This window comes from Bactrocera oleae, chromosome 4 (genome assembly GCF_042242935.1).
Source record: "Bactrocera oleae isolate idBacOlea1 chromosome 4, idBacOlea1, whole genome shotgun sequence".
NCBI lineage: Eukaryota > Metazoa > Arthropoda > Insecta > Diptera > Tephritidae > Bactrocera > Bactrocera oleae.
In genome coordinates, this window is record NC_091538.1 from 40,600,104 (window position 1) to 40,744,282 (window position 144,179).

Here is a 144,179-nt window from a genome sequence, read left to right on the forward strand (position 1 = left end):
CTACCACACACGTATTTCCAAGGATTACCATCAGCTCCTATAATGGTTTTATTATCGTACGAATTATCAATGTATTTTAATACAATTGAGTTTTTAGTCACCTGACGCAATACTGCTTTTTTGCGTTCGCCTAACGGTTTCGGTGGCTTTATTTTATCGAGACCCTTCACAATTAAAACTGTTTGTGCTGAACTGCCGTTGTGCAATTCAGAGTGATTCGTCATTTCGGGTGTGATGTTTTTATATTATATTGATTGATTTACGTAAATAATTGCAATGCTTATCTGAAATGATATGTTGTAAAATCAGCATATAAATCATCAAGTAAATAATATACATATGTATGTATACATATGTGTGCACTTTAAAAGGGTAATCAAAGGTGTGGGAATGATATAAAACAGTTCGTAATTTGCAATTAAAAAGTAAGGTGGAATAATTTCGTTTGGAGCCGAAATTAAAACACCGATGGGTACTATAGAACTACATACAAACTTCAAAAAAACCACAAAGTTTTTATCTGTCGAGATATCTCCACAAAACTCGGCATGAGTTATTATCAAAAATAACGGTATAATCTCTTACGAAACTTTTTGGATTGGACAGGTATAGCATATAGCTGCCATACAAACTGAACAATCGGACTCAAGTCCCCGTATGGGAAACTTTTGTTTTTGACAAAGCATCCTCACGAAATATGGCATGAATTATTGCACAAAGCAATCTCCGAAGAAAGTGTTCCAATCGGTTCACTATAGCAAATAGCTGTCATACAAACTGATCGATTGAAAACAAGCTCATGTGAGGAACACTTGAACCTGTATAGTATATACAGGGTATTGTAGCTTCGATGCAGCCGAAGTTAACGTTTTTTCTTGTTTGCATATAAATTGAACTTTTAATAGTAGATGCCAAGGCATATATTTTTAGTACCAAATTAATTTTTGATATGACACAAGTGTGATATAAGGTAATCATTAACATATCTTCTATATTAATCAATATACTTACATATGTTAGTGAGGTAAAGTCCAAAGGCAGAACGAAAATTTTGGTAAAGGGGTAAGGAAAGTATGAATCGATTGCAACAATTTTTGGGTCAGAAATATCAGAACCGCGCAGTTAACTATTACAAAGTCAAACATGCTATTAATTACAACATTATCTTGAAAGTGGATATGATTCTAGATTGATTTTCGTCCATTTTGCAGCTGTGTCCAGCGAACAATAACATTGCACAGTCTCAATCGATCCCAAGTGAACTTATTTCGTGGTACCGTAAGATGGTTGGTATTGCAGATGGGCGTAATCGGGCCACTACCACGCCCACAAAACGTCATTAATTTTTTTTTAAGTGGGCGTATATCCTAAACAGCTAAAGCTATAATAACAAAATTCACTGAGAACAAAAGGTTTTAGCACCTCTATCGGCAGAAAATGACTCCCCATATAACGGTACTGTTAAAAACTCCTAAAAACGCGATAAATCAAGCACTAAATACGCCAGAGACATTAAATTATATCTCTGGGATGGTATAACTGTATAAGAACCGCGTTCAAAATTAGTCAGTGGGCGTTGCACCGCCCACTTTTAGGTGAAAACCCATATCTTGGGATCTGCTTAACCGATTTCAACCAAATTCGGTATATAACATTCTTCTCATATTTCTATGTTCTATTTCATATTTATAGTGCGAAAATGGGCGAAATCGGATAACACCGACGCATATTTCCCATATAACACCATTTTAAATTCCAACTGATTCTTTCACTTTCCACTATGCAAACCAAGCAACAATGATTGTATCGGAGTAAAACTTTGCGGGAATAATATGTTTAAAGTGTGCCACCTTGTGACCAAAAATTTTCTAAATCGAATTAAAAATTGTTCAAGCCCCTAAGTACTGAATATGCGGACCCCAGTGCCTACAGTTGACTTTTGACCGAAAATATCGGTCAATGTGTAATATATATAATTGACATTCATTTAATAAAATAAAAAAATGAAACTCTCGATAATAGTACTTGTATGTCATGTCTGTGTTAAAACTGGGTTGAATCGGAATAATACTTCTTTTAATATAAAATTTTGACAACACCTGAAGAAATTTCCCGGGCTTTGATCCTTGCAAGTTGCGAGAGTATAAAATGTTCGGTTACACCCGAACTTAGAACTTCCTTACTTTTATTTATACTATCTTCGTTGCAGCTTTATTTGGCTTGCTTAAGTTGCTTATATATACAACATACATACTCGTACATATGTATGTATGTAATTATGTATGTGACATTACACCTTGTAAGCAAATTTAGTCGAATTTGTTAATTTATGAATGTCATATCTCAACGAGAACCATATAATTATTATAACAAATTACCACCTTTTCAGTTTTTACTTAACATAGATTTGAATTTATTGCTTTTTTAACACTTATCTACAAAACATGTCCTAGGGCTATATGTTTTTTTTATAACTTTTTTACATATAGATGCCACCAGTTATATATTACTAATTTATCAATTTGTATCTTTACCGTATAAGTACGAGCAATTCAAAATTTCCAAATATTCCAACACACTGAACTTTATTTATTTATCGAACACGAAATTGTAAAACAGATTTCTACTCCCGCCAAATACCTTAGCTATTCGATAGTGATTTTCGTAAAGGAAACTTAATTTGTCAGTCGAAGTAAAAATTTGCACTTTTGATGCATACGAGCCGGCTAATATACTGCATTGGCTTTCCTGACGTAAACGAAGTGGGAAGTGCACACGAAGTTCTATTTTCGCTGCTTTTATATTTGTTTTGATTGGAATTCCTACAGCTGATTGAAACAGCTGTTTCTGAACTAACAAACTGTTAGCTGATAATGCAATGCACTTGTGGTAGAGCCATGGACAGCGAAATAGAAACGATGAGCTTAGGTGTTTAAATTTTAATTAGGCAGTGGATAAATTAAATAAATAATTATAATACTCTGAACATGCGTTGGTACAATAACAAAATATTTTCAAAGCTCTAAAAACTTTGTTTAAACCTATTAATTATTAATTAGGAAGTATGAATAATTATAACAAGTAGCAACAACAAGCCTAATTATAATTTACGCACACACTTTATGTACGTATGTATATATTCTTTGAGTTTATAGTATAGACGACGGAATAATGGCGCCTTGTTAAAAAATCTTTAATCGTATGCAAAGTAATGTTCAAATCTTGCATAAAAAATTTTTTAAAATATACCATAGCTCATATTATCCACAGTAACGTGGCAAGTGCTGTAATAGCAAATATATAAATATTTGTATTTATATATGAAGGTACATAAATATATATATGTACATACATATGTATATATATACACGTTATCATTTAACAAACCGAAATTTGAGTAAAATGCAAACAACGTGACGTCTCACAGTGGTTCAAGTCCATTGAAAATGTTAAAATTTTATTTATTTGATTACCACAACTCAAATGACATAATAGAAACATAGTAGCACTGAACACCGAAAAAATACGTAAATGGTTATGCTTCCGTGCATGTATGTATGAATGTTTAAACAATAACAAATATGTTTCGTTTTATATTGTTTCATAACATACATACCAAGAAAAAATCCACTAAGAGCTCATATTTATGTACCACTGTACGAGTATATGATTGAATGAAGTTGCGCAGTCAATTGGTGGTACTTGCAGCTCTCCTAAATTATTGTTCTGCAGTCGTTAATTTATCTTTATCCTACAAAATGACTAGTCCCATACATATTTTTCAAATGTGGACAAGGAATTCCCTTCATAACATCAATTTTGATTAAAGGACAAATGTAACTGAAATAAATATATCGATTAGTTCGATTTTTTATCTGCTTGCACGAGGAAATGCAGGTTGCCCCACTTACATACATATTTATTCTTATCAGCCATGACTTTACACTGCCACTTATATAAATACGTACATACATACATACATTACTGGGTAATCCAAGGAAGTCTGATTTCTAAGTACTAAAGATATCGGAATTGATGTCAAGCCAAGCATATAAGTTGGAGACAAAAATTGCACCCACGAATACCTTTCTTTATAAAAAAAAAATCACGCCTATTACAAACATATTGTATATGTTTTGGATATAGTTATTAAATCGTCAATGTGAATTTATTATGTTTACTTGTAATTCGATGAAGTAATTATTTTGAAATAGTACTTCACAATGGATGTACCAGTACATTGAGCTGAAATCTTATTTGGCTGTGCGAAAACGTTTCACCTTTTAGAAAATAATTACTTAAAATATTGTTCGTAGCAGGCGTAACAAAAATAGTAACATATAAAAAAGAAAAGAAAGGGATCCTCTGAAAGGGAAACAATGGTTAAACTTTTGGAAGAAGGAAAAACATACGGAGAAACGGTAGATATGTATGTTGAAAGAACACATTCTTCCACAAAAAGAATAATAAAAAATTACAAACATACCGCCACTTTTATATCTCGGCCCATCCAGGGCGGCCAAAAATATTAGAATGTGACAGAATATATGAAGCAAAACCCCCGACTTGCTGCAAACTAAATCGCTCAATATTTTAAGAAAAGTTCATGAACTTCGAAACCTTTAAAAAAAAGGCAGGGTTTAATGGTATTTATGAAGAATTCGGTAAAAGAATATCTTTGCTCGACTTATGTACCCTGTACGCAGACTTTTGTTTTGCTTTGTTTATATGTTATTGTCAGAAATTTAATCACTTTTATTATCATAAAACTACATATTTAGTATCCTTAAATGAATATCAAATAAATTGGTTTTATAAAAAGTATACAAAATTATTTTTCCAACGATTTGTTTTTGTTGGTACCTTGTACGCAGACTGTTTCTGTCTAGTGTATGCAATCCTATATCTAACTCGATTATTTTTAGGTGATATAAAAAACCGTTAGGTGAACGAAATTATTATACTCTGTAGCAACATGATGCAAGAGTATAAAAAACCGAGTTATGTGGATTGAGGCTGCCGAAGCCGATCTAGTAGAGCTGTGGCTAGCCAAAAATTATAAAATTATAACTAAACTCAACTCATTAATAAATTTTATTGTTGATGATTTTCTTTCCTGTATGTTAACATACTATCTGGCTACACTGGTCGAAAGGTATAAAGTTATCTGAATGGAATAATGCGAAGAAAGCATTATGGTACTTGATAATACCTACAATACTTTGTACTATTAACGAGAGGTTTTTCAAACGCAATTTCAACTTTGAGGATACTTAAGTTTCAAGTGCATTTTTGAAACGCATAACCACTTAATTGTTTATATCGAACTATACACAAACTCAAACTACATACATGCATATGTATATGCATAAACGAGTGTATAAAGTGTGAAATTATTAAACTCAGCAAATTTAACATTGAGAATAGAAGAATCAGATAAGTAGTGCAGAATTGAATACTACTATCTCAATTTTTTTTAATAAAAAGCTTTAAATATTTATTTATTATAATCTTATAAGGAAACATTAAGAGTATTGTATGATAAAGTGGGTTGTGCGACAAAAAGAGAGGTCATCTTTTCCGGTGTTTTGGTAAATTCGGTTAAATACTTTCCCTAATATAAAGTTTTTCAAACTTCCGGTTGACTGCATACCGTATATACAGTGGCGAGCAGAATTGAGTGAAACTGACTTTCATCACCCATAAAAACATAACCACACAAGTCCAAAATTTTTTTTGTTTTATTTTTATTATTTAATTTTTAACAAATTCTAGTAAAGAACAATGACTAATTAGAAAAATTCGAAGAGTTTGAAAGAAAAAACGAAAGAAACTCGCATAAACTCAATTTTGCACGTGTTATGACTTCCAAGTATTTTGCCCTCTCTCTTCTCTTCTCAGCATAAATCAGCCAGATTCACCGTTATATTTGTTCTTATGCTATTTGTGAATTGGTTTCGAATTAGAAATAATTTGTCGATATTTGAAAAAAATTAGAAAATTATCTGAAGAAATGGAAAATAATGTTGTGAGCCTGACCGAGAATGGCTGTACTACAAGGAAAATTTCCAAGGGGCTTGGTATTAGCCAATCGGCGGTGATCGCAGTTCAAAAGAGGCGAAATGTGACTCCCAAACCGCAAGTCGCAGGTCGCAAAAAATTATTGAAGGACTCAGATGCTCGACTAATGATGTCCGAAATGAGAAAAAACAAGCTACTGACACCAAAGGGTGCCTCTCTGGTCATCAACAAAAAAGTTAGTGAATGGACTGCTAGAAGAACGCTACGAGACATTGGATATATTTCAAGTGTGAAAAAAACAAACCTGCATTGTCCGATAAGAATATTAAAGCGCGTTTGAAATTTGCAAGGGAGCATCAAAATTGGACCATTGATGATTGGAAACGTGTTGTCTGGTCTGATGAGTCCAAATTTAATCGTTTTCAGTCAGACGGAAAGCAATACTGCTGGCGTAGACCCGGAGAACGTATACAAAGACACCACGTAAAACAAACTGTTAAACATGGCGGAGTTTTGTAAACATGCACTCAATTCTGCTCGCCACTGTATGTATGCCGAATACAACAGTCAATGTGTGAGTTATCTTTATAACATTGGGTGGAGATAGGTTCTCGAGCATATTTTAGTTGAATGCTAAAAGAAAATGCAATAATTCTCTGACTCGAACTTCTTCTGGTCACAATATAATCAATATAGTGATTTTCGACTTTCCGATTGACTTTATACCGTATATATAGGTAAATATGTGTGATATTTAAACGAAATAAAATAGACGCAGCTATTTTATTAGCCATAATAAGTTATAGCTATGAATATAAATTATATTGGTTTAGACCTTGCTGTAGCCCCATAAGACTAATATAACTTTTTAAGTTACTTTGGTTGACTTTCCCTTATACTCTTATAACCCAAAATACAAAATTTTGTTTCTCTTTTTTTAGTTGATATCGCAAATATCTGAATAAAATTAAACGAGAACATGTTAGTTATGTTAGCACTAAGTCTAACTGTAGTAAACATTATTTTATTGCAAAGATGAGATCAGATCATTATGCAATAAAACTTAAAACTAATTCACACAGGAGGTCAGAAAGAATGTGTAATTGGAATAGAAAACCTTCATGACTCTTATCATATTCAAAATCCCATCTAATTTATTAAAAGTAGAGTATCGGTTTATGTTGTTCAAAGGATTTTTCCTGTTTAGGTTTTAAGCTTTTATTCAGAATTATAGATTTGAGATATCGGCATTCCTCATGGGATTTATAGATAATAAGGTATCGATAGTACATGGATATTTATGTATGTATATATATACATTTGTATGTAGAAATGACATGTGATAAAATCTAATTGCAGTCCTTTAGGAATGTTCGGTAGCTTTGCCTCTGCTCGAAAGGCAAGTTAAGAAACCCGTGATCATATCGGTGGCTTGTATGACAAAAAGATGGGCCTATCGCATACCTATTTTGAAATCTCTTTTCTCAATTTATGTTAGCATAAGCGCCAACGTCTCCTACTAAGCCAATTATTTATTTCTTTTATGTTTTTTTAATATGCAACGTTTTGTGCGTATGATGAAACTTCATATTTTTCTACGGATATATGTAAGTAATATTCAAATAATAAAAATTATTTTTTGTCCTGTTGTTTTAGATAATGATGAAAAAATAATTTGATTACAATTGAGTGTATAAGCTATGAGTAAAACTGTTGGGTAAAAGTAGCAATATTCACCTTCACTTGGTCTTTAGAATTGGCTTTGACCGTAATAGTACTATAAAAACGTTTAAATGCACATTTATACTTGAATTTCTTTGCTCTATCACACTTTCCTTTAAAAAAAATTCCGCGTTCGATATTTAATATACATACATATAATTGTATTTTATTTATATCCTTTATTTACACATAGTTTTTTGTAATGTCATTGTACATTTCAAGTTCAGAGCTATAAAGTCCTTACTTCGCGGCACTTGTCTAGTGCAACGGATGTAGCAGGATATTAATATCCTTCGGACTCACTAATTATATTTGCCACACCGAACTCAGCAAACTTAAAGGACTTGGGTTAACACACGTATGTACAACGTTACAGGAAATCGAAACCGTCAGTAGAATTATGATCGTTGCCGTTAGCATTTGCCGCTAAGCGTCCGCGTGCATCGAGCCGTTTTTTAGCAATGGCAATTCGCCTATGAATTGCTGTAGCCAAAGTACAAATCGAATCGTCAGCCAATACCGGCAAACTTATTCAATTCGAACAATTGAACGATGAACAATAAAACAAATGGCAGAGACAAACTACATATAGACATACAATATACACATACTTATGTATGCGTTTACTGTGAGTTCTTATTAGCTGTACTCACGCGACATTAACGCCACTTTTTGACCATTCAATTGCTGCGAATCAAGTCACCAGTCACAAGTCACTCGACCAGTCGTTTACATACTGACGCATACACAGTTAGGAATTTAAGTCTCCCTTTGACAATTTTGAATATTGAAGCTAATTAAATTGTTTGAAAAATATTGTTCACATCATAATCATCATAAAAGCACTTGATTCAGAGTGTTCAGTTTGTGTGACAGATATGTATATGCTATAGTGTTTCGATATCGGCGGTTCCAACAATTGAGCAACTTCTTGGGAAGAAAAGGACGTGTGCAAAATTTCAGATCAGTATCTCAAAAAATGAGGGAGTAGTTCGCTACTATAAGCAGACAGACGGGCATGCCCAAATCGAGTCAGCTCGTCATGCGGATCATTTATATATGTATATATTATATAACAAATCCAGAAATGCTAGCCAATATTTAAGTACCAGCCGTAAAAATAAAAGATGTACATATGAAGCTCTCAAAATTGTATAATCTTTCAGTTTTTGGCTCACAATTAATCTAAGTTCGTAGGTATGTATACATGTATGTACATGGGTAGATTGGATGTCTGACGACGCACATAGGCCTGCAGGAGGCCCATTGCGAATATATGAGTATAGTTTCGTAAATTCACTTTCCAGTTTCTTACCGTGTATTATGCACACTTAATAATGTAAAAAACATATGTATTTGTATTAAAGTATGTGCACAAACAGTCATAAATATAATAGACAAGACGCTGCCCTACTGATGTACTGAATTGTTTATCCAATAAAAAATTAATAGTTTTTCCAGTTCCCATTCACTTAATATAGCGGTAATTAGTAACGCGCCGCCACGCGAGCAGACGCTCCGCTACATTGTACTTCGCTGCATTCTCAATTGCTGGAAAATTGCGTCAATCTTACGTTTCATTTCACAGACCAATACGAGCAATTAATACAATGCGTATGTATGTATGTGCACATATACATTTGTTAGAAAAATTGCAATTTAATGAAATCAAATCATCGCCAGCAATCGCTGTATCTCACACGCGGAACACTAGCAACTTTAACTGAAATGTATATACAAATTTAACAGTTATTGCTTACATTAGCAGCAAAGCGGCAATACAATTTGTCACTGCCGCGCCACAAAGCAAACACCTATTATCGGTGGCATAACGAGCGCCCCACACATTATGCCTTTCCTACGTTATTCGCTGCCTCGGTGTGTGTGCATATGTGCTGACCGAACAAACATCGCACATACATAAGTATTTATGCATTATTTGGTAAATATGTACGCGATTGTCGGTTTGTAGTTCCGTTCGTTGTCGTTCGTTAGCCAAGTGAACTTGACATTGACAGCAGCTAAGGCACGAGCTTTCCCTTCGACACATATGCACTTGTATGTTCAGGTAAGTGTCTTAGTTTAGAACTAATGCCGATAAAAATTATTGTGATATTTCGCAGTGAAAGTTTAATTTGGATAAAGCACTTTCTGTGAAGTAGAAAAATAGACATTCCAGAGCAGTTGGTTCTTTTTACATTATCAAATAATTACAAAAACTTTAAGTATTACTGACCTGAAAGATATGTAAGATTTTTTATTCATTATATTCTTACATTTATTCATTTTACTTACAGTGTATTACAAAACTAAGTATGCACTATGTATATGCGTGAAAAAAGTTATATCAATTGCAAAATAAAAATAAAACTTTTCTTGTTTTTTACAATAACAATTATGCATAACATCACCTTTCTGGGTATGATAGATCGATGTCATTCTCATTTCCCGTTATTAAGAGCCGTTTGATTTTTTCAGAAAAAACCAAAAATCACGTCACATAAATATGTATGCAATTTACTATTTCAGTATGTTTTCGACTGTTTGCTTCAAAATCATTAAATAATTATTTTTTGTTTAAGATATAAAGATTTACAAGTTTTAATAAAATTTTAGTCGTAATTTAATTTAAATTTTGATCATGACGCCGCGCGGAAGAGAACTGTTACAAGATTTAAAAGATATTATAATAAAACTATATAAAGAACAAAAAAGTCTATATAAATGGTCAGGATAATGAGACGAGTTGAAATCCGAGGACTGTCTGTCTGAAACTTGGTACACGTGTTCCTTGGCAAAAAAGTAGGGACGAGTTCGTAGACGGGCGTAATCGGACCACTGCCATGCCCACAAAACGCCATTACCTGAAAACCTTTAAATTGCCATAACTAAGCACTAAATTAAGATATGGAATTCCAATTTTGGCACAGAGGATCGCAGTAGAAAGGGACACAAGTTCTAGTATGCAAATCAAACACCAACAAATATATCGGGATACAATTTTGCACGAATAATACCTTGAGGATCCTTTCCTGATAATAGTATGTCTGTATGTCAAAAATGGATTGAATCGGATCAACACTTTCCTTAGTCCCCATATACCTACCGGAAATATTTTCGAACTTCCGGCTGACTTCATACCGCATAAATCGGCCAATGTGTGAGTTATGTTAATGAAATTGAGAGAGTAAATATCACATACATACATATGTATATCTGACCCCATTATTATTAGCTGACCCCAATTAAAATATAGTACTAAAATCAAGTCTAAATTAATGATCTTCAATATAAGTTAAGAAGACACCAAATTTGATTTTAATTTTTCACAATTTCTTCGAATAATGAATGGTTAATTCTTTCGCAAAGTTTGTAATATGAAGTTTTACCAGCACCTGAAGGCATTTGATTCTTGCAAGTTGCAAGAGTATAAAATGTTCGGTTACACTCGAACTTAGCCCCTTCCTTATTTGTTTTCAATTGACAAAATGACGGACGCAGGAAAGCTTAAAAAAAATTTATACATTTCATTTAAATCTACCGAACGGTTTTCGGTATAGTGGTAACAAGTTTAAAAAGAAAGAAACGCATTTGAAGTTTGATAATATTGTAGTTAAGTAATACGCTGCTGCTCTCTGCCTGATTTCAAATGTTCCAGAGCGCCAGAGAACCCTTTGCTCGTTATCGAATAACATTAAATGTATTTGTCGGATTTACTTAAAATTTTCCGAAAATATTTCCAAGATATTATACTTAAATAGATTTTTTGAAAATTCTGATTTCCCCGAACCACGTAAAGCGGTATTTAGATTGTTTACCTATTTCAAAATATATTCTTATATCTTTTTCAAACAAGTTTTATATAAATTTTATCTAAAAAATTTGTAGAAAACTGCCCCTTATTGGTATTGGAGTAAACACATCATTTGGGATAAAAATAAAGAATACGTACGAAGACGAATTATATTTCGCGAACTAATACGTTTGTTTTCTATAAATTTAAAAAAATATACAATATGTAACAACAAAAAAAAAAAAGTTTATTCGAAGTTTCAAAATTAGTGGATCCATAACTCATACAACTCTTCCTACTCTATATACATATATACAAGCATATGGTTACATATGTTTTCAAACGATTTGTCCAATTTGTAAACCCTGAAAAATCTCCGCCAATCTACAAAAATATAAACCTGGTTAAGCTATACATTCATATGTAGTTCAAATTGCGCACGATAGCCTTGTATTGTTTATAGCAAGCAATTGCATTAAAGATTTATTGGAAAAACCATCTTTTACACCTAAAAATATTTTCACGAATGTGAATCAAGAAATTCATACTGTGCGGCGATTCGTGGCGGCATCGTATTGATACGAGTGTATTACAAATTTAGTGTGAACGCCATACAAAACCCCCTTTGTGTTCGTGCCTCGCTGCTCCATATAATACCTGCGCCGCCGGTAGCAAATACAGCGACTTTTGCTTTCTTACAGTTCGATTGTTTGTTGGTGTATGGTAACGGGCTTGGTTGTTGTATGTTTGTTTTGTTGTATTTATTTTAGTTTTCTTATTTTCGTTGCAACTGTAGCTGGGTCTAAATTGTTCTGTTCTTTAATGACTTTAGTTCGTTTCTTCGTATTGTTGAATATTAATTAGTTAAACTGTGCAACAAAATGAATGCCTTTGGATTCAAAGTCGTAAATAATGAGTTTAAAAAAATTGGTATTGCAACACGTATTTTATGCATTTTTAAAGTTGTACATTTATGTTATTTTATAAATTGTTTCCTGAGCACTAGGGTTGTTAATAAACAATTTTTATAGAAGAAATTTTCTTCAAAATACTTACTTGTACACTTAACATCAATAGTTTAATCGGTCTTATAATTTTGCAACAGAACGTACGTATATATGATTATATTTTTACGTAAAACGTACACTTATTTGGATTTAATTTTAAACCTTTCAACGATATTAAGAAATGAGCTTGGAATGCGTTGTTCTATTCTTTATTGCTTGAGAATATTTAGTTGTACATATTCTTACTGTCACATATGGTACTTTCTCTTCATCATGTGACTACATTATAATGTGAAGAATGGCTTGGGAAAAAAATGTTGTAATTATACCATTAACTTTTAGAACTGGACTAACTGTGTAGTTGAAAAATATCCCCAGACCAATATGAATACTTACGTGGTTTGCCTTTAGAATACCGTGGATTTTAAAAGAAGTATACTCGCCTTCAGGTTTAACGAATACCGTAAGGTCCCTCCAGAAATAGGAATTAATTTTTGACATTATCGATAAATAAATTTCTCGCGAACATTGAATAACTTAATTGCTACTTTCATTCGCTGTCTATATTCATATTTGATCAAAATCGTTTTCGCTTTTTAGCAGATTATCAAGTTCAGAGAATTAAATGGAGTGCGGGGTTAGTAGCTAGATGCTAATAGCTAGTGCGGGGTTAGTAGCTAGATATGCGATTTTGCAAATAACTCAAAGGATTCTAAGTTTAGATGATAAAATAAAGTGCAAATGTGTTTATTGTTCTGAAAAATACTCGTATATTTTATGTTTGAAAAAATGTCTGTAAGCAGGTCGTACCACAAACACCTTTCCATACATTACGATATGTCGGCAGACTAAAAACGAAGTAACCTATGGACAGTGGTTTCGCCCATGGGCCAAATATACAAAAAATGCATGCCAACAAAATAAACGAAAAAGTAATCAAATTGGTTTTTTTCTGGGAATCTAACGAGACCTTCTAAAAATAGCATTAAAGTTGTGATCGCTTATTAATTTTTTTTAGCGCAATTGAACGAAGAGTGAATATTTCTCAACAAAAGTGAAGTTCAAAGCGGTCAGGCGAGTTATTATGTACGGTATTTCTATAGTACGGTATTTTATTTATCCTAGAATACAAAGTAAATATTACATACAAAGTATACACTTATAGAGGTGTTACAAAACACCTTTACATAGGCCTGGTAATATTAGTTTATTATAATTAAGTACTAATATATTAATAACAACGTCATTTATAATGAAAAACAAAAGAAAACATAGTATTTTTAAATATCAGTATCTACAATCCACTCAGTTATTTTCTTTTTGCTTGCTTTATTTTCAATATTTAACAACTTTAGACTCAGCGGTAACATATTGTAGTATTTAATTGCTATATATTTCGAGTCTTTGTAAGATATATTTTCATTAATCTTTGGTAACTGTAACGGTTTAGTTCTAGCCTTACCTTTATATTCATTAAATACCTATCTACAATCGGAATAATGATAACATATTGACTCAGAAATAAATTTCTTTTTAATACCCAGTACGGGGGCTCTCTCGTTTTTATCACATAAATGATTAATTAATTTATCTTGTATTTTTATACTCTCGCAACCTGTTGCTACAGAGTATAATAGTTTTGTTCACCTAACGGTTGCTTGTATCACCTAAAACTAATCAAGTTAGATATAGGGTTATATATATATAAATTATCATATATATATCATATCTTTATAAAACTTGGTAGACATGTTTCTTGGTACCGTGAGACGGTTGGTATTGCAGATGGACGTAATCGGACCACTGCAACGCCCACAAAACGCCATTGATCAAAAACAAATAAATTGCCATAACTAAGCTCCACAATAAGATACAAGAGTGTTATTTGGTACACAGAATCACATTAGGGAGGAGTATCTGCAGTTAAATTTTTTTTAAGTGGGCGTGGTCCCGCCCCTAATAGGTTTAATGTGCATAGACATTAAATTTTATCTCTGGGATGGTATGAGATGACTTTATAGGAACCGCGTTCAAAATTAGTCAGTGGGCGTGACATCGCCCACTTTTAGGTGAAAACCCATATCTTCTGAACCATATCTGCTTAACCGATTTCAACCAAATTCGGTGCATAACGTTCTTTTCATATGTCTTTGTCATAGTGCGAAAATGGGCGAAATCGGACTACAACCACGCCTAATTCCCATATAACACCATTTTCAATTCCATTTGAATCTTTCACTTTCCACTATGCATTCAAGCAACAATGATTATATTGGATTAAAACTTTGCGTTAATAATACGTTTAAGGTATGCCACCTTGTGACCAAAAATTGTCTAAATCGAACCAAAACTGTTCAAGCGCCTAAGTACTAAATATGTTTACTCCAGTGCCTATAGTTGACCTTCTACCGAAAATATCAGCCAATCCACAAAGAAATCTCAAACGAGTATACCATTTGACTTTGCGAGAGTATAAAATGTTCGGTTACATTCGAACTTAGCTCTTCCTTACTTGTTATTAACAATTTTGTAATATTCTTATAACTACCTCCTCAGGTAATAATTACATAGTTGACTATACAATCGAATAATGCGTAATAAATTGTTTTTAGTGCTTTCTTGTTCATTATATTTTTAAACTTTGAGAATATAAATAGAAAATATCTAGTTTTTTTTATGACTTCTTTGATATGAATATCCCATCTCTTGTGACTATCAAAATATATACCTAAGTATTTACAATTATCTGTTCTTTTAATGGTCTTATCATAAATTTTTAACTCAAAACTTTCTGGAATACTGTCTTTATATGTATGAACCGAAAGTTATATAGTTAGTTTTTTCAACATTTAGAGTTAAGTAATTATTACACATCCGATTCCCTATTAAACTTAACTGCACATTCATTTGAAATTGAGCTTCCGCCCAAGATTTACCTATACATTTAACTATCGTATCATCTGCATTAGCTGCCAAATAGTTTTCAGGTAGTTCCTTAAAGATATCATTTACATATAGAAGAAAAAGCAGTGGTCCCAAGATTGATTTGCTTTCTACCCCGTTAACTTTAACTACTTGATATCTGTTTTTAAGGTAGTCACGAATTAATTCAACAGCGATTCCTCTGATTCCATATCTATATAATTTATCCAGCAATAACACATGATCTACTGTATCAAAAGATTTCGCTAAATCCAGGAAAACTATCACTGTTGAATTATTTTTATCAATATTAGTGTATATACAAGTACTTGTACAATTGCATCCTTAGTGCCTTTATTTTTTAAGAAGTCATATTGGTTTTTCGCTATAATTTTTGAGTCTGTTATGAAGTTATAAATTCGTTTATGAATAATTTTTTCAAAAACTTTTGCTATATTAGAAATTAAGGATATTGGACGATAGTTATTAGTTTTATGTTTGTCTCCTCATTTATGAATTGGTAGGATTTCTGCACATTTGAATCCATTTGGCCATATTCCCATAGTCATACAGTTATTACAGATAAATTCCAATGGTTTACTAATAAATTTACTTATTATTTTTAAGACTTTAGTGTTAATTCCATCAACTCCCCCAGCTTTGTCTTTTAGGTTTCTGATTACTTTTTCAATTTCTTATTTATTAGTTGGTTTAAAAAAAATTTACTTAGCATTATTTTCTATATTATAAGCATATTAGCAGCTTAATCTATACCCACTTTACTAAATAAATTTACAAAAGTATCAGCAATTTCCTCAGAGTTAGTGATCTTCACATGATGTTCGATTAAGTAGTCTATATCTTTAGATGCCTTTACATTTTTACCTTATTTATGATTTACATAATCCCATAAGTCTAGATTTACTATTTATCGAATTACTCTCATAATTACACTTAGCAATTTTTATTACTTTGTCCAGTTTGTTACAGTAAGTATTGTATTTAGTTTTAAGTTCTATATTATCTTTATATTTTTTTCATTTATTATATACATAACTTCTCTTTAGTACGACATGACTTCATAATGCCAATCGTAATCCAATTTTTACGCTTTGTAAATATACGCTTTTGATATGAGACTATTAGTAGCAATATTTGGATCCTGTATATTTAATATGTCTTTCCAAAGTACATTTTTTCTCCAGTATTTTATAACTGAGATAATTCTTAGGGTCTTTATGATTCAATAATTTATACGTATTTAATGACAAAATCAATTTACAAATAGGCAATTCACAAGCTTCGTCTTATGTCTTATGTCGTATTTCAATAGCTTAAAAAATACGACACTTGTGAGCACCCCTTAATTATTGTATGTCATATTATGTAATATTTCTACGCTTCACCAGCTGGTAATGAAAAATTAAGAATACAAAAATGCCACTGGAAAGTGTCAATACTAAATTAAACCTTCTTTATGTTGAAACAGCGGCATTTTGGTTCACATTGCAACACAGAAACAACAAAATATATTTATATTTTACTTTTCTTCAACTTCATTTACCTGAATATCGTGGCATCCTTCCATATTATTAAAGAAATTGATTATTATAATATAATTATTATTTTTAGACACTTAATCGTCAACAATAAAAATACAGATATAGCTGATAGAATAGCACACTCAAAAAACATACCTCGCCGTTTTGTATTTGTCGTATTTCAATTTTGTATGGAAAACAACAACAGTGTTGATATGACAGTCATAAAAAAATAAGACAATACGACGATATGACACAATATGACACCTTGTCAATACCCTAAATATAGTGATCAGTGATCATTTGTTTATATGTAATTGATTTTACGTTGGGAATATTTGTTTTAACGAACATATTATCTATACATGATCCATCCTCACTATAAGGCCTGGTACTATTATTAAAAAAACGGTACATAATTCATATCTAAAACACTTGATAGTAGTAGATCTGAGTGATAGTATACATCATTTAAATTTATATTGAAGTCTCCAACTAATATATAATTTTTAATCTTAGAATTAGTATCCATGTATATTTTGAATTGTTAATAAATTCATCCTTAGGGATGTCATGATATCTGTACATTCCAGTTTCCTTTAAATTTAAATTATTGTTAATACTTATACATGTAGAGAGAAAACTGCAACGCCCAATAGTATCTACGGATGTGGAGTGTTTTAGAGCATTTGAGACATACATTATTACTCCTTCTGTCTCATTTATACTGCTTTGATTATATTGTATGCTATAACCATTTAATGAATATAATTTATGCTCAATTAAATTCCGCGTTTCACTACACTTTTTAGCAAAAGTTCAAGTTTTTCAAAATTCACATTAAGACTTCTGATATTGATATGAAGTATGAGAATGTCACTGGCAGCGAACTTCTTGTTTAAATCTTCTAGATTATCTACAGAATCCCCAATAATACAATTCAAATCTTGATTACTATTATTAATCATTTTTGGTTAGAAAATTGTGTTATATGTTCTAAGTTGATGCCCTCTTTGGATCAAGGACTTTGAGGACTTTGAATTTGAGGTATGCGCATGCGCTGATATTCGTTGCCGCATGATCAGTGGGGTTGGTTTTATTAAAAGGTTTATTGTAACTAAGCTACGTTTTTTCTTACTATTAGTAAAGTCAGCTAAAATTTTAAATTCAGCATCGAAATAGGCGCTGTTTCTGTTACAAATATCATCAATTAGTTCTTCTTTGCTCATCTCACTTTTTATGTCAAAAATTTTGATTTTGGGAGCATTCATTTTCTCCTGTACCACTTTAAAATTTTCACCTAGTTTTTCAGTCAGTAGGTCTTTGGTTCTTGAGACATCTTGCTTGCTTTTACACTTAACTATCACTACACCAGATTTTGTTGTCATTAAATTTTTTATTTGAGCACTTGTATTAGTAGAAATATTTTTTTAACTAGTTGAGCATAGTTTTTTTCCGTTTCTTTATTCTTGGTCTTCAACTACAATCGCTGGAACTTTTTCAAACACTCTTTCTTTCTTATCTTTTTTTAAAATTTCCGCGTACGAATTACATTTGTTTACTTCTGCTTTATTTATTTCCAGTAATTCAGTCAATAATTTGTTTTTATATTCTCGCAGCCTGTTGCTACAGAGTATAATAGTTTTGTTCACCTAACGGTTGTTTGTATCACCTAAAACTAATCGAGTTATATATAAGGTTATATATATATAAATGATCAGGATGAAGAGACAAGTTGAAATCCGGGTGACTGTCTGTCCGTCCGTCCATCCGTCCGTGCTCTAACTTGAGTAAAAATTAAGATATCTTTATGATTATATTGGTAGACATGTTTCTTGGTACCGTGAGACGGTTTGTATTGCAGATGGGCGTAATCGGACCACTCCCACGCCCACAAAACGCCATTAATCAAAAACAAATAAATTGCCATAACTAAGCTCCACAACAAGATAAGACTCTTATTTGGTATACAGGATCACATTAGGGAGGGGCATCTGCAGTTAAAATTTGTTTTTTTAAGTGAGCGTGGTCCCGCCCCTAATAGGTTTAATGCGCATATCTCCCAAACCGCTAATGCTATAATAACAAAATTCACTGGAAGCAAATGTTTTTAGAACTTCTACCTACAGTGCGAAAATAGTAGAAATCGGTTGGCAAATCCGCCCACTCCCCATATAACGGTACTGTTAAAAACTACTAAAAGCGCGATAAATCAAGCACTAAACATGCCAGAGACATTAAATTTTATCTCTGGGATGGTATGAGACGACTTTATAGGAACCGCGTTCAAAATTATTCAGTGGACGTGGCACCGATTTCAACCAATTCGGTACATAACATTTTTTTCATATTTCTATGTTATAGTGCGAAAATGGGCGAAATCGGACTACAACCACGCCTATTTCCCATATAACACCAATTTCAATTCCATCTGATTCTTTCACTTTCCACTATGCATTCAAGCAACAATGATTATATTGGATTAAAACTTTGCGTTAATAATACGTTTAAGGTATGCCACCTTGTGACCAAAAATTGTCTAAATCGAACCAAAACTGTTCAAGCCCCTAAGTACTAAATATGTGGACTCCAGTGCCTATATTTGACCTTCTACCGAAAATATCATTCAATCCACAAAGAAATCTCAAACGAGTATACCATTTGACTTTGCGAGAGTATAAAATGTTCGGTTACATCCGAACTTAGCCCTTCCTTACTTATTAGATTTCAATTCTTGATTTAAATCACGTAGCAGTTGAATTTCAACCTTGGCATTCAGGATCTGTTCATCCTCATTGTTTCTCACTGTTTTATTAAGAAGATCTTGTGAGCTTGATGTATCTGACATTACACTGCTGCTCAAACATAACTTAAGATCTTCTTTTTCGTGCTGTTTTAAATGTATATGCTATTATTTTTTTTTGAGTTTTCATCCAGCGTGGTGTGGTCGGATGAGGTTATGTTTACATCACCATGATCCGGACACACAATCAATCGCTTACCCACGTAAAAACCTTTTCTAAATCTGTTGAAGTCCCCTTTGTGATAAACACATTCACATATAATGCAAATTACGATTTTAGGAATTTTCATATTTGAATGACACTTAAAATAAACAAATATAAATTCTTTTTAATGGATTTTTAAGTTAAAGCTATTAATTTTATGTTACAAAATGAACAAAAACTAACTGTGTTGTAGTCATTTTTAAATCGATACTTTAGTTTTCCCTGTATTTTATGCATGTGCATGTTATTATGTGCGTCTTAAATATTTTCACATAAAGTTTCAGTTGTGCTCCCCCCTTGATTCCTCCATTAATTTTGTGGTTTTCAATAATGCTGAAATATCAGCCGATATTACGGAAATTGATATAGATTTAAGACTCGGAGCCTCAACTTTGTTGCAAGCCATATCTTCGGATTACAAGATTAATTCAGCAAAATTTGGAGATTATGCATTTGAACCACAAAGTAGCTGGTTGGCAAATATCCCTAGTTTTAATTCCCTCTATCGGTGCATAAAATTTTACAGCATGATTTGATGTTCCGATTACAACATGCACCGAAAATTTCACGAGTCGCATCAAATACAGCATTAATGAACATATTGCTTTTAAGCTCTGATCCCTTTATTATTAAGCAGCGAAAACTATCTTATAACCACAATTTAACGCTATTAAAGCAACTATAGATTTACTTGATGAGATAATATGTAAATTATTTATAAAATTCTTGTTCGTTTTCTAATCATAATATACTTGTATGTATGTATATTAGGTGTAGTAAAAAGAGATCCATTATTTTTCCAATAGATGGAATTGTATAAGTCCGATCGGGTTCCGCTAGATGGCGTTAGAAAGACGACATTTCGTACTAAAAAAGCTTTTCTGACAGTTTTGGGATTGGTTGATTCAGTTTTGTTTGAGCGTGCGTCAAAGATGGACACTAACAAAGAGAAAATACGCTATATTTTACAGCTTTACTTCTATAAGGATGAAAACGCAAGCCGGGCGGCTGAAAATGTGAATAGCGCTTATGGTATTGATACTGTAACAGCTAATCAAAATCGACCAATTTCTGAAGCGGTTGGTGACTGGCGATGAAAAGTGGATCACTTATGACAACGTCAAGCGAAAACTCTTAACTCGGAACTGCACTGTCAACAATTGGACCGTCTGAAGGAAGCAATTGCCCAGAAGCGGCCAACTTTGGCCAATAGGAGAGGAATTGTGTTCCATCAGGACAACGCCAAGCCACAAACATTGATAGGGACTCGCCAGAAGCTCCGGGAGCTTGGTTGGGAAGTTCTTATGCATCCACCTTATAGTCCGGACCTAGCACCTAGTCTGTTCCTGTTCATGGCGAACAATTTTGCTGGTGAAAAATTCGCTTCAAGAGAGGCTTGTGAAAATTTCAATTTTTTGCCAATAAGAACGAAGGCTTCTATAAGAGAGGCATAATGAAATTACCCTTAAAATGGCAAAAAGTTATCGAACAATACGGCGCATATTTGACCTAAATCAGATCATTTTAACTATGGTTATTAAAGCCTTCAATTTTATGAAAAAATAATGGATTTCATTTTACTACACCTAATAACTGTTCTTCTTGGTTTATTTTTATACCCTGAACAGGGTATATTAAGTTTGCCACGAAGTTTGTAACACCCAGAAGGAAACGTCGGAGACCTTATAAAATATATACATAAATAATCAGCATGATGAGCTGAGTTGATTTAGCCATGTCCGTCTGTCTGTCTGTCCGTCTGTCTGTATATATACAACTAGTCCTCAGTTTTTATGCTATCGATCTGAAATTTTGCACCTGTCCTTTTCTAACAAAGATGCTGCTCATTTGTCGGAACGACCGATATCGGACCACTATAGCATATAGCTGCCATACAAACTGAACAATCGGAATCAAGTGTTTGTATGGAAAACTCCTTCATTTGACGACGAATCTTCACGAAATTTGGCATGGATTATTATTTAAGGCAATAATCTAATCGCCGGAGAAATTGTATAGATCGGATGACTATGGCATATAGCTGCCATATTAACAGAACGATCGGAGTAAAGTGCTTGCATGGAAAATCTTTTTATTTGACGAGGTATCTTCACAAAATTAGACACGAGTTCTTGCTTAAGGCAACAAATTATTCTCCTCAGAAATTGGTCAGATCAGATCACTATATCATATAGCTACCATACAAATTGAACATTCGGAATCAAGTTCATGTAAGGGGCCTTTGTATTTGTGAAGGGTATTATAGCTTCGGTGCAACCGAAGTAAACGGTTTTTCTTGTTCTGTTATCATCTGTACATATTCTTATACATACATATACATATGCATGTATATATATATGTATGTATCTTGCAGAATTTGTAAGTGACATACTTGGGTAATATTTGACAAGGTACTTCTTATCCACTAGTATTTAAGCTAATAATACGAAAATTCGATATTACACACTCCTTATCAATTTAATAACATTTTATAAGTAATGGTAATCAAATCTATATATATATCAATGATATTATTCAAATCATAATTAATGTAACTACATGCATACATATATTATATGTATATGTACATACATATGTACATATATACACACTTATAACTCGTCCTGCGTTTAATAAATTGTCAAAGATATTAGCAAATTTACTGAGTTATATTTCTATTTGAATATAATGAGGCCAAACAAATGCTTGTCTCTAAATGATAATCATCGTATTAGTTGGCATTTAGTGATTAGTAAATAACAAATTATGGATCAACTGTTAGTAAAAGGTTGCCAACCCTCTGAGAATATTTTACTAGTAATGCCCAAATTAATTAAACACCATAAGGCTAGAAAAGTATTATTAGAGAATCTATATAAATTAATATTCATTAACATTCTCTGGTATCATGAATAAATTTGGCCGTTTATTTACTTCTATTGTCTAAGATGGTTGTGTCGTCATCAAGATAACTATATTTAGATAGTACGATACAAAAGATGTTTCAACAAGGCAATGTTTCATCAATTTATCATTAGAGGGTAGGTAGGAGTTAGGTCTGAAGAGATCCATGAATGGAATTTGTATCTGAAGTGCTTTGGAGATTAGAAGAAGGACTTTGGTCAAAGTGTGTGTCATAACTGAGGGCGCTTACTTAATGAAAAATGATTTTTACTGGTCCATTCTTAGAGAATGTGAAATTCCAAATGACATATGTTACATACTTATATATAAATGCTTAGTCCATATAACGGAAGTTTGTAACAGCATAGTCTTATCATAATGAATAGATGACCTCCTGTTCTAATGATTCCTGCCTCTCCATTCAAGATTTATAGTATAATTTTTATGTATACGGTATCTGATCTTTTATTGAAGTATGTAATACTTTAGGAACTTAAAGGAAATACAACCGCCTTTTAATTTTTTCTGTTTTTTCAATGGTCCGATTACTGGCGTAGACTTTCAAATGGCCACACAAAGAAAAAATAAATGGAAGTTAAATATGAAGGGCTGGGCGGTCAGTCAATGACAGCTCATCCATCATTAAGTACTTTTTGTTGCAAAAACTAAACAAGGTGTTTCAATAGTGTTTTATGAATCTCAATTTGAGATATCGTAATGAAACTGTTATACATGTTTACTGATAATTAAATAGGGTTACTATACAAATTGATGAAAAGGTGGAAAATTCAAAAATTTTTGAAAAATACGCTCAGGTTGGCTCACTGCTAAGAAGACATATAACAACTTGATCTATCTAAGCTAAATCTTTCCAAAAGCAAATGTTATATCAGATCAACTAAATGAAGAATAATTAGGCGCAGCAACTTTTAATTAAAAATTCTGATTTCAAAAACCGGTTATAAGATATGCATAAGGATGTATGGGAAACAAAGTTTAATACACATAATTGTTTTAATATGAGTATTAAATATCCTAGATTAGGTAAGGTTAGGTGAGACTATAAGACTGAACTAATCGGCTTTGCAGTTTCTAGTGATTGCACTGTGACAAGGTACCCTAACAAGTCGGATAACAAAGCAGCATGATTACGATAAATAGGTCAAATAAGCCCCGAAGAGTCTAGAACGTATTGTCAGCGAGCTCAAGAAATGTATTGCTCTGCTATTCAGAGCTTCGGAGTAGTACATCTACTGCCTTGATGGCAGCCATCTCCTGAAGCTCGAGATGATGGTGAACTCACGACAGGTGACCCCCCCACCCACTTTGCCCCCTAAGCTTCGATCCATCAAATAAGCAACAATTATTATTGTTTTGTTTTTATTATATTCTAAATTTATTTCAGCATAGTTGTAAGTATTAAAATTTAAACCACTAACTGTAATAAAATCTTCTACCAGCGAATGAACCTATCACAGTTTAAGTTTTACATTAATTTTATTCTTTTCGAAAAGTTTTTTCTTTTTGTTTGCGCCCAATATTAAATGCAAATTTTTTTGAGTTAACTGTTAATCTACTTATTGGTAGCATTATTAAAACTCCACTTTCACTTCCTAATTAAATTAAACGTAGAACAAGTAATTAATTAGTTCTCTTTCTCTACACACAATTGGCTCATTTGACGGACACTTCCTGCATTTCTACTGGAGCGGCTTGATAACGTTGCGATTTCACGCCAGTACGGAACTGGTCTTCAATGGCGAGCAGTGTCCGTCCACGTGTCTCCGGCAGCACCGCGTATACATAAACCGCCGCTATGAATGCCATAATACCGTAAATAACAAAGCAATAGTCATTATCTAATGCATTCTTCATCGCCGGATATGTTTTAATGCAGATAAAGGCGAAGCACATGCCCACCGCCACTGTCAAGCCCGAAGCTGCTCCGCGTACTTTCTGCGGGAAGAGCTCAGATATCATGAAGAATGGTAACGTGTAGAGCCCGAATGTGCTTAAGATGATGAAGGCAATAATTGCAATGATCGGCAAATATGGTATTAGTTGTAGCCATGAACTCCATCTATAGCCGGCCAATACGAACATGCATATGCACATACCAAGTGCCGACACAAGACCCGAACGACGACGTCCCCATTTCTCCAAAATGATTCCCAGCAATACTGTGGTTGCGACTCGTCCAACACCGATCATGATAGCAGACATGAATGGGTCTATAGTGACGCCAGCCTCTTGTGAGATTTGTACAGCGTAAACGACTACAACAAAGATGCCTGTTAACTGTTGGAAAGCGAACATACCCATGAGAATTAGAAGTGGCTTGTAGACCTCTGGTTCGCGTATGCTTTTCAAAAATGGTGGTTTCTTAACACCTTCGCCCAATTGTATAGATTTCTGCAGTAAGTTATATTCGGCAAGTACTTCAGGATGAGTGATTTCGTCTGGAATTTGGGGGCAGAAAACAATGAAATTAAAGTGATTAAGGTACTTTTATTAACAAAACTTCTAGGGATATATGAAATGCAACCTAATATGGAAGCTCCAAGCTTGTTTTTTCCTTACGAGTGTCAACACCTGCATTACCCAAAACGTATAAAATTTTGCCGTTCTATAATTTTCTCGAAGTACAGCTGTAGGACATCAGCATAAGTGTTTTTCTAACTTTTACCTGATTTTTCCAAGCCACGAAAATAATTAAGCGCTCTCTTCGCTTCCTCAAAACGTCCCTTAGACACTAGCCAACTGGGCGATTCCGGCATTGGAATAACACAAAGCATCGCTACTATTTGATAGGCACAGCAAATCATTGAAATTAACTGCCAGTCATTCCGAATAAAATATCCCATTATGTACATCACTAGAATACCCGAAGCAATTGATACCGATGTGCCAAGAATGAGTCGTCCACGTATGCGCGGTAAACTTATTTCGGCGGAGTAGACACCAACTGGAGCGCTGGCTATTCCCATAGCAATACCTGGAAAAGAAGACATTTAAAACTTTAAATTTAGTGTCTATATTAGGGGCATATACTTATTTATAATCAAACAAAACACAAACTAGTGTGAAAAGTCTTTAGAAAAAAGTTAATAGTGAAAACCAATTGTCTACAATGTTATCTATTACTATTTTTTCAATGATCATAATGTAAATTATTGTTTCTTGTCTATTATAGACACTCATTTCCATAACCGAAATCATTTAGTTCTCAGTTTGCAGCTGGATGATTCGAATGTACATATGTACGTACATATGTGGTCACTTCTACTCACCAATACAAAATCGCGACATCATCAGCTGTATAAAAACAGTATTGGCGTTACTTTCCACCGCTAAAGCCATCAGAGCCCATGATGCAAGCGCAATGCCATTTAATACATAGAGTGTGTTTTTGCGACCCATTTTATCCAGTAAAAAGCCAGACAGTAGACCACCGAGTGGGCATGAAAGTGTGTTGATGGAAGCTAAAGAATGAAAAAAAAGCAAAACAAATCAAATTGTTTTTATATTCAATTCATTCGAATACATTTACCGAACCATGAGGCCTGTGACTCGCTAAGATGAACAGCCTCATTGGGGTCCGTCAACTGTCGCAAAGTGACTGTTGGCAAACTCAGCGCCATTCCGGTAGAGAGCAATCCAATATTACCAAGTATTACCATTAATTCTTGACGTCGTACTGCACGACTCTGTTCGCCCAGCGGTACTTTTTCTGCCGGCCTATTAAGGCCTGAAACAATTTGCGCTGTTCTGCCATTTTTCGTTGTCAGAGATTCCAGTTCTTCTGATTTTGTGGGATTGTGTTGGGTCATACTGTTGTGCTGCCTTAAAAAAAAAAGATAAAAATACAATAAGCAAATGATTATTAAATATTATAAAAGTGGTTAAATTCTGTGACCAATCAAAACTGAAATCTCGGCACATAAGCACTGAGTAACTTTTCATCAAAAAATATTGTGCATTATATACAAATTGTAATATTTTCAAATTAGTAGTTGGTCTGTATTCGGAGATTAATCTTCCGCGTAACTATCAAACGTGAATTTCGTACGGAGGGATAGTCAAGCAGCACTCAAGGGAATCTCATCTAAACAGGTAATATCGCTAATGGTCCTATCAGCTTACACATACATATGTATGTCACTGTGATTTTTTTGTAATTTTAAGTTTGACCTCGAATATCTCCTAAGTGGTTAAGATAATCAAAAATTTCCTAAAGACTTGTTTGTAGAGGGTTCCTATAATTTCCTATTAGAATATAATTTGGTTCAACAATCCGTTAAACCGGTTCAGAGTTGCAAAATTCCAAAATTAAAGAAAAATTTGTTCCGTGTTATTTATATGGAAAATAGACATTTGCGATGCGCGATCTTTTAATATTAATATTAAGGGCTCTGATTTTCACAAGCGTCTTTTTACATCTCCAGGAAAGTTTTTACGTTAGGATTTCGAAAAAAAAAATGAAATTTTTTTTTTTGAATCAGCCTAATATATATACAATATATACATATATTTCACATGAGTTAATGGTAGCAACAGAAGTTTCAATATGATTTTCAAAGCACTAGAATTTTTAAAAATATTTGTTGTAAGCAAGAAATCCTAATCTAGGTCCTTCAGCCGGAATTTCAATGAAATTGGTACAACCGTTTGCGAATATTGCAAGCTGCAAAAAGTTGTTGTAAAGTCAATCGTGTATCGAACTCCAAATATTGGCTTTTGCTTTTGTAGACTCAGTATTTATTGGATCACCCTGGCATATATACATACATATATATGTACATATTTATGCATTTTGGTATGTATGTATATAAGACTTTCGATAACAATCTAAATATGGTTTTATGAGGGCTATAGGCTATTTGATACTGCACAATTCGACTTGAAAGACTACATGTGCGAATCAGTATTTTAATTCATTAGTTCATACGATTTCAACCTTTCTCAAAAAATAAATAAAGTGTTTTGAACGCCACTGAAAATAACTGGCTGTATTTTATTTATTTTATACACTTATGTAACATGTTGCTCAACAGTATACTGGTAGTTTGTAATATGTACTGTATGTTGGATAAGTACATCAGAACAGATATGGGATTCACTTGCATAGTTGAACAGGATGGCAATCCGTCCGATTGATCAAGCAACGGAAAACTTCCATAAAAACTGAGATATCTTGAGTAATAGACATATTTCTGGTCACCTGGGAGAGTTCGTTACAAAGTGTGTCTATATGCATGCTCATAAGTATAATATTACATTTTGTATAAAAGGAAAGGAAAACAACTTTTAAAACTTTGATCAAATCAGAGATAGACCAGTTACATCTGAAATATGAACAGAGTTGATCTAAGTATACATACATAACAAATTCGGTAGAGAGAACGCAAACTAGTCTCTCAGTAAATAGTTTGAGATATAGGGTACAAATTAAATTTTTATAGCGAAAGCCGACCGGATCAGAAGAGTCGATATAGATATTATATTAATATATTAGCTTAATATTATTTAAATGAAATCGAAATTTGCCAAAACGTTACTGCTATCACTCTGCGGAGGGATAAAGGCTTTATTGAATACAAATGTTTGTATTTTTCCTCTTTTGTACCTCATTTTTCATTCAGTGTTATTTCCCGTTATCTGCAAAGTTTGCTCCGTAGCAAGTGGTCGAACAGCTGCATATGCAATGTAAATATTGTGTAATAAACAATTAATTTAAAATCAATCACCATTAATCAAAATGTTGTACACCACCACACCAGCGCGTTGGGCGCAATGATGCGGAGCAGCGGTCAATATTGGAGCGATATGATAATTTATCAGCATGTCGCTTTAATTGATTCAGTAAACATTGGACTGCCTAGCGTTATTTACAGTTCATACATTGTGCATTGTTTGAAAGATTGAGTACACAGTGATCTAGAGAAAGGATGGTTGTGGGAATACAAACACCGAAAGACAGCTAATTAAGATTATTTAATAAAACAAAAAGGAAAACATTATAAATATAAGTTTAATATTTAACAGAAAATATTTATATCCACAATCAAATTTGAATTGACAAATTCACAGTGATATCATTGAGTTTAGGGTTTTAGAGCTATCGCCAATACAGTACGGATTTTATTTGATAGCAATATTTAAATATTTAAAACTACAATAGATTATTATTAAAAAAGATTTACGAACAATGAATAGGTATATTCTTTAGATTAAAGCTGTTTTAGAAAGCAAAAAAAAAAGGATTTTAGAATATTCTTCATTGTCGAGTGTTTTTTTGGTATTCCGATTTTAGATATAACATCAAAAACATATGTTTATAGTTGTTTGCTAAGGATAAGCTGTTTTTGTTAAAATTGTTGAAATGTGCACAGATACCAACGGGCAAGTTTTTAACCTTTGTAATAATTAATTAAAATTTATTTTCAATCTAAATTTAATTTAAATACTAATATAATTAACAATAAAATACGAGCTTTTGTATTAATACTCAAATAACATATAATTAAAGTGAATTTCTTCCAAGTGATACTTGCCACATTAATTTATTTCCTCCTTTGTAGTAATCAGTTCGGGGCTCACTCCACGTTGCGCATAATTTCCGTTCAATAAAATCAAAACACTCATACAACAATTCTCACATGCTCTTCAAATCAGTGTTGGGCGACACTTGCCTAAAAAGACTGTGTTCACACGAGGCAAACTGCGACACGAGTTCGGAAACTTGAGTCCGACAATTTTTTGCATTCCCTTTCATAGCCCATTCTCAAATTCTTGTACGCTTCATGTGCGCGGTAGACAAAAATATTTTTGATATATTTGATTAACTAATTATTATTTCTATTATAGTAAGAATGCCGCATTGCGAAACAGCAAACTGCTACGAATAAGAACACAAAGCTTGCCAACCGAGCACGAGCGATATGGCCCTTTCGCATTTCCTCGTCGTCCCCTGCCAGACATAAAAAACCGATTTGGGTGACAAAAAAGTCCTCGTGTGAACGCAGTCAATGCAAGCGAGGCAAAAACTTGCATTCACCAATCTCAATGTTTGTTATCAGCACTTCAGAATGTAACGTTGATAGAGGTCAAATTATCTGAGCTATAATAGTCTACACATTTATAAGTTTGCACTTTGTTACTCCAGCGACTAAGTGAATGCGCATATTAAATGCAAATATTTACATGGGAAATATAAAACAGTTAGTCAGCTGTAAATATACATATAAGTGTAGTTAGAACCCTGTTGACATAAGATTGTTTTATCTGTGATTATGCGTAAGTACTTTTGCATTAAATTTGTAGACGTTATTAGTTTATACATAAGTAAATATTATTGTTATCAAAACAGAACAACATACAATTAGAAAATTTGCACAGACTCGAATGGAGCTATTTTGGCACACTACTTAGTAGACTTCATTATCTACAATTTCAAGTTACGAGTACCTCCAGAGTAAATCAATAAAGTTTGATAAAAGTTTTGACGTCCACGCTTGTACTCTTATCTTATTCAATACAGAAATGTAGACTTTTAGTTCAAGCGACCAACAATTGGAATCATAGCTTTCTTCAGGGTTAGATTAGATTCGTCGTTTAAAGAAGGCCAAACGCTTTATGTGTGTCATAATCCTGAAGTTGGTCAGCATCTATTTGCAACTGAAAGTTTCGCCAATGCGGCCGCAACGATCTCCTTCTGAATCGGCCTTAAAATAAATCCTAATAAATAACACCGTATTTACATCTGTTTCATATTCATCGGTACACCTGTTTCTATAAATTATATTCATAATGCATTTATTAAACATAAACCGATTTAAATCAATTCTACTTTTCCATTAAGAGGCTGGAACATTAATCAAAAACGTTAATTAACTCATTAATGTTACTTCCTTACTTGCGGCTAAAGGCTAATTTCGAATAACATTATTAAAAAATTGTCTCGATTAGAAGTGGGTTTTATAAAAAAACTGTTTTAATTCACTATTAATGCATACTTATATGGTATATCTATTTACATATATTGTATTTATATTGTAAATAATTGCATATTAATGATAGGGATATAAATTGAAACTGATATAAATACGAAACTTCTTTTAGTTTACGAATGAGAACAGGACTCAAACAAAGATAGTGTCCGGTTAAGATGAGCTCTAGATAAGTTCAAGCTTTATGGTGACCTAAGTCAATACATTAAGAGCTGTTACCAAACCAAAAAAGAACTTTGACACTTGTTACTAATTATGTTGACATTAATACAAGCTCCCTCTGAAAACATCGATATAAGTATATATAATCGAAATACCAGAGGGATAGGGCAAGTTAGCATTAAACAATACTAAATTTCACTAGCAACAAGAAAACACGTTAACTTCGGTTGCTCTGAAGCTATAATACATTTCACAAATATAAAATATTTTTTACAAGGTCATTATTTTGGTCGTTCAGTTTATATTGCAGCTTTATGCTATAGTAATTCGATCTGAAAAATTTCTTCGGAGATTGCACCGTTGCCTTAGACAATAAACCATGCCAAATTTTGAAGATCGTTCAGTTTGTATGACAGCTAAGTATGTATATGCTATAGTGGTTCGCGTATACATACATATATGGTACAGACAGACGGACATGGCTAAATCACCCAGCTAGTCATGCTCATTATTCTTGATTGATCTTTCTGGACGAACTTTGTGGCAAACTTAATATATCCTGTTCAGGGTATAAAAATGGTTTAATTTACCCGTTTAGGTCACTTACTACAGCAACATTGTTAGATTTTAAGGGTAAGTAAGCTCAGAAGTATGCCAAATCTTGGTTTAATTTAGTCTGGCTGGTGGAAATTAATTAGTAACGAGAATTGCAGAACCCAGTCCAGAATTTGGGGTCCAGTTTCGAATTTTAAGACTTTTTGTTTATAACCTGAAGTTTACATTGGTTTCTTAAACATATCTTTATAATTTTGCATAGGGAATTTATTTGTAAATGTAATAAATATTAAAAATATTTTCAATAATTCCGATTATGAAGATATCATTATCACTATTTTTAGCTATTAAACACTTTGGTGTTCATATTATTGTATTCTACATACATATAAGCAGCTGTTATCAATCTAAACGACTTTCTTAAGTATAAAATTGTATTGACGTCAAAACACTCAAATTATATAAGCAAAATACTCGTCAATAATTTGGTTTTTATAATAATAATTTTACTTTGGAGTATAAATCAACGGATCTGAAGGATATTTTAGTATTTTAATTTTCTTTCTAACAAAATAATTACCATGAAGCCTTATATCAAACTTTAATAGCACTTAATAAGAGCGAAGAGTATGTATCGTGTATCCACAAGCTCGAATAATAAATATGTCCATGAAAATGCATATAGGTATATAGACGGCTGTCTATACATGTATACAGGTACACACCTTTGTTGAACATTTGACCGAGCATCTCGCTCTATTTGTAGATTCTTTATTCCGACAGCCTGCTATTCATGGGCGGCGTCTTCAAAACATTTTAACATTTCGGAGTGATTTAAACCACAAGCCCACCGAATCGTTCGGCTACGGGGACCGAGGAATCTAAGTGCTTGGTTGTAATTTTTAAGAGTAGATTTAAGTATTTCATGAAAATTAAACTGAATTATCCAAATCAAAGGACGATCACCATAATCAAATTCCTTGAATAAAAGATCACTTGTCGCTGTGAATACGGATAGCGGTATAATCAACTATTATAGCAACAATATCGTATTTGGTAAAATCACAAGGTTTGGTTATGTTTAAGTAGCTAATATCAACCTCAAGACTACATGAATCATTGGAATACAGTTGGAAAAGTTTCTCAGACGTTTGGGTCGTTGCGGATATACGTACCTCCTCGACAAGTTCAGTATTGTTTTTATAAACATAAGTATGTATATAATATAATAATAGTATATAAATGTTTGTAAATATATCTGGTAAAACGATGTATAAAAGTGAATTGTGTTGCACGTGTGATGGAATTGAAGCTAATTCGGAACATTTAAAACTGGCCAAGCAGCTTTAAGGCACCAGCGTCAAATATTAAAAAAACACGAAAAAACGTTAACTTCGATTGCGCCGAAGCTATTATACCCTTCACAAATACAAAGGCCCCTTACAAGAACTTGATTCCGAACGTTCAATTTGTATGGCAGCTATATGCTATAGTGGTCCGATATCGGCCGTTCCGACAAATGAGCAGCTTCTTGGTAAGAAAAAGACTTGTTCACAATTTCAGATCGATATCTCAAAACTGAGGGACTAGTTCGCGTACATACAGACGGACGGACGAACGGACGGACAGACGGACATGGCTAAATCAACTCAGCTCCTCAACGTGATCATTTATATACATATATACTTTATATGGTCTCCGCCGTTTCCTTCTAGGTTTTACAAACTTCGTGCCAAACTTAATACACCCTGTTCAGTGTATAAAAATAATACGATAACAGAGAAGTAAAAATAAAGCACTAGTAGTTCACGACACCAATTATACATACATACTTTAGACGTGGTACGGTCACGACAGTAGCGATCAGAGTTGAAAAATTCAAAAACTTGTTTTCCACTAAAGTAAGCTGAAAGCTACAATCGAACAGCTGTTCTCAGCAATTTTGAAGTTCAAGTTTGACACATTTACTACGAGCACATGAGCCCAACAATCATACAGTTCGTTCGAGTACTTTCACTACCGACAACACTGAAATATGTGCTGCGATACGACGTGTTGTACTGAATGGTTTAACCGACGAAATATCCGTTTAAAGTCAGACGGTCCGATTTGAAGCAGTTACGCTAACCGACTAAAGCACAAATGTCGCATAGCTAAGCGTTAAAGCGACATTCAAATGCCTCGGTGAGCCGCTGCCTCCACCATTGCTCGATCATTAGCGCGCTCAACTACCTAAACGCTTGTTTAGCAGTGATGGGCTATGCGATGATCATAGAGACCTATTTAACAGAAGAGGTAGCTGACACTCTCACGACACTGCACCGTACTTTGAGATTATGGGATCCACACCATAACAACGTTTTGGAGTGGTGTCGTCAACTTTTATCGATATTAGTGCTGTCACGATCGTCACAAAGGAATATTAAAAAAGAGTAAAGACACGTAAAATTGGTCAAGCGGAATCCCAACGTAATAAACTATGAGTATTTGTTATCAGCAATAGTACGGAGCGTAGTATAGCACTAGTACTGCGTCCGATTAGCGCTGGTAGGATCGTCGCTTACATTATATATGTATATGTATGTATGTCTCGCTGCCAACGCAAATTAAAAGTCATTCTGAAAGACTTGCAGGCTTATCTGCTTTCTTGTAATTTCAGCACTCGAACAGCAAGACGAGGTTATCGTTTGCGATTGCAAGTATTTGGTTGGCCCCCGTTTATTCGCGTGCCAGCAGCGATAGGGTTGAGGTGAACATTCTCTCATTGTTTGGTAAACAAAGTACGTCGGCGGCTAACTGAAAAAAGTTTTGGGCTTAAGTGGAATTCTCTATACAGCTCCATCGTTCTGCCGTACAATAAGCCCATATTAGTTGAATATATAAAATAGATGATTTAAAAAACAGTAAAGTTCATGAGTGGTCAGTGGACACCAAAGAATATTTTGTTTGTTTAAACATCTCTTGGTTGCATTTTTTATTGACATTATACATATATCTTAAACCTTAACGCTACTTTGTAAAATTGAACTCCATGTTTGGTCCATACATATGTACATACAGTTATGTTCATATTAATAGCAGGGTGAGATGGAAAAAATCTAATTGCAGTAGCAATTTACTTAAAATTGTGTTTTCCGATTAACGTAGCGGTATAAAAATTCACTATTAATTCAGGTTTGGTTAAAGTAACCGTCCGTGGTGTCCTTAATTATTCTATTACTACGTATTACTCTTAAGACCACTCAATTAAACCTATTTTCAATAGTTTTTTTTTCAGATATTTTATTCAAACTTTTTGTTATTCCAAAGATTCATATTTTGTGAAATTTTCAAAGGAAATATTCAAAACTCGACCATTACGACATCATTTGCGGCAGTCCCTCGGAAAAAAGGAGCCTCTGCGTTGACAGCAGAACTTCTTACATGATCATCAAAAATTTAAACCATATACTAGGTATTAGACGAAGGAAAAACAAAAGAAAAGTTTGGTGAAAATTTCTCGATCTTTTTGTTTTTTAAATAGTTGTAATTGAGCAAAAAAAAGAATCCTTCGTTCAAGACCTTGTAAATTATATCTCGAATACCCGTGTAAAATTTCCTTAAGATTGGTTGAGTAGCTCGCGAGAAAACTTGACAACCGACTTTGAAAACTCAGTTTCGAGAAAAACGCGCTTAAAGTTATAAGTGACTATATAGTTGAACCCGCGCGCAACTTTTCAATACTGTGTCTCCAAAACTATTACTCGGATCAACTTGAGAATTTAGGACAATATTCTAGAGATGTTGTATTGGATTAAGTATTATGGTACATGACTGTAATTAACGATGTTAAGCGTTTTGTAGTTTAACTGTTAATTATATATATATTCATTTATATAAATGCACAGTAGTATTCGTCTATTCTCGTATAGTAGTATCCGAAAACAAAATTAATTTAATTTGAATGGTACTTCTTTAGAAAACCCACCACTTTTTTAATTTTTAACTGTTATTTTTGTAAACATAACATATGTATGTTTTGAGCATTTTTTTTTTTTGCGGGGGAGGGGATAGAAGTCGTAACAACAGCGGTATGTGCCGCTGGCAGGTCACTAAAAACCCCCCCTCTAAGGAACCGTGGCCCACCCTGGGACCGCGTTTGCATTACTTCAGAGTGGCGTTCCATTTTTCTCATTGAGAGATTTACATCTGCGCACCTGTGTCCAGGTCCCGCTTTTTGCTGCGTAGTAAAATTGCTGCGAATTTCTGGATGATCCCCCAGTTGATTTCGCTTTCCAGCATGACGCTAATTAAGTTGTCCGTGTTTATTGGTCCAACCCGGTCTTCTACGGCGCTGCGTTCCCATTGCCATCGTGCACATACAAAGAATGTGTGTTCAGCGTCGTCTTCTCTCGCGTCGTTGTATGGGCAAGACGGCTCTTCGACTTTCCCCATTCTGTGAAGGTACTTTTTGAAGTATCCGTGACGTGATAGCAGTTGTGTCATGTAGAAGTCGACTTCTCCAAAATTTCGGCTTGTCCATTTGTTTACTGTTTTGAGCATAGCCCACTGATATTTAATGAAATCATTTTACTAAAATTTCATTTCTTTGGAAGACGTCCAAAAGATCCGTAATGAAAAAACGCAATTTGTTTTCGGTGACTTAAGTCGGATTAAGTTAATCAATATAGCCGCTCTAAAGATATTAAAGGAACATGATCTTCATGTGTTAAGTAATGGTGTCAATAAGTTAATATTATATGTGCATGGTCTAATTTTTATTGAGTATCTGGTTTTCGAGTGGCTGTTATAAGTTAGAAGTACAATGACAATGCACAGTGTCACAAATCAATGAGAATGATGACAAAATTTCATGATTAGGGTTTTGAATTGATTTATTTTTTAGTTAATTGATATGACATACATATGTATGTATGAATAAGTAGTGTAAATTATGATTATTTTCTTTTTAATTTTGTCACATTGTGTTATATATGATATATAAAATTAATTTTATATTACTTGTTATTTTAAGTGCGAATTATAACGAGATCACAAGTTTGCACTTTAATAATATTTATAATATTTAATAAAATAATTTAATAGAAAATGTGTCAAAAACTAGCGCCGACGCTCGATGCACTTCCACTGAATTTGCATCACTCCCTTGACATTCTATTCATTAGGCGTGTTTTATTTGACCGTTATAAGCTAATAGCTAAATCGTTGACGAATAAAACGCACTTAGCTTATTTCATATTTTCGAATTGTGTTGGCAATGCGATCAAGAACAGTCAGCTGATATTCAGTTAATTTCAAAATGTCTAACGTGAAGAGAAGACTAGTTTGCATTTTTAAATTTGTAAACGAATTATTAAAATACCTAACAAATGTATTGATTTTGTTTATGTGAATTCAAGGTTACAAAAAACTGAAAACAAAAGTTTTAATTGTCAAAATTATGAAATCCCATCTACAAGAATCTGTAATTTTGGTTTGTTTACATTTTCATCTGTCAAAGTAAGGTTTATCGGTATTTCCAACGACTTTTTTTTCAAAAATCCAACTATTGTCAACGAAAAAAATAATCAACTGGCAATGTCTCTAGTTCAACATACAAGCTAAGATAACTTTTGATAAGCCAATATAATTGCATTGGCTAAGTCTTCCATACAAAATAAGTTGATGCTTAACGTGCTGGTTAAATAAAACAGGCCTATTATCTACGAGTATCTGCTACAAACTTTTGTATATATTTATATTTATACTCGTATCACACAATTAAATTTTATAACGGAATTAGATAGTTCAACTAAAACTGGTAACCATTTGTAAATAACAATAAATTGCGATCTAAGCTGCAAAAAACTGAAATTCTTAGAATCAAAACTAAATTGCACGTAACATCATATACAAGTACATACATACATACATATTTAAGCACATATGTGTAGTTAGCTAATCCTTCTATAAAATAATCCTAAAATGTAGTTAAGATGAAGTTTAAGTTAATTATAACGACTTTCATGGTTACCATACGTATCATTTAAAATCCTATAGTCTCAATCTCAACATAATCCTGAAATTTTATAAAAAAGATGGTATTTTATAGAGTTTTTTTTTTAATAAAGATTAGTTTTTCGTATCATTTTCCGTTTACAACTCGCCATTTATCTGCTCGTGTGTTTGAAATTTACATGTGAAAGCAACAACACAGTATATCTAAGCAAAATGCATTTGAATTCAATGGCAACAAAGTACATGGGCACTTCATTGAATTGATATAACGTCTTCCTGCTTTATCTCTGTTTAATTATTCCCGTCTATTTGATTTACACTGGTGTTTATTCGATTCGCCATTTTTATTCTAGTCGCAGTCTTGAGAATTGCACGCAATTTTCTTTAGAATGATGGAGATTCCTACTTAACCCCGACGTTAAACGATCAAGAAATTGCTTTCAAGTTGAAATACAATCACACTTTTCTACTACCACACTCTCACTATTCGAACTTAAACTTCGTCTTGATAACAATTTTTCCATTCAAGACGTGGGGCAAGTTGACGATCAAGTAAAAACAGTTGATCACATAGTTTTTCAGATATCTAGAATATGAATCTTTCGGGATATTCTTAGATTGAATTCAAAATATAAGTATATCAATCTATTATATTAATAATTTTGTGCAAACATCGCACACATCGTGCATAAACCCGCTTTTTCTAAAAACGTTTTGAACTATTTCGGAATGCACATACAATATTAATGTGTTCATATTACAAGGTATTACGAATTTCTAGGGCTGTAATTTTAGGATTTTTATCTATAACACCTTTGGTGCACTGCATAACTAATGAAAAAAATTTAGATTTACAATTAATTTTCGTTGTTGACTGGCTCACTCAAAAGTTGTATCAAATGAATTCAAAGAATTCACGTTTTTCCCCAAATTTCAATACAAATGTCCTTTGCTTTCCATTTTTTTGCTTTGCAAATAATTATGCAAATAACACACGAAGCAGCTTCACCTATAACTTTGGGGAAGAAGACTTCGTTAGCACATATTTCATATCCGAAATTTCAATGCATTTGTCAACTCAGGAGCCAACGTTTTCGGTCACTACTGCAATGGCGATTCGACGATTTTTCAACCTTCTTTCTTATGTCTCCAATGTTTTATTATTTGCTTAAAGTAAAACCACTGTCAACATTTCATATCTGTGAAAAGCCGCCAACAAATCCGGAAATCTGAATCGAAATAGTTTGTAATTGCCTGTCGAAAAGTGAATGTCATTCAAAGGTTTTCCGTAGTTCATAGTATACAAATGACATAAGATTGCGGTCATTCTTATTTATGTGTTACAGTGTGGAACCGCAAGCAATTGATTGCCCCATTTGATGCATTGCCCTTGATTTATGTTAGCATGACTGTGTATAAGTATGTACCTTAATTATAATACTTAAATCAATCAAATAAATTAGAATAATATGACACTTTTATTCCACTTTTAGATGGCGATGATCTTCGCGATGTCAATTGTCAGATTTCGTTGAAGAATATACTAGTCTATTTTAACATATTTATGTAGATAAAAAAATCTTAGTTTAATTATAAATAAATCCACAAGTTTGGGTTTAAAAAGGTATGGAAATAAATTAGAAATCGTTCAGCCTAGTTCATTTTAAGTACACACATATTAATTGTGAATTCGTTTCTTACAGATTAGTTCGATATCGATTAGGATTTTTCAGTAGTAAACCGGTATTTTCCTCTGTACAGTTTGAGGTTTCACTACGGTGCATATGTGTATGTACATATAGTATAATTAAGCGCATCAGTAAAATTGATTCGTGTGTAAGTATTGATACCCATACATTTTACTTTTGTTCATTAAAATGCTAGGCCTTCTAGGAAACGTCGGAGGCCCTACAATATATATATGTATGTATATGTAAATGATCAGCATGACGATCTGAGTCGATTTAGCCATGTCCGTCTGTCTGTTCATCAGTTTTAGAGATATCGATCTGAAATTTTGTACACGTCCTTTTCTCCCCAAGAAGCTGCTCATTTTTCGAAAACGAAAAATCGAAAATTGGACCATTATGGCATATAGCTGGCATACAAACTGAACGATGGAAATCAAGTTCTTGTAAGGAATCTTTTGTATTTGTGTAGTTTCGGTGCCACGGTTAACGGTTTTTTCTTATTTTAGTGTGTAATGATGTATAGTACAATGTAACAGATTAAAGGAACTATTTGGAGGGCGGGTAAATGTTTTCGGTATTTCTTACATCATATATTCGGAAAATTAATAGAAAATCGAACCGATATCGTGTAACCGCGGAAAGATGGGTATATTTGTTCCTAAAACTCTATAATATTCTGTACATAATGAAATTTAAAATAAAAAGCATTACTTCACAATCACATCTTATTTTATACCTTTGAACATCACAACATCTAACAGCCCTCATTGAAAAGCCCTTTTAATGCATCCATCTCACAAAAGGCGCACACAATTAAATTTGAGGTGCAATTTGCTGATGCAGTAATAAGTACTTTCCCTGCAAGGACTAAGTTACTCATTTATGTATGCCATGGTTAGAATAAGTTTTGTGAGCATGTAGAAAATGTGTTGTATCATTTCCAAAGGGCAGTGTACCAAACCTGATATAAGTAGCAAAAATTTAGGTTTGAATTGGTCTTTACTCTCTAACACATCAATGTTTTTAATTTGTTGTCTCTGTAGCCGTATTACTTTCTCCTAAGACACTTAATTGGATAGTACTGACTATGTATTTCTTGTTTTATTCGAAGATGACTTTCTATAATAATTGTAATTCGCTTCGTTTTCGTACAGAACAAAACAATTCTTGGTATTTGTCGTTAAAAAAGAGACAACTACATGAACATACCTGCAGGAAATACCAGTCTTAGATTAAAACAAGGAAAAATGTTAACTTCGGTTGCAACGAAGCTATAATACCCTTAACAAATACAAAGGTTCCTTAAAATAAATTGATTCCGATCTAATTTCGAGAAGTACTTTATTCTGATCGTTCAGTTAATATGGAAGCTATATGCTATAGTGATCCGATCTAAACAACTTGGAGATTACATTATTGCCTTATGAAATAACTCGTGTCAAATTACGTAAGGATATTACGTCAAATAAAAAAAAGGTCCTACAGAAGCACTGATTCCGATTGTTCAGTTGTAGTAAAGTGGTCCGATATCGGCCGTTTCGACAAATGAGCAGCTTCTTAGTAAGGAAAAGACAGGTGCAAAATTTCAGATCGATAGCTTAAAAACTGAGGGACTAGTTCGGGCTTATACAGACAGACGGACATGGCTAAATCAACTCAGCTCATCATGCTAATCAGTTATGTGTATACTATAGGGTGTCCGACGTTTCCTTCAGAGTGTTACAAACTCGTAGCAAACTTTATATACCCTGTTTAGGGTATAAATATTCATCTGAAATCCAACTAGACAGAAAAATAACAGACCCATTCTAATTATAGAACGTCCTTATGATATTTTTGAGCAATCCTTTGCACCATTGTTTGACTCTTTTTTGAATTGGAACATTTCTGATGACAATGTTCAATACGTAAGATTGTTTGTAACGAAACGTGATAGTCGGCTGCCTAGTTAGGCTAGTTTTTTTTTATAATTAGTTGATTTTATTGTAGGGTTTTTGCAGAGGTAACTCTAACTAAGCTTTTCGCTGACATGTGTGTAATTCATTTCACACACACGTGTTGGCAATTTTCTCATGTAAGAGGTAATAAACCAAAGTTAAATATTATAAATTTGATAAACAATTCTCATAACGAAGTGTTCGTGAACTGCCTTTATGAATTTTATCAAATATTCTGCGGGATGAGTTGTCAACGTTAGTGAGGTAAAGAGAATTACATATGTACATAAGTATTTGTTTCTATGTAAAATTGTATATACTTATATTCCTAAACACTAACTAAACAGGTGAGGAAAGGCTAAGTGCGGGTATAACCGAACATTTCATACTCTTGCAACTTACAACGAATAAAGGAGGGGAAATACCTTCAGTTGTTGGCAAAACCTCATATTAAAAAATATTGCGAAAGAATTCTACATTTATTGTATTATTCGACGAAATCGTGAACGAATTACGATAAAATTTGGTATTTTATTAAGTTATATTATAGGTCAAAGAACTCAATTAGTTTTAAAACTATATTTTACTTCCCGTCAGCAAAAAGAGACGGAGAGGCTGAATTTAAAATTTTATGTGTAAAACGTCAACCAAAAGACCAAGGCTCAAGACATAACAAGGGCTAGGGTAGATGTACTGTTAGGAGAAAAACACGCGTACTCAATTTAATTAAGCTAATTTACATATTGGCCGCTATATGAGGTATATAGTCAGCCGGAAGTTCTAAAATTTGTCTATTAGGGATATGGGGAATAAGAGAATTATTGATCCGATTCAATTCAATTTTGATACACAGGCATACTATTATCATAAAAGGATGCTCTGCGAATTTGTATAACATATCTCGCACATTGATCGATATTTTCGGTAAAAAATCACTATAGGCACTGGGGTCCATGTATTCAGTACCTAGGGGCTTGAAAAGTTTTGGTTCGACTTAGAGAATTTTTGGTCATAAAGTGGCATACTTTAAAAGCAGTATTCAGGTAAAGTTTAATCCCGTTATATTCATTGGTTCTTGATTTGTATACTGGAAAATGAAAGAATCAGATGGAATTTAAAGCGATGCAACGCCCATCGCCCAAATTTGATTCAGGCTCCTAAAAAGCCCTCTCATGCCATCTCGGGCGTAAAATTTTATATCTCTTAAGCATTTAGTTATAGATTTATCGCGCTTTTAGTAGTATTTAACAAAATCGTTATATGGAGAGAGGGCGGGGTTATAATCCATTTTCAGACTACCGGTAGATGTTATTAACTGATTCTAAGCGAATTTAGGTGATATAGCTTGAATGGTTTGAGAGATATGCAAATAAAACTTAATAGAGGACGAGACCACGCCCAATTTTAAAACAGTTTTAGGGCATATGTGCCTCCTGCTTTATATCTTATATATTTTTTATATCTTCTTTTTGAATTAGATTTATAGATGCATGTGATATTAACTCGGCCGAAGAGGCTAAATTTTATATATTAAGTTGAATGTCAACCTGAGGACCGGAATTCATTATATTGGGGATATGAGGTTTAGACCAAGGTATAGACAACTTCCAATCTAATTCAGAGCTAAACCACATAATACTCGCTGTTACTCATTGTTAGAATAACGAAAATAATTATAAGTATTATATGAGAGTTAAGGGTGGTATTGACTCGATTTTATCAATTTTTGCAAATACCACATACTATTAACATGCCACAGACTTATAAAATGCTCCCATGGTGTCATTAGGATACCTCACATACCATCTCTAACCATATAAAGTAAAGTCAGCCGAATGTTCAAAAATCCTGATATTAGTTACATATGTATGTGGGCGCTAGGTCAAGTTTTCACTCAATTTTACCCAAATTTAATAACTCACATATTGACCGATATATGCCGTACAAAGTCACCCGGTAGTTCAATAATCTTTATATAAGGTATATGGAGGCTAAGGGAATTATTGACCTGATTCAACCCATTTTTGACATATATACTTACTACTATCAGGAAAGGATTCTTTCGGAATTTTAATAATATATCTCACACATTGAACAGGGTTTTCGGTAAAATGTCAACTGTAGGTACTGGGGTCCACATACTCGGTATCCGGGGGCTTGAACAATTTTTGCTCATAAAGTGGCCTATTTTTGCACTATTCATGCAAAATTTTATCCCAATACTTTCATAGGTGCTTAATTTGCATACTAGAAAGTGAAAGAATCAGATGGAATTTTGTTTTGTTATATGGGAAGAAAGCGTGGTTTTAATCCAATTTCGCCCATTTGCACTGCAAAAATTTCAGAAGAATGTTATGTACCGAATTTAGTTGAACTCGGCAGAGCAGGTCCTGAGATGTGATTTCACCTAAATTTTAAATAAAATGCATTGTCTCTGGCGTATTTAATTATTGATTTATTCCGCTTAAAGCAGTTATGGGAAGTGGGCGGGGCTATCATTAGATTTCATCAGAGAATGTTGATGAATAGAGAAGGAGCAAATGTTAAAAGAAATCTTTTTGAGTTCTAATTTGTAGTTCCAGATGAGGGAACATCGAAAAATATAACTTCGAAAAAGAAAAATACACCACACAATATGCGAAATGCTATAAATAGACACAACGAATATTCCTATATGAAAAATCGTTGCGCATACCTATTTAGATTTATGTTTTCAATTTCTATGATATGACAAATTTATAATTATGAAAAGCCTTCTGAATTAAAAATCTGTATTATCCCAGAATTCATAATAAAATAAACATTTAATAAGCAATTTTTCCAACTTATGTATGTGCGTTGAGTGAGTAATTGCTTATTGAACAAAAGATAACAATAAAACAGTGGCTAAGCGGCCGTGTTTGAATTTATATAGTGGCTTAGGTCGTAGGCGTGAAGGAGTTAAGCTCAATCCGAATACGAGCATATATGTTCGAATCGTAAAATACGTAAAATTGAAATTTAATTTAATTTTTTTATTTTATTAATTGGAATTAATTAGCATATCTCAATTCAATTACTTAAATAGCATCAGAGATAATTAAAATATTTCAGGAAAATATGTTCATATGTTTAGGTTTATTGAATATTTCCTTATTATGCGTATTTATACAAATGTGATAATCACACATACATTCTTAATTACACGTACGCTGATGCTTGCTTCTTCTTGCCCCGCACAAGCAATGACTTTTGTCTACGCTTTTTGCTTTTTGCGAGTTGAACGATCGCAGGCAAAGAGGGATTGGGGCGCACTGCCACATAATTATTTCAGATATATATTTTATTTATCGAATTTAGTTTAAAAACGATTATAGGTATGAATATATGTGTATTTATATATATATATAATATATATTATATTACGAAAATAATTCATAAATGCATTAGTATTTTTCAATACTCATTAAGCAACATATTAATATTATATATTATGAGCCCTCACTTGACACGCCTCTGTGTATGGTGGCAAGCCAACGAAATAACGGCGAGTTCGCGCAGACATTGTGTTGTTGAAAAAAACGAAAAGACGACTTTGTCGACAAACATACATACATACAAACGAGCCCGCATACATATTGACGCCAAATTTTGCGCATCGTCGCGGAGTTGACAAAATTTGTTTGAATCGACAATTTTGCGACAATGTCGGTCGGCTATGTTGTCTCGTTTGTCCTTTTTGCAGGGCTTTGCTGTTGAAAATTGACTTATGCTCTTTTGAAATATTGCGATTACCGATTGGGCTGCATTTTCATAGCGTCGTATTCAGATAAAATGGGCTAAATCGACAAACTATGAAATAATGATAATAAGTAAACATATAAAAGTACTATATGCAGTGTGCTTAGAATATATAGAAGTAGTTAAAGATTTCATATGAATGGCAGTTTTATATAAATTTTATAATTTAATGCCATATATAGTGCATAATATGCAAAAATATAAATATTATTTAAACTCGCTAATAGGTCATGTTGCCAATTCTCCTTTCTGAAGTGAACATCAGACAAATTATTCAATTTCTGATTTTTAGCAAATGTGATTAAGCAGCTTGTGGGCAACATACAAATGCGAGGGGAATGGTAGAATAAATTGTAAAATTGAACTTCTTCAATTTTACCGAAGACATTCAAATTCAATTTCATTCATTTTTATTTTCGCGCCTTTGCGGTAGGAATTCTATATGAAAACCAAATGTGGTTTACCAGGCGCACAGAAAAGATAGCGCGGCGCAGAGTTATGAACGAGCGCACTTTGCTTTGAAGCAGACGCACGTTCCTTATGAATGAATTTGTTGTCGTTGTAATATGAATTACTTAGAAAATAAGCCTCGAGCTCGCTTGAATATTATTGGCCGATGATGGTGCGTCTACGTTTTTTTGTCACCTGCGCGAATGTTTGATTTTTTGCGAAAGACATATTGAGGGACATACATATGTACATATGTGTACATATATGCAAATATATTTGGACATGCGAATGAAAGAAGGCAATTTCAAAAATATTCACATATAGACATATGAACAACAATAGCTGTTTGAGTTCACAGATTAGGCAAAATAGCACGAATATCGTCTGTGGTGCTGCTTGTATAGCAGACTTGTTTATTGCAAATATTTTGCCTAAGTTCAAATCCTATCATATTTTATATAGTCCTTTTTTATTTTTATAACCCTTTTTTATGAAATGATATTTGAATTCTATTTTAATATTATTTCCCTTATTATTTATATTTTCTTGTCGGAAGTCAATTACTTTCGTTTTTATTATTTCAATTTTTGTTTATGGGCATATCAAAGAACATGTGTGCATATGTATGTGTATACATTTTGCTTATAAAGTGGTGTAGTTCGTTGCGTACCCTGATAGGTGTGGTGACATTTTATTTTCGAACTTGCGCGTTTTCGATGTTCCCTCATCTTAATTAACATTTTAGCAGAGAACGTAAGTGAATATTCATTTATATTCTCTGGTTCAATTGCGGACCAGCGTGTGAATTGTCAAAACCTAACAAGATTTTAATAGTAGATTTCACCTCAGCTAGCTCGGAAGGAGAAATTTTATAATATCTTATCAAAAGTAGAGAATGTTTATAAATTTAAGGAGCTGAGCATTGAATGTAGAAAATGATCAGAAGCCGAGAATGTAAATAAATTAATTTAATTTATTAACATTCTCCTAAATTAAATTAATTTATTTACATTCTCTGCTTATATTTTTATACGTTTATTGCAATCATAAATCATAAAATCAGATATACGTTCCATATAATATACGTTCTTTGCCTTCTCTTCTTTATACGTTCTCTGCATATTCTAATAATTGTACCGAAAGCTGTGGAAGGAAAGCTCTAAGCACAAAAGCATTCATTTACGTTCTCTGATTGAACCTTCTCTATAATATACGTTCTCTGCTTCTATAGAGAAGCTTATATACGTTCTCTGGAAGGTCTCTATAGAAGCAGAGAACGTATATTATATATTATGATATACGTTCTCTGTCTTCTCTATGATATTCGTTTTTTGGTATATTATTATCCTCTATGTTTTGTTGTGACATTCGTCGACAAGCATCAGCTGTTTAGCGCAGTTTGTAATTAAATGCCAAAAGTAAAGAAGTGTGAAGTTTATTGACTATAGTTTAAATTCGTAAAATTAAAGGATAGTTTTCCTATTACCTATTAATTGTAGTGTATATAAATTATTTAGAATTTACACATTTTTGGAAACCAATTTATAGAGTTGTGAGTGTGTTTGGTGCGAATTCGTTTGGTATTTCATTCACTCGACGCACGAGTAAATCACGGCTGGAATTGAATAACTAGTTGCGCTTTTTCCTCTGCCAAATATAACAAACGATATCATTGTGAGCATTGGAATAATCATGAGAAGTATTTATAAATCAGAGGTACACAGGTAGAACGCTCTGAAAACATATCCAATGAAAACATTTGAACAAAATTCCCTCTCCTATCCGTTGTTTACTATTAGAATTGCAATGGTGTCTCCAACCCCATAGGGGTGGGTTGTATGAGTTCACCCCTTTTAGATGCGAGAAATTCTCTCTCGTTTTGAGTTGTATCATTGTTTTAAAAAACATTTAAAAACATTTGGGTTTGCTATTATTTTTTCTGGAAGCAGCATACTTTTAATTTCCTCAGCTAAAATGTATGTAAATCGTTTTGTAGCTGAATTGAAATCGCTAGATTATAGGTTCTTAACTTTTTTATGCTTACGTGCGATTATTGTGGCAGGTTAATGATTAAGATTTTGGGAGAATAAGTACTAAGGGGTCGTAAAATCTACAAGTAAATAATAAGATGAGCGTGTTGTTATAAAAATTGTTTACCTCTAAAATACAGAATAGCTTTGAAAAGTTCTTAATGTATGGGACTCCCAAAGTAGTCAGTCTCTTCTAAATAAATTACCATATAGCGATTAGAATTTACCAGAGTGATTTGCAAATATGACCACTTTTATCCAAACCTCATCAATACTTAGTGCACAAGCTGATGACATATTTTATATTAACCCGTTGACTTAAAGACTGTGATTTAAAAAAGTTAAAAGTTATCGAAGGATCGATAATTGGAGTACATTAGGTCCCGAAACTTCGTATTTTTATTTCAAACTTACTCCAAACAAGATGTAACAGACCAAATGGTCGTAATCCCTATTTCTATCTTAATTGGGTCTATAACATTTAAATGTAACGGTTTTACTGAAAGATATTCCTTGATACATGCCTTACTCGTTCGCCATTTCACCTAAAGCATTGTTTTTTCTGGATGTGAGATAGACTGCAAAATTAAATATTATTCACAAATCCATCTCCCGCTTTTATATAATATTATAATCCACACCGCATGAAACTGAACTTTATAGGGATGAGGTCTTAACTGTTAAACTTAAGCATTCGTAAAGTATTCGTGCGCTCATTTGCACATTGCCATGGGGACGTGGAAACGAAGGGAATTTGAGTACGAACGAGAGTGCGATTATTGCGCAAATCGGAGTCAATCTCATTTGAAGTTACGATACTGCGGTATTGGATTCGCGAAACGAAGACATCTGAGTTGATGTAGAACCGGGAACGCGTACGGATGTACAAATGCAACTACGCGTTGCAGTCTAAAGCTAACAGCAAGAGGATAATAAATAATAACCATAATCATAATAAACATAGTAAAAAGCAGTAATGCGCGTTCTAGGTACATGTCGTCCCATGTCGGTGTAGATAAAGTGCTTATTAGTTAGTTAGTTGAATGAAAAATGCGAAGGGATGGTACAAATAACGCATAATATGAAATGTAAGCATGAAAAGTGAAAAGTAAGTGAAAGAGTATAATAAATAACTTAAAACATCTACTAGCAAAGCCTAGTCACCGGAAGCACAGTATATTTAGAGGGAATATAGATAAATACAAATATATTATTCAAAAGGTGTAGTGACCTATAAAATTATGTGGAAAAATAGTGGTATGGTATAAAAATTGTCAGAAACGAAAGGACGTGCAATACAATTTTCTACCATACACATGGAAATTCGTTTGAAGAGACAGGTACCTTTGTGGTGGAACTTAGTTTATACCTTTTCGAATACAAAAGTAAACTCGATAAGTGGTAGGCAAAATTGTAAGCAAATCCAGAAGTGCAAAACAAGTTTAGCGAAACGGCTATAAAGTGAAAGCAACAAGAGTAGGAATTGTGCTGCAACAGCCGCGGCAGCATTGCTCTTTAATTAAGACTGGCAATCTTGGTCGCATACTCGCGGACTTGCCAAACAAATATTTTCACTTCATCTCAACAGACGCAAAAGCACACACATTAGTGTAAACTTTTATCAACATATATGCGCACTTAGGGCAAGTGGAGTGTATCAGCTTCTAGGCGCAGCATACGCTAAAGCAGGAGGCAAGAATAACAAACATTGCAAGCGTTGAAGAGACACGGCGTAAAGCAGTGGCAATATTTGCAGAATCCAAGCTGAAAAACGTTTCCGCTAGCTGTTGGTGTAATAGCCGACTAGAGACGACAGCTTATTGGCATAGTTTAAAGCATCTACAGGCGGCTGAGGCAGTCGTTTGCCAAGTAGGCATTGACTTTGCGAGACAGCAAACCTTGCGGCTTTTATGCGTACGTGATACCGTTACACTGCTGCCTAACTAAATGCCGTATAGTTGAAGGATTTTTAGTGCAGAATAAACATACACATTCACACATTTGACAGTGACTGTTGTGTAGTCGCTAGTCGACGTTGTACTAAGCCATATACTGCACTGCATTGTACAGATACACCCACTTTCATATACATATAAACTTACAAACATATAATACGGTATATGTGTGTAAATACAGTTTAAAATCTGATGTGTTTCGGTTGCTTGTTTCACCAAACAAATTGTGTTTGTGTGTGTGTGTATGGGAAAGAATCCCAACACTATCGACCCCGCTTTGAACTACCATCTATAGACGCTGTGTAGCCAACAAGGTCCCGTGGCGAGCCGTTCTTCGACAGTTGCCAATTAGCCGGTGCCGGTGCAAGCGCATAAAGTTGTGGTGAAACTGGAAAGTTGTTCGGCCTTCTTTATAACGCATTTACGAATTTTCAAATTGTGTAAATTAGTTTTGAAGTAAGTTAATTCTGAAATTGCTGTCTGTTGCTTATCGAACACGTAGAAAAGAGTGTGAAATAAAGAAAAAATTAAAATACATGAATAAATAAAAACGGTGTTCAACCAAATGAAACGAGCCAGATAAACGGTATAAACTGCAACGCATTCAATATCGTAGCATACGCACGTCTGCAATATACCGTTATAGCCGTCGCAAACCACAATTCGGTCGGTGGCTGACCTACTGCGTTCGCCAGCACCCAAACAACCACTACAACAAATAAACAAGAGCAACATAATCGACCGATACCGAGAACTCGTTCAACAACGCCTGACATCATCCACCGCATCGTACTCGACGTCCAAATCGTCGTCTCAAGATGACCACAGATTTGTTGTTCCCGAAAATTTCGGATTGCTCATACGTCTCGTGTTACTGGTGAGTACTCTCGCTTCACATGCACACACAATTACACATATAGCTTTATATACGAGTCTTAAATACACACCAGAGAAGGCAAGTGAATAAAAAAAAAATCATTAGAATTTATAAATTAATGTGTGTGTGCGTGTGTGTATGTGTGCGTAGAAATTAATGTTCTGCAAAATTGCATTGCCCACATAGTTGCATAAGTACGCGTGTGTGTACGTATGGACACCACGTGTGTTGCATACTTTTCGACGTTTAGTCGGAATTTGCCATTTGAGTTCCGAATTTTATTTAATTGTATTTATTTTGTATCTGCCTGAGTGCAGCAGCTGCCGCACTCGAGGCGATTCTGCGCGCCTCAAATGGTTTATTATTTGCTGATATGCCCCACACATACCACTCACACAATCTGCATATGAGCAAAGAGCTATGTATGACTGGGTGTGTGTGCGTACAACTTTTGCATGTGTTCATCATGCAACGTGGTAGCTAGTTAGGTGGCAAAGTTTGTGTACCTCTGCCAGTGCTCCTCGTCGCTGTGTATTCAAATTCGTTGCGCTCATTACTCAAAGCGTGTAGAATTAGGTCAAACGGTCATGTTCATGCTTGGGGGGAAGAATTTGTGATTTTGCATTTTTTGCCTGCGAAATATTTCATATGCTGGCTCATTTCATTTTCATTTTTGTATCTCCGTATGCATTAGTGCAACTTTTCACTGCAAGAACAGGCAACGGTAAACATGTCTAGCCTTTCACAAGGCGTTTGTGGCAAATGTAAGCATAATTTCCACCTTTAGCTGAAGTACTGTTACTCTAACCGTAAAAAGCTACAAAAAATATCCTATTTCAATGTTGTGTGGTCCATTAATTTAAATATTCGGAAGTGGTACCTTTTCGACAAAACAAACCTTAATTTAGGGAGAGATGCTGTAAAAAATTCGATTAAAATTTTTGGAGAATAACTTACTAAAGGATTTTTTTTAGACAAGTGGTTTTCAAGAAGAAATAAAACCATATCGTCTCTTTTTGCAAAATTCTTGTATGTTACAAAAATCAAATTTTACAGAAGAGCGTTTTTTTGTTTTTTCCAATTTGGCTTGGGACATTGCTTCTAAATTTCATACAACTTTTAACAGTAGTGAACCAACGAATATACCAGCCAAAATTTTACTCGGAATTCTGCCTATTTTTGTAAATATTGTCATTTAATGGCACATACGATAAATTCGTGTGCAAAGTTTTGAGCATATGGTGATTAACTTTGGCACTAAGATAACAGATAAATGTGAGTAAAATGTTGATTTTGCTTATAAAAGAAAGATATTTATAAGGTTTATTGGTTTTATATAGTAATTTTTTTATTTTATTCATGAATTAATAGTGATAATGATAAATTTAAAAATTATTCGTCATTGCATTCATTTAAAAGATCTATTATATGTATTGAATTTTTTAAATTTACGTACTTCACATGCTATTAATTTGGGATACTTTTTTTTGATGCAAAGCTTTTTAGGCCATTAAGTTTTTTTGTTGAATTGCATAAAGAACTTTTATATAATATTTCAGCTCAGTATCAGTTCACAGTTCAGTGGATTGGTGTGGGCATTGTGTATAATTGTAAGCCATTAATTTTTAGCTCCAATAGTTTGATTGCACACAAATGAATCAATTGTACTATGTACCGAATTTACTGGCATCATGGTATGACCCGGAAGCATAAACCATTTTTGATCTTTGTTTTTATAAGATCTTAATCTTCGTTCGGCTTAAAATCTTGTACGAGTTCAATTTTGTAAGCCCGCAAACTAAGATCCTTCCGCAAAATCTTCCATAAAGTGGATAGGCAAAGCTCCAATTGTTGTCCGCGATGGCGGACGGACTCATTCGGCTCTTTTTCTATAATCTGCTCTACAGCAGCAAAATCTTCTTCTTTAGTGAGTACTGTACGGCATCTCTGAGTATGCGCATTATCCACTAGAGTAAACGTGGTGCGAAATCGATCCATGGTTGCTATAATTACCGACTTTGCCGAGCGATTTGCCAACCAATAATTGGACGCATCGCGCGATGCCTCGCTCGAACCGAATAAACGTTGTTCTGTAGTAAGTCTATTCTTTATGAAATGACAAACTAAACTGAGTATAAACCAAGTAACAGCTGTCAAAAATACTAATTCCGAAAAAAGTATTGCAATGCAATTACATCACATATCATGGAAATATTTTCTGGATCCTTCGAATAATAGCTATCGTCTTGATATCGACAAGTTATTTATTTTTATTATTTTAAGTCCCTTCTAAACCGTCAATAGAATAGGTAGTTTCTTCGTAGGTCTCTTACTTCGAGTGGATTACATTTTTATACCCTGAATAGGGGTGCTACGAAGTTTGTAACATCTAAAAGAAAACGTCGGGGACTCTATAAAGTATACATATAAAGGATCAGCGTGACAAGCCGAGTCGACTAAGCCGTGTTCGCCTGTTTGCCCGTCTGTCGGTATATACGCGAAATGCCCCTTTTTGAGATATCGATCTGTACACGTCTTTTTCCCCCCAAGAATCTGACCATGGACCACTATAGCATATAGGTGTCATACAAACTGATCGATCAAAACCAAATCTTTGTAAGGAAAATGTTTTTTCTTGACAAATTTTCTTCACGTAAATTTTGATAGATTTTTGCTTAAAGTAACGCTACATATTACATCGGATTACGTATAGCTGCCATTCAAACTGACCGGTCAAAATCAAGTTCTTGTATGAAAAACTTTTTTATTTGATAAGTGCTTACAAACATAAATTGTTAATCAAACAATACTTGCCAAAAAAAATTTAAGAAAGCTTTTAAACAATTGTAAAGAAAAAGTTTCAGTTATCACTTCACATAAAATATCGCAGGCAGTACCGGTGCCTTCACTCTCTGTTTACATACAGTCACACACATTGAAAGTCGGGCAAGAACTAAGCAAAATTTCTACTTATAATAAATTTGTAATGAAAAAAGATATTAAACTCAATATTTTTTTATTTTATTACAAAAAGTCCTACACTTAGAAAACAATAAAAATATATATCCAAAGCAACGTAAAATTAACTGCATGAAACAAAAACTGCGCTAAGACTACTTTTTCGACTCACTTTGAAAGCAAGACATAAAAAATAAGAATATTTAAAAGTTTACAAGCAAATAAATTATTTTTAGTATTTTGTCGCACCACCCTTTTGATTTTCTACTGCTTGTAGTCTTCTTTGCATTGATTTAACCAGATTTTTGCATACATTCGGACTAATTTTGTTCCACTCCTCTTGTAATGCATTCTTCACCTGGTCCTTCGATGTGCACATCCTGTTCTGCATCCTGCGTGCTAATTCGTCAAATAAATGCTGAAATACATTAAGAACTCTTGATAACTTTTGGCAGTTATACAACAACCAACTTCTTACATCAAGCGTCGTATGTTTTGGGTCGTTGTCCTGATAAAACTGAAAGTCGCTTCAATACCAAGTTTTTGCGCTTTCTTTGTTGTTGTTTTTCAAAATCGCCATATATATATGTAATATTTATTAAAAAGTTTATATTTTAATGTTTTTTTATAAAGCGACGCTTCACCTGTTCTTCTCCCTCCTTGATCACACTTGCCAACTTATTTTTGCTCGATCACTCTTACCAATTGTCCTGCAGTTGACTGCAGCGCCACCTGTACCATCACGGTTTACACTCGGCAATCCTGCTCAACATCATCTGTCCCAGACGATAAGTCATCTTCATTGTTTTCAGCATAATTCCATAGCTTCATATTATCAGCAGTCGAATGCGTTTCATTGGGGCCTTCTCCTTGGACAGCTTTTCGAGCTTCATATCTGCCATAGCGTTTTGCTTTTGTTACTTCATATGGTCATAGAAAAGCGCTTGCCAACTTCTTTACTGCAACCAGATCACCTTCTTTGTATATGACTTCTCCTTTGCGTTTTTTATCATACTGTTTTTTATACATATCTTGAGCCTTTTGTATTTGCTCCTTAGCCGTCTGTCGCACAATTTGCCTCCCTTTGTCAAATTCTTTAAACATTTCATTCTCCAAAAGTTCCAATAGTCTGTCACTGGATTTATTTTGCATTTTTACTCCAAACATTATCTCAAAAGGTGATTTATTTGTAGATCAACTTGTATGGGAATTGATAGCTCTTTGCACCTGTGAAGTGAACTTATACCACTATGAAAAATCTTCGGTCGACAGTTTAAATATAATGGATAAGATAGACCTATTTATTCTCTCCACCTGCCCATTTCCTCTGGCAACACCAGTTGTTGTTAAGACATGCTCGAAACCATTGGCGTAATCTCGAAATGCACCTGAGGTAAACGCAACTCCTCTGTCTGTTATTATTCTGCTCGGATTCCCAAAGACGTTTGACCATTCTTCCATTTTTTTCAAAACTTCGTCAGCTCCTGTTGACTTTGTTGTAAAAATCCACACAAATTTTGAAAATCAGTCAACAAGTACAACGAATAGGTACTTATACTGTTTCAAAGAAGAGTCCATCGGTCCCAAGTGATCAGCATGAAAAGTATGTAACGGCTTGTCACTTTTCTCAATGCAGCATAAAAGTCCATCCTGTCTCCCCAGCTTCTTGTTGGCAATAATATACGGAATACACGCGCTGCTAAGTCTTGTGACCTTGTTCTCTAGATGTGGAATCCAAAACTGCTGTTGTATAAAATGTATGGTCTTCTGACTTGCATAATGTCCGACTCCATGAGCTTCGCTTATAATTTCACGTTTCATTATTTTAGGTACAACAAGCAAATCCTTCCTTCCTTTGGCAAACTTGAACAAAATTCCTCCCTTCACTTTAAAGTCGTTGTATGGTCGTTCTTCCAATATCGTGCGTATGGCCTGAATATATTCGTATTTTTGTTGTGCAGCCTTTAAACGACAAGACATCTCTGACGATACGACGAAAATCTCGTTAGCATAACGGCTAAGACAATCCACGTGACGCATTCTTTCACCCACCCGATGCTCCGATTGAAGCCGAAGTCTGCCATATACAAAATCCATTCTGCTACCTCTCGTGGAACGTCTCTTCTGAATGGTTTGTATGAGCGCTATGTTGTCAGTAACCAACTTAAACGGTCACCAAGCAAATAATGGCGAAATTTCTTCATAGCTGATAAGCAGCCTTTACTTCCAAAATAAAACTGTTTCATCCTGTTTCGCTTGGGCTCGTCTTTTTGCCCCAATAAAATATAGGGTGCAATTGATCTTCAAAATTTTGTAACAATGTGGCACCAAACCCGTCCTTTGAAGCATCTGTGTGCAACTCCGTCGACTCTACAATAAATCCTTAAAACGGGGTCTTCACACAATGCACTCTTCAGATTCTCAATAGCTGCATATTCTTAAGACTTAGGCCAAATCTTTCCATCTTGTACTGCACGTCCTAGGAAGTGGATTTTGTTAACAAAGAAATGACATTTCTTCCACTTTATACGTAAACACAACTTAGCTGATTCAGATAACACCAACTTGAGTTTCTCAATACATTCGTTGCTAGTTTGGCCATATATTATAATATCATCCATGTAAAGCCGTAGAATGTCTCGTGATACAAACTGCTAAAATATGTGGTTTATAAATCTTATAAACGCCGCAGGAGAATTGCAGAATCCGAATGGCGTTCTAGTGAACTCATATAAGCCTTCTTTGGTGATGAACGCAGTATATTTTCGACTTGATTCTTCTACTGAGACGTGAAAATAACTGTTCTCTAAGTCCAATGACACAAACACAGTACAATCATAATCATGAACACTTATCTGATTAACGTCAGCTATTTCCGGGCAAGCTGACAACCAATGTCAGTTGGACATGGACCAAACACAGCCCCCACTAGCTTCATGTACAATGAATGCTTTACAATTGTAACATCAGCACCCGTGTCAACCAGGCACGCAACTTCAACACCATTTAGTATAATGTTCTTTAGCCGTTTGCAATTTTTAACCACTCGCACCAATTTTACTGACTGCGGGCAACGCGTTGATATATGGCCTAAGTTTTACAAGCATGCATTATGATTTTATTCGTCTTTGATACCCAAGCCGTTAACAATATAACGTATCATAGACTTGATTTCAACATTGCCCAGTGCGGCTATTTTCTTCATTTGTAAAACATATTCGTGGAAACTCTCTGTTTGCAGTTTCTTCCTATTTGTCAGTTTCTCATGTACCTCCGCACTTCCTAATTTTCGTTGAAACTCTGTCAATAGCGCTGATTTTAATTCTTCGTACGGGCCTACCAACTCCGATTCCAAGAACAACTGCGCTGTTTTTGTCATCTTTGACCGCGCTTGAGCATATTTTTGTCTCTCGTTTAGCCCATACACATCAGCATTTAATTCGAAATTTTCAAGCCAATTTTTGACCGGCACCGTCTCGCCGTCAAAATCTGCTACAACTTTACCAACACCCTCCATTGAGACTTTTGGAGTGTTTAGCGCCACCTCATCAGCTTGAATTTTCAAACTCAGTTAAATAAGTTTTTGTAATTGTACTTGGTTTTCCATCACTTCCTCTTTTTCCACTTGTGCTTGCCTTTGTGTATTTATTTGTCGAAACGTTTTTGGTGTTTTACTGTCATCTGCTATTGTTTCTTTTACACCTCTTTTTTTCGCTTTCGAAAGCGGCGTATTTGGCATTTGTCTGTCTATCTTTTACCGTTACTTTTTTTCGAAACGATATATATTATATACAACATTTCAGTTTTCTGAGGCAATTTCACTTAAGTTCGGCGGTTCAGCCCCCAAATGAAATATTTTTTATATATTGAAAAGTTTATATTTAAATGTTTTTTTTATAAATTTAAGACTTAAAAAAGACCATCACTGAGCCACCCTCGTGCTTCACTGTTTTCCTTATTGTTTTGACATCAACTCATTGTATAAGCCTACAGGTAACCAAAGAATCAGCTGTTTTCCTATCTGTGTGACACAGCTGAGATCACCTATATATTTATTGCTTTTCTTCACCACCCTTGAGGTTGCAATATAGAAGTGTTACCGATTTTTATTGGGGTTCGGTTCCCCAGGAGGTCTATATTCACCAATATAATGTAGACAGTTCTAAAACAATCTACTTTTCGTAATCAGATTCATGAATATCAATTACATTAACAATTTAAGTTTAACTTTTCAACTTGATTTAAACAATAACGAAAATAATTATATAAAAATCAGGTACAATTCATTTGTATTCATGAACAAATATAAGTGAAAACAATCTATTTGTATTAATTTTAACAAAAACAAAAATAATACAATAGAATAAAAAATTTGGTACAATTCAGGAACAGTATAATTGTAATATAAGCAAAACAATGTACCAATTAATAAATAATATTTAGAAAATATTCTTAATATACAGCGATATACAATACTTTATAAATGTAAAATTAATCTTTAGGAATCTTAATGATGGAAAACTATTTGAATATGTAATAAGAACATTCTTAAATTTATAAATTTTAAAACATAACACGGCAACACACTGTAGCAGATTTGAGTCAATTGGACGTTTTAGTAGTAGAATATTAGTTAGCAACCCGTGCCAAGTGTGACTTTAGTAGTACAATTTTTGAGACAACCCATACCAAGTGGGACATTCTTGCGTCTGCATTAGTGAAAATCTTAGGATTGGCTACTTGTAGATTTATACAATGCATCAAGTTCTTGGTTTAGCTTACGCCACACTTTATCTCTTCCATCATTCGAATAGATATAACGGAATATTTACCTTTAAATTCGGTAGAAATACAGTTTGCCCGACTTTCAATGTAAGGCGAAAAAGTAGCCTTAGCTCAGTTTTTGCTCCATGTGCTTAATTTACCGTTACTTTGAATATACAAATATTTTTATTGTTTTCTAACTGTAGGAATTTTTGTAATAAATTACAAAACAATTGAGTTTAATATCTTTTTTCATTAGAAATTTACTATAAGTAGAAATCGTGCCCGACTTTCAATGGGAGTGACTGTGCTTTCAATGGAGTTTGTCACTCCTTTCGATAGATTGTACAACAAACTATCCAGCATATTTTCTCCACACTCTGCTGTGCTGCGGCACCAAGAAACGCATTTCGGTCAGGGCCATCACAGTTCATAGACATGTAGGGGCGTGGGAGGTGGGTGGAAACAATGAAATTTAAGTAATTGAAACTCAAAACGACAGCGATTAATGTCCGGGAAAATAACTACATTTTAGTGTCAACAAGATGAATTTGTAACGGCGAAACATTGTTGCTCCTAAATACTGCATGTTTCTCTCGTATATACCGTACGCATTGAAAAAGGTGTAAGTAAAATAAGGAAAAGGCACATCGTCAATTAGATATACATATGTGAGTGTTTGCAGTATTCCCTGAACAAAGGGATCTTTCAGGGAAAGTAATTTCCTTGCGTATTTTTATTGTAAAAAAATAATTATGGTTTCACATAAAAACGCATTCATAAGTATGTATGTATGTATACCATATACTGAGATACACATGTATATGTATATATGTACTTAAGTATGTAAATACTCTATACAAGATAATAGCGTTTAGCTCCGCAGAATAGAAAATAATAAATTGCGACTTAACTAAAAAATGACAGCATATTATTTATGTTCTTCCGAGCTGTGGAATCAATGAAATTGATTTGGCGGCAGAATTGAGCCCAGTCAGCCTGCGAGTGATTTTGTTGATTTAGCAACATTTCTATAGAAATATTCTTATTTATTTGTACACATCTTTAATTACATCGTAAAAATTATACTTAAGATATTTAGAATACTTCAGGGTATAACTAAATTAATAACAATTATTTTTTCTTCGTATTGTCACTATGACTAAGGGTGCGAGAGATCGCGTCACAAACAAATATCTCTATCATTGACTTAGAGTCCTAACCTAATAAGAATATTGTCAAAGTTTCATTACATTTTATACAATCATTCTCCAGTTACTAGTCATTCTCTCTTGCCTCTGCTATTTTTGTTTACAATGGAAAGAGTGAATTTTTTCCTGATGGGAAGAAAGAAACACATTTCATGCAGTGCATAATTTTATAAGTGTACCATAAATGATGCACCCTATTCAGGTCTGCAGGAGGCAGTGACAATAGAAGATATCGCAAAAATTCGTGAAATTCTTCGTGAACATTATGAGAGGAAATTAAGAGAAAACTTATATCAAATAGTGAAACCTCTGGATATTCATACCATCTTGAGTATTATAAGGGTATTAATATGCCTTTGGCTTAATTTGGGACAGTAAAATTAACTTTCAGGAACGCTGTGAAACTTCGATCACAGGTGAATTATAAAGTCCAACCACAAAGGTAAATAATGAGATTGCATTATTCATATGCCCAGGAGCAAAGCCTGCAGGCAAATTTTATTTTCGGCATAATTTCCAATTTCATGTGTTTGTATTTGCTGGTAGATGCACATTAATGATTTATGGATTGAACTTTTCACTCTCAGCGTGCAAACAAAGAAATGTGGACACTTGAATTAATATATAGTGCACAGTGTTTCGCAATTGTATTCGCAGCAGGAGTCTTTTCATAAAAATTGTAAAGCTACAATACAATAAAAATATGAATCCATGTTTATATTCGTGTGGAGTTTCAGTTCAAGTTAAAGGAATAAATTCAATAAGTCTGTGATATTTTCTGAAAATATAAATAACAAGTTGTAGCTGGTGTCTCCGTTACACTCCTTCTTGCACTTTCAACATTTTGCTACATCGTATAATAGTTTTGTTCACCTAACGATTGTTTGTGTCACCTAAAACTAATCGAGATAGATATGGAACTATAGCCCGCCAGGATGGCGGGACGAGTTCAAAACTGGGTGAGAGTCTGTCCATTCTATCGAAATCCTCGTTAAATCCATTTTTATGACCTACTTGCGACGAAATTAGGTTTATAACATTAGATATTCCCATATTAGGGTGAGCGAATTCCGTCTACAACCACGCCTACTTCTCACATAAAACAATTTTAAACTTCTGATTCTGTCACTTCACTGTATAGAAATTGAGAGCCAATAAAGATAACATGACTTTCTTTAATACATACTATGTAAGTATATATGTATGTATTTGTTTATGTACTATATTGCAAAATCGACGGTGATTTTGCAAAAACGGACTCTGTTAGGAACTTCTGCAGGAATAAACGAATGACTGCAAATTTTCATGTATTTCCTTTCATGTCTTTTGTTGCCCTACATATATTAGATCGATTTTGAATTAATTTGTGCACACAACTCATGACACTAAGAATGATTTTGAAACATTTGTTCTCGTCTCAGAAAACATTAAACAAAATAACAGATTAATAAATATTTATAATATCAGTTTAGTTTTAAAAACACAAGGACGAAGTAAACAGAGAGAAAAATGCCGAAAACATATGATGTATCTCAATTAAACGTCTTTTGTTCCTTTTATTATTTTACCTTTATAATTTTCTAGGTAACAATATCTTTATAAGGATCAGCAGTAATCTGCTATATTGGGACGATCCCATCAACGTTGGTACGTTTCTTACATCACTTTTAGATCCTAGTAAAATAGCTCTCTATTTCTCACTATAATTATCTAAATTATCCGAAAATCTATCCAGATAATTTCGGATAAAGTCTAACTTCGTACTTTTATTTGGTCTTAGAATTCTAAAGCTTTTCAGCATATGTTGGAAAATTTTCTCATAATTTGATCCTAATTTGATCTTTCATAAATGGCTTTATTTGAAGACCAACAAAGAGTTTATTTTTACACTTTTCCATACCCAGCCTCGGAAATTTTCTATAAAAGTAATTAAAACAATATCCGTTTTGACAAATTGCTTTATCATAGCTAAATTGATCAGGTTTGTAGTTCATTTTGAGAAAATAAGTTTAGCATAGATGTTTCAACATACCACTGATAGATTATACCGATTTCTGGGAATTTAGGGATATCATAGCTTCTGAGCGCATGGGAATTATTTTTGAACGCAAAGGAAGATTTTCATTGGGTAAACGTCTTTTGTTCCTTTTATTATTTTACCTTTATAATTTTGTAGGTAACAATATCTTTATAAGGATCAGCAGTAATCTGCTATATTGGGACGATCCCATCAACGTTGGTACGTTTCTTACATCACTTTTAGATCCTAGTAAAATAGCTCTCTATTTCTCACTATAATTATCTAAATTATCCGAAAATCTATCCAGATAATTTCGGATAAAGTCTAACTTCGTACTTTTATTTGGTCTTAGAATTCTAAAGCTTTTCAGCATATGTTGGAAAATTTTCTCATAATTTGATCCTAATTTGATCTTTCATAAATGGCTTTATTTGAAGACCAACAAAGAGTTTATTTTTACACTTTTCCATACCCAGCCTCGGAAATTTTCTATAAAAGTAATTAAAACAATATCCGTTTTGACAAATTGCTTTATCATAGCTAAATTGATCAGGTTTGTAGTTAATTTTGAGAAAATAAGTTTAGCATAGATGTTTCAACATACCACTGATAGATTATACCGATTTCTGGGAATTTAGGGATATCATAGCTTCTGAGCGCATGGGAATTATTTTTGAACGCAAAGGAAGATTTTCATTGGGTAGAATTGGACATTTAGTAGACTGTAAATTTAGATATCACCACGTTTGATTTTTATTAAACCCTTAAACCTTTCGTATAATTTTTCGCATATTTTCGGTAAGGAGCAAGAGATGTGGATCACGTGTTGGAAAAATACATTTTATTACAAATAAGGCGATAATTTATCAAAATATAAGAAATGTAAATATAAAAAAAGAGCACATTCAATACTTTCATGAATGAATTCATAATCTGGAGACTTGAAACCAACGAAATTTGCTAAGATATACAGGGCAACAAAAAAAGATATTGTAGAGCTGTGTAAAAGTATTAAGTATAAAAGTTTTGTCACAGTCGCCTCCCATATAACAGTTATGATCGAAACTGCTAAAATTGCAATAACTATAACTGTCTTGAGTACAAAACTTTGTCCAGATATTATAACGATATATGTATGAACAAATCTGCCAAAACAAATTAATGACAAAGTGTGGCAATCTGGTCTTCTGCATAATATTATGAAGTGGTTACGTGTTTCCTACTTCTTAATTATAGAGTTGCAACTCAAATATGGCATTGGAATGGCATAACGAAGTGTTTTTGGGATAGCTTTATATACAATTTTTACGACTTATATACCAATTGTTAATGGTGCTAAAGGCAATGAATGGGACCCAATATTACATTTAGAGCAAACTATACAAATTTTAACAGGTGCTTCGTGGTATTTGAGCAAATAGTAATGCTCCAAAAGGCTTACACTTTTTTTTCAAGATAAAACTAAAAGAAATGATGTGAAATTTATAAGTAGAGAGCAGTTTTCACACTCTGGACTTACCAGATTGATTTCGCTTTAGCTGAAACACTGCTAAGTAACGGTTGCCAATTTGACAGATTGAAACTAAAAAATTTTGTTAAAAATCAAAATTTGACTAGTGAGGTATCAATCAAAAGTCGGTCCGTATATCTGTCAATGTATTGGAAATAAAATTTAATTTAAATTTAAATGACAATTGCCTGTAGGACAACATTATACGAACTATATCGACCAATACGTGAGTTATCTGAATGAAATTAAGTAAGCATATTGTTTAAGCACAATATGGGTTGTTGCCTCCTAAGCATAATAGGTAAATCTGCACGGTCGTATATATCGGACTATGTATCAGATATCTTAGTTAAATTAGGTGGAAATATGTTCCTAAAAATATTATGTCTTGGTCCTCAAAATGGATGAAACATAAATCTAATATAAAGATTTTCTTCTTTTCGGTTGACTTTGTACAATTCCATATATGAGATGTGTTTTGATGCTAAAATATAATACAATGGGATGTTTAACTAAAAATGGGTAATATCGATATATAACATCCATCTACAATAATATATTTAATATATTGATTTCTTTTATTGCTATTGACCTTAAGTACTATATTTAAGACATTAAGTAAGATATTTTAGTGAAATTAAAAAGCAAAAGAACGTTCCGAAATCAATTCAATCGGTTCCCAATTTCGCTTTCATATGTAGCATTTTTATACTCTCGCAAAATATTTCTCCAGAGTATAATACAATAGTTTTGTTCACTTAACGGTGGTTTGTATCATATAAAAAAGGTATATACGATATACGAGTAAATGGTCACGTTGACAAGACAAGTTGATATCCATTTGCACGTGCAAGTGTTAACCTTAAACGTCATGAAATTTTGTTCACGTCTTCCTTGCACAATAAGGATGTTGGTATTGCAGATGGGCGTAATTGGACTATTGGCACGCCCAAAAAGTGCCTTAACATAACATAAACATATAAAAGGCTGTAACTAAGCTTCAAATTGAGATATAATACTGAACTTTGGTACAGGGATCCGTAATAATGAGGGACACCTATGGCCTAAAAATTATAAAAAAGTGGCAGTAGCCCCGTCTACTAATAGATTTAGTATACATATATTACAACCCTTTAAAGTTATATTAACCAAATTTGATGAGAATAAATCTTTTCAGTACGTCCTCAGATGGTGTGAAAATAAATGAAATCTGATAGTCAATCTTACTCCCCATAAAGTTATGTTAAAAACTTCTAAATACGTGATTACTCACTTAATAAATACGCTATCGACATTAAATTTCATAACCAAGATGGTACGAAAGGGGTTAAGAGGAGCCGGTATAAAAATTAGACAATGGGCGTGACCATTCAACTAATTTCAGTCAAATTTGGCGCATGGCGTTATTCTGACACTTTTATCATATAATATGAAAATGGGTGAAATCGAAATACAACCACGCTACCTCCCATATGACAAACCTCCCATATGACAAAATTTTAATTTAATTCTTTGTGTGATATTTTAATGAATTTAAATGAAATCGGAATATGCCTTGCTCTAAACCCCGTGTCTATAGTTTAATAATTTCCGATTCTATGATTGGTCTTATCTACTCACATATGTTATACGAGTGTATAAAGATTTTTGTTGTTCTAGCAGACTTAATGACGAATATGTTCACGAGGATATTTGAGTAATGTAAAAGCTAATGTAATTCGTCCAGATCCTCCCTTAGCCAATATACGTGATACTATTTCCATTCAATTTGACTTTCCATCTGACTTTGAACCATTTATATTGGTTAAAATGTGTGAAATATGGTGGATTCGCAAGGAGGATGAATGAAATTAATCTAGTCCTTGCTCTAAGTTTTATATCCCTAATATAATGATTTCCGATTATGTGGTTGTTCTTTTCCTTATATAGCCAATTTATTGAATTTATGCCCTTTGGTTGAGTTTATATCACATGTATCTCATTTGAGTTAAGTTGAGTTAGGTTGCTTTTAAAATAAATATTTTGAACACGAAGCAAAATTTTGCAAAGCAACTTAATAAAATACTACATTTGTCATAATGAATGTTGCATTCATAAGCATCTTATAACGTAAAATTTAGATCCTTCCAAAATGCGAAAGTATAAAATGTTCAATTACACCCGAGCTTAGCCTAGTCTAGGTATAGTCCTCATTTATTTATTCGCTCTCTACTGTGTTAATTCTATTTACCACAAACTGGAATATATGAGTGTTAGTGCATACTCTTAGTAAAATTCACCTCCGTCACTAGTAAATTCTAGCACTGGTTCATTGTAATCAGATACCATCTGAAGTTAAGACAATCTTCACTTAATGTGGCAAATTCCAAATTCCTATTCCACCGCAATTTTCACTGAAATCTTCGAAAGCCAAGTTACGAAACCTAATGCCTTTCTTTTTCTTTTTTGCCTCGTTAGCGCAGGCGGTTGAAATTATCTAAAAGAAAACTTTATCATCATAATCAAAAGTTTGAGACGATAAAGCTACTCCATACAATAGAAAGAAAACGCTCAACGCTTGCAAACATTCACATATGGGTATGCATGCGTGTGTGTATGTACAAAACTAATGTACACGGATAATTGTGGATGCCTGCTTCAAAAGAAACTAAAGGTGGAGCGGATAAGGTTGAAGGGGCAAAAGCAGGCAAAGACGTCGTTGGTAGTGATTACGGTGTCACTGCAGTGATGATGCGGGTATCTGTACGTGTGTTTTTATATGTGTGTGTACGGTGTTGCTTTCTTGCTGCCGTCTGGGGCTTGTTTTTGTCTGCCGATTTCTTTGCGCCGCGTCGTCTTCCGCATTTCACTCACACATTTTCATTTACTGGATGATACTCGCTGGAGTATTATAAATGCGCTTATTGTTTTTACACGACATGCCAAAGCAGCTGAATGCAAAAACAAATCTACGAATACGTTGCGCACATTCTTCTTGCCTATTTACCTTGTTCTTTTTGTAGTTTTTGTTGGCGTTGGTGTTGTAGTTGGCGTGTTGAATGATTTGTATGAGTTTTTGAAAATTTATTAAGGAAAAGCTTTCTCAGTTTTAAATCCCACAGGACATTTTCATTGATTAATTCACAACGCAACGAGCGTTGCAATACGGCAGCAGAGCGTTAGTCCGCGGGTGTCTTTACTGTAGCTGTGTAGCTCTTTCACTCAGCCCGTAAACAAAGAGTGCCTACTCTGTGACATGGCTCATTTTGAAAAGAGGATATGAGCAGCTGCACGAATGAGCCCCTCGTCGCTTGGAAGCTGGAGTACAAGTCGTTGAGAGATAACGGCTCTGCCGGTGAGCATGAGAGTTAAAGAGGTTAGTTGTGCTCAAGATTACACGAGTGTTTTGACGCTGGCGGATGACGGAAACGATGCAAGCAACGAACGACGTGCACTCACAACTGGGAATGTGGCAATACCAATGTGACACTAAAGCGGCGGAGTAAAAATCTTATAACAATTCGTTCAGCGAAGCAATTTTCTATTGCAATTACACATTTCCACGTGAATTGGATATTTTTAAGAGTTGAAATAAACTCTAGATCTTGCAATTTTTTATCTGTCTTTATTCGTCCGCTGAGTTTGATCTATTTATACACCAGCAATTAAAAAAGTCGGTGCGTGCCCAAATCTTATTTCAGTCTAACCTCAAAATATGTTAGAACGATTTTTTTCGGTTATCAGAGGACCAAGGCTCATACTGATTTGATTTCAATTATGCATTAAACCACATTCAATTTAAGAAAATGTGTCCACTTAAATTCATCAAACAGTTTAAAGTTTTGATTGGGGTTGAGCAAGGTGTGGACTGCTTGCATTTACTTTTAACATTACTCATGTATACTCGAGAACATATTTCCACATGATTTAAGAAATACAACTCGCATATTGACCGATATATTCGGTATAAAATATGCTGGAATAGTGTAGCATGTAGCATATGGGAACTATGGTAAGTCGTGGATCGATTTAACATATTTTCAACATCAAATTATATTATATCTAGTATTACACGCTTACCTAAATTTTCTGAGATATCTTACACATTGAATGATTCAAAAGGTATAAAGTAAAGCTCAGGCTAATCGACTAACCGGACCCACCGGATAGGGCATTATTCGAATAATAATATTTGGTTTGCAGTATCCGGATAGTCGTAAGTCGTCGACTATTTGATTAACCGCTAATTTTCGACTATCCGGTTAACCGTTTGTTGTCGATTATTCGAATAGTAAGCGTTCATTCATTTCCTTATTTTTATTGAAAAAAGTGAAACATTCAATAATAAAATTTTGTAAAATGATTCGTTCTATGAATTTTGCGTTCATTATAACGTATTTTTAATACAGTAAGGAAAATTTTTTAATTTTAATATTTCAATAATATTTGGTAACATAAAAATAAAAGTGCAATAGAATGCTGAGGAATATGGACAAAAAAATTGTTGAGCGTATCAATCATAGTTCAATTGCAATACCACCTAGTCCAATCAGTTATGAATGAAACTTAACTTGTTCAGCATTGAGAATCATGACGGAACTCAAAATATAATTCACAAAAACGAAATCTAGCAAAAACAAAAACTTACCAAAAACTTGCTTTAAAAGACGATTTTCACGGTAACCAAATAACAGTTTGAAAAATGACAAAAGAACTTTTAACCATTTCAATTTAGCAATTGGGCGAATACATCAATGTTTTTCATAAAATGTCTATTTTGATATAACAAAGTTAAAAGATTAACATTTTCTGGGTGCAAGCAGCTTCTACGTTGTGTCACAATATTTCCAGCAATGGAGAACGTCCCCTCTGATTCAGATGAGGAGACTGGAATGCACAGGCGTATTTATTTAGTGACTAATCTTGCATTTAATAGTTAATCGTTAGATAGGTAGAAGGTACTGAAAGGATTCATTCTTAGCGAGTTTGGTTAATATAACTTTAAATGTTTGTGACATATGAGAAGATAAGGTAGTTTCAGTTAAATTAAATAAAAAATATCAAAAATTAAGTTCAAATCTTTTTGGTGAACCTGAACCGAGGAATAATTTGCCCAGCTCATCTTGTACTAACGTGGAGATGTTTGAGTTAATATGAAGAAAGTATTGAAACATTTAAACATTAGTGAGTGTGTATCAGAATGATTCGGTATGTTGTAAATACGACATCAAACCCCAATCAATATATTTGTTTGAAACAAGACTACGAATTAGTTGAAACCGACGAATAAGAGTTTAGATATTATCCACAAGTTTTTATGCATTAAATGTGTTCCAAATTGTCTTAGAAATAAAGTACTATAATTTGTCCTCCATGAGTCGAAGGTATGGAAATAATTATGAACCCAATTTCGTTACGATCTTAACGTGAGTTCAGCGGGGGTTACTACAATTGTTTCTTGCAAAAATAAAATCTAAGGCGATATCCCTCAATTGGTTTCTCCATCGGCAGTATTCCGTCGTTTTGCTATGGTAGTCGAACGGTTGAACGGAGGTGATGAAGAATAAGAAATTCTGAATCAGCCGATTGCGCTCGGTTAGCGTGCAATTGACATCCAACATTTGTGCTGACGGTACCGTATGTATGTACTGTCAAATCCCCTCTCCAACGCCACCAATTGCAAGTTATGCTAAGCGGCAGAGAGCTGGCTGGTGATGGCGCTAGGCCAAAATGCGAACAATCGTCAAAACCATTGGAACGAAAATCCAGAATTTGAATTAAATTCAAACCTGTTTGTGGGTGTGTGTGGGAAGAAATATGAAAACATACAATCTCACACGCATAAACCTAATAGCTACATATAGACAAATGTGTGTTGGGGCTTGCTGCACATGACTTATGAATGAATGATTTTGATTTTATAACATCGACTAGACTCACGGCGAAATTCTATTCTTGAATTGGACAATTAAATGCGGTTGAAAACACACACATCCACATCACCTACCTATTGAGCTTTTAATGCCAACACACAAGTGTTAATCCATACACATGGACGTATACCTATAACTCATATTGCTGATATACAAATTGATACTAAAACTGCCTAAGAGATTTTAGTCCTACAATTCCCACTCACGTGTAATCGTGAGCACGCATATTTATGGCATATGTATGGATATACTTGTATGTGTGTGAATGTATGGGTATTGCTTATTGCTGTGTAAATATCGTTTGTTTGAATGAATTTGCATTTATCGGTAAAGGTTTGCGTCTAGTTACTTACAGACATAGTGAAACATCACTTACATTTTCGGACTAAAATGGAATTAGTCAGAAAGGAGGCCAGACTAATCCATATTTTTGGTGAGTTGGTTCAGAAAGAGAGTCGGCGCGTCAATACTGGTGACATCTGGTACGGCAATATGCTTCCATGAACGGCTGACTGCTTGGGCTTGTAGTTCACACTAGCTGTAAGTTAGTCAAAAACTACTTGATTTCACTACAGGGTAGTTACGCAAATAATGCGCCTCTTGATAGACCGCAGATATGGGGATTCTGGCGTTAAATGAACATCGATATAGGAATTCCTAGTTGTACGTAGAGAATATTCATAATTTATGCAGCTCCGTCGCTTTGGAATGTGAGTAACAACGTTCGCATCTATCTACTTGTTTGCGTACATGTAAATATTTCGCTCGAGACTTAATTGATTATATGTATGTACATATGTACATATATGTTATGTACTTCGACTTCATTAATATTTAAGAGTATACTCGTGGGGTAAATATGGATTGGGTGGAGACTTTGGAACTTAACTTGCACTTGAAACTACTAACATTTAAGAATTATGTGCAGATTCTTTTTTCTGCGCTATTATTCAAACCGAAATGAAATATCTGGCAACAATTTATTTTATTGTTTGGAGTTTCGAAAAAAACGCGTTTGTATGTTGTGTAACACCCATCGGCGGTTCGAACAAATAAGCTGCTTCTTTGGGAGAAAAGAACGTGTGCAATATTTCAGATCGATGTCTCAAAAACTGAATGACTACAAGTAGTTCGCGTATATACAGACAGACGGACATGGCTAGATCGACTCAACTCTTCACACTGATCATTTAGATATATATACAAACATCGTGGCAAACTTAATATACCCTGTTCAGAGTATAAAAAGGCGTTGAAATCAGAAGCTAATTGATTCAGACTTGACTCTTCTTGAATTCTATTTATGAGGCAAATTTTACGACAGTAATCTTCAGACAATTGTTGTGGTCAATAAAAGCGGTCATTTTATGTAAATTTTATTCAAAATTAGAGAAGGCCAAATTAAATAAAAATAACTCCCAGATATACGGTGGTTGCTTTTTCATATCAACATAACAGAGAGCGCCCCTGTATATGCTTACATTACCTCGCTGTTCTAGTGAAATTCTGACTTAATCGATTAAGAGAATTGCATTAAACATATATTTTTACGTAGAACTTTGGCAGTAATTGTATGCAAATTGTTTTGAAACGAATTCAGTGGCTGATCCCTCTGCTATCACAAAGAGCGACTTCCTATTGTTTTATGCTACCACTGCGGCTATCGCACAAGTATATTGCGTTTTCATCAGCACTGAAATCGAAATTAATTTTAGCCCAACAGGGCTTATCCCAGCTTGCAATCAGGATATCGAATTGGTCGCACACAGATTGAATGAGTAGCCGCGACGTCGGTGGTCGGGTATAATTGCTGCTTGTACCGAGTCGAGAGTCGAGTGGCGTGCCACACGTTATCACTGTTGGCGGCCTACATGATGGCATAGAGCTAACGCGTAAGCTGTGAAATTGGCGCTTGGAAAATTGGCATGACGGCACCGTGGCGGTTGACGTACCGCTGCCGTCTGCCTGTCATTCAGTGCACTAAGTGTTCGTATGGATGTATGTTGTGCAAGAGTATACATAACAGGACTATTTATATATTTGGAATGATTGTGAGGCAAGTAGGTGCGTCGTCGCCATAAACTGTTGCTATCGCAGAATGTTGCATGCCATATAGGGCGAACATGAACGAAGGCGCAACAGTGGCTACACGCATGTTTATGAATATTATGTCCATTTGGCACGCTTCGCTATTCATCATCACATCTGTGTGTGCGAAGTGTGTCCTACGCGGTGTCGTAAAACTAAGCACAAGCAGTTGGGCGTTAGGCAGCGAGTTGGTTCGTGGCACTGTGTCGTGACGCCACTCAGCGTCTTTGTTAACATTTGTGACACATACTCAAGTGCGCCAATGCAAAAGCGAAACGAGCAAACAAACTATGTGCGGCTCAGTGTTAGTCACGAGTGGGCGGAAATTGGATAATCAATTAGCTGACTGTAGAGTTGGTGAACTACGTTAGATTAGGATGCTGGAAAATGCTGAAAAGATGATTATTCCGAAAATATACTTAAATTATTTAAATTAATGTTTTTGTTATCATTTGGTTGGTCTAAAAATCATCAGCTTCAAATTGTGGTATTCCGCTATATTTGCCGTAGAAAACTCATTGGTTTTAATAGAGATCATAAAATTATTCCTTTGTAAATAATTGTGTTACATTATTAGCGACTCTGCTTTACATGAAATTATTATATTATTATATATGTGGTTAGACCAGTTTTGCGTGACGCAACGCATATTACTCAGAATTTATTGCTCACACTCTTGACTCAAATAAAAGTCTCATAAAATTCTGCTACCATCAATACACATTTTAACGCTATACATTTTAACAGACAGCTAATTTAGCACTATTTTTTTTTAAACCAAAAACTTGGTTTTTCACTTTGATGATATCGTGAAGTTAGTTATAAGCTTAATTTTAAATGTTGTCTTTTATTCTAGGAAAGATATTTCATTTAGCTTTTGTGTGTTACTTAAGAAACCAAATATAAGGGAGTTTTAATAAAGTGGGTTGAAACAGGCGAGAAAACACTTTATCTAATACTATGTCAAAACAAAATCTACCATCCGCTTAGTTTTATATTGTTTACAGTAGGCGAAATCATACGCTATTTTTCGAGCAGAAGTTAGAGCCATTAAGGTAGTGGTAGATTTACTGCTCCGGAGTGCAGTCCTCCTTCAGAGACGTGATACTCTGATAGCAGGGTGTTGATACTAGCACTGAGCTCACTTCCGTGTGTTTAAGGCTGGTTAAGGAATACCTAACCTCATTATTAATGGAATCGAGTCACTTTGTGATAAGACTAGTATGAGTGCCAGGCCAAGTAAAGCTGAGAGGTGGCAAGGAAAGGCCCGCTATCAGTAGAATGGGTATGGGTCGAGGTCACACTCTCCTCGTATGTTCTACTGCTGGATAGCTCAATTTAGCGAGAGCTTTGTCAGCGCTGCGCTACCATCGTTTCATGCGCTGTCGCAAGATCCTTTTGACCCACGATCGATCGTTAGAGTTCCAGTGAGCTCTTTGACCTCAGTAAAGCTCCTCTCCCACGTCCACGCTGTAAGGTTGAGAATCTTACAGGATGCCAATTGCAGAAGCTATGGGGAAAAATGCGAGGTAGAAACATCTCAGCACTTCCTTCTTCATTATCCTGCGTTTGAGAAATCGAGGCTTAAACACTTGAAAGCGCACACGTTCAGATATCCCACCGAGCTAGTAGTAATAGAATTGGCAAATTTGTATTGGCCACAAGAAGCTTTGCCGATTTATAAGGTCGGATAAAGAAGTTATATTTTTTATGGCTTCACAAAGGACTGCATAAAGTAGTCCAAATGTGATCCCTGGATCAGCCATCGAAACCTAACCAATATAATTACAGAAAATATTGACTAATTAAGTATTAGATATCTCGTGGTATGCGATCCCTATAATTTATGTGCCATTAAACATAAATTTGATAGTACTTTGTTTTCCTAAAATATCAACAATTGTGTGATTGTGAAAATTAGTTTGCGTAGACATTCGCAATCACTTCTAACAACAATTTTTGACAATTAACTGCAGGCGTCGCTGTAATAAAGTATAATAAAGTGTCGCAGCCAAGAGCTAACTTTTTATAAAGAAAAAATCAACCACTGAAATGGAAATCATTATTAAGGGGGTAAGGAGCTTAGATCACGGTCTAACTAATTTCATTTATATTCAGCGCTAAACTACATTGTGTTTATGAAAACTTTAAAATATGGCATACAATTACATTGACAAACCTAAGCGGATTAAAGTTAGCTAGAAAGTCGGAAATCATTATATAATATCTGGTGTATTTGTGCTAGGAGAAGGTCTGGACCGATTGCGTTAATTTGGGGCATTATTGAAATATGTTCGGGATTATGTTTCCATGAAATTTTATGAAGAGAACACACACACTGACCGACATATGTGGCATAAAGTCTACTAAAGTAACGAAAATATTTAATTCGTTGGCCAATTTTACCCCTTTTCTTCGTTAAGGTGTAATATATACAATAGGGGTATTCGGACCAGCTTTCTTAATTCGTTAGTCGTTATTCCGTAGTTTTATACGTGCATTTTGTTTTTGAAAAATTAACGGATTATCCTTCTACCGTGTAACGAAGTACTATCCTGGCAAGCTTTATAATTTCTTCGTCACTTGATAACATCAAATCAGTTTGTTTAAATAGTTCATTGGAACAAAAATACATTTTCTGCTCGCTACAACATAATTTTAGACAAACGTTTCAAAAGTAAGTTTTTAATAAAATTAAATCAGCTGTTTTGAAACAAAATATACCACATTACTGGGATAGGGCAAAAAGTATGTTCACAGTTAAGTATTTTAACGAAGTATCAACTAACGAAATACCAGATTAACATGTCTGAATACTCCTAATTTAAAATGTTCGCTTAATTTTGATATCTTATGTTACATATGTATAAAAGATATGTCGTATCTTACGGTATAAAGGCAACCAGAAGTTTGAAATCCTTATATTGTGTGTATGAGGGCAAGGGGTAATACTAGTAATATTTTCGGTAAAAAATCAGCCATAGTAAAAATCATGCCTCAAAGGCACTATTTGTTCAAAGTTTTATCCCGATATATTCATTGGTGACTCATTTGTATACTGTAAAGAGAAAGGTTCATGTGGAAGTTAAATTCTGTTAAATGGGACTTAGGTGTGGTGTTGTTCTATTTCACCTATTTTCACGTCGTAATATAGAAATGTCATGACATGACATGTTGAAATTGATAAAGCAAGTCCTGAGTTATGGGTTTTCACCTAAAGGTTGACAGTGCCACGCCTATTGTCCAGTTTTTATACCGTTTTTTATAAAACTCCTAAAAACTAATAGTTGCCAGCATAACTGTTATATGGGAAGTCGGCGGTTTCACCCATTTTTACACTGTCTGACGAGGTAATAATAATATTTGTTCTGAGCAATTTTGGCTAATTTAGCTTAAATGATTGGGAGATAAGTACATCAATACTATTACTTTGTCAAAACCACATATGCTCCTCCATAATAAAAATAAAAAAAATTGTAACTTATGGGGATGTCAGTTCTGGCACTTGGAATTTTTTCGATTAATGGCATTTTGTAGACTTAGATTTGGCCCATGTGCAATACCAACCTGCCTTGGGTGCCAAGGAACACGTTTACCAAGTTTCATCGATATATCTCATTGCTTACTTAAGTTATCACTTGCACAAACGGATGGACGGAAGGACAGACAGACAGACAGTACCTCCGTTATTTATATTATATAACTCTATGTTATATGATGGTCTTAGGTGTTACAAAAACCGTTAGGAGTACAAATTTATTATGCTCTGTAGCAACATATTGTGAGAGTGTAAAAATTGATAAAGTGTTTAAAGAGCATCGATTTGTTTAGAAAATCAATTTTGGTAAACCATTTAGTTAAAAACATAAATAAATAAAAAATCAAGTAAATACATTTTCTTTGAAGATGTTCATTGTGTTAAAACTCCAAAACAGTACATTTTGGTATTTTGTTGTCGAACGGCAGCTATTGTAGATGCGTAATAGGCGTGTAAATCTATCATGAGTTGTTGTGTTGAAAAGTAAAATAAATTTTAATAAATTTGAACCTTAATTTTATTTACATATTATTAAATGCAAATAGTTTAAATCAAGGTATTTTGTGCTGTGTTCTGTTGGGGGCTGGCATATAAATTAAGAAGATGCTTATTTTTTAATTACAATGAATTATAGCAACTTTAATTATATCGTTAAAATGCACTTAAGCAAGTTTAAGAGCTTTCATAACTAGTGCGCCATAAGTGAGCATGTGAAGATGCAATAAAAATGCAACAGCACCTGCGTTAAATCATGTGGCACACATACATACATGTAAACGTTAAATTATATTATGACATACGCTTGATTACCCCAAATGCTTATAACATACACCCACGTTACATAAGTACTTGCTCATACACGATCTCAATAGTGGGTCAGGCAAAGAGGGCTCTGTGGTAAATAGAAAATTGCGTGACGTTCTGCAAAGTTTGAGAGAAACCACCCAAAATTGTGTTGCGTGCAGACACCTAACCATCAACGAAATGAACCGAACAACTGCTGCACTCGCTGACTGTCTGGCTGACAGGTTAGATATGGACAGGTGAGCAAGTGAACACCCAAAAACCTCCGAAAATTCAACAAAGTGAAATTAAGCGGTTGGTTGGGTTGTGCGCCGAATGTAACTGTTGCTGGCACAAATTAATGTTTGTAGTTATTGTTGCCCCTACCCTTTTTGCTATTGTTGCTGGTTGCAAGTGTTGATTGCTGAGCTTTAACATATACATATGCCGTCACTGTTATGCTTTCTAACTTTGATTGTGCGCATTTTTTGCATTTAGGTAAAGTTCGCATTGTTTTTCGTTATTTTGGCTATAATTCTTCATGCAGTGCGGTGTGTCTGCATTCTCTACTTACGTATGTCTATATATGCAGTCTATATGTAATACATTGCTGGATACTGCCGAGGTAAAAGTTCAGCTGTGCGGAGGTGTTGGCACAGCTGCTTGCGGTTCGCCGCTTTTCTCACTTTCTATAAGTGTAATTAAAAATATTCGTTTTTCAATTTCATTTTCGTGTGAGAAATTAAAAAATTAGACGCAGAGACACAAATCAAATAACTGTCAGAATGTAACATTACAGAAAATATTCAGCAAAAAAATTTAGTTGTTATCTAACTATTATGCTGAAAACCCCAGACGAGATTTGTAATAAAATTCAGTAAGAAGTCTCTAGTCTCTATTTGAGACATATTGAAGTAAAATCTCAATTTGTGGCAAGTTAGCATGGATATTTATCGATTGTCGGTTTTTATATTTTGAAAGCAACTCAAACATGTAAAAGTTAAAAAAAAAATCAATGTCAAATAAATTTCGTAACTATTATGATTCATGTCAACATATTATTTATATTTTTTATTGGTAATTATACTTTTTGACTGCCTTAAAAAATTTAAAGTTTTATTGACATTTTATATTCATAAGGTTTTATTTACATCTCTAAATAACGAAATGTAATTAGATCTGAGAGATTTTTTTGACTGCACTGCAAACTCGTCCCAAGCCACAAAAATTGCCTCTTATTTAAAATTTAAAATTTAGAGACTTGTGACTGTATCAAAGTACTTAATTCCGATATTAATCATTTGATGGGTTTAATCTTATTAAATTTAAAAATTTAAATAAAAATTATGAAATTTCAATAAGTTGAGAGAGATCACATCTATTTATGTACATACATATAGTTGCGAGCAATGAAATAGGCCACTAATCCATTCGAAATATTTTTTTAATGTTAACAACTTTAAAAAGGTTTGAGTCCGGTTGCACTATGTTTAAAAATAAAAAGTATTTAGTTCAGACATGTAGAATACGTTATATTATATAAACTTTATTTTACATAGAAATTAATGAAGCAATAAAATGGTGCATAGAAAATGTAATCTTAAAAGAACATTGGAAGCTATTCTTCAAGTTCTGTTTATACCTATACTTAGTGTTGGTAGCATAATCTTTATTTTTAGTAACAGCTACTTTCTTCATAGAATCCATAAGAGTATCACACCTGTTCGGATATATAGTTTGCCATGCACGTTTAACTACAGGCCACAGCTCATGGTTGTTTTTGGGCTCAGCTTTCCAAACAAATTTCTTTATATCAGTCCTTTTCCTTCCATAAAGAATGTATGTGTATATTACACCTCAATTCAGATTTCAAACGGCGTGCTACGGGTTTCAATAAGGGAACCTAAGGAGGACTTCGAGCATATAAATTATGTTTTCGTAAACTTTTTCTCACAGGATGAACATCGCATTCTAAATTTAATTCGTCGCGGATATCTACAGTAGATCTTGTTGGTCGAATTTTTGCATACTTGGCAATATTCGGTTCGGTTGTTATACCCTGAACACGAAGTTTCTGATACTCAGGAAGAAGCGTCGGAAACCCTATAAATATGGTTATATATAAATGATCAGCATGACGGGTTGAGTCGAACTAATCTCTCAGTTATTGTGATATCGATCTAAAATTTTGGACACGTCGTTTTCCGCAAAAGAAACTGCCAGACAAACTGAACGAATCAAGTCCTTGTTCGGAAAGCTTTTAATTTCACTAGTTATCTTGACGAAATTTGGTATGGATTATTGTAAAAAGCAATGGTAGATTCTCCGAAGAAACCAGATCGGACAACTATATCATATAGCTGTCATACAAACTTAACGAGTAAATAAATTTCTTGTACGGAATCTTTTGTATTTGTGAAGGGTATTATAGCTTCGGTGCAACCGAAGTTTACCAAATTTAATGCCCATTATATTTCACTGCTCTTCAAATAACTGACATGTCGAAGACACTATTTTCATATTAAAAATGTATATATAATAATTAGGATGACTAGACGAGTCTGTCTGTGCAAGCTGTAACTTCAGTAAAAATTGAGATATCGTAAGGAAGTTTGGTACACGTATTCCGTGGCAAATTATTCTGTGGTATTAGGACCAATGCCACGAATTCAAAACGCTATTAATCGAAATCCTATAAAATGTAATAACTAAGCACTTAATTAAGATATTAAGCCGTAATTTGGCACAGGGAATTGCAGTAGAAAGGGGCACCTGTGGGCTAAAAATTTTAAAGAAAGAGCGTGGCTCAACCATCTATTAGGTTTAATGCACTTATCTCCTAAACAAATACAGCAACAATATCCAAACTCGTTTACTACAAGTTCTATAAGAACTCTACTGGAAGTAGGAAAATTAATGAAATGAGATTATAGCCCCATCCTCTCCCCAGAGCCATTAAATTTTATACTCAGCATGATACAAAAAGGCTTTATAGGGGCTGGGGTTATAATTGGAAGATGGGCGGAGCACGTAGTAAAATCACATATCTCCGGACCTACGCTGCTCAATCGGACTACGCCTACTTCTCATATAGCACCATTTTAAATTCCATATGATTCATTCACTTTACAGTACACACATCAAGCACTAATATATTCGGATAAAATATTGCACAAATAGTGCTTTTGAGGTATGCCATCTCGCTCCCTAAAATTGTCAAAATCGGACTAAAACAGCTCAAGCCCGCACATACCAAATATATGGATCTCAGAGCGTATGGCTGACTTTTCTGTGACATATATTATTGAAATTTGGGTAAAATGTTTCTTTGAAAATAATATACCTTTGCGTCAAAAATGGGTTGAATTGGGTCAATACTTCTCTTAGCCCCCACATACCTAATATACCAGTTGACTTTATACCACATATCGGCCAATGTGAGAGTTATTTTAATGACATTGGAAAGCGTATTTCTTTAATAATAGTGTACCTTTGGGCTTAAAGTCGTGTGAAAACTTGCCTTAACCCCAATAAAATTGATATTCAGGATTTTGAATTGCTTGAAAATAATATGTTCTCAAGTATACCTGGGCAATGTCAAAAATTAGTGCAATCAGCCATTTCTCTGCCTCCAATATATCATATATAATGATTTCCCACTTTCCATTTAGCTTCAAACGGTTTAGGATGGTCATAATGTGTGATATTTTAATGAAATTAAGTAGACACGTTTTCCTAAAAGTTATACAATTCTATTAATTACTTGGCACTCAATATAAATGAAATTGGTCTAGGTTTAAACCTCATATCCCTAATAGAATGAGTCCGCTTGTTTGGTTGACGCTTTTCGCAATAACTGAATATATTAAATTTAGTTTCTTCGGTTGAGTTTACATTTTATATACAATACTTATCTCATTTGAGAATGCCTTTTGTATAATTGTCGCTGACAGAAAGTAAATATAGTAATAAAACTGAGTATATGACCTTATTTTGAATATGATACCAAATTTGATTTTAATCCATTCACGACTTCGTCGAACAATGAAGTTGAACTCTTTCGCTGCATTTTTTAATATGGCCAACACCTGAAGGTTTTGATCCTTGGAAGTTGCAAGAGCATTAAATGGTGAGTTACACCCGAACTTAGTCTTTTCTTACTTGTTTCTTTTAATTTTCTAAATTAAATTAAGATTTAAACTTTGTCACCTTTCCTAAATTATACTACATCTACTTCAAATATTTGAAAAAATGAGAATTCATATTTTGTTTTATTAAATTGTTCAAAATATATATTGTCAATTCCACTGGTTAGACTATAGAAAGCTTAAAATTGATTTCATCTCACATTTTATAAAATAAAATTTCAAGAGTCTTGGTTTTGGTTATTATATTCGTTAATATCTACACATTAAAAATTATAGGATGTTTGAAAAATATCTTCCAGTAGAAATTCTAATAAAACCTTATTTTAATACTTAACAATGCAGTATCAAAATTTTTATATAATCATACTGCTGATTAAATTGTCTTATATAGTGAAAAATAAGTATTAGAACTTCACACTGCGATGTGATTATACTGTTGATTTTCACACAGCCATCTACTATCCGATAACACATTTACATATACGAATTTAGAATATTTATGGTTTGCACAAGCATAGTAACCCATTCTAAGACATTCCGCTTATTCACAACATTTATTCATTTACATACTTAAATTCTTTGTACTCATGCTCTTCTCTTTCATCCAAATTGTGTATTTGTAGCGAGGAGAATGTTTGGAAACTTTGTGAACAAGTGAAGAAAACACGTATCGATGAACTTTCCAAGTGCTACGCGGTGTTCGTGTCAAATGAGGGGCGCACGGTGCCCCTGTGGCGCCAAAAAGCAGGACGTGGCGATGATCAGGTCGTGATATGGGTAAGTAACATATCATAAAACAAGATGTGTAAAGTTCGAAAGACGAAAACGTAAAAAAGGAATAAAAATAAAAAAAACAACAAAGGCTGCAATGTTCAAATAAAGCGCAACACATTCTGTCGCGCGCAAGTGGCACTTGCAAACGCTTATCGCTTTTCTTGTTGCTCGCATGCTGTTGCTTCGCTACTTCGTACAACTGCCATATTGAAACTGTTGCAAAGCTAGTGTCAAATTTTATACTTACTCGCCGCCACACTTTCATATCTAAAACTCTTTCCTCGCAATAATTCTTCGCTAAAATTTCAGTCCATTCGATTAGGCTTTGCCTGAACAGAGTACAGTACATACGGCGCGTATGAGTAACTTTCTTACATGTGTACCATAAATGATCACATTACGGTTGATTTTCAATTAATCATTTTAATTATACCTTGACTAAGGTTTATTACGTTTGTTACGATGTTTGTATTACCCAGGGACATGTCGGATACCCTATAAAGTCGATTCAGTCATGTCTGTCTGTATACACGCAATCACTTGTGTTCCTCACTTTATGAGATATCGATCAGAAATCTGCATACGTCCTTTTTCCCCAAAAAGCTGTTCATCTGTCGGAACCGCCGATATTGGACTACTACAGGATATAGCTGCCATATAGTATAGCAAGTTCTTGCATGGAAAACATTTTTAATTTAACGAGGCATCTTCACGAAATTTAGCACAGATTATTGTCCAAGACAATGGTACAATCTCCGAATAGTATAGCATAAACTTAGCTGCCATTCAAATTCACCGAAAAAAAGCCGAAGTTAATGTTTTTTAATTGTTTCTGTAAGAATTTAATTTATGATATTTTTAAAAATAAAACAGTGTAAATTTTAATAAAATTATGCAAAGACATTAAACGGTATTTGGCATTTCGAAAAATTTTATATGTTATAAAAATGAAATAATACTTTGAACTTTACATCCAAGATCTCAAAGTTTTTAAAATACAATTTTTTACACAAATTTTTATATAATTTGAAAGTCAGTGTTAACTATATTCTTCGTCGTCGATCGAATGTTAAAGTGGCTTTGCTAAAGTTTTTTATTGATAAAAAGTATTTATATAATTTGTTTGATTTGCTGCTTTCTTTGAACCCCACTAATATATATTTGACTATATTATTACTCGAATTTATACTTTTGCACATGAACACACTTATGTAATGTCTTGCTCATTCTTGTGTATGTTAAATGCATGTACGTGCCTTGTTAGTGACGCCATCTTCGGCGTCCTTTCGACACAGCCGAATGCGCGAACACTTGCACTTTACAAACAAATAATGCCTTTGAATTAAAAATTTATTGATGATAGAAAATATTTTTTAGCGAGGATTTCAAACTCCTTCTCACACAAACACTTCTGACATATTTTTTCTCTTTACCATTGTTAGTGAACTTGCCGAATTTCTACAACTCTATATTTTCAATTTGTAGATGTAATATACAGATGCATAAATATATGCGAAGACTTGAATAATTGGAAGCTGAAATTCTCCAAGTAAGAATATCATAAAAGAGATTGGTTGTATGATGCATACCTGAGTTCATATGTACATAAATATATATTTATGAAGAGAATATTCACTTTTAAGCTTATTTGAAGGTTAAGTCCCTGGGCTTTACTATGAGTCTTGATATAATTTATGGGCTTCAAAATTTCGTTGATAGTGAAAGTCGATGAAATTTCTTGTGAGATTGCCAAATTGCCATCCGCCTGGCTACCTAATCAGCACAGAAAATTCCCAAAGGGTTGAAAGACGGATCAGGGTGAGATGGAACACCTTAAGGACATGCAGGATCGCTAAGATCATGTGCAAGGACCGTTAGTGAAGGCGAAGAAAAAGGCGCATGCTCACACAGTCTCGAAACGACTGCAGGGCAGTTGTTGTTAATGATATATGGCGCCACAACCGACCAGTATAACTAACAACCTAATACAATAAATTGCCCTCTCTGTGTTCTTTATTACCATTGGTAAATATCTTTAAGATTGTGCTAAATTCAGATGATGTTACAATAAAGTCCGTATCTTCTTGACAACAAAACTATTTGTATCACTTGGCCTTCTAGAATTTTCAAACAATTAAGTATTTTTGGGTTAGAGCACACTTTACGATTCTACAACCATGATTCTATCAGAATACTTCCACTTCCCTCTAGTGGTGAAGCATTGGGTCAATCAACGCACGTGAAGCACGTTTTGTTCACCAAGCGGTTGTTTGCATCACCTAAAACTAATCAAGATAGATATAGATTTCTATATACATATATTTCTTCTAATACTTGGTGATAATTAGTGAATAAGTATATTTTCTCAGCCATCATGTTGAACTTATAACAAAATGTACCAGACAACAATATAAAAAAGTTTCTTAGAGTGCTGGAATTTTTATAGAGCAAAAATATCTTTCTAGAAAAAATCGCATGAAATAAATATTAGTAGTGTAGTATCATAAGTAGTAGAAAAGAAATATAATTTTGGATATATGTATAAGAAACTCTATATAAATTTATGTTTAATATTGGAAATATTATATACAAATTAATATAATAATATAATTTTTAAAGTTGTTAATATTTATTATTTTTAAGGTTAATATATATTATATAATAATATCAATATAATAAATAAAAAATGTTATTCATTGTCCAAACACGATTTCTTTTCATACTCCTCAATACAGTTGTAATGCATTCTATATAAAATCAATTATAAGCTTATACAAAAAACACAAGAACGATTTCGCATAAATTGAGTAAATTTAGTTTACAAATTGCTCTAATTAATTTCACTGTGGATATAACTAACTGAGGCAATAATTCCTACTACTACAAATTATTAAAATATATAAAGAAATCTTACGAGTATATCATTTAACTTTGCGAGAGTATAAAATGTTCGGTTACATCCGAACTTAGCCCTTCCTTACTTGCTTTATAATATTTATATTAATAATAGTATCTGAGAGTGAACAAACACATTATTTTTGTCTTTTTTATACATTGAACAGGGTATATTAAGTTTGTCACGAAGTTTGTAACACCCAGAAAGAAACGTCGAGACCCTATAAAATATATATATAAATGATCAGCATGATAAGCTGAGTTGATTTAGCCAAGTTTGTCTGTACGTCTGTCTGTATATATACGATCTAGTCCCTCAGTTTTTAAGCCATCGATCTGAAATTTTGCACCTGTCTTTTCCTCACTAAGAAGCTGCTCATTTGTTGGAACGTCCGACATCGCACCACTACAAGTATAGCATATAACATATAAGTATAACAAATAGCTGCCATACAAGCTGGACGATCGGAATCAAGTGCGTGTATGGAAAACTCCAAGGCAACAATACAATCTTCGAAGAAATTGTATAGATCGGATGACCTTTTCATTTGTGAAGGGTAGTACAGCTTCGGTGCAACCGAAGTTAACGTTTCAAATTTGTTGTCTCATATCACTGAAGTGAGCGTCTGGTCCTGGAGATTTGGTCGCTTGAAGACATCTGAAATAAAAAACACAAAAATATTATTTTTCTGTTCGCTTGTCATTCTGGCTGTAACTAAGATTTAATAATTTCCTTGAAAAATAAAAAAATGAAAATGGTTGACTTCGAAAAAGATCTCGAGATCTATTGATGAGTAATTTCGCGGCTATGTACAAAGCGCTACAGAGCTCGTATCTGGCAACATTATACATAATTTGAAAGGTCTTGACATAACCTACAAAACAACGCTATGCATGATTAGTTTGGATATTGCGTTCAACAGTTATAGACGTGTAAACATGGAGTTCACTAACGCCGAAATTCGCGCTATTTTAAAGTTTTCCTTCGTTAAAGGCAAATCCGCTAGAGAAACGTTCCGTGAGATTAATGGTGTTTTGGGGGATGGTACTCTATCACTTCGAACCGCGGAGGAATGGTTTCGACGATTCAGAGCCGGTGAAAACGACACCATGGATAAGCCAGCCGGCGGAAAACCTGTGACGACAAATACCGATCGAATCATGGAATACATCGAGTTAGACCGGCATATGGCATCTCGTGACATCGCCCAGGAGATGGGAGTTAGTCACCAAACCATTTTGAACCATCTGCAGAAGGCTGGATACAAAAAAAAGTTTGATGTTTGGGTGCCGCATAATTTGACGCAAAAAAACCTTCTGGACCGAATCAACGCCTACGATATGCTGCTGAAACGGAACGAACTCGTCCCATTCTTGAAGCGGATGGTGACTGGCGACGAAAAATGGATCACATACGACAATATCAAGCGAAAACGGTCGTGGTCGAAGGCCGGTTAATCGTCCCAAACAGTGGCCAAGCCGGGATTGACGGCCAGGAAGGTTTTGCTGTGTGTTTGGTGGGATTGGAAGGGAATCATCCACTATGAGCTGCTCCCATATGGTCAGACGCTTAATTCTACCATCTACTGCGAACAACTGGACCGCTTGAAGCAGGCGATCGACCATAAGCGTCCAGAATTGGCCAACAGGAAGGATGTAGTGTTCCACCAGGACAACGCCAGACCACACACTTCGTTGATGACTCGTCAGAAGCTACGGGAGCTCGGATGGGAGGTTTTATCGCATCCACCATATAGCCCGGACGTAGCGCCAAGTGATTACCACCTGTTCCTGTCCATGGCGAATGCCCTTGGTGGTGTGAAGTTGAACTCAAAGAGGCTTGTGAAAAGTGGCTATCCGAATTCTTCGCAAATAAGGTATTATGAAGTTGCCGTCTAGATGGAAACAGATCATCGAACAAACCGGCGCATATTTTAACTAAATCCGATCACTGTAACACTTTTTATAAAGCATTGAATGAAGAGCAAAAAAGCGGAAGGGAGATATTTGACAACCTTATACTTCGTCAATATTTCGATTTTCGTTTTAAAATTTTTACAGTGTATTCTTAATATGTAGTACTTTCGAAAAAAATCGAATTTTCCAAACCAAGCTACCAGACTACTACCTTAACACAAATATTGGCGGAGGTCGTGGTGTGATACAACCCTCAAATAAAAGGCAATTTAGTTGAATCACTTTTATATTAACATTCATTGGGTTTGACTTTAAATTCCCTATGAAATATCAACTAGTCACCATACAGCGATTTGTAAATTCTTAAAATTAGGACAGCTAATGCGGCCGTTTGACATTTTTACTTTTCTCTCCAAAAGTCACATCGTATTTGCTTGATTACCTTAATTTACAACAGTGAAACCGAAAAACAAGGTTCGAAATCATTAGTCAGTTGGCCGCGCTAGTCGATAAAGGGTTGTTTAGAAAATGGACCGCAGCTACACTGGTGACTACAACCCTGTGCTGCAGCAGTTCAGACAGAGGCTGTGGCCAGGCCATCACAACCGATCGGCTTCATCAACTATGTATGAATTTACTCAGCGAACGAGTGGACTGGTGAGATGAATAAAGAGTGTATGTATGGTCTCTTCACCAATTTTATTAGCGAAAAGCAGTTACGACTAACTGTATTGTTACTGTAGTTGCAATTCCGGGAAAATTTGTTCGCGATTTGGTATGTTGGCTCGCAGCTCGTGAAAAGTCAAATAAGAAATGTGTAGCGTTGCCTAGCGCCCTTCTTCGGCCGTTGTGACTTGTTGGCTGATTGCTTATTCTGCGTGTTCTATGCTTATCCTTGGCCGCTCACAATTCTATGGCCGCTTTGGTTGTTCTTAAATTTTTTTTTATGTGCAAGTAGTTATGCATGATCCGAGTAGGCTGTAAGCGCCATGATGCAAATCTCACGAATGTACTTAACCTTTCCCGTGCATGCATTAATAAAGTCGTATTGGCTAACTACGTACTCTGAGTAGCCGCCCTCGAGTTTCTTCTTTGCCTACTTTTCGGAGCACAAAGTAAAAAAAACAAAAATAGAGTAAAATAGCAATTGCACATGAAGAGCCCAGCCTAAATAGAAAAGGCAATTTCAGTTGGGCCTGCAAAGCCCGTAGTTAGCCTGGCTAGCAGCAATTGGAGACTATTCGTGAATTTTACGAATTTGTCTACTAATAAAATAAAGAAATTATGTGCTTGATGGCTGACATGCCGAGGCCAGTAAGAGCTTGAAGGCGCGCCAATTTTACGGTCGGCGAGGGAAGTTTGGCTCAATAAGCAACATACACACCACACCCTTAGCCGTTACTTGTTGTTATTTTAGCGTGTAAATGTGGTGTATAGCATGTTGCATGTCGCATGTGCAAAGAATGCCCGTCGGCGTTAATGTTCACAACTACAATTACAGACCGGCAAAAAATTCATCCAACATTTACCTTTGAAAATCTACATTCGTGCTTATATATTTTTAGAAGTGTATGTTTATAAATGTGTTCGACCTTTTGTGTGAGCGTGTATATTTTCTATTACTGTACTCGCTTTCATGCCAGTCTTAAGTCCCCTTGGGCGCTGTGTTTTCGTCCGCCTATTACCGCTACCAGCCGTAGCCTTGTCAGGCCCCGCACCAGAAACATGTAATGCAGTTTATTATTCTTTTTTCGTTAGATTCTCTTTTTTCCTGCATTACAACTTTTTTACAAGTATATGAGTGGCTTGTTTTAGTATACGCCTGTGCAGACACCTATACTTTTACCATTTCGTTCAACATAATAAAGATATACATTTATTTTTAGCATTTTTTTTTTGCACTAACTTTTTGAAATTTTATTTCTTCCAGGACTACCACGTTTTCTTCATGCACAATCCATCGCCGAATCGCTGTTTGGTGTTTGACTTGGATACGACGCTACCTTTTCCTACATATTTCCATAAGTACGTAACAGAAACGTTTCGCTCGGATCTTGCGCTGAGACCAGAACATCACAGGTGAGGAGCTATGTGGTTATTTTAAACCAGAGAATAGAGGGCATTATTATAATATTTTTACTTAGTCTTGATTTCATGAAATAAGTTTGCAAATTTCGTTTATATCGGCTTACCGCGGAGATAGAATTGAAAAATTATGCATTCCACACAATTATGCATTCTAATTGAAATATTTAGCATCTAAGCCGATAATATTTGCATCATTATCATTACTTTTGCAGGTACTTCAGAGTTATACCCGCAGAAACATATCTAAGTGAATTCTCTTCTGACCGGCGCCACATGCGAAGGCCAGATGGCAGTTGGATAAAGCCACCGCCGTCATACCCGCCCATACAGTCAAGCAGTAAGCCATTTCAAGCATTTATTTAGCATTTATTATTCGATTATGATATTATAAAATTTCATTTCATTTATTTTTATCATCTCATCCCACCTGCAGGCAATGCGCATAGTTTGGGCGACTTTATCTGCATGAATGCGGGCAAAGGGCCCGGCACCGTGTACAGCCTCTCGGAATTCGTGCAAAATTTCTACAAGGCGCCGAATGTGGTGGCGCAGCAGAATAACAAATAATATCAACAGTTCTGAGCAGCTATCATTGAAGTACCAGTCAAGTTAACGAGCCGACAGTAGCGCCAAAATGCCGCATGTGCACTTGCAGTAGAGAAAGAGAAAACGAAATAGTTGCAACTGGACAAGATGTTTACGCTTAGATGAATTATTTAATAGCAATAGGGAGTATATTTAATGTCTGAGTGTTCGGTGCCATCAATATCAACGTAAAGGTCAAATAAATAACAATACAGCAGCAGGATATGCCAATAAATAGGAGAGCAGAATTGAGGACAACATGAATAAGTTATAGCTAGTTTCAGAAGCCTGCAAAACCGGCCATCAAGCTAACCATATTATCTTCAGCAGAAATTGCCTTCAATGCCGCACTCAAATGCAAAAAACGCATGCTTGCACTCGGCGCATGAATGCCGTGTAGGCCATCAATGAGCAGCTGAAAATGTCACTTAATTTGCATATAACACAAAGTCACCTTAGCTTTACCCAGGCATAGCTGTTAAGCTTTAACGACTGCAGGATTCACCAACAAGCGTCGATGATATTTCTATTATTCGCAGAGCAACATAAGCAGTCCTACCGCCAGTCCCTCGCAAATCGTACTAGAATGCTTTGCCAGCATTCCGTAACAAATACTTTGCAAGTATGCGCTATGCCGAGGAATATTTTCAACTTTTATGCATGCCAATCTATTTGCTGTTGTTGTTGGTTGGTCATATTTATAACCAACCATCCTTGCTGACATTGGCTCTAATGTACGAAGTAGAATTTGATGGATTCATTGGCTTTAATGGCCGCTGTTGATGGCTTCATGCTTGATTGAATAACCGACTGTTGACCGACGGATGGTTTCGGGCACCATATGCATCGGCATCAACAACAATATTAGCTAGACGTCTGCCGGAATATATGATGATGCTATTGGCATGTGTCGACGTTTTTGACACATTGGGAGGAAGGGTATTTGCATTTCATGGCATAATTATGGTCAGAGGCAATAGGTTAGAATGAAAAGAACTTTGTAATCAAAGATAACACAACATAAACTATTAAATATTAAATTAAAGTTTAAATCAGAAAACAGATAAAAAATTACTAATACAAAATTAGTAATAAATAAATGAACTATTACATCTACAATAAATATCTGCTTATATAACTAAAAAAGACGTAATAATATTGTAATTATAATGATAACGTATTTTTGTATTCAGAAGCGTGCTTAGAACCCAACAAAACATAAAACAATATACTTAACTGAGGAACAAAAACATACTAAGGTTTATAATTCAGCGTTAAAAATTCGAAGTAAATATAAAAAAAAAAAAAATTTGATAAATATTAGCAAGTCACTATGCAATATGCATTTGGCTAAATTTTACTCCAGTTTATTATAACCTAATCCAAATTTTTTAAATCACACTAATAAAATGACTGCAATAACTGGGTTATTTCTGAGGTACTGCTAATTCAATGTTACAGCAAACAGCCTGAAAATGTTTCCTAGTTTTGTATGTCGTGTGTCTGCGTTGATAACTTTGGGCAAGGCATAGCACTATTATAGTCTTTTGAAAAAACTTGCATCCGAGTTCATAATTTCTTAATTGTCGGTGAACGCCTATATGACATATGTAAATACGTAAGTAGCAAAAGAAAAATATCTGAATTTGTTCATACTTTGATGAAAAAATTTCAATTGCGAAAAGAAAGTTAAGCTTCAATTGTAAAATTCAGACTTTAAATCCTAAATTAATGTTAAAGTTGCTTAAGTCGAATAAGCTTTTCATTTTATGGGAAACTGAAATATTATTAACACCTAATTTCTTTCTATTTATGTCATTTCTAAGATAATAGGTACGGTTTTCATATACGAATTAATTGGTTAGAATACATACCTTAAATCTATTTCCTTTATTCTAAGTTAACTTAAGCCGCTTTAAAACATTAGAAAATGTATAAATTATCGATCAGCGACCGAAAATAATGATTATGGTTGCGATTCTTAAATGAAAAAATCAATTACTTATAATCGAAATACAAACAACAAAAACACAGATAATGTCACGTTAATCCATTTTCGACGATCTTAGCATTTCGGTGATGATTGTTTAATTTCGGATTTTTATAATTTCCTTCACCCATAATGATTAATTTTAATTATTTTAGTAGTAGTAATAGTCATTATTTTTGAGTACAAAAACAAAAATATATAAAAATCATAAATAATCATTATCTGTGAATTTTAACTCATTTTTATACTCTCGCAACATGTTGCTACAGAGTATAATAGTTTTGTTCACCTAACGGTTGTTTGTATCACCTAAAACTAATTGAATTAAATATAGAGTTATATACATATATAAATGATCGGGATGAAGAGACGAGTTGAAATCCGGGTGACTGTCTGTCCGTCCGTCTGTGCAAACTGTAACTTGAGTAAAAATTGAGAAATCTTTATGAAACTTGGTAGACATGTTTCTTGGTACCGTGAGACGGTTGGTATTGCAGATGGGCGTAATCGGATGACTGCCATGTCCACAAAACGCCATTAATCAAAAACAAATAAATTGTCATAACTAAGCTCCACAATAAGATACAAGCTGGTATTTGGCACACAGGATCGCATTAAGGAGGGGCATCTGCGGTTAAAATTTTTTTTAAAAAGTGGGCGCAGTTCCGCACCTAATAGGTTTAATGTGCACATCTCCTAAACTGCTAAAGCTAAAATAACATAATTCATTGGGAACAAATTCTTTGAGCACCTCTGTCTACGGTGTGAAAATGGGTGAAATCGGGTGACAACCCCGCCCACTCCCCATGTAATGGTACTGTTTAAAACTACTAAAAGCACAATAAATCAAGCACTAAACACGCCAGAGTCATTAAATTTTAACACAGGGATCGTATGATCTGACTTTATAGGAGCCGTGTTCGAAATTAGACAATGGGCTTTGCAACGCCCATATTTAGGTGAAAACCCATATCCTAGGATCTGCTTAACCGATTTCAACCAAATTCGGTACATAATATTCTTCTCATATTTCCATGTTATAGTGCGAAAAAGAGCGAAATCGGATTACAACTACTCCTCTCTCCCCTATAACACCATTTTAAATTTCATCTGAATTTTTCACTTTCCAGTATAAAAATCAAGCAACAATGATTTAATCGAGGTAAAACTTTGCGTGAATAATACGTTTAAAGTATGCCACCTTGTGACCAAAAACTGTCTAAATCGAACCAAAACTATTCACGCCCCTAGGTACTGAATATGTGGACCCCAGTGCCTATAGTTGACCTTCTACCGAAAATATCGGTCAATCCGCAAAGAAATCTCAAACGAGTATACCATTTGACTTTGCGAGAGTAAAAAAGGTTCGGTTACATTCGAACTTAGCCCTTCCTTACTTGTTAGATCACAGGTTTCTTATGAAGATTTTTTGCTAACTTTGTTCCATGACCATTTAGAACAAATCTCATGGATCAAATTTATGTTATGGTATCGCCACGCCCCTTTTGCACCCATCTGAAAATTAAAAAATATAATATCAAGCGTAATCTCACACACAGGATATATGCCTTGGTTTCTTTGACTATTGCAAATTTAATCGTTATCGGATCCAAAACATAAAAAAAAATCATTTCTGTCAGTAAATACGGGTGCAGCTGCAGCGAGTTTATCGAAATAATAATTTCTTACCAAGTGTTTGTTAATCGCAAAAGAGAAAAAGAAGATATACTTTTGTTCTAAAAATGCATTCAACGAAGTTAGCAAAACACCCCATAAGAAACATGTGATCAAAAGTGTGTTTTATTTTGAGCGAAAAAAGGGATGAAATAATTATTATTTGTGATTTTTACATTCAAAAATAATGATTACTTACGATTTATTGTGATATTATTCAAAATTAATCATTATTGGTGAAGAAAATCGTAAAGCTCAATATGTAATCATTATTACGTGATTTTTAAAATAAAATTATAATGATTAGCTCTCTGTTATCGATATATATGTATGTATCGAAATGCTTAAAACACTTTGGTATTTTAATATTCCACCCAATATCTAAGGATAATTAACTTGTTGGAATAAAAAAAAACACAATAATTAAAGTAATAACTTTAAAAATTAATTAAATGAAAACAAATTACAATTTGAATTACAATGCGTTGTGATGAGTCTTCTATACAAAAAGTTAAGTTTCGCAAATCAATTGCCCTTGAAAGTTACACTAGTTAATAAGTTTATATTCTACATAAAATTTATTATAATAATTAATACATTAAATTATCTAAATTGTTTGTCATCAGTTATACTCAAATATATATAGTAATGTTTTTGAAACGATTTTTAAATATGTACACTTTTTATACTTAACTAAATTAGAAATATGAATATAATAGTTTGTATATTAGTCGTCCAACCTATCCGCACCAACAAATAATAATCGACTTCACATAATATAACGTTTGTTTCAAAGTGCTAAATAACGAAGTGTATCGAAGCGATCGTTGTGGTATTTTTCAGCAATCAAAATTTTACAAAATTATACCAAATTATAAAATATTTTTCAGAAATTTAGTAATCTCTCTGCAGTCTTTGAGGCTAATGCTAATGAAAACACATTTAATTTAGGTAAGCTTAATATATAATATATTAAGATCTAAGAGTTATTTTTTTTAATAAGTATAACTCAAGTCTAACCAGTTTCTTCCAGAAAGTTGTCTAATAAGAAGTTCTGTTGTACGACTTAAGTTGTGTAAAGGTAAAATTAATTATTTTTCCACTTGGATTTACACGAAGACTGGAAATTAAGTTGTAGTATAGTTTTACATAACGGCCTTCATGTTAGCACGACATCATTAGTCTTCACTTGCTTGTTTCTTTTTCTTCTTTCTTGTTAAATAAAATACACCTTATAGTATAGTGTTTTTCTTTTTGAATTTCTAAGCTGATTATTACTTCCAATGGAAAAAATATACTTAAATTTTCAGCTTAATTATGACTCTCTATTTATTATTCGTTTATAGTTCTCAGCCAAATGTAGATTTTTTACAAATTCAAAGGCTTGAAATAGCATGCAGCAGCTGCAACGGTTGATGTATTTGATTTTAGCCAAAATTATATTTCATTACTAGTAGCCTTTTGAACTGTTTAAAAAGCAATGTTGCCAAAATGCTTAAAAAAATAATTTTTCAAAAAAAAAAAATAAAATAAATAAACAACGGCCCAAAAACACAAGTTAACATTATTTCTACTACTAATTACTTACATATTATATGTATACTACGACTACTATTTATTATTATCGTACTATTTTTATGAATGCAATCTATTGAGATAATGCATTTTATTGCAACTTAATATAAGTGAACTTTTCATTAAAATTTATAAAATACATATACACATGCAATAGAGGCAAATGCAAGAATCTAAGAATAAATGAAATGAAGAGCACCACACTTTTCACAATAAATTATACATATTAAATATGTCTAAACTATAGAAAATAAATGTAAAGGATAAACCAACACTGAAAACATATGCGATAAAGGTAAATAAAATCCATTAAGTATATTATATACAACAAAAACAAACAAACAACAAAAAAGAAACACGCAAATAACTGTGTTTGCTTATCTATGCAAAAGCGGGGCGAAGTTATTATATATATACATACATACATATGTAAAAAGGAATATTTTCACTGTGCAAGTCTTAAAGTTAAACCATAATTTTTAAAACACAACAAAAATATATTATATACATACATGCTAATATTATAAGCGTAAAGTATTTAAACACATCTACTATATACTTATATTATACTATTCGTAAATTAAGCGGTTGGTGAATTTATCAATTATATTTGAACTCAATTGAAAGCAGCTATAATATTATATATATTATATGTACATACTTGTCCATATGTGGAGTAAAATATATATACACATGTGCTAGTAAATGCATACAAAGCTATTACAATGATGATATTTATACAAACATTTAACGGTATAACTAAATCTTTACATCTCGATGGTGTTTCTTATAAACTTTTGACTCTCTACACACACCCTTAGGTCATACTTACGACACTTATACGTTAAATTGTAACTCAGATCGACACCCACAACAACAATAACCACAACTATAGCCAAAAATATAGTAAATTCTAAGCCATTCACATAAATTGCTGTCTTAATCCAGGTACTTAAAGTTCTGTATTTTTAAACTCTATCACAACCCTTTAACCATATGCTATAATAAAAATTAAAATTTAAAAATAACCGGCTTAAATTTAAAAACATACAATTTATGCATATTTATGCATATTATATATACAAAATGATATTTAATGAACAAATAGTCAAGTGAAAAATATATGTACTTCAGTTAAAAGTGAAAATTCCTTCTAAGGTTGTACATAGCAGAGAAAGGTGATATATGTTGGCGTTTTCTGTGTTTTATTTTTTATTTCTAAATAACAGCTTTTTTATACAAATATGTTTTCATAAATTTCAATAATCGGACGACGAAGAAAAATATAAATTTGTTGTACCAAACTTGATTTAAACATTACCGTAATGGAGAAAAGGTAATTGAATTATAGTTGAATTTTTCTGCTTATCTTTAGAACTCTTGTTACATTCGCACTTTTGCTGCAATAATCCATCAAAAGCTTTCAAAGCGAGGAACATGACTTAAACAAAAAATGAGCGCAAAACTCGCAGGATCTAGAGATTATGACAGTTACGTCTTGTACATTTGACATTCAAATATATTAGTTCGAGACGTCATGAATAAAATTAAGTTTGACAAGTGTGGCGAGCAAAATTTTTTTATCGCTCGCTCTCATTGCAAGAAAAAAGTAGCTGGTTTGTTGGTATGTCTTATAGAATAAGCACTTTAAGGTCACATTGCCTATTAAACTCAACCCACTTTTATTATATGTTCGCTGACTTCCGTAAAAACAGAAACCTTTTACCCGCAAAATATATGTGAAATTTCTTTGTATGGCGACTGCTACACGTTTAATATTATATATTATATATTGACTGCGATCCAGGATCCCGATATTTATTGAATGTTTAGTATGCAATATTGATGATATATTATATTTAAAATATAAAAATGTTAAATAAATATTTAGTAAATTTTTTAGCTAATTTCGATATACAACGGAACAAAGCAGTAAAAAAAAAGGAAAATCGTACAATTGTTATTAAAAATATATTACTTATCTATATTTATATACAAATTTTAGCATTTTCAAAGATCTGGTGAATTCTTCTGGCTAGCAATTTTTGCTCCAATGTTTTTATTGAATTCTTTTCTTCAAAACCATAGGCACTTTTCTCAAGTTTTCTTGAGACATTTTGTCAAAAACGAACGAAAAATTAAACAAAAAATAAAGCTAAACCATTTCATTCCATTTTTTTTCAAAAACATGAGTTATTTCGAAAAAATACTGGCGCGATAAATATTGAATGTATAGCATTTACTCGCGATCCGTCAATTCAAATTGAACGTGTGATAGGCGCCTATATGACCTACAATTCAGGAGTATGAATGATATTACGATTAACTATACTTTAAAAATCATTTTGAGAATTTTCTTTATAATAAAAAAATATTCTAATAAACAAATAATAATGTGTGGTAAAGTATGTTTCAAGTCACCAAAATAATCAGCAAACTAAAATAAGAATATACCTATACTCGTTTACGGTATTTGCTCAAATGACAATGGAAATTTGGAATGGAAGCGTTAATTGAGAATTGTTTAAGTATTCTAAGGTCAAAGCATTTAAAAGGTGTCGAATTATGCAGTCGAAAAGCTTTGACGTCATTCTGCATTAACGCTTTGCACCTTGTAACGTAAAACGGAACCTTTTGAACTTTTGCTCCACAAAAATTACGGGTAAACACAATTTAAATATTTGAACAATTAATTAAAATGGATTTTGAACAGATTTACTTAATTTAAATGCTTTTACTTAGTTTTTGGAATATATTAAATATTTTTTAATTTACTTTATACTCGTACGTAAATTTATAAGTCGACATTTTATATTCTAACCTATAAATTACTATACAAAACACAAATAGGGTTGATGTAAACAATAATAACACATAAAATAAATATATTAAAACCAAATAATTACTTAAAGAGAATGAGTATGTATAGATGGTAAAAAATTTAAAAAATGTAGTTAGGCGAATATTTTATAAAAACACAGAAGTTATACAATGTACTAAGAAGAAGAATAATGAAATTACAAATGTAAATAAAATTAGGAATTAAAATAATGCAAATAACGGTGAAGAAAATTAAGCGAATGCCGTGTTAAGTATCTAAAGAGTAAAAGTACACTTGCAGGCAAAGTCTCATGTTTCATGTATACATATACGGTCATAAAACCAAGTTAAAGCATTCACAAATAATGACAGCAATAAATATTCGAATACTACTAAATATGCATAAATATAAATGGTAAAAGCAACAAAAATTACAATTACGCTCTAACTGTAAAAGGCAAGCTGTGATTAGCGGGCAAAACAAACTGATAAATGGATATTAAAATCACATCATCAAAAGTTCCACAAACCCAATTGGACTAAACAACTCGACTTTTTATTGCTGAATGTTATTGTTGTTATTATCAAACATTTGAACTTATGGATTTTTTGAACTCGTGCTCTCTTTGTTATAGCCGTTAAGGTTACGTTCTTACTTCATTCAGTGATTGGCTTTTGTGGAATTCAGAGAAATTAAATTAATCTAAATACTAATATGGTTCAAAAACAATTCACTAAAATTTTCATTCGCGGTGCATTTATTGCTATCTACAGTCAGATGTCACTAATTTTAATAATTATTATTTTTATAGGGACACCGGATGTAGTTGTTGTATTCTATTGTTGCAAATACAAAAGGATTAATTCCGTATAATTCTTTACAAAATTAAAAACTGCAAGCACACACACATTCATTCAAAATTTCGCCACTTTGTTTAATAAATAATCATTCTGTAGAAATAATAAAGTTAGAGTTAAAATACTTCAACATTGACTACACTACTCCAGTATTTGCAGATTTTTCATTTGGTTAAGATACTTGATTTAAAAATGTCTCTGTTACAGTTTACAACTCGAGTTCATCAATGTTGAAATTGGATGTCGGCATTATCAACAACAACGTGGTCGTTCAAATAATTTCAAGTTGTGTTGTTAGAGCCCTTAAATTTTAATGGTTTTATTGCTTGCAACCCTGAGCTAGTGCCGTTGTCGACAATGTTGAATGTTGACAGCTAGCAGTTGTGGCAACGGAAGTTGTTTTCGATGTGTTTGTTTTTATATCAAATTTTTTTCAGTTATTTGAGCCAATTTTTAATCAACAATTTTATACAAATATATCAAAAAACAAATTATTGATTCCTTTAGAACTTCCTAGCACCAAGTGAGAAATTTAATGGCTTTTTACTTGTAACAATATTTTTATTGCAGATGGAAAAGTTAATATAGTTTTATAAGGAAGCACTTTTTGGTATATGAGATGAAGTGACTTTAAATAAATGTGGGAGAGAAACAACTGTAGGTTTCACATTGAAATTATGTGCAATTACCGGGATCCTTGCTGATGCCTGTTATCAAAAATGAAAAGGGAATAACTTCGTTCGACGTGCGCAACCTCAAATACCTATTTATGTAGTTGCCTAGAAATTCTTAAATATTTATAGGGTTTGCAAAGTTTCAAATTTATATTATATGTATGTAGGCCAAAATTGTATTTATGTAAATGAACTGTGAACCTAAAGCTAAAGTTCTGTATGTAAAACATTTGGCAGTATTGTAATTCCTAATATCAAAAATTAGTTTAATTGAATGCGTAGTTTTTTCTTTAATATTAAACATTACCCTGTTGTCAGGTTTTTACAGTCGAGAACCATGGACTGGAATATGGATGGAAATTCAAGAATATCGAGAAGTGGATATCAGCTTTCGACTACTGTGTATGTTCTTTTTGTGAAAGTTTTCGCCCTGAAATCGACGAGTATTCAATTAACATATTTCAATCTGTTTTGTATTTCCACTTGTAATTCGACTCCATATTCAATATTGTGAACATTTCTTCCACAATCAAATTCAAAAATTTTGAATAATATTTCTTTGCTTTTCATTTCAATATGAATATAGTGGGAAATCGGGAATACCTCTCAAAAATGGAAAATAATTTATGATTTTAATAAATGCTTATACATCATCACAGCATCACTTTAAATTATTACCTCTCTACGGTTACTGAGACGAGTAAAGTTGAATTGAAGTCAGAGGAATGAAATTTCAGATCAACTAACTCTTAAGAAATGAAGATTTGATAGATAAAACTGAAAATTTTTAAACGAAAAATCAAAACAATTAAATTTATTGGTCACAAAAAAGTTAATAAATATTAAAATGGACATTGCTTTTGATTTATATTACAATGACAGAAATGTTGGGGCCAAAATTGATGTGCTGCACGTACGATAAAGCCTTCTTGGTCACTCAATGCTGATGCCTAACAACAAGTTAACCAAAGTTTTATTGGCAATTAAATGGGTTTTAAATAATGTTTGTTGCAGATTCATAACTTGTTTTCATTTAAATGAGGAATCATGTTGGTTTTTACTAAATGAGATGGGGCTGGCCAAGACTACGATATCTACAGTGGTTAAGGAGTTTTTAGACATTATGAACACCGTATTAGTGCGCAGTGTATAATACCTAAATAACCCAGAGGAGCATAACGCTTCAAATATTTATCCTTACTCAAAAAGTATATTCTACGAATAGTAGATTGTATCGACTCTTCCACACTTCTCTTTCAAACACTTCCCACGATTATTTTATTTTTACTGTTTCCATTTTTAATAAATAACTGATTAACATAGTTTAAAATTATTGAAATAAAATAGTTTTTTACACCCTTTTTCTATTAATATTTCTTTTATAGAAAGGCAGTAATTTTTAACTACAACTGTTTGATAGCAGTTGAAATTTTAAGATACTCTAGTCAACCCAACTGGCAGAGAGTTGAGAATCGAGATACCACAAAAAAGTTGAAGTTTGGCAATACTTCAACCGTTGTTTTTTCAAATTCAAAGAATTTCAAAACTGTAATAGGGGCTAAACATGTAAAATAGCCAAAAATGCGCTATTTTTAATAAAAATTTTAGCAACAATAATGACATAAATACAATTTAAATATAGCATTTATACTTCAAATAAAAAAAGATGTGTTAAATAATGTTGTAGCTGTGCTTAATTTAAAATAAGTATACATGTATGGTATTACTCAAACAACAGCGAACACAATAAAATAAAATATGAAAGTCACACAGTTACTTGGATGTTTACGTTGTGAAATGGTTTCAAGCGCGTTAGTACTATTTTCGAAAGGCATTTATTTTTATGTAAAAGAATCGTATGTAAGCTCTTTACACATATATATATACATGTATGTATGTGAACTATATTAGTTTAAACAATTTTTTCAAAATAATAATAAAATATGGTATATAAAGAATATAAAAACAACAATTAAGGCAATGCAAAGTGGATAAAATAAAACAAAACGCAGCGAGAAGTTAATAAATCCGAAGCAATTAATTTAGAATTAAATAATACTTAAAGGTTGCACCTTCAAGTACCCTTAAGCTGCATACACACGCAGGTTAAGTCAGCAAAGCTGCACAAAAACAACAACACAACTATTTAAAATAATCGCATAATCTACGGTCCGAAACCAAATCACTTGCGAATAGGAGTTGCAACTTGCAAGCAACAAACTTAAAACTCACACATACATACATACAGGTCTAACACAAACACACAGCAAAGGAGTTCGACACCCGAAACTTTCACTAAAAACTCCAATAAAATTCAATCGGAAAAGTGAAACGTGGGTGTATGCATATTGTCTGTAATATGCAACAACAACGCACATAAATAAGATAAACACATAATATTATTATCTAACTATTGAATAAGTATTTTTTCCACAATTTGTTACGCTTTCCCTCAAACTGCATAAATCGAAATAAATTTATTAAAAATTATAAAATATATGAAAACAGTCTTTCGTTCTTATTACTGTTAATTATAATCTCCAAAAAAATCAGATGGGTTGGACTTAGGTGACCATATTTTTTCCGGCAAAATCCGGAACGTTTTTGTTTAGTCATCGATTTTTTCCATATTATAATTCACTGAAGATCGCGACATATAATATAATAGGTCAGAGAGCAAAAAGAATGGAAATGATAAAAGAGAAAGCAAAGTAATAATATAAAAAATGATTAAAACACTCAATCACTGTCTGGTTCGATCGTTTGTATATCAGTTGATGAAGTGGACGCTGTTTCCGGAATTGTTGAAGACGACTTCGGTATGACATATTTCTCTTGTTGCCTGATTTCTCAAAGAAGCTAAGGGTGCGATTTTAAGTGAGTAAAAAATTCCAAACAAGAAAATTTTAAATTATTCTTCACAAATAAAATCGATTTCACGGTGTAGACTTGTAGGCGAGTTTTTTCGTAAAAATTAAATATTTACTTCTTAGAATTAATGAGAATATAATTAAATAATTTCTCGATTGTTGAAAAATGTCAGTTAATAACAAGTAAGGAAGTTCTAAGTTCGGGTGTAACCGAACATTTTATACTCTCGCAACTTGCAATGACCAAAGACCGGGAAATTACTTCAAGTGTTGGCAAAATTTTATATTAAAGGAAGTATTGATCCGATTCAACCCATTTTTGACACAAAACATACTATTATCGAGAGTTTCATTTAGTTATTTTAATATTGTATATGAATTTAAATTATATATCTTACACATTACACATACATACATATATTCGGCAAAAAGTCAACTATAGGCACTGGGGTCCACATATTCAGTACCTAGGGGCTTGAACAGCTTTGTTTCGGCTTAAAGAATTTTTGGCCACAAGGTGGAACACTTTAAACGCATTATTCACGCAAAGTTTTTCCCCGATACAATCATTGTTGCTTGATTTGCATAGTGGAAAGTGAAAGAATCAGATGGAATTTAAAATGGTGTTATATGGGAAATAGGCGTGGTTATAATCCGATTTCACCCATTTTCGCACTATAACATAAAGGGTGTTTTTTTTTTAAGGTATAAAACTTTAAATTGCAATAAAACAATGATAGATTATTCGATTGATATGAATTTTATTTATCCGAAAGATAATCTTGTGGCATTAAATTTTAAATATGATTTCTGGCGGTACGATATATACATACGATATACCCGCTTTACTTTTATGTATATGTATCGTCGAAACCGCAGAAGTTTACTCCACCAAAAATGCTGAGAAGAAGTATTTTTAACACGTCTTCATACATTGTGAAAATTGATAAAATCAGATAATAACCACGCTCACACCCCCTAAAATGGTTATGCTGAAAACTACTAAAAAAGCAATAGTCCACTAAATAAAAAGGGTTAGGAAAGGGCGTGGCACCACACACCTTTAGATGAAATCCTATAACTCAGGAACTACTTGACCAATTTCTACCAAATTTGGTGTGCGTATCCAAATATTTCTAACATACACAGTGAAAATGACAACCACGCCTACTTCACATATAACAATCTTTTTAATTTCGTCTGATACTTTTATTCTACGGTGTACAAATCAAACACTAATAAAGTTATCAGAATAAAACTTTGCGCAAATAGTGACCCCAAGATATTTCATTTTATGCCCAAAAATTTTCGAAATGGACTATAAGTTTTCAAGGACCCACACACCAAATATTGCTAATTTTTTACAGAACATATTGGTCAATCTGTGAGGTCTAGTATTGAAATTTGGGGAGAATATTATTGTGATGACAGCTGCCGTTGTTCCAAAAATGGGTACAATCGGGTCTAATACGAACTTGGTCTTTCCTTACTTCTTCCTCACTCTGGCAACCTGTTGCTATACTACAAGTATGTAGCTTTGTTCACTTAGCGGTTGTTTGTGTCAGCTAAAACTAATCGAGACAGATATGGGTTTATAATGGGTGATTTAAGTAGAGGTACTTTTTCAACAGCCAATAGCCAGACCACGCGTGAGTCGTGTCTAGCTGTCATGTTATTTTTGTTCAGTATTGTTTTGGCATTTCATCATGGAAAGACTTGCGTCTGAACTCCGTATATGTTCAGCTTTATTACGAAAATTCACGTTCTGTAAAGAAGCTGTTTCGCGCGCTTCGCTCAACTTATGGTCAACAAAATAGGCCTACTGAGCGTATTATTCGCAACACAATCACACATCTTGAGACCCAACATTCATTATTGGATAATATTCGACCGAATAATAGACCACGTCCAGCATGCAGTGAAGAAAATATAGTGACCGTAGCTGAGTGTGTACACGAAGTCCGTGGAGAGACGATTCCGCACCGTTCGCGGCAACTCGAACTGACGTATGGAGCGACCTGGATATGTAATATCTAAAGTCTATGCGGACAATTTCGCTTCGATTCAGGCCTTGGAGCAAAATATCACGCATGTCATTCGCCAGTTATCAGTCGAAATGCTTGAATGAGTAATCGAAAATTGGACTGAATGGATGAACCATCTGAGACGTAGCCACGGCCAACATTTCAGGAAGATAAACTTCAAAAATAAATGCCAAAGAATATTATTTCGAATGATAATAAACATTTCCCATTAAATTTGAAATTTCTGTGTTTTGCTTTTCAAAAGTAGGGAAACCCGAAATGAATCACTCTACATATACATATATAAATGATCAGGATGACGAGAGGAGTTGAAGTCCGGATGTCTGCCTGTGCACGCTGGAACTTGAGTAAATAGCATAACATATTAAGATATTGTGATGAAACTTGGTACACGTGTTCCTTGGCAAAATAGGGTATATCACCCAAAGTTGCATAGGACAAATCATTGCGGTACCACTTGCGACAATGTGAAAATAGGTGAAATCGGATGATAACCACGCCCAGAACCAATATATACATAGTTTTGTTAATAACTACTAAAAGCGCGATAAATCAATATGGCACAAGAAAGCTTTTTAGGAGCAGGTATCAAAAATGGGCGATTGGAGTGGCACCACACTTAGGGTAAATCACATAACTTCAGACCTACTCCACCAATTTCAACCAAGTTTGGTACACAAGATTATTTTAACATTCCCATCCCATATCCAGTGCGAAATCAGATGAAAACCACGGCTACATCCCATATAACACTACTTTAAATTCCATTTGATTTTTGGACATTCCAGTATACAAATCAAACAGTAATTAATATATTGAAATAAAACCTTGCACAAATAGTACCTTTAAGGTATGCCACATCAGGTCTAAAAATTGTCAAAATCGAACCAAACTATTCAAGGCTCGAGATACCGTAAAAGTGGACCCCAGAGCCTATGTGCACAACGGTGCGTCTCTGTGCTTAATATAATAGATAAAATCGGGTGAAAACTTGCACTTACCTCCATATAACTAATACTTTCAGAGGATTTTCAAACATCCCGTTCACTTTACTCCTTATATAGTATATTGTTGATGAGAGCATCTATTACTGTTAATAATATGTAGTAATGCCAAAACTAAATAAAATCGAGTTAATTACACCTATTTCCCATATACGTAATAAAAGATTTTCAAACTTTCGGTTGGCCTTATACCGTATATATTTGCTAATATGTAGGGTATATTAGTAAAATAACATTGGATATATCTTAGTTTAATGCCGAAAATATGTGAAATAATATTATACTACATAGAATAATTTCTGTTATTATAACAAACCTTATTATGTCAATGGTTTAGCGATGAACATGAATGGAGTTGGCTTAATCTTATATCTCTAGTGTCATCAATTGCGATCTTCTGGTTGATGTTTTGCATATTAACTCAATATATTAAATTTAGCCGGAAAGTAAAATATAGTTATAAAAACTAATTGTGTTTATGAACTAAAATATAACATAATAAAGTACCAAATTTCGTTGAACAATGAATGGACATTTTTTTTTTAACTTCCCGCTAAGAAAATGGAAAATTTTCTAAAAATCGGGAAGATATTCGTTTCACCCCATTTTTCAAAAATCGAGTTCTCAACAGATCTCGACGTTCTGAGGGTCGAGGAAGCTTCCCCGAACATTTCTACGATGATGTCCTTATGTCTGTATGTTTGTGTGGATGTATGTGTGTGTGTGTGGATGTATGTTACCCTCTTATAACTATTAAACTGCTCAACCGATTTGAATAAACTAAACGGCATTCCAAAGGGTTTCATTGCACTTGAATTTCGTGTAAGCTTGGACCCAATCGGACCAGTAGATTTCGAGAAATCTCAAAAATAAAAATCGAATTTTTTCCAAACGACTTGACCGATCGACACCAAAAACTAATCAGTTCTAAACCTTGAAGAAACACATCGTTTGCCGCAAACCGGGTCGAAATCGGTTGATTTACTTGCTAGATATCGAAAACGAAAAATTTCGAAGAGCTCAAAAGCAGTGAAAAAAGCGAAATTTGAACGTTAGCGTATGAAATTAGAGGGAAGTTGCAGGGATGGCCCTTGAGGCCAACCGTTTTCCACATTTTTACCCCTTTTTATATGAAGTTTTGCTAGCACCTGAAGGTATGTATATCCCCGTCTTTGATCCTTGCTAGTTGCAAGAGGTTTTTCCTTACTTTTATATTATACAATAATTTGTATGCAGTGCCTACTCATATTTGGTTCAGTGTTTGTCTTCGCTTATTAACAATGGAATGGGGAGCTAAAGAAAATCGTATTGCGGTGATTGCTTTACATACATACATAAGTGTGAAAAAAGCGCAAATGAAATTTATGAGTTTCTCAAAAAAATTAATATTTCAAAATTTATTGTTTACCGCACTGTGATCGTTTTTTCCAAACGTCGCAAGGAATTTAGGCATACAATTCAAACTAACGTATTTTTTTAGAACAACCCTCTCTAGTGATAGTACTAAGAGAGTTTTTTATGCACACATGTGTACATACTTATATACCAAAAGGCAACTGCATTACGAAGGGCGTCGAAATTGGGAACAACAATGATTACTGTAATTCATTACGTAAAGAGAACGTCGCCCATTTAAAGAGTAAATACCCACTTAAGAGAATTTGGCGACGCAGGCGGTTAGATAAATAGAGAAGAGGAAGAGTAGGTATGAGAGTAGGCAATTTGCTAACTACTTAACGTTACTGTACTGTCGTTGGCATTGAACAAGTCAGTAGACTCACGGGAGTGACAAGCAGAGTTAGGACTATTGCGTCGACAAGGTGCAGTCTAAAATTATACCTTTGAATTGTACCTTTGTTTGCATTGAGTAAAGTGGTTAATAATTTCAAGGTTGCTGGCCGGGAATAACAGCATTTAGTAAATTAATTATTTGTATATTATTTTTTGGGAATCCGTTAATTATATACAATTATGAACAAACGTTGCTCTTGTTTTGAAATGTGATTAAATGTTGGTCCCTAAATGAAGTACAATTATACGCAATATTTTTTTTTATTTAATCTCAGTAATAACAAAATTACTTATTTATTTGGAAGAATGTTGTTCCAAGCAGTTTGGAAATTTCGAAAAAATTTCATGAAAATGTGAAATTTCGAAAATTTGCTGTAAATTTAAATCATTTGAAACCATATTTTCTTTAGATTTGAATCACTGGCAAATAAACGGTATCGGTTTAGGCGTAACTAGTTATTAAAGCTAAAAATATTATACTTCAAGTCTTAGCTTAAACATCCCGAAAGCATATAACTTTGTCTATATGACCAGAAATATTTTATGATCGAATTTAGCATTCTACTAATTTATACTACACCTATCTCTCTTTTACATGCGCTACCATACACCGACGTTGTTGCTTTTGCAGAGGCTGAGCGCCCGAATACAGCCGTTGCAATATACTCAGTGTTCGGCTGAGCGTTCTCCCGCCGTATACAAAAGTTGACTCATGTTTTGGTCGGCTGTCATTTATGAAGTAGCGCTCGGCCGTCGTGGTTGTTTGTATCTACCAGATACTTGTACATTCGGTGTTTTTTTAGAGAGATTTCTACTTGAATATATTTTTAAAGTTTTCGCAAATTAAGGAGCACATATTTTTCGAATTTTTGCAACCGCATTGCAAACAAAATACTACTTCCTGCAACGTCGAAAAGTCGCTCATAAAGAAAGCGTAAAAAACAAATTGAAAAGTAATTCGAAGTTAATTGTCAAAAGTTTGCATATACATTATTTGGTAATTATTTCGTAATCCACACAAAGTTGTTTCCACCAGCAAAACCAGTGTGTGAGCGTCAGCATAAAAATCTCGTCAAAAGCTACAACAACGATTGAAAAGCAAAACAAAAGTACCGGAGAATCAACTGTGGTCAGCTGAGACTCATAAATCCATACGTTCGTGCAACCAATTCCAACGCATCTAATCGAAACTCAAAAAGTAACGTGTATAAAAGCACAAAGAAAATTTTCATAAAAATATTAAAAATTACGAAATTTGTGTTTTTGTGAGTTTTAAAATCTTTTTTTTTACGATTAAATCGTGCGTATGTTAATTCGGTTACCAATTGGTAAAATCGGTAGTTCGTTCAAACAAAAACAGTTAACATTTTGTCTGATTTACACAAAATTGGTTTAGAAGGCTCAAGTGAAAGTGTCAAGTCAATCGAATTGAATTTTGTAGTCTGACACACAACGTTAACGAAACCGCTGTGAAGCCACAGCAAAATTATCAAATCAAAAACAAATGGTGGCGTGATATTTATAAAGTTTTACCAAAAACGAAACGAATTTTAAGCAAAAAGCCAAAAAGCGCGCAAAGCCTTTGGCAGTGTAAAAAGTTAAACAAACGTACGGAAGATCAAAAAAGACGATTGCAGACGCAAAACGCCCAATTTTTGTCCCAACAACGAGTGCAGCTATATTACAATTCATAATAAAACAACATTAAATACAACAAAATGAGCGCATACAGAGAGATGTCCAAACTGGAGAACAGTCGGTAGGTGTCAATCATAATAGGTGTTTGCATATTTCCGATATGCGGACCTACTAGCCCTGGAATTAGCCAACCCTACTTATAGTAAAGTTATCGGTTACTACTCGTGACAACTGTAGAACCACAAAAAAAGTGTTAAATCATAAGATGCCAGTGAAAACGAAAGGCGTTTAAAGTTAGCGGGATGCATATGCACACACATACAAATGTGTGTGGGGGTGTTGGCCAGTGAGAATTGCGATATTTATTTACCCCCCACTTCAGATTTATTAATTGCTTAAAAGTATTTAAATATTTATTGACGTCTGTATGTATGTATGTGAAACGCTCTCAGTGTGCGTTAAGTCTCTTTAGTAAACCTTGCAGCTATACCTACGTACAAATGTATCTGACAAAAGTATTGAATGAACATGATGTCGGTGCGTGTTGCCGTAGCCATTCCTCAATAAAATACACGCTCTTCACATAATTGATTATATACATACAAACATACGTCCACACATACATAGCAGTTCGATACCACGCCACATTGTGACGTACGTAGCATATGAGTACAGAATGATTTATCGCATAAGGCGGTGAAGTGCCCAATGACGGAGAGCTCATTATACTGAATTTATTTATGTGTATATGAATATATATATGTGATCTGCCTAAACTAATTCTCCAAATAACTATTATTTTCAAAGAATACATGTATCGTCTAAAATGTACTTTTTGCGCTCATATCGGCATTTACATACATACGTGTGCAGTGTACATTACGGGACGGATAAAAACAGATTTTAAGGACAATAAAATTTCTAAAAATCATTATAAATAATATTTTTGCAAAATATAATTTAAAATTTTAGCAAATTACTTTCTTCTACTTTGGTACCCATTGTGCGCATTATTTTCATCCAGAAAACTAAATTCTGAATTTTTATTTTTAAATTAAATCTTAAGATTCCTAAACTTGTTCTATAACACTGAAATTTATATTTTTTCTAAATAAGGATTTTCATGCCCATTCTTTGGAGAAAAATATTTTGGTGTCATTATTTTTTTAAAGTATTTTTTTGGTACAAATATTTTAAGTTTTTGCAACTTAAATATGACAAGGATTGATAGTAATTTATTCTTCTAAATATCAAAATGATATTGGAAATCAGTTTTTATTCGAAATTTATATCGCAACTAGTATATTTAAATAAATGTTTTCACAATTCTTGTTTCACTATACAAGAATGATCCAATACATTAAAAGTACATGAAAATGCCTAGTAATTATAGTATGTTTGAGCTGGTATGCATTTGATGTATATGAAAGAGAAAATATGGCGTGAGTGGTAAAGAATTTGCTCAAAGAGATACACTGTGAAATCATATTAGCAGTAAGAAGAAGAAAACGCAATGGTTGAGATAACAGCTGATTTTTCAATTTTGCTGGTGTTTATTGTGTGGTGGGTAATCATTTTTGATTTTCAGAATTTTTATAGTTTTTGAGGAAATACATATATTCCCCACCTTTATTTGCAAAACCTTAGGGGGAACATCGATTAGTTTTTTGAGTTGTGATTTTTTGATAGGTTTTTTTCATTATTATAAAAACCCTCGGATTTCAGTTTGAATTCTAATATTGGTTGTTATACAAATATGTTCAATGTTGGACATTTTTTAGCATTCTCATTCAAAAGTGTTTTTTGGTAATTTTGTGTATCCGATTTTTTCTTCGCTGTTGCCGACTGTGTGCTTATACACATTTTACTTTCGCTTAGACACAATTTCTACGTAAGTATATGGTATAGTTCTAAAATTATACTGAATCAAGCAATGCTTCAATGCTTGACATTATGCGCATACATTTGTTTATCTCACTACATATTTTAGAATCTAATCTAAAATTTACATTATCATTCTACCCGGAAAATGTCAATGAGCAAACTTTGCGAATCGACCATCTATCATAGTAATCGATATTGATCGGTAATTTACTTTTGTTATGAGTGAATGCTTGAAAATAGGCGTTAGTCGGCACCAACTTCCCATTACTCATAATATCTATGAATCACTTCAAATAAAATACTAATATTAAATATTTATCAATATAAATGGTAATGTGATTTTGTAGACAAGTAGGCAAAAACTAAATTTGTGACACAGAATTCATAAGTTCATACGAATAAGCCGAAGGTTGTGCATGAACTTGCACTCGAATATATGCGGCTATATGTACATATGCATATGTAGGTATGTACCTTGAGCACATACACGTCTGCATTTTTATACAGCCACGCATTCGTACATAAGCGTCCCAAATAAAAACAACTTACATTACCTACATTTATTTTCTTTTACGTACATTTTTGTTATGGCCGATTTCGTAGTACGTGAAGAAAAATGAATGGACAGAAAAGCTTGGTGCGACTTCGTAACAAAAGCATTAAAATTACAACAGCAAATAAAGCAGTCGTGTTTCTGTATGTCTACCTGTCTGTGAAAAATTGCTTAACTTCGCAAATATTAACCTAACAAACTTATTTTCTCAATTTTCGTAGAGGCTTTTGGTGGTTTTGATGCTTTTACAGGCGACTTTTTAAACTTAATTACTGTCAATGTGTACAAATTTTGTTTAATGGAGAAATAGCATATTTTGTCGTTTGTTAAATATATGTTATGCTATACTAAATATGATAGTTAACACTTGGACTGCAAAGAATTTTAATTTAATTAAAATACCGTAGAATAATGTTTATTACTACCAAATTGTCAAGGAGATACCTGTTTAAGAAAAGATAAGGATTGTTAAGTAAGAAACCAATGCATTGATATTAACTATTTTCCGTTTACCAACCAACTATTTAAGACAACAAGCTAATTCTCGGTTTCTGTCACTAATAAAGTATTTTATTACAAACGTCTATTATAATCGCGAATGTAGTACAAGTTCCTGTTGTGTTCCAGAATCAAAAAAGATTTGGGAATCAGGTGATAATCGGCCGATCGAAAAATTCATGTTGTTGTTGCTGTAGCGGCAGAAAACATTCCTGAAGTAATTTGGAGGAATGATGCCAGATTGACTGTCCTTGTGGGAAATTTTAAATTAAATTAGAAATTGAGGCTCTTCCGACAATTTTATGCCATTTATGGTTTAAGCTAATATTCGATGACCGGATGCAACATTTCGGCTATAGTACGTTGAATGTTGTCTTCGAGCTTCTCGAGCGTTGCTGGTTGATTAGCGTAAACCTTTAATTTAACATACCCAAAGATAAAATAATCAATCCATGCGTTAAATCGGATGATCTTGGCGGCCACTTATCGAAATTAACGAGTTGACAAACTTTGTACGCAATGTGCCCATGTTGTGAAACATGAGGCGAAGCACCGTCAAATTCCGGGGGAAAAAATCGGTCAACATCGTGTTTTAACGTTGGCTGTTGATAGTAACAACATTTCCTGCCTTATTTCGAAAGAAATAGGTTCCGATGAAGCCGCCATACCAAACGGTAAATTTTTGGGGATAAAATTGCGTTTCCTGAACCAAACGAGGAAGCCATTACGTCAGAAATGGGCCTCATCAGACACGACCGTATTTTGCACGAAGAGCTCTTACAGTAGCCACCGGAGAACACGAATTTAAGTAATAATCTTGCACAATTTCCAAGCATTGTACCAATGTGAATGTGATGAAATGGCAAACTTTACTGAGCACACTAACAAATTTTGACACAAATCCGTAAGCAAACACGGCCGCCATGAGCTGTCAAAACCACGTCATCCTTATTGGTAGACGCTTTATATATATTTGATATACATTTATACTTATTTATATGTATACATATTTATATTTTTTTATTTGAGAAAACATATTTTTCTATTACAATAATTAATTTCCCAACGCACCGTCGTCATTTGTAACCTACAAAAAAGTACCTGTGCGATTGTACATACCATATATACAAATATACATGTATGTGAGGAATGAATATTTTTAGATATGCATATGCATTAAATTTTCTTTATCAAAGAAACACTGCCGCAGATAAAAAATATGTTCCCTTAATTTCGACTGACTCTTCGATGAGCTTCAGTTCTCTTAAGCTTTCATTTTCGTACGACCATTTGTAGCCAATTCGAGCAAGACTACCGGCCCAGCCCATAAAACCAGTAAAGGTGAGCAAAGTGTTGGACGTGAATGGAAAGAGTAAAAAGAGAGTGAATTCTCACTATATAGACTTGCCCATTTGGACACACTCGGAAACTCATTACGTTGACCACTGACAGTTGACGTATTCGGGATATGTGTCAAACCTCTCTTCCACTTTTAATGGTTCTCCCTAAACATTCAAGTAGATTCTTCATTTGTTGTTGCTTTTTAGCACGTTATACTAAAAATCAGGCGATTTTCATGTGGTATTCTATATCCGCAGTGCGCATGACTGACATTTGCTCAAAGATAACAGCGTGAAAAAAGCCGGGAAGCTACATACCGGCATTAATTAGATAAGATGGTGTGATGGCATTCTGTAAAATTTGCTTATAGTATGCAAGCATGTGTAGCCCACTTTTCGCTGGGATAGTAAACACATCTACGTAACTCCGTAATCAGTTTAGTTATGTGCGACTATCGTGCTGTAGCACTAATTGGCACAAATACAACCAGACGAACATGATCACTGAAGCCGAGATGAAGTTGCGCGTTCAACAGCTTCTTCGATTTCTGCGAGTCTAAACATTTTTCTTTCCTCAAGAAACTCGTTGGGGCTGTTGTGTAACTTCAATTCAGTTCCTATACTTATACATATGTATGTATATAGATACCCAATTTCGGACACAAAAGCTTCCTATTCAATTAAAAAATCCTCTAAACATTCTGTTTAAATGTCGGTAGTTACAAGCAACTTCGTTTGCGACGATGTCTACGAAGACATTTAGCGACTCGTCGAGTGAGCATTTCATCCGCAACCGGCGGGGAAAGGGATTATATTTTTGAATGTTCTGATTGGTTGAAAATATGGCGTGGTTATTTCTTATGCTCTGTGTGCAGGTTGCAAGGTAACTGTGAAAATGGTTCGCTTAGGCAAGAGCGGGAAGTGTGGGAGTAAGATTTCGGTCGCATATTGAGAATGACGTGTTTAAGTTTGTTTTATTAGTGAATTGCTTTTCATTTGGGAGAGGGCGCGTTGGAGGCATCTGAACACGTAACTCAAATTTGCTAGCATTGAAATGCAAAAGCCGGTAAGGAATTGGAAAACAAAAAGGGAGTAAAGATGAACTTATTTTTGTGTGTGTGCGAATACGAAATTTCAGTGTAAAGGCCACGTGCAACTATTTCAAATTTTAATTATAGAGGATTACTTATTATACTCTTGCAACATGTTGCTATAGAGTTTTATCAATTTTCCGTCTGTCCATCCGTCAGGACGAGTGCGTAGAGGATCATAATCGGACCACTGCCATGTCGAAAATGTATAAAGCGCCATAACTAAGACGTAAATTAAGATACAGAACTCAAATTTGGCACAACAAATTAAACTAAAGAATGGCACCTGTAGCTTGAAAATCTTGAAAAAGTGGGCGTGGCCCCGACCTCTAATAAAATTAATGTATATATGCATGAAATCGGATGATAACCCCGCCCACTCCCTATACAAAGGTTTCGTTAAAAACTACTAAAATTGCGATAAATCAAATTAAATGCGTCAGAGATATTTTAGAGAGAGGGCTTTATAGCAGCCGGTGTCAAAATTGGACGATGGGCGTGGCCCCGCCCACTTTAAGGTGAAATCACATACCTCGGGACTTGCTCGACCGAATTCAACCAAATTAGGTACATTCTGATATTCCTATGTTACAATGCGAAAGTGGGCAATATCAGACTACAACCACGTCAACTTCCCATATAACATAAATTTGAATTTCGTATGATTCTTTCACATTTTAAACAAATAAAGCACGCGTTAATATAACTTTGCACGAATAATGAAAAACGGGTTGAATCGGATCAATACTTCTCTATACCTAATATAAAGTATTTTGAACTTCCGGGTGACTTTATACTGCTAATATGTGAGTTATTTCAATGAAAATGAGAGACCGTGTTTTATTCATGTATCTTTGTGCCTAAAATAGATAAAATTGGGCTAAAACTTGACCCCCTATAACTAATATCAGGATATTTGTGCATCCGGCTGCCTGTCTTAACTCCATACTATTGGTGATGGTATGTGAAGTACCCTAATGAAACCCGGGGGCATTTTATTAGTCTATGGCATGTTAGTGGTATGAGGTATTCGAAAAAATTTATTTAATCGGGTCATTACTACCGCCAACTCCCATATACTGCTTATAATAATTTTCGCCCCTTATTTAGCCCCTTTCGGTCGAGTTAATATCACAAACATATATTTCATTTAAAGGTGTTTTTAATATAAGTTTAGCTGATGCGAACTTAAATGTAGCAATAACATTAAGTCTAAATTTATAGCCTTTACCATAAGTCAAGAAGAAACCAAATATGATTGTAATTTATTCACGATTTCTTCGAATAATGGTTGTTTAATTCTTTCGCAACTTTCTACCTAAGCCTACACCTGAAGGAATTTTCCGGACTATAATTCTTGCAAGTTGCAAGAGTATAAAATGTTCGGTTATACCCGAACATAGCCTTTCCTTACTTGTATTATTTCGTTTATAAAGCGCAATTGCGCTGCTTTAAATCCACCGTTACTCTGCTTTCCGCTGTTCATTTGTAACGTGTACTAAAGTAACTTATATGTGTGTGGGAGTGTGAGCTGATCAATGCCATTTATGCTGCCGAGTTATTTTAGTTTTCTTATTTTTGGTTAATATAATATTTATACAACTTGACTTAATTTCTTTTAGAAAAAATATTTATCTATGCAGAATTCATGTATGTATATTTACCTATGGATGATGTAAAATACTTCTTTTATTTTCTGCTTACGCATCGTTATCTTCGTAAATATATCAGTTTTAAGGATATGATTTGATATTCGCGTAAAAATAATTTTTGCATGATATTTTTGAGGTTAGAGCTTCAATAGATTTCGATTAGCAGACAAATTAATTTGAGTCCCATTGTAAGTGCAAGCACATAAAATTGCACTCTATTTGAATTGTAGTGCAAAACTGCCTAAATGACAGTAATTCATTCAATTAAGGGTATTACTGCCTAACATTTCCCCTCCACAACCCCCACTGTTGTATTCCATGTCACCGGCTTGGATAGTTCTAGAAATAAATCACCGGCTCTTTCAATGATGAATGTTTTTATAAAACTTAGTATGCAGACGTCATTCTAGATACTAGCTAGTATCTTAATTTACGTCCATTATAAATAAAAATGTGTGCATATACATGAGTATGCATGTATGTATGGTATGTGAGACGAGCGAGCTGGCTTAGTAATCAATTTTCATAACAAGCGATTTAGCTGGAATAATGAAAACATACATAACATACACACACATGCAATTATGCATTAGTCCTTGAAGTGAAACTCATCAGTATCCAACTGCATAACGCATTCTCAAGAATAGGTGATACACGCTTGCATCAGCTGATGGAAAATAACTTTCCAAAGTTTTCCAGAAGTACCTATGAATGTACATGTGTATGAGAGTTTGTAAATATTGATTAGTGCGTTGAAAAGTTTCCGCAATAGCAGATAAGGAATTGAAGCTTTCTGAATATGAGTCGATTCGTATGACAAAACCGGTAGCTGAAATTAAATTTTTTTTCAACTAATCTGTTGGGGCTACTCGTATTGCATTATGAATAGTCAAGTTTCTAGTAGTAATAAACTTGAGTTTTTATTGCAAGCGCACAATAATTAAGTTTCTAAATATAAACGGGTATGAGAGAACAATTAGTTGGAATTGTTGTAAGCGATCTTGTGAACTACGGCAGCTGGTAAGTACACTTGAACTTAATAAAGGTATTTGCCACATGTCTCTAAATAATACATATTTACCTATATATGAATGTATACATGTAGGTGAATGCCTAACCTGAATTTTTTATGTTAGTCTAACGCCAATTACTCGCTAATACTTACTAATTACAAGGCTGGCATCTAAAAGTACCGAAAATTTTAAAATGTTTGAAAGTGGAAATAATATATTATAAAAACAAGAAAAAACGTTAAATTTGGTTGCATCGAAGCTAGAATGTTCCTTATAAGAACAGCTATTGTACATATATTTATGACAATAGTGGTCCGAGTGATAAGTTTCGTGAAGATATCTCGTCAAATAGACAAGTTTTCTATACAAGAACTTAATTTTGATCGTTCAGTTTTATTGCAGCTTTATGCTATTGTGTTCCGATATCGGCCGTTCCGATAAATAAGTAACTAATTAGGATTTAAAAGACGTGGGCGAAATTTTAGAGTGATATCTCAAAAATTGATCGACTAGTTCGCGTTTATACCTACCGACGCACGGACGGACGAACATGGCTAAATCGACTCGGCTAGACACGTTGATATATAATATATATATAGCTATGTTATATATTTCAAACTTAATACACCCTGTTCAGCGTATAAAAATATATTCAATGAAGAATGTGCAGTTTAGATTTTTGGCAATTTTAAGGCAACTCAGTCGTTTTTTTTTCAACACACTTAGAATCAATTTCATTTACCTAAGTGAGATTCTTAGCATACACTTTAGTTCTTTCTTTTGAGCGCTCTCTTGTATGTTAGCCATATTTATAATAGTACAGACGTTTTGACCCGTATATTTCTTTGTTTTCACTTGACAACAACGTTTTTGCAACAACATATTATACTTATATTTGTAATATTATTATATTTGTATTAGAGGGCATTCCTGCTCACTCCCCACTAGCTAAATGCCAAGTTGATGCTCACTTTTGCTTGTAAGGACCGTTTTATTTTCTCGATTAGTAGTTTATTTTTATTTTAGCGCTAAAAAATGCACTTTTGTCAATACAATACACACCAGCACATGCTCATACCTATCATATATCCATGTACGAGTATAGGTGTACATGTGAGGGGTACAAAATATAGCACAGATGGCCCGATTATCACCTTGCTCTTCTTTAGGTAGCTGCTAAGTGACATATACATATACGCTTTGTTTGTGCAACAAAAGACATACCGCAACAGACTTGGGTACAGAGCGGTACAAACTCTGTACATATAAACATTCAGGTACAATTGCATATATGTAGTATGTGTCTGTAAATATAAGTACATGTGTAAAACTGCATTTTATGGCGAAATAGCTGAAGTAAGTGGCGTCAGTTATTTTTAACAAGAGATTTGACATATGTATGTATGTATGTGTAGAACTATACATTTATACATATGTACATATACTACAATATATGAACATTGGCAATGATATGGTGGTCAGCTTTGAAACTTCATATAGAAAGGAATGTATACACTCTTAGTGTTATATATTATTCTTTAAACGATCCAAGCAAGCGGTATACTTGCCAAGGACCATTTAATTGTTGGACTGAAAGTTTAAAATAATGATTTAAGGGTAACCCCCTGTAGAAAAAAATACAATTATAAATATTTTTTTTTTGCATTTTTGCATTTTTTGTTTTTAATTATTTTATTTCATAAAAGTAAAAACATAGCATCATTAAATAAAGTGATTGACTTGACAGAAACTTGAAAAAAAAACCATTTTAAAAGATTCATTTCAAATTAATCGGACAGAAAAAACTAGTTTTATTAATAAATAATCTAATGCCTGATCAAAGTTTTTTTTTTAGATTAACAAAATGGTCGCCTCAGGAAAACGTTTTCCAGATTTTCAGGAAAAATCCAACAGTTAGCTGTTTGTGAAAAGAGTGTAGAGAGTTCAAAAACAAAGTTCTGAGAAAAATATATTTGAAGTTTTACACGAACATGCCAGAGCGTGAGATATCCCTTTGCTAATTAGTGAATAACTCGAAAAATATTTATCGGATTTACCTTAAAATTTCAGAAAATTTTTCCTAAGACGTTATACTTTATGGAAATCCGGAAACAGTAATTTTCTTTAAATGCAGACTACCACTTAAATCGGTTAAAAATGTAGTTTACTATACAAATATTTAGAAATGCAAATTTAATCATCTTCTGCTTACTCACATAGCAGATCAATAAATCACTCATAATCCATTATTTTAATGAATTGTAATACAAATTAAATTAATAAAAATAAATAAAAATTGACAAAAAAGCCACCACAAATATTAGGCATACATACATATTTATTTGAACATATAAAAACATTCCAAGAATAGTTTAATGAATTAGTTTAATCGAACTCTTCGCATAGAATTGCTTTTACTTGTAAGCGTGTGTATGTTTGTGTGAATCTACTAGACTTGTCAACAGAAATAAACTTGATTATTTATAGTTTTAGTTATTCAAAAGAAAACTACAAGTACTTAATATCGCCGCCAGACAATCGTTTTCCGTTTAGTCAGTATCTTAGATTAGATAAGAGATAGTAAGCGCCCATAAATGGCCTAATAAAGCAGTATGAAGACATCAATGCTCCACCCTAAAGATTACTTATACTGGACTAAGTACACAGCTAATGTTTATTCACTGTTCTTGTCGGTATCCCCGACGTTCAAATTCCACTAGTCACATTGCTCTGTAAATAACACGCACACTTATCCCTACAAACAATTTCAACATAAACAATTTATACAAATATACATACATACATAAATTAATGAACGCTTTAATGCTGTATGAGTGATTAGAGATACCTTAACACTCACGCATTTTCGCCGGTCTTAAATCAAGAGTCATATGTGTACATTTATGTGTAGATAACACACATGCTTCTTGAGCTGGCTGGCCCGCTAGCGTGCTGATGTCTGCACGAGCATGCCGCGTGATTACGGACAACTCCGTATCTTAAATTATAGCCAAACATGCTGAGAACTCTCCTTCATTTTAGCCCCTTGGCTTTCTATTGAACACAACAACAACAATTACAAAAAAAGAAGAAGTAAATTTATACTCTTAAAATTAAGGGAGCGATAAAAGGGTAAGAAGAAGAAGAGCGTTGCCCAAATTATGTCTTCTGTGCGCGTTTTTAGAAATTTGAATGCTTCAGGTTTTTAGTTTTTAGTGACTGTAGAACGTATCAGCTGATACGACCTATCTTATGAGAGTGCAATGTAAATGAACACTTACTACCGCTTCTACCGTTCGTACCGTGGGTTATCGGTGAAAAGTGGATTTTTCCCGGAGAAACGAGTCAGTTGGTTGCTCTCTTATAATGTAGGGTTGCCGGTCTCGATATTTTGTAGTAAATAAAAAATTAATTTGAGTATATTTAGAATATTCTTAAACTAACTCAAAATCACAATCGAAAAATATTACTTATAAATAGGTAGATTACATTATTAAAAATTTTAACTTAAAGCCATGTATACATACATATTGAGCAATGACAACATTGTTCAAATGAAAACAAAAGATAAGCTCTGATTTTTACGGAAGCCTAAAGCAGTTCTACAGGGACGACAAGGTTGGGAGCACATTGTACGAGTATGTATGTTTTATGTATTTTACACCAGAGCGCTGTACTTAAGTTGCTTTGGATGTCACGGAGTGGACGCGTAGTCATAGCGTGCCTACGATTAGTGACAGAAATAGACACTCAACAGCTGATTGGCCAATTGGATGCCTTTCTAGCTGTTAGCTGGTCGCGCACTGGCGGCTTGGTGATGGCTTCCTTGGCCGATTTCATGAATTTCTGTAAAACGCTCAATCCATGGCGGCATATCGTGTTGACGCTCACGTATCACTTGCTTCACTGCTCGGAAGATGTCCTAACAAAAGTTAAAAAAAACTGCTCAGACAGCCTTTACAGACATATGTACGTACATATGTTTATCGTTAAAAGTGATCAACTCTGCGATAAGTGGCACACTGGTTGGTGGCACACGTCTACCGAGTGGCGCTTTGCTCTATTTTTGTATTCCGCACTGTTATTAAATTTTTGGCAGTTATTATTTCCGGAAAAATAGTAAAATATTTTAATATATTGTATATAAATTCCTCGTTGAGACAATTTATCAAAACATTTCCTCTTCTATGAATAGATGCCCCTTATGTCAGATATGTTAATTCACATTTATACCCTAAACAGGGTATGTTAAGTGATCTGCATGACGAGTTGAGTCGATTTAGCCATGTTTGTCTGTCTGTCTGTATATACGCAAACTAGTCGGGGTTTGAGATATCAGTATTTTTGCACCTGTCCTTTTCTCTTCAAGAAACTGCGCATTTGTCGGAACTTATCAATATATTACATAGCTGCCACATAAGCTGAACGTTGAAAATCATGTCCCTGTAGGGAAAATTTTTTATTTGACAAGATATTTTCAAGAAATATGGCATGAATTATTGTCCCAGGCAATAGTGCAATCTGCGAAAAAGAATTTCAGATAGCAGTTAGCTGCTTTACATATTGCTCAGAATCAAGTTTTTGTATGGAATCTTATGTTTTTGTGAAGGGTATTTCGGTGCAACCGAAGTCAACATTTTTTCTTGTTTTTATATATTAATTTTTTATTTATTTTTTTTATCTCAATATATTTATCAAAATATACGTATTTCTACTTCAAATCTTTTCATCCATCGAACTCCAAATTCAACCTCTCATACTAAAACACAACGAGTTAGCGTTTATCTGATATTTGTGCGCTTTATTTTGATTTGCAAATTTAATGAGCACAAGGAAACCATAAAAAGTTACGCATAAAGCTCAGCACTGGCTCACTATCAAATTAACGACCAACCAAGGCGAACTTTGCTGCGGCCAACAAAAACTAATGCAAATTAATAGACCAATATAAAACAATAAATAGGAGTGATTGCACTTGTACAGCTGTCAATGGTTCTGATTCAAGTGTATGCACATACAAATATTTGCATAAAATAGTATACTTAGACATACCTACATATTTATGATATGGAAGCCATATACTTTATATTTAAATTTATATATAGATATCGAAATTAGAAAAATATTTACGAACATGAATTAGCCGAAGCGTAATTAACGCGAAAATTTTCAAATTAATTCACAGAATTATGCGCAGTGTTTGATTTTTCATTCATCACTCAAAATTTGTTGTAAAATGTTAACCAATCTCTGATATTGGCTTAACAAATCAGCGAAAATTATTCTCCTACTAGCTACTTACTTTATGGCCCCTGAAATCTAACGTCTTAACTATGCTCGTCGCTATGGCTACATGCTTTGTACTAACGATGGCTACTTGGCCCTCAGTGCACTTCGGGGTGTAGAAGCAACATGGCACACTTACTGAATAGTAAATTCTCAGGTGAATCGGTCAATTTTTTTGTCCCAGCACAACTCGCACAAGTTGGACAGGTTCATTAGTATGCCGAGTGTGTCGTTGGTAGGCACCATAAAGCGTTCGGCTGTGTAGGTGCGCGTGCAATTTTCACACTTATCTGCAGCCGCAAATCCGCGGCCAGCACTTGGCTCCCCGTGATATTCAGGGGCGCGTCAGCCGTCACCCACATGCAGGCCCACCACTGCGCTTACCAGCACGTCTGGATGTGTGTGTATGTGTGAACTCATCAGCACATCGCCACAACCGGGAAATTTCTATGAGCTCGTATAGCGCAAAAACAACTGAGCTTCAGAAAAAAAACAAAAGGCAACACGTGTATGGCTGTGGGATTGAAAGCTAAAATATTCATTTATATATTATATATATATATTATATATATATATTATATATATATATATATGTATGTGTATATGTAGAATATGTAGTTGCTCATATGCCTAAATTAATACGAAAGGAAGCGACGATGTCGAGTTATGGATTAATTATGATTTGAAGATATATACATATATATATATATGTGTATGTATGTATGACGGCAATGTAAGACATGCCGTCCGATTTAGCAACGCACGCGTTCTGTGTCTTCCTCTCCACGAACACGGCCGCTTTGGATTCGCGGCAATTGAAAGCATTTGTCCAAAACTAGAACTGTCGCACTCAAATTGAAGCATCCGAGGCTAAATATTTTTAATAAAAAACATACGTTTGTGTGCGCATACATTAGGTGGACGCTACAGAACAACAATGACGCAACTGGTGGTTGCCTTGTTGTATCTGTTGTTGGCGACAAGCCTGACGGCTAGTTTCTACACTCGCCAGCAAATAAACAGCAATCATATTTCAATGCTATGCGCCACTTTTTTCAATAGTCAGCCAATAGCGAACGAGCTGCTCTACTGTTTTTGTTGTGCATATTGAAAAACAAAGTACTGTTGCTCTTAAAATTAGAATAAAAGAAAAGGCTGGTTGAATTAAAAAAAGTTCTTAAAGTTGCCAACTCACAACTTATTAAGTTACTTTTTGTTGACAACTGATGCATTGAATTGAAAAACAATTAATTTGGTCGTGATCAACCTCACAGGCGATTTCTAATAGCTTCTTTAATATTTTGTCATGCTGACTTCGACATATTTTAAAAATTTGATTTGAATTCCACAGCATATGTATTTGCATAGAATACAATTTGGTCACAACAACAATAGAGGTAAAGAAATAGCGTATTAGCCAAGCGGCACAAGGCTTGTTAGTCCACAGCGCGCACGCGCCGTCAAGTAAAGCTAGTTTTTGCATAATATACGTATAGACAAGTTAGCGCTGACTTTTTAAAATTGTTAAACTACACACGTCCATGAGTAAGATTTTGATTTCGGTATCTACCAAGGCGTATTAAACGGAGGGTTGAACATAAGCGTTTCTATAATATATGTACAGTTACACGCTTGCGATAAGACAAAGCACCAAAGACCAAATCAGCAGACTAGCTGTCTACAAGCGGACCTCTAAATTTAGCATTAGCGATGCTGACTCGAATATCACTGCAGTGACGAATAACTTAGCACGCTCGACTTTATGATCCGCTAAATCTATATACTAAAGATTATGGGTTTTATATTCGTTTGTGTGGAAGTGTCTATAAAGTATAAGGTTAACTACTTGTATTTTAGACCTCTTCAAATCTAGATTAATGTTTCATAAACCATTTTTAGTTTCGAAAATAATAACATATTTTTTGTGCACTTGACTAATTTCGCTTTTGTTTTATATTTTCAGAAACTGCCTACGTCGCATTGCCCGTCACGATGAGCCCCAATTCTCCAAGGATAGTATCGTCAATGTTATGGAAAGATTTGTGAAAACCGTTAAAGTTATGGATGACACTATATTGGTGCCATGCTTGCTAATGGATCGACAGGTTCGTACAATTGAATATAAAATGTATTAAAAAACATATTTATATCTGTAACATAAGTTGACATAGGTTAACACAGGTAATTTGAATTATTCTGACCAATTTGTTAGAGACTCGACGTAGTATTATATCTTAGGTAATATCATATAATAGAAAATTTACAGAAAAGACAAAATGTTCATTAAAGATACTGCTTTATTTTTATTATATTGTAATCAAAACAGCTACATTAGCTTAAGTCGACTAAGCCTATTTTAATTTATCAAGCTAGATCCTAGATTCACTTGTTTTGTGACATGATTTTATATTTCAACACACTTTTGTAAATTGACTTAAATATAAACACTATATAGATTCATATGTATATGATTATATTAAAATTTATATCAAGCTCATCCATATGCCTTTTCCGCTCTTACGTTCACAGGTCGGTGATAGCACAGATATTATTCCAGCACCTGGCAAGAATTCTACCGCGAATCAGCACACAATCCAACATTCTGCCGCACATGGCAAACGCAGCGCCGCACACTCCAAGAACGTGCATGAGTTCCTTAGCTCGTCAGAGCTCTTCAATCTCTATAACATGTTGAAGGCGCTCAAGACGGATTTGCTCTGGACAGGAAAGGACGATTCCGAAGAAGACGAATGTGTCGTGAGTGAAAGGCAAGGTACAGCTGAAGTGGACAATCTGTTGTATTCGCGTTACGATTCCAAAACATCGGATGCGGTGAGTGTGACCAGCAGTACAGAGGCCGTTGGCGCTATCAGCAGAAGCGCTACTACAACAAATATTAACGCCACTGCAGGCGCAACGGCACCGACTGCAACCGCCACCAGCACAGCAAGCGCCAAGGGACATAATCGTTGCCCCTCCACCGCCTCGGTGGCTTCGATTGTTTCCACTACATCGGCATGCAACCTAAGCGATTCGGAAAGTGAAATTTCCAATGAAAATGATTCGGGCATGGAATCGGAAGGCCATAAGAGTGACAATCAACCAAGCAGCACAGAGTCCGTAAGCGGTAGTGATGATACCGAGTCACGCGCCGCTGCAGCCGCCACCTCAACCGCGAACGCTGACAAAGCTACCGAATTAGCGAAACGCTGTCGGCGACATTTGAATGGTCTCTACCATTGCCTTGAACAAATGACAGAAGCGGCTCATTACCTGACTGTAAGATACCAAAGTGATATTGGCCCCGTTTAGAGAAGAAATGCCGTAGAGCTGTTAGCAGACAATGCACAGACTGCAGCGAGCAAGCGACCCCCTAGGGGTTGTGCGCAAACTGAACGAGTGTATTGAGTGGGGTACTGTGTTAGGGGGATAGTCAGTCTCTTTCTTGGGGGGCCGGGGTCTCATTTGTGGGTTTTTATGTAATAATTTAATAATTTCTGTGTCTTTTTACGGTTTTAGGGTTAGGCGATTGGGAAAACAGTACCCTAATTGCGCTTATGCCTAGGCTAACGGTTACCAAATTCAGATTTAGAGGATTGTTGATTTTTAAATTATTTCGTGTATTGGTAATGTAATTTTTATTCGATATTTTTATAAAAAATGCAATAAAAGTTGTAAAGGAGTTCGAGAATATTTGAAAAGTCAACATTAACGCCTTTTGTTCCAAGAACTCTTGATCGTGCACACCATAGGGTTTAAAAACCAACAATCCCTATCGGTAAGCTTTGTTATGTGATTTAAAAGATGGCGTTGGTGTCGTGTGGCTGTTTGAGCATAATGAGTGGGCAATCACAAAATAATACCATAGTTTGTGTATCTAAGTAGGTAGTTTAAAAATATTTAGTTTAAAATACAAAATCATTGAAAATGACTTAACGATATACCACTGAAAACTATATAAATCAAAACAAAAAGCTAAAGTTGTAAAATAATTTTATAGCAACAAAACCCACAGCAGCTGGAAACAACTAAAAGAAAAAATGGTGGAAGAGCGAAAGATAAAAAAGAAATAGAGTCAAAAAAGCACAAGTTCAATAAAAGCGATTGTCGGGCAAGAACCAAAGCTCACTTTTAATTTAATATTGTATTGTACAACAATAAATAACTTCTATTTTCCATATTAATGTGATATAGAATTGTATGCGGTATCGTGTGCGCTGCAAACGCCTGCTCCTCCTTTTGTGGCATCAATTAAGCAAAGACCTTAGCAAAGAAGCCACAAAAATAGAAAAATGATACAATAAGCAAACCGTATACGAAATTCAATTTGTATCTCTAAGATTCAGTACTAATGATTGTACATTGTATGTACACTCTTGGACAAATTTATGTCGTAAAATAATGAGAAGTATAATAAAGAAGCCAAAGTTATTAAGCGAAAGCTAACAGTGTTGTCTTGTTTGCGTGGGGATGGGTGGAGAAGAAGCGGAAACGATAAGCAACATAAGCCATTAGAAACACACTGGAGAAGCTCAAATTGCACAAAAATGTATTCCCAGTATGTACCATATATGTAACCGTTTCAATATTGAAATCATATTTTTTGCAAATTTCCGAAACTTTTAGAAGTTAGAAAACAAGAAAAGTTTGAAAATTAATTTTACTACACAACTTAATTTTTGTGTACTGCAGCTTCGACATTTTCTAGCAAGCAGTTTCAACCATAGGCAGTTTTTTCAAAATATTTCACAACTCTAAATTTTTTGGCCTGTATTAGACAACACTTAAGCCATAATTTTTCAAAATCTGAAACGAATACATAAATTTACATTGCCTATTAAGCTACGGAAATGCTGCATTGACCGCTTTGAGCCACGTTTTGTTGCCACCAGAGGCAACTTCGTTACAATAAAATACAAAGACTGCTGATGTGAAAGCGTGCCGGCTTTCGAAATACACATTCGGTCTGCCAGTGGGGCGGCGTTGCCAACTGTTCGCCAAGGGCTGTTTGGTCTGTTGGTTAACAGCACTAACGAAACGAAAGACTTAAGCAACGAACCTGAGCTTGAATAGAACTCGCAAGTTGTATTTGAGTTCATTTGTGTGGCCACCGGTGGATTTGCATAAAAATGTAAAGGCATGCCAAAAGTATGAAAAATTATGGAAATAAAAGCTTTACTTTCCAGCTGAAATTGATACAAATTATTATATTAGACAAACGTAGTTGAGTACACTAAATCATAATCGCAACAAAAGCAACAGCTCAAGGAGTAATTGAAGTAGTTATTAAATTACCAAATATAAAAAAAAATTTGCATTTAGGATGTTTGTTTGCAATGTTAACCAACTAAAAAACATTACATAAAAATATATGTATATATTTTGGTGATTTGTATGAGTTCATCACTCTGTATTTGTGTCTGTATTCACTATATTCACAAGGTTAGAATATGCACAGATTCTGTTTGTCTATTAGGTTTACTATTTTTATTTTGCTTATACTCGTGAATGTATGATTTAGCTATAATTGCACATATGTATTATCTACACACACATGCACATATGTATATGGAGTTATAAATATTAAAACGTTTTGTATATTTAAACAATAGTGTATATAAATTAAATGTTTACTGATAAATGCTGGTGAAACTATGATGTGAGGATGATATGACATAATGTAAATTTAAATTAAAAATAAAAAAAAGATTATATATATTTAAATAAATGAAAATACCTATATACGATTTTCAAATACAGAAAAAATTTTGTTTTTGATTGTCGAGAATGTTTTTCAGGCAGATTCTGTAATTCATTTCTGAGTAATTTCACTTTGAATCCGACATTCGGTGTTCTATTTTTCATTTTCATTATTAAATTTCCACGTTTTTTTTTTTAAGTGAATTCCGAGTGAAAATTAATAATGTTCTAAAAAATTCCCAAGAAATTTCGTTTATTATTCACTTCAAATCATGTGTGAATTTGATGCGCGCAAACATGTAAGTAAAGTTATACAGAAAAAATATTTAAAATAGTATATTTTGATAATAAAAGTAATTGTTATTTATTAAAGGGAAAATAAAAAGAAAAATGGTTAAAACCAGAAACTTTACTATTATGCAATTTTGGAATTTTCAAAGAAATTGTTAAGATCCGATCACTATAACATATAGCTGTCATACAAACTGACCGATCAAAATCACAAAAATCTACCTGTGAAGGGTATTATAGCTTTGGTGGAGTCGAAGTTAACGTTTTTTTTTGTTTATCATTTTTTTGATTCATTTTATTTTTTTAAAAATTTGAAAGCTTTTACATATTAATTTGTATGATAGAATAAAAAAAGAACACAAATTAACAAAATTCTCGTTTTACAGAACAGAACACTAAAACCAAATTCACTCGGATTCCAGAACCTGGTACTGTTGGTCTGTGTGAAAGGAGTTTACTTCATTTTATTTTTCGATATTTGTTTTTGAAAGCCAAATAATGATGAGCAATGTTGGTGCTCATGGTAATTTATATTTCTCTTATATACTTAATTAATTTTGTGCGACAATTTATACAAGCTCAAATTAAAGCTGTATGTATTAGTTTGCTCGCTTTTAAATGCTTCTAGTAGTTTGTGCATAACGCATTGAAAGGGAATTAATGATAGGGGACCATAAACAAGAAGACATCAAAAACAAACTGTAGTAAACGAAAATAATATGCTATTACGTATTTAATATTATATATGTAAAAAATAATTGGCCTGGGCAAATTCGGTGTTTAAATATACTATATTGAGTTTATAACTAGATTCGTATTCAAAATATTGCCCATCTGAAGCTATAGAATTTTCCCATCTTTCTTGCAATGTAGTTTCCATCCCAAAAGAACTGCGCCAGCTTGTCGGCCAAGAATGAATCAAGCCAATTTTTGATACCCTGTTGTGTTGTGGACTATATTTCAGTGGGGGCGTTCTGCATCGACTGGAACAAGCGGTAGTCAGAAGGGGCAAGGTCTGGACGGCAAGGCGGGAGAGTTAAAACTTCCCAGATGCTGTTTTCCAAGTACTTTCTAACCGGTCTTGCAACATGAGGTCGATCATTGTCATGATGGAAAATTGTTGCCCCGTAAATTTCGGACATTTTTTGGCAATCGCTTGCTTCAATTTGATGAGCAGTTGTCGGTAGCGTTCCCCATTAATGGTTTCACACTGTTTCAGAAGCACATAATTCAGGACGTCCTTCAGATCTCACCAAATATATAGCATTACCTTGGCGCCATTGACATTCGGTGATTTGGCTGGTTGGTCATATATGATTTTTTGCAATGAATGATGTTTTTTCTGATAATATTGGATTCGTTTTTTAGTTTTCTGTTTTTTGTTTTGAAAAATTTGAAAACGCTTGAATGTTGGGGTCGGATTTAGCATACCATCCCACGATTTCAGGGTTAAGAAGGGTATGGTTGGATAGAGGATATTCTACAAATAAGGTATACATATAATTATAGTTTTCGAGATATTTGCACGTTGAAAATTTCACAAAATTTATCATACAATTTCTCGATTTATAGTTAGTTTTTCTTTTATATTATGGACTTATTATACACTAACACTAACAAAACTATAAGTTTCCGGCGGATAAAATTATATATATTCTTTATCTGGAGAACTCTATCTAACCATATCCCTCTTAACCCTGAAATCGTGGGATGGTATACAAAAGTTTAACCGAATGTTGTGGCAAACATTATTTAATCAAACTATTCAGGGTTTACACCAAAGTTTGAAAATCTCAGTTTACACAACAACTTTATTTTTGTGTATTGCAACTTCGATATTTTCTAAAAATCAGTCTACCAAAAGTAGAAGATTTTACATTTTTTCAAAATATTTCCTAGCTCTAAATTTTTGGGCCTGTACGAAGGCTGCTATATATATTTCTGGCCTAATAATGAAAATATAAATATTTATCAACGAAAATGGTTTTTTTTTTTTTCGGTCGATTGCTGTTTTGTTTCGGGCTCAGACGCATAGATCCATGATTCGTCACCAGTGACGATCTTATAAACGTCTTTTGAAGCACCGCGATCGTATTTTTTCAGCATTTCTTTACATCAATCCACACGAGCCTTTTTTTGAGCGATTGTCAAATTGTGCGGGATCCAACGAGATCCGGCCAGGTGTTCATGCAATATCGAATGTACGCTGCTGGCGGAGTTCGTCTTTGAGAGAGCGTCGGCCACTATTGAATTCGTTGTACCAGTTTTTCACAGTGCTATAGGATGGTGCTTCATAGCCATACAAAGATTTTAGTTCATCGATGCACTCTTGTCGTGATAATCCACGTCGAAAGTTGTCAAAAATGATCGCACGAAAATGTTTACGAGTTAATTCCATTTTTTGGGCGAGATGAATTTTTTAATTCCCTGTAAATAAAACAATTCACGATTAAATGACAAAACGTTCTCAGTGATGTTATGCTAAAAAATGTCAAACTTTCCAATGGAAATGTCCGATTGCACCTGGCAACACTTAGTGTTGCCTAGGCCAGCCAGCTATATAGCAGCCCTCGTATTAGACGACACTTAAGCCATAATTTTTTAGAAAATGAAAAGAATACATAAATTTACATTGGCTTATTAAGCTACGGAAATGCTGCATCGGCCGTCTTTTAAAAACATTTAAAGATTTATTCAAAAATTAAATCAAGCTATTTAAGCCATATTTGGAAAAATTCGGGCCCACTTCATTATTTCTTGGCATATAGTTTTTACTTTATCCGGAAATTCGGTTTTGATCTCTTATAGTCAATCTTAACCAAAAATTATTACACTACATTGCATTAAGAGGAACGCGTGAATGATGTTCATATTTTTAAAGTGAAACTTTTTATCTATCGCTTCAAATTTTTTAGTACATCTGTCGCATGTTGCATTACAATTCTATATAACTTACGTACATATTTTTTGTTGGTTATGGGCATGCGTTTATGACTTTTTTTCTGAAAGTTGGTCGAAATGAATAATTAGATGAATTCAATTTGGTATGTGTGAATGGATTACTTTCGAAATTGGTATCATATTAACTTATCCTGAAGACCATAGACTCAGTTTTATTACTATAATTAACTTCCCGTCAGCGAAAATTATGCTAAGATCATTCTCAAATGAGATAAACAAGTATGTGACATAAACTCAACCGAAGAGGCTAAAATTAAAATATTGAGTTGATGTGAAAAACTTCAACCAAAGAATCGAGATTCATTATATTAGGGGTATGAGGTTTGAACCAAGACAAATTTCATTTATATTGAGTGCAAAACTATTAATATAATTTTATAGCTCTTAGGAAAACATGTCCAATTAATTTTATTAAAAAATCACACATTTTGTCCAACCTAAACGATTTAAAGTCAGGTGGAAAGTTGGAAATTATTATATAGGATATATTGCGGACAGAAAAATGGAAGAGCTGATTACATACATTTTCGAAATTGCTGAGTTTTACTTGAGAACTTATATTTTTATATTTTTAGTATCCACTATGAATTTCTTTTTTTTTTTAATAATTTTCAAAGGCATGTCATGAACAATAATTTTGTTCGTTCCCTTCTCTTGATAAACCATGGTAGTGGATTGGCCAGTGTTATTTCAGAAAAATAAATCTTTCAAACAAATGTATGGAGAGAGACGGGGCTATAATCCCATGTCATTCATTTTCACACTTCCAGTAGGGTTCTTATAGAACTTGTCGCAAACGAATTTGGTTATTGTAGCTGTATTTGTTTAGGAGATAAGTACATTAATCCTATTACAGAGTGGAGCCACGCCCATTTTTTCAAAATTTTTAGCCCACAGGTGCTTACGACTACAATCCCCTGTACTAAATTACAGTTTTATATCTTAATTTAGTGCTTACTTATGGTGTTTTATAAATTTTCGATTAATGGCGTTTTGTGAGCGTGCCGATGGTCCAATTATGCCCATCTACAAACCCTTTCTCACTTTTTTGCCAAGAGACACGTGTACCAAGTTTCATTACGATATCTCAATCTTTACCCAAGTTACAGCTTGCACAGACTGACGGACATACAGTCATCCGGATCATTTATGTATAATATATACCGGTGATACAAACAACCGTTAGGTGAACTATTATACTTTGTAGCAACATGTTGCAACAGTACAAAAATAGATGATATCATGGATTTCATTAACATATATATTGAAAGAAAAGAATTGTTTACTTATCTTATCTTCCATAAAAGATTACTTACATTAATTAAATGTGATACTCAAGGCGAAGATGAAGTTATTTATAGAATAATTGAAGCTAAAAGAATGTCAATGATTTAAATAAACATTGTTTTTTGGTTTAACATGCGTATATCATCTGATTGATTGTATTTGTTGTAGTGAATTGTTTATAATGGGATATCTTGTCAATTTTTATCATTTCCCTTTCTAAATATTAAGTTAAGTTTAAAACAGCGATTTTGAAACAATCTAAATTGAAATTTATTCCAAAATGTTTCAATTGAGTGACTACAATTTGAAAAATTTCATCTTCATCATGGCTTTATGAAACCAAACACTCTTCTTTACTTGTTTTGGCATTTATATAAATACTGTAACTAATAATAATGTTTTAAAAATTTCCATTTCAATATTTGAACTGAAATATTTCGACTTTGGAGATTAACTTCGAAACAAGGAAACGGAAATTACTTTTTTACTCAATACTCAGACTTTTGAAAAAAAAATTGGTTTGGTCCAATACCCAGATAAAACTGATCCAGATAGCTATAAAGTTAGATATAAATGGTCAGGAGGCCTAGGCGTGTTGAAATATTGACTTAATGAAACTTGGTACACGGGTTGCTTCGCACGCAAGGCGTTGGTATTGTAGATGTACCGAATCGGATCATTTCGACGCCAACAAAACTGTCATTTAGTAAGGGGCATCAGTGAATGAATGTGCATCTCAAATTTAAAAGTGTTCTGCTAAATCGAGTTGCTAAGGGCATTTGAAAAATAGGCGAATTCAGATGATAACCACACCCATCACCCCATTTAATGGTTAGGTTGAAAACTATTGAAAGTGCGAAAACTTCCTAGATAAATAACTCAGAAGCAGTTAATTTCAGTCAGTGTGACACTGACCAGGTGAAATCTTATATCTCAGGAAATACTTTACGTATTTGAACCATGACAGGCGAAATCGGTTACAACTACCTACTTCCCATACATCACAATTTTAAATTCCATTTGATTCTTTTAATTTTCAGTGTATACATAAATAAAATCGGTATATAAATCAAGCACCAATGAAGTGGGTTCAACGTAGGCCCAACAAAAACTGATCGAAATCGGACAATAAACTTTCGAGCCACTGTATACTGAATCTGTGGCCTCAGTGCCTGTCAGACATAGACATAACAAGAATATCGGTAAATATTTGAGATATACGAGTATGAATGAAATTCAGAGAGAATGTATCGATAATGTGTAAAATCGGGTCAATAGTTCCACTCGCCCACATATAGCTAATAAGTATATAAATGTTCGAGCTTCTGAACTTATTTTTCGGTAATGATATATCCTTGTACCCAATATTACCCCCGTCTCCATATATACCTAGTTACTGATTTCCGGCTTTTCAGTTGACAATTTAATTTAGGCCAATATGTGCTATATTTCAATGAAATTAAGTGTTTTCTTAATCACTTGCTGAATATGAATGAAATCTGTCTGAACGCAAGCCTCTAATATAGAGGTATTCGCGTTCAGTTACATTTTCACATACCCAAAATTCTAAATTTCGTCTCTTTGGTTGAGTCACATAAATTAATTAAGTTAAACAAGAATAAATTAAATAGCATTATGTCATTCGGTAACAAAAATTATCGATGTGGAGCTCATCACTAATATGATGAATATTAAGATTTGTGTTAGTTAGATTGATTTTAATATAAATATATCGGGCTAAGTGATTATATGACCTATAGCTTAAGTTAGATCCTAAATATGATCCGTTTATAATTTCTTTAAATAGTAAATATAAAATTTTTTCACAACATTTTTATACTCTTGCAACATGTTGCTACAGAGTATAATAGTTTTGTTCATCTAACGATTGTTTGTATCACCTAAAACTAATCGAAATAGATATGGATTTATCTCTGATGTCTGTTTGTCCGTCTGTGCAAGCGATAACTTAAGTAATAATAAGATATCTTAGTGAAACTTCGTATACGTGTTCCTTGGCAAAAAATCGAAAACATATTAATCGAAAACCTATAAAATGCCATAACTAAGCCGTAAATATAGATATAAAACCTGTGGGCTAAAATTTTTGAGGTTTTATGTACATATTTCCTAAACGATTCAAGCTATAGTACTCAAATTCGCTCAGGACAAATTTCCTATGGACACTATAAAAATGGATGAAATCGGATTATAATCCTGCTGACTCCCAGTATAACGGTTCTGTTACAAACTACTAAAAGCGCAAAAAATCAACAAATAAATACTTCAGAAACATGAGACTTTACACTCAATATCATAGGAGCCGTTGTCAAAATTTGACGATGGACGGGGCACCGCCCACATTTAGATGAAAACCCATAGTTCAGCAAAATTGGACAACAACATTTCGTATAACACAATTTTAAATTCCATCCGATTCTTTCATTTTCTAGTTTGCAAATCAAGTAACAATGAATATATCGCGATAAAACTTTGCTCGAATAGTGCGCCTAAAGTAGGCCACCTTGTGATCAAAAATTGTCAAAATCGGACTACAACTATTCAAGCCCCCAAATACCGAATATGTAAGCGAAAATCTGTGAGATACGAGTATGTTAATTAAATTCGGAGTAAAACCTTTCCTTATAACAGTATGTCATAAACGGATTGAATCAGATAAAGGATTCTATTAGCCGCCACATACCTAAGAGAAAAATTTTCGAACTTTACTTTATACTGCATATATCGGCCAATATGTGAGTTATCTTAGTGAAAACCAGAGATGCCTAAAATGAATATAATCGGGTGAAAACTTGCCCTAGCCTAATATAACTAATATCACGATTTTAGAACATCTGGCTAATGAAACTCAGGGAGTATATTATTAGTATGTGGCATGTTAATAGTACGTGTTATTCCCAAAAATAATGACAAAATCGAGTCAATTAACTCATATACCCCCATATACTTAATAAACCATTTTAAAACCTTCCGTTGACCTTATACTATATATACGAATTACCCCTACTTTCATATACTACATATAATGATTTTTGTTATTCTAACAAATCTTATGGCGAACATGTCGTTCAATGTGTGAGTTATGCATTTATAAAATTTCTTGAAAATATGTCCTTTAGTATATCTCATCAATGTCCAATTCAAATCAATCAGTCCCTATATAGCCTGTATAATAATTTCCGACTTTCCACCTGCCAAAATGTGTGCGAATGAACCAGTTTTCTTAAAATTGTATGGGAATATGAATGAAATTGGTCTTGACTTTGGTCGAAACCTTAAAAAAAGTAATAAAAGTTAAAAAAAGTAATAAAACTAAGTGAATCTACGACCTATAATATATGTTATTAAGATACAAATGTGATTATAATCCATTCACGATTTCGTCTAATAATGCATGTTGAATTGATTACTCTCGCAACTTGTTGCTACAGAGTATAATAGTTTTGTTCACCTAACGGTTGTTTGTATCACCTAAAACTAATCGAGTTATATATAGAGTTATGTGTATATATATCCGGGTGACTGTCTGTCCGTCCGTCCGTCCGTCCGTGCAAGCTGTAACTTGAGTAAAAATTGAGATATCTTTATGAAACTTGGTATACATGTTTCTTGGTACCGTAAGACGGTTGATATTGCAGATGAGCGTAATCGGACCACTGCCACGCCCACAAAACGCCATTGATCAAAAACAAATAAATTACCATAAGATACAAGACTGCTATTTGGTACACAGGATCACATTAAGGAGAAGCATCTGTAGTTAAAATTTGTTTTTAAAGTGGGCGTGGTCCCGCCCCAGTGCCTATAGTTGACTTTTTGCCGAAAATATCGGTCAACAAGAACAAGGCGGCAAGATCCACAAAGAAATCTAAAACGAGTATAGCATTTGACTTTGCGAGAGTATAAAATGTTCGGTTACATCCGAACTTAGCCCTTCCTCACTTGTTTAATATAAAGTTTTCCCAACACCTGATGATATTTTCCTTGCTTTGATCCTTGCAAGATGCAAGAGCATAAAATGTTACACCCAAATTTAGCCTTCCTTGCTTGTTTTTTATTTATTTACAAATATTTCCAAATGAATAATTTACCAAATTTGATCGCTGTTCTTGCAATACTTTACCGAAATTTATTATTTAAATCATATTATTTCGTTTATACTTTTCTTGTAGTGAATTTTTTTTTAAATATAATTTACATATAATATTTATATGATTAAACTTCTATTTATAACTGTAATAATTGGTTTAAAGTCTGTCTTTTAAATGTAATAAATAATATTTTAAGTATTTCATTTAAACTGAATGAACGCAGAAATTATTTCAATTCAACTAAATGACGATTTATAATTACAATAAACGTCATTGTTTCCATTTTATTATGTTTCAGTATGAGAATTCTTAGTAAAGGTTGAGCAATCATTCCCAAAATGATCTAGTATACTGAGATCAGCAGCTATAAAGTGAAAAATCCTGTTATAGTAGCCAATGCACCTAGATCGGCATCTATGCAACAGTCGCCTTTCATAATAGGAGTGGAATAGGAGTTCAATCAAAATTAAACCAAAGTGCGCTTTCTGTTATTTCTAGTCAATAAAATCAAAAGCTAGAACATTTTTTATAACTAATAAAGACAGAAGCGCCCGATATGGGTAATGCATTGTTGTTTTTTAGAATTTATGTCTTTTACAACATCTTTCATTGTTATAAGTACACAAAAAAGTATGTTCATTTCAGGTATGTATTCAAGTAATTGTTTGGCAAAAGCAAACGCGTGCAAAAATGTTTATTCCCAAATAAAATAAACAGCAACAATATATCTAAAGTATATAGCTGTTTATAAGCTCATAACGCTAATTAATTAGGCCAAAGTCCATTAAAATTGAAGTGCCAATCGATGTGCCACCACAGAAAGTGAGGTAAAGAAAAATGTATGATAAGTAATAGAGAAAACATTTAAGGCAGCCGAAGCGAAGCTATGTTTTGAAGACAATCATTCAGATAGCAGGTAGAGTCAACAAAAGTAATTGACGAATAATCGAATTAACTTATAATTTCAGAATTACATTATAAAAAATAGCCATTTTCATTAGTCGTTGTCATTGTTACTCAACAGTTACCTGTAAGCAAATTCCAATGCCAAAAATTTGGTTCAGTATTAGGTTCGAAAACGAATGCAGAGTTTAGAAATAACAACAACACTTTGCAAGCCAAAATAGATATTTTTACGGAAAGATAAACTAGTTATGCTATTTTTTTAAATTTTCAATTTAAATGAATGCTTAAGTCTAGAGTAAATTTGAATGACAAACGGAAGACATAACATTTGTTTATTAAGTTAATTGCCTTTTGGCTGCTTATTTTATAAAACTATTTATATATATACATACGTACTCGTATTCACAGCTTGCCATTTTTTGTGGCACATGCCAAATTTAGAAAATTCATATAACCACCAAAGCTATTTAGCTGCTAAACAAAATTGAAAAAAAAAACTTTTAAAATAAACACAATCCAAAAGCATACAAAAACTTCCTATAAAAACACTAATTATTAATTGAGTTGATATTTTTAGAAAATCTACTTGCTTATGCGAAGAAACCGCCACACAAGCATATTGCGAATAGCCGTAGATCTTGTGCTATCTCTACGATTTGTATGATTGTATGTGCATATGTTTTCCAAAAACAAATGATCAATTTAAGCTGGCTAGCCTTCAGCAGGTGGTCGATTAGCATTAAGAGTCTTTAATTTTTGCTTAAAATAAATACTAAATTATTTTGCAAAGAATTTTCGAACGAAAAGTAATTTATTCTCGTCGAAGTAAAACTTCCGATAATCGCGTGACCTGCGTCGATGTTTAACCTTTGAGAAACTTTAATTTGCCAACGCAGCGCCGAAACCATAAACGGAAGTGTCTTGACTTTAAAAATTCATATTGTTTCGTGTTGCTGCTTCACATATTTTGTATATCGTCAGATAACTGGAATTTCCTGATAGTTGACTCTATGTTTGGTGTAGTGATACTTGTAGATATGTGCGAATCTCTATGTGTTTATATGGTTGAAATTTAGACGCAACTTGACCAATAAATTTCATTGACGTCTAAAACGAATTTTTCTGTCAATCCAAACTAAAGTATTTGTTGAACAAGAATTAAATATTTAAAAAAACATATCTGTTTTCGCCATAATTAAATTTTTTTATATGCATCAAATGAGGAGGAGGATGAGAAAAATGCCTTCCACATCATCATTGTGTCGTCACAGTTAAAAGTGTGCCTGCTCTAGTTTACCGTATTCCAAAGCAAAATTTTTGTACCCTAAATAGGGTATATTAAGTTTGTCACAAAGTTTGTAACACCCGGAAACGTCGGAGATCTTTTAAATATATATACATATGCAAATGATTAATATTTCGAGCTGAGTCAATTTAACCAAGACCGTCTGTCTGTCGGTCTGCATAATTGCGAACTAGACCCCTCCGAACTCCCTAGTGAAGGGAGCTTCGGCGCAGCCTAAGTTAACGTTTTCTCTTGTTTTGTAAAATATAACATTTTATTTAGAATCTGTCTTATTATTAAAATTACAATAACTAAATTTAACTAGTAAATTCTTGTAAAGTTTATTTTACAGTGGGGATTTTTAGGTCTCGATGGAGTACGCCATTTCTATTTTGTAAAGTTACAATAATTGTAAAATTTGATTCAGCTAAGCTCCCCCAAGTCAGGTTGAGTATTACCCTTTATATGAAATAGCTGAAGCGGGATTTTGACCTTAGGAGCCAGTACAGTTTCTCGCTAGCCTGAGCTAAGTTCTCTTAGTTTTCACGTGGTCTCTCCATGTATATCTCCTGATGTTTTGCGCTTGTGCTTGCTGGTAGCAACTGGCCATAAAAGGCCACTTGGGGACATATTTCGTGTCTGAGAGTATACACCACTTGTATGGACTTTTCAGTATTAATGCGAATGTTCCATTTTGTGAGCCACGGTTCTAGAGCGGTCATCTGCGTTTGCAATCTGAATTCAACTAAAATACTATTGTGTGAAATATTTATTGGGTAATTTATAGATTTTATTGCCTTAGAAGAAAGCAGTCGTGCGAATCTTCTGTTAAAGAAAAAAAGAGTATTGTATATAAACAAAACCAAAAACACAAAGTACTAATTTCAAGAAAAACAGGAAATGGTTGACTATTTTAGTGCGATTTTATACAACTCACTATAGCTAACGGGATACCAATTTGCATTTAGTCTCTTAAAATATGTTTGTTATATCCTATGCTACGCACATATGTCGATGAGCTTGGTCGACGAATCCTGTCTCCCGTTTGGTACTTTTTTACGAAAGTTTTTTTTATTTTTATTTTGGCCCTTGGCCACTTGTCGAGTTATAATACGTGTACAAGAACGCTTCAGTGTCAGGTGCACTAATGTTGCAAGTAAGAAATTTGACCGAAATATTTGACCAAAATAATATTTTCAGAAATCAAGATATTATTTTAATTTTAATTAATTAATTTAAATAGGTGTGGTGTTAAGTACATATATATATTCATCCTTCACCATGTCAATACGAGATTTTACAGACTAATTTGACCGACATTTTTGACCGATCAAAATATTGAAAGGAAGGACCATCGGTTAAAAATTACTGGCTACAATACCGAACTACACTACGTTGTCTCGGTCATTGCCATGAAACTAGCTCACAACCATACTTAATAAAATCAGTTCATTTTCAGTATGACAGTATGGATTACCTAAGTTAAACATTAGAAAAGATATATTTGGTAGACATGTTAATCTAAATATACAGAGGTTCTGCATCCAAAATATATTAAATACTTGAAAGAAATATTTATGGAGGTATGCATCGAACTTAATTTGGAACTGATTGGCCGATATTTACCACACCAGAATAAAGCCTTCGAAGGATGATGGTGGCTAATATAAATATGTTTGTATAAAATTAGAAATCAAGCCTGTCTTTATAGACAAAATTGGAAGTAATTCAAACGAGAATTATCTAAGACAATAAATTGATGAGTGTAATCTAATCTATCTAAATTTTATTATAATGAATTTTATCATCTAGCAACAACAATAACAGAGAGTACAATTCAATTGCATAATAATTATTGTAATAGTCAAGCCAGTTCATCGATGCCAATATCAGAAATAGAAAATAATGTTTGAAACAATAAAATATAAGCTGATAAGTATGAACAAATCAATATTTATCTACCATATTTATATGATATGTGAAAAGCAAGTTTTAAAGTACACCTGCGATCACCTGTTACCACTGATAATACAAATAAATAATACAAAAAAAAGACGTTTGTCAAATCACTGCCTCGTTATCTGAAGTGGTTCTCAAGTGGAGAAAGCTCGTAGCTGAGGTATTGACACTAATAAATTGGTATTCGAGATATTAACTTTTGGCTGTTTATTTTATCAGAGAGATGAAGTAAATAGGGGTATTCAGACCGAACATGATAATTTGGTAATTCGTTAGTTGATACTTCGTTGAAACACTTAACTGTGAGCATACATTTTGTTCTATCTCAGTAAAGTGGTATATTTTGTAGCAAAACAGATGATTCAATTTTATTAAACACTTGAAAATTTTGTCTCAAATTAGTTTATAACAAACACGTTATCAAATTAGTTTATAACGAATTAATTTTTTCACAATAAATCAAATGAACTGTGCATCAATAGCAAGGCACTTCAGGATGTGTCGATTCTAATTTTAAGCTATGGTATATATGAAAGTTCGTGTAAATAAAGAATACATTTCAAAATAATTGAAATCGAGTCATCTAAGTCCGAATGTTAGTACTAAGTCCATAGGGGTCCATAATAAGCACCATATCTCATCAAATAATTTTAAAAAAATCGATCTTATAATAAACAACACATATGTACATACGTTATAAGAATTGATAAAAAGTGCTGCTTTCAGATTCAATTTTAATGGAGAAGTCAAACCAAATTTGATGATATGATTCTTAATGATCTTATTGACCATTTTAAGAAAATTTTAAAATATTATTGCTTTTTTTGCTACAAAAACCAGCTACAGCTGCCTGCTACTGTCTTTTGTGTGTAAGAAATATGCGAACTTTATTATACTGATTTTCAAGTTGTATACAATTTTATTTTATAAATTTCCGCTCATTTATTTGTCTAGTTTCTTCAATACACTAAATAGCAGTATAGTAGAAAAGAAAGAAACTTAATAAATTAAAACGCAAACCGGAAATTTTGCAAAACTTCCTTAATACTATAAAAAAAAAACATTTAAAATTAAACCATCACCGCATTTTGCACAAAATATAATAGCTTTGTTCATTTAACAGTTGTTGGTCAATAATTAAACTTCGCTCACAGCAATACCTAACTTTTGATATTCAGCAAAATCATAAAGTGGATGCTAAAGTATGTACCTCTCAACCAAGCTCTAGGAGCTTCTGGCAGGTCACAATACCTCTCCTATTGACAAAAGCTTGCCGTCTCTGGGCGCTGAATTACTTGAGACGGCCTAATTGTTGACAGTACATTTTTGAATTATGAGTTTGGTCATAGAAGCTCATAGTAGATGATTCCCTGCGAATCCTACCAAACATATAACAAAACCTTTCTGAACATGAGTTCGGGCTTGGCTAATGTTTGAGCCAACTCACCACGATTCGACCACAATTTCACAGCCCATAATCATCCGATTCAGAATTCGATCGATTTTGTTGCGATTCAACAGCGATTCGCTGAAGTGCGGAATCCATACAACGTGCTCCTTTTTGTATCCAGTCTTATGTAAATGAAAAAGGTCGTAGTTCCTGAGAAATCGAAACAGTGCTTACATGACGGTTGGAGAATATCCATTTTTTTATCGATATTTTGTACAATTCGCCTTCTAGAGCTTTGTTCACCTGTGACATCAACATTTCTTGAACGGAATCGATGAAACCAAAATTGCGCGTGGTAAGTTGTTATGGAGCCTCGTTTTTTATACTCTCGCAAGCTGTTGCTACAGAGTATAATAGTTTTGTTCACCTAACGGTTGTTTGTATCAGCTAAAACTAATCGAGTTAGATATAGGGTTATATATATATATATAAATGATCAGGATGAAGAGACGAGTTGAAATCCGGGTGACTGTCTGTCCGCCTGTCCGTCCGTGCAAGCTCTAACTTGAGTAAAAATTGAGATATCTTTATGAAACTTGGTAGACATGTTTCTTGGTACCATGAGACGGTTGGTATTGCAGATGGGCGTAATCGGACCACTGCCACGCCCACAAAACGCCATTAATCAAAAACAAATAAATTGCCATAACTAAGCTCCGCAATAAGATACAAGACTGTTATTTGGTACACAGGATCAAATTAGAGAGGGGCATCTGCAGTTAAATTTTTTTTAAGTGGGCGTGGTCCCGCCTCTAATAGGTTTAATGTGCATATCTCCTAAACCGCTAATGCTATAATAACAAAATTCACTGGAAACAAATGTTTTTAGCACTTCTATTGATGGTGTGAAAATAGTTGAAATCGGGTGGCAATTCCGCCCACTCCTTATATAACGGTACTGTTAAAAACTACTAAAAGCGCGATAAATCAAGCACTAAACACGCCAGAGACATTAAATTTTATCTCTGGGATGGTATGAGATGACTTTATAGGAACCGCGTTCAAAATTAGACAGTGGGCGTGGCACAGTCCACTTTTAGGAGAAAACCCATATCTTGAGGTCTGCTTAACCGATTTCAACCAAATTCGGTGCATAACGTTCTTTTAATGTTTCTATGTCATAGTGCGAAATCGGACTACAACCACGCCTATTTCCCATATAACACCATTTTCAATTCCATCTGATTCTTTCACTTTCCACTATTCATATCAAGCAACAATGATTATATCGGAATAAAACTTTGCGTAAATAATGCGATTAAAGTATGCCACCTTGTGGCCAAAAATTGTCTAAATCGAACCAAAACTGTTTAAGCCCCTAAGTACTAAATATGTGGACCCCAGTGCCTATAGTTGACCTTTTACCATCAGTCAATTTTTATATCAGTCAATCCACAAAGAAATCTCAAACGAGTATACTATTTGACTTTGCGAGAGTATAAAATGTTCGGATACATTCGAACTTAGCCCTTCCTTACTTGTTTATTTTTTTTTTTGTATGCACAAAATTTATAAATTAAAATATATATGTATTGATATTTAAATACAAGTTTTCATTTAAGACATTTTTATTCTTTTATTGGTTGCTCATGGAAATACAATTTCACTTAAAGTACTATTTTAAATAATAATTCAAATATATATTTACTATCAATAAAATATATATAAATACAGTTAGGCACGTGTAATATTTATTTTTTACTTACTCGGTGACTTAATTATATATTATATAACTAACGAGACAGTTTATATGATTATTCATTCTTTAGATTAATTATAACATAATTTAATTATAATTAATAACATAATAATTATATTTCCGTAATATCTTAACGGAAATAATTTTTCTAACTATCGCAGATTAAAGTAGCTAAATATATTACGTCATGTACATATAATATATAAAAACATTTGGTAAATACATACTATTTGTTAAGAATTATATAGAATTAATTATTAAATTTGCTCATATATGTTTAATCTGCTTCCATGTGACTATTATAATTGTTCCCTAGAGACACATCTAACCTGTGAGACTATATGAAAGGGTTTCGAATATTTTATGTTGTGTTGTAAAAGTAAACTCGAAAGACCCTAAGAATGAATTGCTATTAGTACAACTGACACTGATAGATTTACGACTATAGATCATCTATTTGATTGTAATGAAAGAATTAATTCTGGATAATTCTAATATATGGTATCTTTTAATATATTTAACAAGGAGTGGTAGAAAAATAACAATAATTCATAATTTTTGTGTCAACCTAGTTTACACATATTAAAGTAGTGGGTACATTTTCGAAAAATTTTCTAAAAAAGTTAGTATACGATTCCCTAGGATTTTTAAATATTTATTAGTAAAATTTTTATTTGCAGTATTTGTAAGTTGTTGTGAAATATATGAAATACTATCTGTAGACTCTCATATGTAAATTCCAAAAAAAAAAGACTGTAGCTGTTGGTCTAACGGGGGTTGCGAGTATAAAGAATTAACTGTCAATATCAATTTCAAGCAAAGGTTAGTTTACCGAAATTGGGTTAAAACAAAAACCGACTTCGGTCAATGTGTAAAGTAAAACAAGAACGAAGGGCCGAATGCAAAAAAAGACATATTTTCAATAAGTCAAACCGACTTTCGAAAATTATTATACTGAATTGGGAAAAGGTTAATGTATGACCGGTTTAGTATCAAATCACAAGTGGAAAGATAGAAACTCAACTTTTTTTAATTAAGATATTTCACTAATAACATTAACCTATATATATTTTATAAGGCTAACGGGAAAGTTAGAGATTCTCGTATTCGGTAGATGTGGACTAATCATATGACCATCTATAATGAACCAATTGCGACTAATTTTTATAGAAGTTGCCACATTTGAGGAGCATCAGTTGTGCTAAATTTCTTCATTATCTATTCTAAAGTAGGAGATTCAAAATTGTGTTATTATTTAGTCCGATTTGTAGCCCGATTTCGCCATGTTCTATGTTCATGAAGGAAATGAAAGTTTTAATGGTTGACATTTTGTAAATATAATGCAATGCTTGGGCATTTCTGCCAATTTGTAACATAAACTCCTCAGCAGTATGAGCTATGAGAAAACTATTTGATAATTTTAGTATTTTAATTTGTCACTCCACTTAGAACTAAGTATTTCCTCCTTCTTTGCTCTTTCTAATACTGTCTAACTGAAGTCTGTCTCATAGCTTAAGCACTTGAATGCACTGTTAAATACTTTTTCACACTCTTTGAGTACCTAAGTTAAATAATCATGCTTATTTTTGTTTGTATTTGCGGAATTTTACAAACATAACCGCAAGTTGCGAAAGGTTTACAATAGCAATTTGCATTTGCAAATAAATTAAACGACGATGTTCAACTAGTTTTTAAGAAAATATTACCGTCAAAATGAATGCTCGTATTCTAAACAACTAAATAAATACATCGCGCCCACAAAAAGCTTTAAGTATTATTTCCATACGGCGCGAAAATTGCGTTTTACCGTCAAACTTGGGCAAATTCCATACAAACATGAAATGACGTCAAAACAAAAACCACACGACATTCTCGAAACAAAATTCCCAAAATACACAGGCCCAACAACTATACAAAGTATTAGCTCTATTGAATATTGAAGTGTTAAGTCGAATCGTTCGCGAAATATGTGTGTATGTAACTGTCGTGCTTCCACTCCTTGTCTGTCGATAAGTTTAACGAAAGCTATTCTATAGTTTTGCTTCCGGTTGCCACTTTTGTACTGCGTTGGCACTCAGAACAATTAGCACGTCGGTTTTAGTCATTGTTTGGCCGTAAATGACAGCCTCATTTAAATCTAGAGCGTGCCGATTGCTTACCGCTCAGTAGGTGTAGATTCCGAAAATTCACAAGCAATGTAATATTATGATTTGTCCGGTAGATAAATTTGTTGTAATTAGCATTCATACATTCCTCCATAAAGCCACAAAGTCTTCTGACTCAGGTTGGTGTGTACCACTTGCTCTTATTATATAATATATATTTATTTACCCTCGAATACGCGGCAGTTATGGCTTGTCGCGTGTCTCCAAGTTGTTGCTTTGGAATCATAAAGCGCGTTGTAAATCTGGTTATGGGAGTGACAAACTGTATTTCACGTCAATTAGTAGTTTTATGTATGCTGTATTTAGAGATACATGTAACATATGAATTTCAATTATTAGGACAAGGAAGTATGAACAATTTTATTATTGTTTAGTACTTATTAAACCATTTAAACTTGAAATTGTCCAGAGTTATGCTTGACTGCCAACGTTATTATTATATGATCGCATACGGCAAATATGAATAGAAATTTTTAATTGGAAGAAAATAATACTTTTGCAAATTCAACGAGGTCCAAGTTGTGCGCTTAAATCCTTCAAAGAAGTGTGTCCCTAG

At 33.7% G+C, this 144,179-nt stretch overlaps 4 protein-coding genes across 17 annotated transcripts in view; 2 read left to right on the forward strand and 2 right to left on the reverse strand.

Annotated features, from left to right (window-relative positions):
- The window catches only part of LOC106615519 (facilitated trehalose transporter Tret1-2 homolog), a 20,248-nt gene extending 11,692 nt beyond the window's left edge, over nucleotides 1-8,556 (reverse strand). The window contains exons 1-3 of one of the 3 annotated variants that reach the window (XM_014231762.3): nucleotides 8,397-8,556; nucleotides 102-284; nucleotides 1-37 (exon numbers count right to left, since the gene is read on the reverse strand). The exon at nucleotides 1-37 is cut by the window's left edge and continues 99 nt beyond it. In XM_014231762.3, coding sequence (XP_014087237.1) covers nucleotides 1-37; nucleotides 102-224 — 160 coding nt within the window. In that variant the 5' untranslated portion in view covers nucleotides 225-284; nucleotides 8,397-8,556. Of the gene's footprint in view, nucleotides 38-101; nucleotides 285-2,534; nucleotides 2,681-7,758; nucleotides 8,220-8,396 lie in introns of those variants that run through there. The other 2 variants (XM_014231763.3, XM_014231764.3) reach the window with 2 other exon arrangements.
- A 15,725-nt stretch (nucleotides 8,557-24,281) lies between these two features.
- Nucleotides 24,282-33,794, reverse strand: LOC106615558 (facilitated trehalose transporter Tret1). Of its 4 annotated transcripts, none has more exons than XM_014231830.3 (5): nucleotides 33,477-33,794; nucleotides 26,469-26,761; nucleotides 26,209-26,400; nucleotides 25,605-25,913; nucleotides 24,282-25,377 (listed from the first exon to the last, which is right to left on the reverse strand). In XM_014231830.3, exons 2-5 carry the CDS (start codon nucleotides 26,746-26,748, stop codon nucleotides 24,593-24,595), a joined length of 1,566 nt encoding a protein of 521 aa, XP_014087305.2. In that variant the 5' UTR covers nucleotides 26,749-26,761; nucleotides 33,477-33,794; the 3' UTR covers nucleotides 24,282-24,592. The 4 variants fall into 4 exon arrangements, with proteins under 4 accessions (XP_014087305.2, XP_069965115.1, XP_036218402.2 ...); XM_070109014.1 differs by having other exon boundaries at nucleotides 26,469-26,757; nucleotides 33,473-33,794; XM_036362509.2 differs by having other exon boundaries at nucleotides 33,473-33,794.
- A 13,112-nt stretch (nucleotides 33,795-46,906) lies between these two features.
- Nucleotides 46,907-99,648, forward strand: tun (N-terminal glutamine amidase tungus). Of its 8 annotated transcripts, none has more exons than XR_011395817.1 (7): nucleotides 46,907-47,173; nucleotides 48,864-50,361; nucleotides 79,917-80,070; nucleotides 86,810-86,958; nucleotides 87,180-87,304; nucleotides 87,401-95,453; nucleotides 96,677-99,648. XR_011395817.1 is itself a non-coding variant. In XM_036362511.2 (6 exons), exons 2-6 carry the CDS (start codon nucleotides 50,303-50,305, stop codon nucleotides 87,532-87,534), a joined length of 621 nt encoding a protein of 206 aa, XP_036218404.1. In that variant the 5' UTR covers nucleotides 46,907-47,215; nucleotides 49,934-50,302; the 3' UTR covers nucleotides 87,535-99,648. The 8 variants fall into 8 exon arrangements, 6 of the variants coding, with proteins under 6 accessions (XP_036218404.1, XP_069963747.1, XP_014087245.1 ...); XR_011395816.1 differs by having other exon boundaries at nucleotides 87,401-94,127; nucleotides 94,212-99,648; XM_036362511.2 differs by having other exon boundaries at nucleotides 46,907-47,215; nucleotides 49,934-50,361; nucleotides 87,401-99,648.
- A 5,874-nt stretch (nucleotides 99,649-105,522) lies between these two features.
- LOC106615542 (uncharacterized) lies at nucleotides 105,523-124,249 on the forward strand. Of its 2 annotated transcripts, none has more exons than XM_014231799.3 (3): nucleotides 105,523-106,612; nucleotides 121,772-121,913; nucleotides 122,338-124,249. In XM_014231799.3, the coding sequence occupies exons 1-3, from the start codon at nucleotides 106,572-106,574 to the stop codon at nucleotides 123,118-123,120; spliced, it is 966 nt and encodes a 321-aa protein (XP_014087274.2). In that variant the 5' UTR covers nucleotides 105,523-106,571; the 3' UTR covers nucleotides 123,121-124,249. The 2 variants fall into 2 exon arrangements, with proteins under 2 accessions (XP_014087274.2, XP_069965372.1); XM_070109271.1 differs by lacking the exon at nucleotides 105,523-106,612 and adding an exon at nucleotides 113,575-114,529.
- The last annotated feature ends 19,930 nt before the right edge of the window (nucleotides 124,250-144,179 follow it).

What these genes read in the sequence shown, in the direction of transcription:
- LOC106615558 (XM_070109013.1), bottom strand. An exon ending in GATGTCGCGATTTTGTATTG is followed by an intron (nt 25,914 to 26,208) that starts GTGAGTAGAAGT and finishes CTTCTTTTCCAG; the next exon opens with GTATTGCTATGGGAATAGCC. An exon ending in TCGTGGCTTGGAAAAATCAG is followed by an intron (nt 25,378 to 25,604) that starts GTAAAAGTTAGA and finishes CCCAAATTCCAG; the next exon opens with ACGAAATCACTCATCCTGAA.
- LOC106615542 (XM_014231799.3), top strand. Translation starts at nt 106,572, where the DNA reads ATGAGCGCATACAGAGAGATGTCCAAACTGGAGAACAGTCG. An exon ending in TCCAAACTGGAGAACAGTCG is followed by an intron (nt 106,613 to 121,771) that starts GTAGGTGTCAAT and finishes TTATATTTTCAG; the next exon opens with AAACTGCCTACGTCGCATTG. An exon ending in GCTTGCTAATGGATCGACAG is followed by an intron (nt 121,914 to 122,337) that starts GTTCGTACAATT and finishes TTACGTTCACAG; the next exon opens with GTCGGTGATAGCACAGATAT.
- tun (XM_036362511.2), top strand. Translation starts at nt 50,303, where the DNA reads ATGACCACAGATTTGTTGTTCCCGAAAATTTCGGATTGCTCATACGTC. An exon ending in ATGATCAGGTCGTGATATGG is followed by an intron (nt 80,071 to 86,809) that starts GTAAGTAACATA and finishes TATTTCTTCCAG; the next exon opens with GACTACCACGTTTTCTTCAT. An exon ending in CCCGCCCATACAGTCAAGCA is followed by an intron (nt 87,305 to 87,400) that starts GTAAGCCATTTC and finishes TCCCACCTGCAG; the next exon opens with GCAATGCGCATAGTTTGGGC.